The 144,179-nt window shown below is 42.6% G+C and overlaps 4 protein-coding genes across 4 annotated transcripts; 1 reads left to right on the top strand and 3 right to left on the bottom strand.

Annotated features, from left to right (window-relative positions):
- The first annotated feature begins 2,472 nt into the window (after nt 1-2,472).
- Nucleotides 2,473-61,247, top strand: ITGA2 (integrin subunit alpha 2). The gene is made up of 30 exons (XM_033163930.1): nt 2,473-2,592; nt 20,979-21,102; nt 24,059-24,168; nt 25,852-25,943; nt 31,452-31,566; nt 31,678-31,805; nt 32,446-32,594; nt 33,128-33,278; nt 34,755-34,920; nt 35,174-35,247; nt 35,495-35,633; nt 36,997-37,142; nt 37,364-37,507; nt 38,240-38,443; nt 39,983-40,119; nt 40,447-40,586; nt 41,632-41,783; nt 43,466-43,576; nt 45,201-45,283; nt 45,454-45,595; nt 46,376-46,468; nt 46,791-46,867; nt 47,004-47,087; nt 48,604-48,706; nt 49,935-50,045; nt 50,972-51,076; nt 51,832-51,945; nt 53,891-53,980; nt 58,468-58,584; nt 60,945-61,247. The coding sequence occupies exons 1-30, from the start codon at nt 2,514-2,516 to the stop codon at nt 61,032-61,034; spliced, it is 3,570 nt and encodes a 1,189-aa protein (XP_033019821.1). The 5' UTR covers nt 2,473-2,513; the 3' UTR covers nt 61,035-61,247.
- A 4,283-nt stretch (nt 61,248-65,530) lies between these two features.
- Nucleotides 65,531-70,255, bottom strand: LOC117054805 (molybdopterin synthase catalytic subunit-like). Its single transcript, XM_033163931.1, has 5 exons — nt 70,124-70,255; nt 68,091-68,216; nt 67,441-67,594; nt 67,042-67,165; nt 65,531-65,615 (listed from the first exon to the last, which is right to left on the bottom strand). The coding sequence occupies exons 2-5, from the start codon at nt 68,209-68,211 to the stop codon at nt 65,547-65,549; spliced, it is 468 nt and encodes a 155-aa protein (XP_033019822.1). The 5' UTR covers nt 68,212-68,216; nt 70,124-70,255; the 3' UTR covers nt 65,531-65,546.
- Nucleotides 70,126-73,409, bottom strand: LOC117054806 (molybdopterin synthase sulfur carrier subunit-like). Its single transcript, XM_033163932.1, has 3 exons — nt 73,277-73,409; nt 71,914-72,035; nt 70,126-70,270 (listed from the first exon to the last, which is right to left on the bottom strand). The coding sequence occupies exons 1-3, from the start codon at nt 73,286-73,288 to the stop codon at nt 70,144-70,146; spliced, it is 261 nt and encodes an 86-aa protein (XP_033019823.1). The 5' UTR covers nt 73,289-73,409; the 3' UTR covers nt 70,126-70,143.
- Nucleotides 73,410-135,844: 62,435 nt separating this feature from the next.
- On the bottom strand, nt 135,845-136,825 carry LOC117055277 (G-protein coupled receptor 4-like). Its single transcript, XM_033164734.1, has one exon. It carries the CDS (start codon nt 136,823-136,825, stop codon nt 135,845-135,847), a length of 981 nt encoding a protein of 326 aa, XP_033020625.1.
- Between the last annotated feature and the right edge of the window lie 7,354 nt (nt 136,826-144,179).

Raw genomic sequence — 144,179 nt, forward strand, 5'->3', positions numbered from 1 at the left:
CCAATACTTTGGCCACCTCATGAGAAGAGAAGACTCCCTGGAAAAGACCCTGATGTTGGGAAAGATGGAGGGCACAAGGAGAAGGGGATGACAGAGGATGAGATGGTTGGACAGTGTTCTCGAAGCGACTGGCATGAGTTTGGCCAAACTGCGGGAGGCAGTGAAGGATAGGCGTGCCTGGTGTGCTCTGGTCCATGGGGTCACGAAGAGTCAGACACGACTGAACAACAACAACAACAAATGACACTCGCTTCATGGTGTGCTTAGAGAGTACCCACCCCAACCCAGCTAGTTACTATGATATTTCTATGGCAAGAGTTTCTGAGTATTCAATTGACCACTGGAATTGTATCAAGTTTAACATTCAGCTAAAGGTCTCCAATATGGGCAGGAAAATTTGTTGTTACTGTTCTTTTTGTTCATCTATTTATACAATATGGGTTGCATATGCACCACACATTTAAAGAACTATTACACCACTTTAATAGTCATGGCTCCCCCAAAAGAATTATGGGAGCTGTGGTTTGTTAAGGGCGCTCCGAGTTGTCAAGAAACCCCATTTCCACTCAAAGAGCTACAATTCTCAAAGTTCCCTGGGAAGAGAGGATCATTCAACCACTCTGGAAATTGCAGCTCTACAAAAGAGCACTAGTACTGGTGTGTATATTTCAGGGAACTCTTATTATGGTCTCTAGGGTGCACCTGTCAGAAGAACCTGAGCCATGGGCGCAGGTGGTGCTGTGGTCTAAACCGCTGAGTCTCTTGGGCTTGCTGATCAGAAGGTTGGCGGTTTGAATCCTTGTGATGGGGTGAGCTCCTGTTGCTCTGTTCCAGCTCCTGCCAACCAAGCAGTTTGAAAGCACGCCATGCAAGTAGATAAATAAGTACCACTGCAGTGGGAAGGTAAACGGCATTTCTGTGCACTCCGGTTTCCGTCAGTGTTCCGTTGTGCCAGAAGCGGTTTAGTCATGCTGACCACATGACCCGGAAAGCTGTCTGTGGACAAACGCCAGCTCCCTTGGCCTGAAAGCGAGATGAGAGCGCTGCAACCCCACAGTTGCCTTTGACTGGACTTAACAACCCAGGGGTCCTTTACCTTTTTTGTAGCATGTGAAGAACACTTCTTGTTCTCATTGCTATTATGTCCCACCTTCCCAACTGCAGCCCCTTTCAGAAAGAGATGATTTGGCCAAAGTACTCCACAGTTTACTTCCAGGCTGGATTATTGCAAATAGCTCTGTGTGGGACTTCCCTTGAAGACAACTTGGAAACTTCAATTGGTTCAAAATGCAATAGCCAGATTATTAGCTAGGGGGTCCGTTTAGAACTGACATAATAACCCTTGTTTTAAAATGGCTGCATTGGTTGCCAGCGCATGTCTGAACCTAATGTAATCCTCACAGCACCCCTGAAAAGTAGGCCAGTATAATTTATGCCCATAGTGCAGGTGGAAAAAGGCGACACTGAACAAGTATGACTTGGAAGGCCAGCCAGCTTTGTGATGAAGGCAAAATTTCAGCCTTGGGACTTCCAGACTCGCATAGATCCCAAAACTAAGCCAGTTCTCAGACAGAGGAAGGAGCTTCCGTACATCTGTTTACGGAAGCTTAGGTGACAGATATCTCAAAGGAAACTATGGTACAAAAATGGTCCTCTGCTGGGCATCTCTTGCATGCAGTGGCAAAAGTGGGCATGAACAGGCAGGTACAGCATATTAGGAAAATTATGTGAAGATGTGATAACAAAAAGCCCACACATTCTTAGTCATCCCTCAGCTCAAGAAGGCACTAATATGGGCGCATTAAGGAATTTTAAACGAGTCTTTGCCAACCTGGTGCCCTCCAGGTTGTTGGACTGCACCTCCCATCATCCTTGACCACTGGCCGTGCTGGCAGGGGCTGATGGGAGTTGTATTTCGAAAAGAATGAGGCTGGCACCTCAGGGTTGTTTAAGAGACAGAGCCTCCTTTTTAGACGTTCACTTCACTTTAGATGTTACTTCACTGACTTTAAAATATACCGGTAGTTGCGCTGCCCTGGCAGCCCCACGGGCGCCAACCGAAACACCCGCCCGTTTCCGTCACTTCTGGCCGGCCTGTGAGACGAAAAAGTTGAGCTTTCAGAGGGGGGCGTGCTCGGAGTTCGACTTATGAGGCAGGTGAATGGAGAGCTCACGCAAAAAAGCTCGCGCGCTTGTGGCGGTAAACCGCGGGCTCTGAGAGACTTTTTGTCTCTGGGCGGCGACGTCCATCCGCAGGAGGTGTTTGTTGGCGAGGGAAACAGGGAGGGGGCGCTGCCTTCTCTCCCTGGGGACTCCTTCCACGAGCAGGAGCGTGGCGGGGGTGGCCGGCGGTGGGCGGAGCTGCCCTGCCCTCTCGTGGCTCGCGCAGCTCGTTTCATTCACTCTCTTCCCGCGGCCGAGCTGCACCTTGCGCCCTCGCCTCCACCCACCTCCCCTCTCTCTTTTATCGGCTTGGTACAGTCGCCAGCGTGGTCCCCTCTCTGCTGGGAACTATGGGCGCGAGAGGACGCTGCGTGAGCTGCATGGCTGTGAGGCGCTTGCTGCTGCTGCTGCTGCTGCTGCTCAGCCCAGGTAAGTCGGCGCGGCTTTCTTGTCGGGCAGGTGGGAACTCGCCCGGTGCGGCAGGGCAGGAGCTTCTGCTGTTGCCTCGGGACGCGCTTTTTCTGCCAAGTCCTGAACTGCAGCGGGATGCGCGGCGCTTGCAAAGCAAGGGCGCCTCTCTGCTTAACCCGCTCCCCCTCTAAAAAAAACCCACCAGGATTTCCAGCGTCGGAAAGAAAAGTCTCATTTTGGGCTCCGTTTTTAAATCTCCCCAGGAGAAAAACACAAACAAACCTTCTCTTCTCTGCTGGTGAAAACTCAGGATGCCATTCAGCTAAGTTTTACTTAGAGTAGGCCTATTGAAATTAATGCGCTTGACTTTCGGTGGATCTATAAAACTTAGTCGCACTGCTATCAATCATGGTGGGATCTTCTGTTGAAACCTGTGGGACTTGACAGGCTTTTTTGATTTGGGCTGGATCTTCATAGACTATCATAGAATTGTAAGTGTTGGAAAGGAACACTAGGGTCATCTAGTCCAACCCCCTGCAATGCAGGGGTCTTTTGCTCAATGTGGGGCTTGAACCCACGCCCCTGAGATTAAGAACTTCATGGTCTACTGACTGAGTTGTCTTTATAACAACAACAATAAATTGTTGTGGATAATATATAGACCAAGGGTGTAGATGAAGAGGAAGAGATTGTAAATCTAGGCAGCCCATGTGGATGCAGGGTTTCTTCTTGGACTAAGACTGGGGAGACCAATCCCCATTCAGACATCACACTTGCTTGGGGACCTTATACCAGACACTCTCAGCCTAGGCTACCCTGCAGAACAGGTGTGAAGATAAAATGGGAAGAGAATTGGGTATGCTGCCTTGGACTCCTTGGGTAGAATTATTATTATTACTAATTTGCTTTTCGTTTTTAAAACAACCCCTCTAGCATTTCTGTACTAGCTCTCAACTGTTGAATCCATTTTAGCTCAGTAATTACTTACTACACCATTCTTGCAAGGTAATCCGGTATTATTATATCCATATTGCCATGTGGTCCTTAACGTGTTACTTCAGGAGTAAGCCACCCATGAGACTCACACCCAGATAAGTATGTAGGATTGAGGTCCTAGTGGCCAAAATGAAATTTCAAACAGGGACTTCATGGCTCATACTCTTAGCCACTACAGCAAACCAACTCGTATCTCCAGTTGATGGCCAAAAGTCTGGAATCAACCCTACAAGGGGATGCCAGGGATTGAATCTGGGCAATGCAGATGCTCCACCACTGAGCTACAGATCTTCCCTAAGAAACAATAAAGCAACACTTTGGTTATACTAGTGAGAGCTGGATTAAGTGGTATTGTTGCTTTTAGCTTTGACATTATGACTAGGCTTGGTTGTACCACTTGTCTAGACAGCAGACTCTGGGGTGTTCCTTCAGCTTGTGTTCCTCACCTCCTTGAACAGCAGCATTCAGCAGGGCAGCAATGCTTGCCTGACCTCCTGTCACCAGTCCTGCTGCAGCAGCACACCGGGAGGCAGAAGGGTAGGGATAAAACAATGGTGAGGGCAGCACAATGTGAATGCACTGGCAGAGGCAATCCAGCACCCCAAGCAGTACATTTGACCTCACTGCCGACTCAGTTCTCGCCCTTTTGCTCCAGATACACCACAGTGTTGGGAGGTCATGAACGCACTTCCGCCATGCCAGCTGCTGCTGGTCTAACATCTAGAAGTCTTGCAGTACCCTGTAGCCAATCGTGGTGGGGAAGAGGCATTCTGCACAGGCTCAAAAAGATTCCTGTCCTTACTGTTATTTCATATTTTCTGGCCCGGAATAGGAGTTCATGTTGTAAAATGTCAACAACAAAGCTGGGACTGATGGAGTCCAACAAGATCTGGAATGCCCACCCCTGTCTTAAGCAAATCACTGTATTCTTTCAGCTCCTAGTTCTGAAAATGGTGTAATGGTGATCACGTAATTATAGGTTTAAGAACCTTAAGGTGGTTTTTTAAAAAAAACCTTTATAGTTGAATAACTTTAAATAATAATCTAAACTTGAGGTTATCTTACACCCCATGTTCTTCCTTGGGCCAAGATGAATGTAAAGTTTGGAAATCTAAACTGCCTTGTGTTTTTGGATAAGTTTACACATCTTTTTATGGGAACAGCAGCTGTGATATTCTCATGTCATAGCATTTTCCTTCAACATTTCCAGATTGTAAAAAATCAGGGTTGTTGTTTTTTTTATCCATCTGAGCTAATGGTGGAGTTGGATGGCACGCAAAAACATTTACCTGTAAGAAGTTCCAACATGTTATTTCAGTAACTATGCAAAACATTGTGGAATGCAGTGCCAGAGGGAATGAAATCAGATACAAAGACTTAACCTTTTGGAAGAATTGTGGCATGAAAACCAGCCTGTGATTTATTTATTTTTAAAGAAAGGATGAAGTCTCAGTTCATGAAATGTTCTATCTGCATTTTTGTCTAATCTGCCTTTTATTCTCTTGGTGAGAGTATTTGGACCTTAAACAAAAGCACCAATTCAGGCTGTAAAAGCACCCAGCCTAGAGTGACAGTGTGTACCAATACTGTCAAAACAGTGTAGATCAGCAGTTCTCAAACTTTGTGTGTGTGTGGACCACATGGAAATTGCTGGGGGACTTGGTGGACCACTATTTTTCTTTTACAAAGCAAACCACATAACTCACATTTTAACAGCCATACTTTTGCTTTTCTAATATGATGGATGTGACTGTTTTTGTTGTGAGAAAGTTTTGTGAAGTCTTGTCAGCTTTCGCCTCAGGTCAGGTTCAGCATTCACCCTGCTTTTGCATTTAGACTTGAGGGTGGCAAGTGATGAAAACCCAATCTTTCACCGTTATGAGAAAAAGAAAATATTTTTTAACCTTCAGAGCCAAGCATTATAATTAAACCCATCATAGGAGCCAACTCCTAGAGTCTGAGGTCCCTTCAGCCCCCCAGTAAAATATATGAAGGGCCTGGGGGCCCCAAAGTTAATGGGCATTGCCGTTCAGATGGTGTGTGCGCCGTGTCATGTGATTGATTATGCGGGATGGAGCTTAACTGTTTCCAAAATATTTTATTTAAGTTGGCACCCCTGAAACCCATAACCATATTATGAAATCATGGGCCCTAGGCCATGTCACTGAGGAGGGCCCCTGCCCCTTTCACTGATCAATGTTAAGGGACAAGGCCTGCTTAGCCTGTCAAAAAGCCTAGCCTTGGTCAAAACAGCCATGATTTCCATTGTCAGTAAAAACAAATCCCATGCAGAGCAAAATACAGATGTCCTTGAATGTTCTGGGTTACTTGAATGGAATGGTTCACAAACCACAGTGGTTAACCAGATGGCTGTGGGAAACCCGCCGGCAAGACCTGAGTCCCACAGCAGCATTCAACAATATTTTGCAAATGAAATCAGATTAATATGTAAAGGACAAGAAGTATGTACTTTTAAAATATATCTAGGCAACCCCTTTTCAGATACAGCGGCACCTCTGGTTAAGTACTTAATTCATTCCAGAGGTCCGTTCTTAACCTGAAACTTCTTAACCTGAAGCACCACTTTAGCTAATAGGACCTCCCGCCGCCGCCGCGCTGCCAGAGCACGATTTCTGTTCTTATCCTGAAGCAAAGTTCTTAACCTGAAGCATTATTTCTGGGTTAGCGGAGTCTGTAACCTGAAGCGTATGTAACCCGAGGTATCACTGTAATTTCTAAGCTGAATTGCAACTTTATTAGTAGGCAGATGTAAATATTAAAAAGGATTTCAAAACACATTGAATGTAATTAAATTTGGGGGCAGAGGGGATATATATATATATATATATATATATATATATATATATAGGTTTCTAATTTTTTTTTACTTCAGAAGGCTAGACCAAGCCATTAGCACTCTGAAAAGTCTTGAACATTCACAATTCCCTGTTGTCATTTTCACTTACTCATTTCGAGGTTTCCATTGTTCGGCTTTGTGCAGGCTTGTCCCCATTTCCATGGTTACCGTGTTGAAATGCAGACAGGACACAAGCTGCATTCCGATCAGAGTTCTACATGCTTCTCCATGCCAGCAGCATATGCTTCGGTTGTTTTGGGGCATATAGTTGAAGAGCTCATGTATGCAGAACAGTCAATGTTTCTGTGTTTAATCCTTAAATCATTGTTAGCCACTGAAAGAGAGAGGGTTGTAGCCAGTGTTTCGCTGGCAGAAAGCCCACGTAACTGATCTTCCCATTCCCAATTCTCCCCACTGCAGCCTCCTGCACCTTTGCCCCCAAGCAAGTCTCACAAGAGAGCTAGGGGAACCTGCCCAAACGTTTGTGGACTAGGTCTTCTGCAGCTACACTGGAAGAAGAGACTTGCTCTAAATCAGGCATGTCCAACTTTCAAGAGACAGTGATCTACTCCCACTATTAAAAAAATCTGGCGGTGATCTACCCATTGGATTGACCAAAGTTGTGGAGCTTTTTTGGGGGGGAGTGTCAGGATTGACCGTGATCGACCAGTAGATCGCGATCAACCTGTTGGACATCCCTACTCTAAATAAAGAACGTTGCACAAGTGGAGCAAGAGACTTCTGCGGGATTGGGGGCAACTTCCCCTCCCACGGGTGCTGCACAATATTGTTTTGGTTCCACTGACTGTCTGGGGAGGTTCTTCAGCAGGTACAGAGAACTGCAGGTGGGGGAGGGAAAAGTCAAACCAATAGTGTCTCTCTAGGTTCAGCATCTACCTAAAGAAACTTTACAGAGGTTTTCAGGTAGGTCAAACCTCTTTCTAAAACATAACCACAGTTAGCAAAATAAAAAAAATAAAAAATTGGCCTATCTCCCAACACACTTCCTGAATTACCTGCACATAATCTGCAATTTACAAATGACTTCTTTGTGACAATGACGTATACGTTTCATACATACCTTTGCATTTGGCAAAGTCCATCGTGCATGCATGTGAATCTAAAATTTACAGCACATTTCATTTAGCACATTTTTTTTAGTGAGCCACAGTTAATAAACTTTTTTTTTTAAAAAAATATTTTTTATTGATTTTATCCACTTACAAACAAACAAACAAAAGATGATTACAATAACTTTACAAATGTATAATAATTTACAAATTATATCACACCAAACCTATAAATCATAAATCCATGAACTTCCCTTCCTTCATAATATGTCTTCTTTATCTCTTAATTTATATTTCGCGCTTTGGATACCTTCCCATATATTTAATCCCTCCTCTAGCTCTTATTTCTAGCTTTCCATCCTCTTTTCCAAAACTTATATAGTTCCTATCTTTTAATAATTCGCCTCCTAACTTTTGTTTTATAACGCCATCTTCATTCTTATTTATATGCCATGAGTTATATACCCATATTTCATATCTTGCAAACCTTTTCCAAATATTCCATAAACTTTCCCCATTCGTTTTTAAATGTTTCCTCCCCCTGTTGTCTGACTCTTATTGTCATTTTAGCTATTTCCATATATTCAGTGATTTTCTGTTGCCACTGCTGCACAGTTGGTATTGTCTTTTGTTTCCAGACCTGGGCCAGCAGTAGTCTCGCTGCCGTTGTGGCGTAGAGAAAAAACTTCTGGTCGGAAATTTTAATCTCTGGTCCGACCATCCCTAGAAGGAATGCCTCTGGGAATTTTTTAAATGTGTACTTAAATATTTTTTTAAGCTCATTATAGATACTTTCCCAAAATTGCTTTACTAAGTCACATGTCCACCAAAGATGAAAAAACTCCCCATCATTCACCTCACACTTCCAACAGTTTTTACTTCCTTTTTTATAGAGTTTCTTAAGTTTAATTGGAGTGAGGTGCCAACGGTACATCATCTTATATAAGTTCTCCTTCAATGATGTACACGCTGTAAATTTCATACTTATATTCCATAGTCTTGACCATTTAACAAATTCAATATTGTGACCGATGTCCATGGCCCACCTTATCATCACAGTTTTTATCTCCTCGTCTTTCAAATTCCATTCGAGCAAGTAATCATAAGCCTTGGATAAAATTTTTGTATTGTTTTGGGCAACCTCCTTCTCCAACCATGACCTTTCTGATTTAAAGCCTTTCATTTTTTTATCTTTTGCGAAGACGCTATTTAACTGATGATATTCTAGCCAACTTAATAGCCTTCCTTTGATTTTTTCATATGGCTTTATCACCTGTGTGTCACCATCCATTTCTAATAATTCTCTATACGTTATCCAGTTCCTTTCTATATTTAATTTTTTAATTGCGAAGGCTTCTTGTGGTGACACCCAGCCTGGCGTCTTCGCCTCGAACCAGTCTTTGTATCTGGCCCACACCTGGTACAATGGTCTCCTAATTATATGATTTAAAAACCCTTTGTGTACCTCTACCTTGTTGTAGGCGTGCCACCCAACAAGTTTTAACAAGTTAACATTCTTTGTTGATAGCCAAATACCTAAGTACTTTATCTTCTTCACAATCCCAATTTCTGTTTCTTTTTGGATTTGTTCATATTGTTGCTCACTCAAGTTCTTAACCATCATTTTTGTTTTAATTTTATTGATTTTTAAACCTGCCAATGCGCCGAATTCTGAAATAACCTTCAAAGTCTCTCCAATAAATAAATCTGGTTCTTCTATAGTGATTACAATATCATCGGCAAAGGCTTTAACTTTGTACTCTTTACTTCCATGTCTTATGCCTTTGATATTTCCTGATGTTCTAATCTCATGTAGTAACACCTCTAAAGTTAGTATAAATAAAAGTGGAGAGAGTGGACAACCTTGTCTTGTACCTTTGGTGATATTAAAATTTTCCGTCAATTCATTATTTACAATTAATTTGGCTTTTTGTTCATTATATATTGCCGCTATACCCCTCCTAAATTTAGTGCCGAATCCTAATATTTCCAAATTTGTTTTCATAAAGGTCCAAGACAGGTTGTCAAATGCTTTTTCAGCATCCAGGAAAATTAAAGCCGCAGATTTATCAATCCTCAAATCCAAATACTCAATAATGTTTAACATTGTCCGCATATTGTTTTTCACTTGTCGCCCTGGAAGGAAACCTGCCTGGTCTTGATGAATATAGTAAGCCATAATCTTTTTCAATCTTTGGGCCAAAATGTTAGTGTATAATTTATAATCATTATTTAATAATGATATTGGCCTATAGTTTTTCACACATAAAAGATCTGAATCCTGTTTTGGAATTAGCGTAATATACGCCTCTTCCCAAGACCGAGGCAGTTGTCCCTTTTCCATTATATTGTTCATGACCTCCCTCAGTGGTGAGACCAACTGCTGACTTAATTTTTTATAATATTTTATTGAGATGCCATCGGGTCCCGGAGCCTTTTCGTTTTTCCCCTGCTTTATTGCCTCTACAATTTCTTCTTCTGTAATCTGTTTTTCTAATTGATCTACTTCTTCTTGAGTCAGTTGTCTTAGTTTATGTTGTTGCAGATATCCTTTAATCTTATCACTGTATTCTCTTGGTGCTTTATATAACTCTTTATAATATTTTAGAAAGGTGTTCTTGATCTCCTTTGGTTTATCCACCGTTACAGTTAATAAACTTACTACTGGTATATGTAGGTGCGCATCTGTGTGTATTCATTGGAATTTAATTTAATTAGTACTTAATTTTTATTTGGGTTTGTTTTTTTTTGCAACAAGAAATAGGTATGTACAGTGGTACCTCTGGTTATAGACACTTCAGGTTACAGACTCCGCTAACCCAGAAATAGTACCTTGGGTTAAGAACTTTGCTTCAGGATGAGAACAGAAATCGGGCAGTGGCAGCGCGAGGCCCCATTAGCTAAAGTGGTGCTTCAGGTTAAGAACAATTTCAGATTAAGAATGGACCTCCGGAACAAATTAAGTACGTAACCAGAGGTACCACTGTACTTTGTTTCCAGAATGTGTTGTGGCCTGGCCAAACCAAACCAAACCAAATAATCAAGTAGTGACGTGGCTTCAGAGAAGCAATATTCTGTCCTGGTTGCTTTCAGATGGGCTTAGTATGCAGGTGTGTCATTGAGATACTGCAAATGAGCTGCTGACAACAGCTTTACTTTTCACATACCAGATTTCCCCTGGAAGGCTGTCGGGGTTTGGGTGCTGGAGCTCCTCGTGCACAAACTTGGACTGCTCATGCACGAGGTACCAGTAGCGGGGAAAGCGGCCAGCGTTCCGCGTGCTTCTGAGCACGGGCGCCGGCCAGGTCTCACAATCTGAAGGTTGAGTAAGCCGGGTAATGACTCCGAAGGTGCATGAGTTCTTAATTGCCTTTTAAAGAAAAATATGTTGCCTCGAGAAATAGGATATACCCTGACTCTGAATAGATAGATCAACTTAAGGAAATTAAAATTTTTACTCTAAACCTTTTACTCCCTCTTTTACCCCAAAGAAAGACAGACACCGGTTATATCTTTAGTGGCTTTGGCAGAACCCGCGTAGGCTCGTCCCCTAAGCTAAGTTCTCCTAAGCTCAAAGTCCCTGCGCGCCCAATCTTCCGCGAGGCTAACTAAATAAACTAAAACCGAAATATCTTCCGCAAGCCTAGCCCTAGGCTAAACCTAAAGAAAACCTAACTAAGGCTAAACTGAATGATCTTCCGCGATCTAACTCTAACTAAAGGAAAAACCCATCCAACCCATCCAGCCCGCTCCTAATTCCCTTAAACTAAACTTGACTTCAACTAAAACCCAACTAAAGCAAAACGGAAAGAACGTGAATGACCCAAACTGAACGTGCCTAAGTGGGGAAGCCTCAGCCTTTTATTTAGGAACAAACGTGACATCATGATCAATGCCTCAACCAATAAAATCACTGTTGCTGCCCTCCAAAAAGGCGGGAAGCAAGTTTAACGCTCATTAATAACTTTGAACATGACCGGAACTATAAAATAAAGGCGGATTAATCTCATTGGTGAACCAAACTATTCATTCTTACTTTCGCTTTCGCTTTTGTGCGTAGTAATATCAAAAGTAGTTCCCGAAAACTATATTAAACAATTAAATAAATGTGGATCCTATAGCGGATCCGTGCAGCGTATTCCGACAGAAGGCAGGAATGGGGGAATATAGACAGGCATTTTCATGCCAGTGATGTTGTGTAGATGCTGAACAAAACATGTATGCATAGAAAGTGTCAGTGTGTTTCTATTAGTATACAACCCTAGAACTAGTTTACCTGTGAGATTGACTTACTTCCTATATGCCTACTCAACTGCTTCAATCTGAGGAACTGGCACTGTTACAGGTGTAACATAATACCCATTCGGCATTTATAAGAAATTGTTATTTTAGTGTGACTGTACTTACACTTTAGAACTCCCTGCTTATTGATATCAGACAGGTGCCTTCATTGTACTATTTTTGGTGCTTGCCAAAACCATATTTGTTTAGATAAGCCTACCCAGGTATCTACCGTAGAATGTGGATGCATTTTTAGTTTACTGCTGGTTTTTAATTTATTTTATATTCTAAATAGTTTTTTAAAATCATTCTTACTAATAATTTTATTGTTTTATGCTTTTTGTAAACTGCTTTGAGAGTTGTTGCTTTTTTGTTTTTTTACAATCAAGTGATATATAAATAAATAAAAGCACCCATCTCACAATAAGCACCCATTTAGTTGCACTCCTAGTTGATCAGAAGGTAGCAGCTTTTTAGCCTCTGCACTGTTGCAGATTGTGTGAGCACAATGTTTGGAGGGAAGCAAGAGCAGGCATGTAAAAAAAGCCATTCAGCTGGTTTCTTGTGGGGACTAAGATCAGGCAAGGGAACATAGGTGTGTGTGAGAGGAAGTGTGGTTACTTCTTTTCATTGTTCAGTACTGCTATCTGTGGTCTTTTGGCTTTTGTAGACATGCATGCAAAGTTATGCATGGTTATCTCAGTACCCCCTCCCTTTAATTCGTTCTCCAAATGAGAAAAATCTTTTTGATAATTACAGTACTTTTATCTATCCTGTAGAAGAAGCATTGCACAGAGATGTACTTATTTCTTCTGGTTTGGGGATGAGGAAACATCTTCTGATGCATTTGGTAAGAGCTTCAAGAAGCATCACCATTTAAAGGAGATAGCCTGAAGGAAGCAAGTTTGTGATGGGTGCGACCATAAATACTCATATTATTATTATTATTCTTTATCTACAAGAAACACATTGCATTTTTGTGTGGTTGCACTACTATTTTTGGAGCTGGCAGCAAAGCCAGCCTTGCCAGGATATTTTATGTGTTCTGTTTTGTTACCTGTAATATTTTCTTCCTCGTTTTCTGAAGGCTGGCTGTTGGCAGAGGTTTGGGGTTTAAGGCTGGATTAGAGGCAATCCAATACTTCAAAATCCTTAAAGGTTTACCTAAAAGTATTTTAGGCAAACAATGTACAGAAATGGTTTTTCCCTCCTGCTTGTTTCAATATGATGGAACACATATCCTTTACTTCCCTCATGAGGTGCAGCATGAGGTTGCAACCCAAAGGGAACATCAGCAAATCACTTCTCTCTCCTCCCCCAGCCCACTTCCAAGTGGACGCTTGGAAATGCTTTGCATACATGTTTGGACTTCTTTGGACCCAACCATTTGTATGGCGGTGACCATTTTGCGCATGTCCAATTGATGCGTGGCCACTGACACACGGGTATTTTGGGGCCTGGAAGGGAGTAGAACTGGGGCAGAATAGGGGCAGGGCATGGGCTCCAGCAACACACGCAGGAGCCAGGAATGGACCACTCCCGCAAAATGGTTGCTGCCTATACTATGACTTTATTGAGTAGTAGTAATCATTTTGATGAATGATTTTTGATATTTTCTGATATTTTGAATTTTGAATTCAATGATTTTTGATATTTTCTGATATTTTGAATTTTGAATTCAATGATTTTTGATATTTTCTGATAATTTTAATTTTGAATTCCAAGATTTTATTGAATTGTATCAATCATTTTGATGGATTTGTTGTTCTTTTCTTTATTTATGTTATTGTGTTTGATAGTATAGTAGTTGCAATGTTTGTTTTTAATGCCATTGTGATTATTGTGAGCTTCTTTGTTGGAAAATTGGGATGTAAATGTAAATATTAAATCCAATCATATTTAATACGCTTACTATTTTTAAATAAAGGTGTTGGGCTCTCCTTTGCTGGAACTGTTTTTTTTAATCATCTATAACATTTATATCCTACCTTTTCACAACTACTCAGTCAGCCTTATGGCCAGGTGGGGATTTGAACCCTGGTCTCCCAGTCCAACTCTTAATAGCTATGCAGGAGGAGGGTACATGGTCAGGGATGCTGTAGTTGTGAGATTCCAGCACTGAGCTGCTTTTTCGTTCTGTGGTTCTAAGATATTTTTCTGGCACAGTATTAGAAAGTTGCACATAAAGTCAATTGACTTTTGCTGGTTTCCAGCAAAACAATGCCTTACCGTACTCTGACAACTGCCATTCAGCAGTAGGAAATAAGCAGCTGGTGTTATTAACAGGTTTGCTAATAGTACAGGGTACAAAGCACAGGAAGGTAAAATGGGAAGGTTGAGGAGAGAAGGATATGTAAATTCTATTGAGAGAAATGTAAGTGTAACTGTCACAGTACTAGCAAAAAATCCTAGCTTGTAGATCTGTATAGTATTGTTCCTCGCTTGAAATTCAGATGCTCAGTGACTTGGTGCTCTATAAATGTAAATTAAAAAAGAAGAAGGCCTTATTTGTTTAGAGGCTAAAAATAAGTATGAAGCAAACTTAGCTCGCTCTTAGTTTTTTTTTAGTGCATATATTAAATATGATTTCCTGTGCACTGCAATTTAATTCAAAAGTACAAACCAGAAAAAAGATCCTAGAACAAAATATACCCACATTCCGTTTGCATCACATTTTGTGTACATTCAGCAAACCTACAGAGTTAGAAATAATTTCTAGCAAATAGTTCACTTCTGAACCAGTACTGTTATTGATCTATTTACTTAGGAAGGCAACTGCTGTCACAATGTTTCACTTCATTTGTTTGGGTTCACTGGATCAGGTCATAAACAAAATCATGCCAAATTGGTTAAGAATGAGGGCAGCTCTTCACCTCCAGTTGGTTTTTATAAAGACTAGTTTTCAAGTTGTGATTTAGGAGCACTTCCTCAAACTGTTTGCTGTGTGATGAATTACAGGCAGACTCTCATAATAATCCACATGAAGCTCTAATTCAGAGGAGACCTCAGCTAACTTCAATGATTTTAATTTTTTAATTTAATAATTTTTTATTGTGCTAGCCAAAGGCCATGGCAACATCCAAAGAATGAAAAAAGCAGTCACTACATATGCAGTAGAACCATGATCAAATCCACCAAAATTTCTTGTTACGCAGAATAAAAAATAATTCTCAAATAAAATGTGCCAATTAGATCTCAGAGTCCCCTTTGCAATTGACCGCTAACTCATCCAGTTCTTTCTTTCCAATCTTCCTAGCTGCCAAGGCATAGAGAGCCACCTTATAAGTCACAGCGTCATCAGTATCACTCAGCAGCTATTTCGCCCTCTCCGCCCTGGTTAGATTTGTTTCCTTCATGAAAAGGGGTTTTAGGAATCGGTTTCTTGGGTGGACATTGTAGTAAAAGGTAAAGGTAAAGGGACCCCTGACCATCAGGTCCAGTCGCGGACGACTCTGGGGTTGCGGCGTTCATCTCGCTTTACTGGCTGAGGGAGCCGGTGTACAGCTTCCAGGTCATGCGGCTAGCATGACTAAGCCGCTTCTGGCAAACCAGAGCAGCGCACGGAAACACCGTTTACCTTCCCGCTGGAGCAATACCTATTTATCTACTTGCACTTTGACATGCTTTCGAACTGCTAGGTGGGCAGGAGCAGGGACCGAACAATGGCAGCTCACCCCATTGCAGGGATTCGAACCGCCAACCTTTTGATCAGCAAGCCCTAGGCTCTGTGGTTTAACCCACAGCGCCACCCAAATGTCCTCTGCACATGGTTGCCCACACAGACAGAATCTCTCTTCATAAGGTATTCCGTTGTATTGCCCAACTAGGACCGCGGAGGGCATAGATTGAAACAGTAGTTCTGTGAAGGTGACTCTTAATGAGGCAGACGGAAGATTTGTCAAATATCTGGCTCGAAAGTGCATCGTTTTAATAAGCGGAAACCATGGTGAACACTTAGAAGAAGTAATAACAATAATTACATCTCTTTCTGCTTCGGTCCTATAAAGGCAGTCCCTTAAATGCCTCTTCCCCATGTTCAGGGACACCTGGAGCTCTTGTAGGTGATAATTGAGTCAAGTCGCGTTAGATACCAACCTTCCAGTGTTGGGTCTGTTCCAGTTCTTTGTGGCACAAGGCGGGAAATCTCTCATCTGAAAAGGATCCAAGTCTTTTCACATAATTTAAGCACAGTCAGTCAATTCTAGCCTGTATTGTTGTCACAAACTTCAATAAATTTAGAATGGGCCTGTGTGCACTGCTGACTGCTCTGATGACAATGGCTTCTGATTTGTTTGTGCGCTTGCAGCAATGTGCTTGCTATACAGTATACAGAAACGATGTGACCTTTATGATTTATGGAGGTAAGGAAGGTAGAAAAGGTCAGGGGCTGGCAAGTGGTGGGGATGGAACAGGGTTAAGTCAAGAAATCATGGTGGAGTCGTTAACAAGGTGGCAGGTGGTTCAGGAAAGCTGTTTACTTGCTTAGTTTCATTTATGAATTGCTTCCAATAAAACATCCCAAAGCAATTTTAACCATAATAACAATCACAGTATAAACAATTTCAAGTCTGGTACTGTACAGATACAGACTGGCATTGAAATCTTCGTTTTAAAGGTTTGTTGGAAATAGAAGGCCCTAAATAGGCTATCAAAAAGATAATTGAGACAGTGGCTGTTAGATGTGTGAACTTTTCAAGTGTTTAAAGTGATGGGTGATATGAATGTACTTTCTGTGATATCTAATGGATGCTTCGCACATAAAAGACATAGCGGTTGTAGTCAGATGCACGTATGAACTTGACCTTAGCTGGTTGTAGCTAAAGACAGCTATAAATTCAGCTTTTAAATTCAGTGTTTGCTAAGCAAGGGTCCATCCTCATTGAAAGCTGGAAACATAGTGGGCTTGAAAGGCATTACTAACTGATAAATATAAAGGACATGAATATATTTTTAACTGTGTGCTGATGGGAAACTGGTCTATAATTTTATAAAAATATGTTAAGCTGTAGTCCCAAAGCCTCACTTACAAACAAGAATACAGCTTAAAAATCAGCTGAAAGTATACCATTTGTTGGTGATAGCGGGCAAGCATTGGAGCTTCACAGAGTACTGTACTACCAACCCAAGACTGTAAAAAAGAGTTTACATCTTCAGTCTCCAGACTGTCACACACAGCATAGCCTTGACTTGCCTGGGAATGCCAAACACCGTTGTGTTGTCCAGGAAGCTCTTATCTCTGAACAGTTTGTGTCCTCATTTTTAAAAGTCCCCAATTCCCACAACAAATCTGAGTGTTTCATTCTCGGAAACACTAGTTGCTTCATCAGATCTCCCTATTTTCATTTTATTTTCATGAGGTCTTCCTTGGCCACTGGGCGCAGCTTGAACCGATCAACATATAAACTGTGGGTGCCATGTGCATATACTGTGCATCTTAATAAGGGTCACCACTCTTAAAAGAAACAAACAATTCTTCTCTGATCAGCTGCTCTTGTGTTATATTGAGTAAGGAAAACAGTGCCTGGCCTTCAGGGCATTCAGTCTGAGCTGTACAATTCCCCACAGGAGCCCAGTGGTTATTTTCCAAGAGCTGCTCATTGACCAATCCCTTGTATCTGAAACGTCAGTAAAAGATTTGTAAGTGGTTGTGACTATTTCAAGGAGGAGTGTTTGGAAAATGACTGCATTATTATGTCTGCTGCTGTCCTCCTACACAATTCCAGTCCAGCAGTTAATGAGACAGGAAGTGGGGTTGTTTTCTGTGGGGGGTTTTTTTTTTGGTGGTTTATCTTTAGATGACAAATTATTTCACTCCATAGCAATTTTGTACGAGCCCATATATAGATATACTTAGTGTTATTACTGTATTACTTCCTGTGGGCAATAAAAGTTTACATGCTCCAGCTTTGTTGAAATTGCTGCCCGTGGGCTGAGTTCAACATCACTCTGAGAAGAAAGGTCTGTCTGCACAAGCATTGCAGCTTGCTGGAAGGAATTGCCTCTCTTCCCCTTCCCCTTCCCCTTCCCCTTCCCCTTCCCCCCTACAAGCTGTTCTGGGGGTTCTCCTGACCCCCCCCCCCAGTGAATTCTGGAAGAAAGTCCCATTCCACGAGCACAAGCCCTTGAGGCTTTGTTTGGTGAATCCCACCCTATATCAATAGTTCCATAGAATAGATGGTATTCAATGCTAGTCCCACTCAAAGTAGGCCCATTGAAGTTAATGAATATGGCTAAGAGGTTCCGTAATTTCAATGGGTCTAATTTGAGTAGGACTTAGTTGACTATAACCTCATAATTATGGGCTGAATTCAACTGACTGTTACTCAAAGTAGACCCATTAAGATGGCTGGCCATGTCCAAATTTAGACCCATTGATTTCAGTGGGACTACTCTGAGTAAAAGCTAGTGGACTATAACCCTGTTAAATAGTCTTAGAGACTTCCTTAAGCAGAGAAAATGATAGCCTGGAGGGTGTACCATTTATTGTTATCCTTGAGTGTTTTCATTCTGATCCTTAAAAAAGCATATTGGTGTGCAAAGTGCCTTCTGCTGTTATAACTAATGTGGGATCTACACACATATTAAACACTGTGAAAATGCTTTTTAAAAAACATTTTGAAAAATATGTTGAATTTGGCATAGCTGATTGTTGCCATCTAGTGTCACATTTGTATATTGCACTTTACAACACATTTAAAACATTTTATTTGCAGCTCTGTAACTGAGTCCTAATTCTGCATACTGTTGAAGACACCTCTTATCTTGCTTTGTTGCCTGCTGTTTCTCATTTATGTAATAACTTCTGAATACCTTTTACATATTGCTAGTTCTGGGTACCACGTTTTAAGAAGGACATTGACAAACTGGAGCTTGCCCAGTTTGCTGAGTGTCCATTCTAGTCCCCATAGGCTCTGAGGAACAGATGAAACTGCTGTATTGACAGGACAATACAAACCCAAGATCTATCAGGATAAGGAAGTTAGGATCTGGTCAGTCTTAAGCCAGCCAATCCTCAGTGTAGCTGAGCTATGCCAGCATAAGCCCAACATCTTGGCACAGCTAGAGCTACACAGATGCAACACCCTTGTCCCTGGAGAGCAGGGACTCAGCCAACTGAGCTGTGACTGGATGACTTTATGCTGGTGTAAAATGTGTGGTGGAGGCAGGACCATGCAAGGGGGATGGAGTTAACTCTATTCAGCTTGATCACATGAGAAGAGGAAATTAATGTGATAAGGCTGTTTTCATATATCTGGAGGGCACACAGAAGGCGGAACAGACTTCTAAGTTTCTCCAGAGGTCAGAACTAGAACCAGTGGGAGGAAATGGAAAGGAAGCCACTTTCAGATAAACATTAGGACAGACTTCCCAACAGGAAAAGCAGTTTGACTGCCTTGGGAAGTGTAAGGTTTGCGTGATGGTGCCTCATGAGTAATGGAGCAGGAGCCCAAATAGTCTTTTGCAGTTTTATTGTGCAAACTATTTACAGTGCAGAGCTACAAAAAGCATGTCTGTCTCAGTCGCTGGCAGAATCCGGGAGTGGTGCCTTCCAGCTTCTCCCCCAGCATAATAACTTTGGCATCCCAAGTCTCCTCCTACCCTCCTTGCATTTCATCCCTCTGCGCGACTGGGGTCCTGGAAATGGCGTGCCTCCCTCCTGACCAGCTGGCCGAGGTGAGCGCAGGGTCTCAGCAACATCCCCAAGCCCTCTCCCCGCCAGGTTCCCTGTTTGTGGCTCCTGGTTAGAAGAGGCGCTGGGGCTCTCAGTGGCATCTCTAAGCCCCCTCCCTGCCAGGCTTGTTCCTTCCCTCTCCTCCCCACTGGAGGTGTGGCGGCTTTCCCCGCTGGAAGAGGTGTTGCTGCTGAATTGGCGTCTGGGCTCTCTGTATGCAAACGGATCCTCTGACCCTCCGTTCCCCTCAACGGGCCAGGAGGCAGTTCCCTGACAGGAAGCAAGCTCATCTCTGTTGGAGATACTTAAGCAGTGGCTGGACAATTATATTTCAAGGATGTTATACACACATCCTTCACTTACAGAGTCAGAATTGAGCAGGGGTCAGCTCTAACATTTTAAGACTCTATGCATGCAAAACCATCCCTTGAGGCACAGTGCTGTCACTTCCGTTTTTCACATGAGGAATTGAAGCCAGTGTCTTTGACCATGCTCATCCACTTACAGAGGTTATTTTCAGGAGTACAGAGGCTATTTATTCAGAAGTATATCAAACTGAAATACAGTGGTACCTTGGGGTACAGACTCTTCAGGTTACAGACTCTGCTAACCCAGAAATAGTACCTTGGGTTAAGAACTTTGCTTCAGGATGAGAACAGAAATTGCATGGCGGTGGCGCGGCGGCAGCGGGAGGCCCCATTAGCTAAAGTGGTACCTCAGGTTAAGAACAGTTTCAGGTTAAGAACGGATCTCCAGAACGAATCAAGTTCTTAACCTGAGGTACCACTGTAATGAGAATGACTTTTGTTTATAGCCTAGGTAGGCCAGAATGATTCATATGGATTAAACAAATCATATTTTCATTCCTTCGACACTGGTGGTCTCTGCTTCTTCCAGTACACTGGCATGAGTCCCATGAAGAACTACCACCAGACAGGCTATCCTAATCCAATGCATCACAGCTCCCTGTTTCCCTGCTGCACTCATACACTTTCCATAAGCTTCATTTTCAGGGCTAGGGTCTTTTTTGGGTTTTTGTTTTTTTTAGAACAATAAAAAAATCTGCTCCAGCTGCTATATTCAGCCCCAATACCATTTGTGGGAATACACTAATATGCCATGCCCTGCTTGTGGGCTCCCCATGGGCATCTGGTTGGCCGTCTGATATGAACAGAAGGTTGGACTAGATAAGCTTTTGGTCTGGTCCAATGAGGCTCTTCCTGCGTTCTTATGCTGGTGCCTTTCCCAGCACAGTTGTGGAAATGAGATATATACCCACAGTGCTGTTTTTCTAGGAAAAAGAGTTGCCGGAATTCACCATGACTGAGGCCTTGTTCTCTTATAATGGCAATGGCACTCACCTAAGTGGTGCCAGAACTGAGTTCCGGTGAGTTCTGGCTCAAAAAAAAAAAAAAAAGCCCTGTATACCCACATGCTGAGCAGAACTGGCATGAAGAACCATGAGTACGTTGGCTTATTTTCTTAATTGTTCTATTATGGTCATATAAATTACTCTTCCTCTCAATAGGCATCTTTGAAAACCGCTGTGAAGCATACAACGTTGGGCTCCAAGGAGCAAGAGTATTTTCTGGCCCCTCGAGTGAACAATTCGGATATACGGTCCAACAGCTTTTAAATCAAGAAGGCAAATGGTGAGCATTTCCTGTTCTTCATTCATAGTTCAGGGAGAAAAGTGAAGGGCAGCTATATTAGGAACACAGGAAGGTGCCTTATACCAAGTCAGACCCAGCAGCCCATCTAGTTCACTATTATCTACACTGACTGGCAGCTGCTCTTCAGGATTTCTGATGGGTGTCTGGGGATCAGACTTGGGAACTTCTGCAAACCGGTTGGTTATGTAGGGGATGAGGTAATCTTTCAGGATACCTGAAAGATACCTGCCCCAGTGAGCAGTTGAGCTCAGGCTTCTCTCTCTGACCCTTAGGGCTCTCTCCAGGCCACACATCTTGCTAGCTCATCTTGCCTTCCTGGAATGTGTCCTTGAACTATGCTGATGCCTCTTGCTTGCCTGAATAGAGGGAAGTGTGGGGGCATAGGTGTGTGTGGAAATTCTACTTCTGCATGCTGGAAATAAGGTATACTGGACAAAGGCATGTAATGATCCATCTACTTTTGCCTCTGGCCATGCCAGGACTGGCTTGCAGGCCCTGGAGGATTGTCCATGAGGGACAGTCCCTTGGACTGTAAAACAATGCTTTCCACTCCTGTGCTAAGGCAAACTACCATTGAATGCAACCCCTAGTAATGCTAATCTGACCTTTTGCTAATATTTTACCACATAAGAACAACATATTGAAAGTGGAAGTTTTCAGAACTAGAACTGTTGAATTTAAAAGTCTAAACTTTTTAGGTGTTGGTTTTTGGCTTATTCAGTGAGTGTTTCCTGATTGGGCCGCCCTGGCAACAGAAATTAACTGGTGCTTCTAAATTGCATCACCTTGGCTTGTTGATTAATTTCTTTGTCAACTTTCTTCTTTTAAACAATGGAAGGAAAAGAGAAAGGAGTGCCAACAACTGCAGATTGCAAAGGATTTAAAGTTGACTTTGTGCCTCACCCATTTCTGATTAGGAGCTACGTCATAATTTGGCTCCTACAAGTAACTCATTGTACTTTCATCATCTCCCTCCCACGGTCTGCTGTATGTTTGCAGTTGCGTCTGTTTAGTTCCTAAAATTCAGACCCATTAAAAGAATATTTAGTGGAATGATGCTTAGAAATGTGACTAATAGTACTCCACAGTAGTATTGTACATTTAGTCATAGCATTGTGCAAGGTAGGACAGGAAGTTCATAGAACATCAGGATCAGAGTATAAAGTAAACAGCAAGCAAGCCAAATTATATGAGAAAGGGGAACTGGTGACCCTCCAGGTATTGCTGAAATGCAGTTCCCAGCGTCTCAGATCATTGGTTATGCTGTCTGTGAGTGATGGGCATTGAGAAGGCAACAAAATCTGAAGGCCAGAGGTTCCCCACCCTGAAATAAACAAATACAGTGGTACCTCGGGTTACAGGCACTTCAGGTTACAGACACTTCAGGTTACAGACTCCGCTAACCCAGAAATAGTACCTCGGATTAAGAACTTTGCTTCAGGATGAGAACAGAAATTGTGTGCCAGTTGCACGGCGGCAGTGGGACCTCAGGTTAAGAACAGTTTCAGGTTAAGAATGGACCTCCAGAACGAATTAAGTTATTAACCCGAGGTACCATTGTAAGTAAATTTAGCTTCTGAGATTAACTGCACTTAATTATCTGTATAGATATGGAAACTAAGATAGATGTTTCCATATTATTTTGAGATCTCTCTCTCTCTCTGCTTTTAAAAAAGTCATGTTGTTTTTAAAAACTTTCAAGCTATTTTATGTTCTTCTGTTCTGGATTTAAAAAAAAAGTTTCACAAACTGGAAATCATTTTAACCAACAGAGTCATGATTTGGTCTGAGTGACCATGTGGTGTAGGGAGAGAACTTTTTGGGGGTGGTGGGGGGGAGTTTTCTGGGTGTTAACTTGGAAATAGTCACAGTGACAGATTTTCCAAGTTTCCACGATTGGAATAGTAAGTAACTTTTACTTACTAGCGACTTCATTGTTTGCATAGCAAAGATTTAACCCTTCTTTGCAGAGTGGGAGGTGTGCCTCAAGTAATAATTATATTGTCACTAATGCCTACTCACTAGGGTCTCAAGCCCTTGGTGAATTAGGGACTTTCCCTACATATGAAGACAGGTTCTAGTGCATTGAGTGGACGAGATCAATAGTGGGTCCAATGGTCAAGAAGGCGGTTTCTGCATGGGCTGTAGAGGGAAGGGGCAGATGGGGCTCATCAACCTGGAAAGGTAGCACATCTAGGAGAAGGAAAACTCTGATCCTAAACCTCCACAGCTTTGTGGGATATCTTCAGGAGAAGAAAGGGCTAAGGAGTAAGCTACACAAATTGGGAGTAGAGTCCCTAAGACGGTTGAGTGGTGCCTTGTACACCTCCTTCCTGCAACTCTTGCAGCCCAACTGGTGCCAGTTGTATTGCTCTGCTTTCTTTTGGACCACATCAGTGAGGCTGAGAGTTGGGTCTTGTCATCTAGGCAGCCCAGGACCTCCATAAACACTGCCCAGGCTTCTGCCCCAGAGAGATCACTCTGGTGCTGTTAACAAAGCGGTTTGACTTCACCCATGGAGGCGCACTCCATTGTCTCTTGAGATGGATGGATGCCAACAATAATGCCTGCTCCCTAGTTGACGGAAGTCGCTCACACAAGTGAAAATGAGGTAGTAAAATTGGCTAGATGTTACCATGTAAAAGATGGCCTGAAGGAACGCAAAATTATAAATACATTTCTGTCATATGATAAATACTCAGTATGTTGCATGACATATATTATGGACTACAATTCCCATGATTCCTGACCATTGGCTGTGCTGTTGGGAATTGTGGCCCATAGCATCTAGTGTGCATCATGTTGACTACTCATGTTTTACAGAGACCAAAGGAATAATCATAAAGATAATTACTGTAGTAACATTGAGCTGTTTTAGAGTGGAGTCTTTCAACTGAAATGACCATACAGTTGTAAAGATATGTCTGTTTTCCAGGTTGCTTGTTGGTTCACCCTGGAGTGGATATCCAGAAAACAGAATGGGCGACGTCTATAAGTGCGATGTTAATCAACCGGGAACCCAATGTTCAAAGATGAACTTGCAGAGTAAGTTCTAAATTCAGCAAATAAAGAATAAATTGTATAGCCTGCCTTTCTTCCCATGGACCTCAGCATACGTAATCATCATCTTGATATATTGTACTTCTTATTATTATTTCTTATCCACCCAAAGTTGGCTATAGCATATAAAAACACAATGCACTACCCATAATTGCTAAACAGGGATGGCTCTGCTGTCATCTCTACATATATGTAGGCTCAGTTCTATTTAGAGACTGAAAACCTACATTTTGTTTTGTGAAAGATCTGCACATAGCATGTATGGTCATGTATTTTGGCTGCTGGGTGCAGGAATAAACTTTGAGCACATCATCGCAACTGCTTGGGGGTGGGGGATGCCAACTCGAATTTCTGCACATGGCAGAAATCTATGAGAAATCATGAATGGGGTAACTGTGCCTCTGAAGGACCAGGTGCGCAGCCTGGGAGTCATTTTGGACTCACAGCTGTCCATGGAGGTGCAGGTTAATTCTGTGTCCAGGGCAGCTGTCTATCAACTCGCATCTGGTACGCAGGCTGAGACCATACCTGCCCGTGGACTGTCTCGCCAGAGTGGTGCATGCTCTAGTTATCTCTTGCTTGGATTACTGCAATGCTCTCTATGTGGGGCTACCTTTGAAAGTGACCCGGAAACTACAATTAATCCAGAATACGGCAGCTAGACTGGTGTCTGGGAGCGGCCGCCGAGACCGTATAACACCGATCTTGAAAGTACTTGGCTCCCAGCACGTTTCCGAGCAGAATTCAAAGTGTTGATGCCGACCTTTAAAGCCCTAAACGGCCTCGGTCCAGTATACCTGAAGGAGCGTCTCCACCCCCCATCATTCTGCCTGGACACTGAGGTCCAGTGCCGAGGGCCTTCTGGCAGTTCCCTCACTGCGAGAAGCCAAGTTACAGGGAACTAGGCAGAGGGCCTTCTCGGTAGTGGCACCCGCCCTGTGGAATGCCCTCCCACCAGATGTCAAAGAGAAAAACAACTACCAGACTTAGAAGACATCTGAAGGCAGCCCTGTTTAGGGAAGCTTTTAATGTTTAATAGACTATTTATTTTAATATTCTGTTGGAAGCCACCCAGAGTGTCTGGGGAAACCCAGCCAGATGGGCGGGGTATAAATTATTGTGTTGTGCTCAGTAGCTCAATGTGTTTAACGCAAACCAGGGCATGAGGGCACATGATGCAGTTAATCAGGATTGAGTCTGGCTGGTGTCTGCATGGGAGATTCCCTGGGAACCTCGTGTAAGATATCTTGAGTCCTATGATGGAAGAATTGTGGGATCTAATGACAGTACTAAATAAATAAAATACGTAACATTCTGTTACTTAAAATAAAGCTTGTTACATGATTTATCCCGGCCTCAAATGGTAGTCAGAACAGCAAGGTCCTAAATTGCTCCCTGTGCTGAGTTTCTGGGGAAATGCAACTTCATGAATGGAGGATACTTACCACAAACAATTTTTCTAATAGTTCACAGATTATGCTTATTAAGAGAGCACACTTGTATTGTTTTAGGGGATTGTATGGGACATAGGTAAGAGATAGCATCAAACATATACAGGGTTCTGGCTGCTTACATTGAAAATGGCAAACCAGTATATTTTTTCATACATTGAAAATGGCAGCTTGAATTTGTCTTGAATGTGTGTATTGTTGTATTGTGTCTTTTTAGCTTTCGCAAGTGTCCCAAATGCTACTGAAATAAAGGAGTATATGAATCTAGGATTAACCCTAGTAAGAAACTCAATAACCGGAGGATTTTTGGTAAGTACTTGAGATGCAATATAAAATATACCTTGTTTGGCAGTTAGTGGTGAAACTATAACCTTTCCCGGCTTTTCTTGGGTCACTTCTTCAGTACAGTGTATTGTTCATCCAAATGAGTTAAGATATAAATTGTAGTGATAAATGGGTTTGCTTCTACGTACATATAATGTCAATCCTGGTCCAACTACTCTGGCTGTTAATTAGTTTCTAGATTCAGTGTGCTGGTTTTGACCTATAATGCCTTAAATGGCTCAGGACTGCCTCTCCGCTTGTAAACCGACCCAGAGCCTGCAATCACCATCTGAAGCCCTTCTTTGTGTGTCTCCTCCATGAGAGGTCCAGAGGGCGGCAACATGGGAACAGACCTTTTCTTCGGTGGCTCCCCACTTTTGAAATGCTTTCCCCAGGGAGGCTTGCCTGGCACCCTCACTACATACCTTCAGGCACCAGGCAAAAACATTCCGCTTCTGTAGCATTTTAAAATTGTTTCCTTTGGAGGAAGGACGGTATAGAAATCTAATAAAATAAATAAATAAATAATAACATTTCCCTCTAATTTAATGTTTTTTATTGTCTTCTAGTCGGTTCCAGACAAAGACTGGAATTTGATTGTTGTTTTCCTGCTGCTGTAGGTGTTGTTTCATTAGCTCATTGTTTTCATATTGTAGCATTGCAAGCGGCTGGTATTTTATTGTACGTACTTTTGTATGTTTCATTGCATTCATATAAGTTGCCTTGGGATCCTTGGAGTGTAAGGCAATGAATAAAGAAAGAAATCATAATCATTGACCTAGTCTAAAATCCCATATATCTTGTAGTGGAGGAAGTGATTAATAATAATTGCTCCTCTCAGTGCTTTGCTGCTTTTCAGAAGGATCATCAAATTGCAAAGTACTTATCTAACATTTCCTATCCACAGTTGAGAAAAGCTTTCATGGAATTAAGATTTCAACAGATGTCGTCTGCTTATTTGGATGGCACATATAATCATGAAGAAAGCAGCTGTTAGGGTGGTAACTAGTGGGACAACCTGATGGGACCATTTGCCACCAGTCCTGAAAACACACTGCCTACCAATGAGCTATTGGAATCAATTCAGTTCAATTTCTTCTAGGAATTTCAGTTTATTGTTTCTGGTGGTTTTCTAACTGGGATCAAGCCTTGCAAAGCCAATTGTCCTTAGATAACAGAAAATAATTGCAGCTAAATATTTGGAGTTTTTGTTGGCAGGGAAGAGTTTGAGTTAAACTTCTTTTCCTTCATCTAGAGTCTAGACTTTAAAATGGGATTCGTTCTTGTGCATATGGCACTATATAATGCTGACGCACAAAATTTACAAACATTTAAAACTGTGATCATTTTCAGAAGCATTCCCTGTGCTTGTTGATAATGAAGTCTGAAATTATATTCCGAGAAAGCTTTTAGTGCATATTATTTGTATAGTCTTGAGAAGCGTATTCAGTGTGTTGAGCTTGCATGCTGCAGATGCAACAAAAACAAGTCCCTTATGACTTGTTTGCATTATGCAAAATGTTTCCTATGCTATACAGACCAGTCTAAAGCTGCTCTAACATTTGTGGGAATTGTTTTTGTTTTTTTAAGCGGATGTACCAAAGAGTTATGCATATTGCAATACAAATATTTTAAATTTTGAACATGAATACACAAAGGGAAAGGGCTAATGTGCTGATGATATAGGAAATCAAGACAAGGCTGTAATTTTATCCGTGGCATGGATGAAAAATAGCCATTTAAATAAAAGTTTTGCAGGAGGCATACTATGAAGGCTCTGTGTTCCAAAATTCCTATCACTGCTATGCGCCAACTCATTCATGTGCCTATTCAGCAGAAATCATCCGGAAGGCAAGGCGCTCCAACACACCATTGCTGTGCACATATCTGAACCAACAGACCTTTACATTGCAATCCAATACCCATTTATTCAGAAGGAAGGCCCATTAAATCCAATGGGACTTCCTGCCACGTAAGCAAGTATAGGTTTTCAGCTATAAATGTAATTATACTGCCTACCCTTTCCATACAGTTGTTGCCCCTGCTTTTTAATTATTATTATTTTTAAAAAAACAAGTGATTTGATCTACAATATTGCAACTGAAATACTTTAATAGAACTGCAGTCCAGAATCTGAAGCAGCTTGCATCACCATGCCTCATGGAAGGGTTGCCTCTGTTTTATCTTGCAGCCAATGCAATAAATAACTACAACATTATTGTGCTGTTTCTTGTGCTCCAGATATTTTAAAAGAGGGCTGGGGGAGCTGTGGCCCTCCAGGTGTTGCTAGACTACAGCTCCCATCATCCCTGATCATTGGCCTTGCTGGCTGGGGTGGATGGGAGTTGGGGTCCAGTAAGTTCTGGAAGGACGCAGCTTTCCCATCCCTGTGTTAAAACAACAAAAGAGCTTAAGGACACGACCCTCAATATGCTTAACAAGGGAGTGACCCCCCACGGAACTCAGTGGAACTTACTTCAGGGAACAATACTATAGGACTGCACTGTTACAATGCAATCCTATACACTCAGAAGTGAGTCCCTCAGACTACAGTGGGGTTCACTGGGGTGCTAAGGATTGTAATCTAAGTGATCTGTGAATAAGAAAAATGTATATTAACTTCCTTTCTAAGGGAAGAAGCAGGACATTTCCCAGAAAGTATTGCTGCACAGGAAGGAGTAAATGTAACCCATTCTCCAACAAAGCAGCCTTCCCCAACATGTTGCCCCTCATCTGTTTTAAACTACAACTTCTATCAGCCCTAGCCAGCATGATGGAAGCTGTGATCCAAAATATATTGAGGGCACCAAGTCGGGGAGGGCTGCAGGAGAGCTATAGAAGAATGTCAGACTTGCAGAATACTTTCGCCCAATAATTAATTACACCCCTGATTGTAGATTTGATTCGGGGGGTGTGTGGCTACACCTACAGCTGTTCTTGGGCTTTTACAAAGCATGGCATGATCTGAAAGGTTAGGGCTGAACTTGTTTATTGCTGGTCCTCATAAAAAAATCCAGTGAATTGAAGTAATGGAGAACTTACTAGTATAAGCTCGCTAGAATGATGCCATCTTCTGGCCAGTTCCAGTTAATGTGAAAGAAATTTCAGGGTGGTGGGGAACTATCTATGGCTGAGACAAACGATTTCAGGTGACCTTTACTGATTTGAAATGGATTTGGGGTGTGGGGGCATGAAAGATTTAATGGAAGTGCCCTTCCTGGTTTTTTCTGCTGCCTGCTTGGGGCTCTGGTGGTGGCAACAATCCTACTCTCCACTGCTGATGGACATTTTCCTCCTTTGCCTACAAGATGCCAGAATTAGGGCAAGAACTGTTGGCCTCATTCTGATTTGGCTTCATGCCAATACCATCTGGACCCAATTTGAATGAGGACAATGTATCCTGCCCTCACTCTGTGGCTTGTGAGTATGATACAAAATTGTGCCCAGCAGCTGAAGGAACGTCAGGGCTGCTGTTGCTGGTAAGTGGGGCAAACATAATCCCCACTTGCAGAGTCTACTAGAAATCACCAAAATGGGGCATCACCTTTCACAGGTCTTGAACAGGGTGCTGAAGTTGTGAGGCAACAGTGCAGCTTAACCTAATATCTACTTTGAGATGCATAGCTTTTTACTGCTCTGCAAGTACATTAGAGTTGGTTTGAAGAGTTTGGATTTGATATCCCACTTTATCACTACCCGAAGGAGTCTCAAAGCGGCTAACATTCTCCTTTCCCTTCCTCCCCCACAACAAACACTCTGTGAGGTGAGTGGGGCTGAGAGACTTCAGAGAAGTGTGACTAGCCCAAGGTCACCCAGCAGCTGCATGTGGAGGAGCGGGGAAGCGAACCCGGTTCACCAGATTACGAGTCCACCGCTCTTAACCACTACACCACACTGGCTGTGTATGTAGTTGGTATGAAGTACAGAGATGGTAGCTATTTTAGATTCCTAACATGTGTGAGCAAGACCCAAGGGCTGTGTTATTTGCCGCTAATATACTGTATTTTAGGTCTGAAAGGCTAAGGCTTCTGATTATCAGGGATAAAAAAATTTTCTGAAATTACTCTCCTGGGAACTGCTGTGATAAGAATGAACCAAATGGTTTTCAATGCAGGCTTGGATTAATTTCCAAAGTATTTTAGCTCTAGCATGATTTGTGGATGCAGCCAGTATGCTAAGAGGTGAGGATCTCCTTTATCAATGTCTTGAAGTATGCAATGTTTATAGTGTTGAACTGAGAAATGTGTAGTGTCATGCCATAGCGTCAAGGACTAGTGCAGCAAGCCACGCATCGTTCAGAGCCATTTATCATGTAAAATGGTTCACTAGATGATCATTGACAAGGTGCAGAAAATACTAGCTTAAAGGCCTCTGTCAGCCATACAATCCTGCCTATCTGCTAATATCTGTTTCAGGGGGTCCTTCTCGAAAGCCCACCATTACGTTAAGCTAAGCTGTTGGTGTGACCTTCTTGGTGGTGGCCCCAGAGCTATGGAATCCCTTCCCATTGACTGGTGCACATTTGTACAGGCATTTAGACCTTCCTCTTCAGTGTTGCCCTTAACTGAGATTCTTATTAACAGGTTTTACACAGCAGCTACTTAAAAGTATACCGTATGCTTGGTAATTGAGGCTCCTGTGTATTGCCCTGCTCTTGCATGTTGAAGCCTGAAAAAGTGATGAAACATATTTTAAATAAACAGCGGGGATCCAATGCTTAACTGAACCTGGAACCACTAACTGATTGAAACCTATGGTCTGGCTTAGGGCTCAGATTTTGCCCTTACAGGAACTGCAAAACCAGGTGCAGATTCCCCAGGAATTGCACTTTGTTCACATTTGAATTATTTGTTGCTTCAAATTGCAGAATGCACAAAAGCTATGCATTTCTTACAAAGGAGACACAAAACCTTTGATTCCTGAGTATGCTCAATATTAGAAGCTATCCAATATACATGTCAAAGATACATGTAGAGACGCAGGTGGCGCTGTGGTCTAAACTACTGAGTGTCTTGGGCTTCTTGATCAGAAAGTTGGCGGTTTGAGGCCCCACGACGGGGTGAGCTCCTGTTTCTCTGTCCTAGCTCCTGCCAACCTAGCAGTTCAAAAGCACACCAGTGCGAGTAGATAAATAGGTACCGCTGCAGCGGGAAGGTAAATGGCGTTTCCGTGCACTCTGGTTTCTGTCATGGTGTTCCGTTGCACCAGAAGCAGTTTAGTCATGCTGGCCACATGACCCAGAAAGCTGTCTGTGAACAAACGTTGGCTCCTTTGGCCTGAAAGCGAGATGAGCACTGCAACCCCATAATCGCCTTTGACTGGACTTAACCGTCCAGGGGTCCTTTACCTTTGCCTAACATGTGGAGCACTCGTGCATGGGTGGTCCAGCCATGTATTGCGGGAGAGATGCACCTTCCAGTGCAATATTTCTGTCCCACATTTGTTGTAATAGGTGCTTCTAAAGACTTATTCCTCCTCTTCTTCTTTTTAAAGACTTGCGGCCCATTGTGGGCACAGCAGTGTGGGAGCCAGTACTATGCAACAGGGATCTGCTCTGAGTTTGGCCCAAGTTTCCAGATCATGAGAAGTTTCTCCCCTGCTGTGCAAAGTAAGTACTTAAGTATGATTCAGTAAGCAATGCACTTGCTTTAAAAACGAGACAAGAGACCATGCTGCTAAAGTAACTGGCTCAGACTTTTTCTATCCCCTTCTTTTGCAGAATGTTCTTCCCCCATAGATGTTGTGGTGGTATGTGACGAGTCAAACAGCATTCATCCCTGGCATGCTGTATCGGATTTTTTGAAAAAGTTTGTTCGAGGTTTAGATATAGGTCCCACAAAAACTCAGGTGCGTAGAATTGGGCCACGGGGGGTAGGGTCAGCAAAATGAGGTGCCATGCCTTATGGGGGTGGGTACAGCCCATTATGTATGAGTTGGCAGTGTAAATCTTCATTTTTTTAATGTTAGGGGTGGGGAACATGTGGTCGTCCCCCCCCCCAAGATTCTGCTGAATTTAGAACTTCAATCTTCCCTGACCATTGGCAATGCTGGCTGGAGTGTCGGGATACATAGAGTGTTGTATAGCTCAGTAAGTCTGCAGGCTTGAGCTTTCATGTAAAGTAAAGGAAGCTGATGCAATAGACCTGCAATCTTACTGTGTCAGAGTGACTCAGCAAAGTGGGCCAACAGATGATTGGCTGTTGTCTTGTATTAAAGGGGAACCTGTTAAGCAGGGCGTGGTGGTGTAGAGTGGAGTCAGAGAGAGTGAGAGTGAAGTTGTCCTAGTATGAACTGTCTGTATGTATATAGCTCACATTAAAACAATACTGCACTAAAGAACCTGTGGCTTTTGCACTTCTCTGCTACAACGCCGTGGAACAATCTGTGACATGGAGCTGATGGGAACTCGAGTTTATAGATGTATTGCACTGATTTATTTAGTTAGTACTGTAATACTTTTTCCTCTTAATTTTATCTGAAATTTTAGGTAGGCTTGATTCAATATGGTGTTTACCCAAGAGTAGTGTTCAACCTGAGTACCTACCAAGATAAAGAAGATGTTGTACATGCAATGTCAGAAACCTTTCAGGATGGAGGGGTCCAAACGAATACATTCGGCGCAATTGAATATGCCAGGTAAAGCACACCGAATAGCAGCTGACACTCAGCTAAATAGAGATCCTCTTTTTTATTTAAAACACAACAACTCTATCACTGCCATATCTATATCCATATCTGTATGTGAGAGTAAATTAAAACAATGTTTGAATACTACTTTGAATGCAAATGTACTTGATATCAGCTAAGGGTTTTGTAGTGACGCTGTTTTTCTGCAGCTTCACTCTGTTGGTGGTAAAAGTACTAAGTGAAAGCATGTCTAAAAAGCAGTATTTGTACATAGTAAATCACACATGCCAGTGTGGTGTAGTGGTTAAGAGCGGTGGACTCGTAATCTGGGGAACCGGGTTCGTGTCTCCGCTCCTCCACATGCAGCTGCTGGGTGACCTTGGGCTAGTCACACTTCTTTGAACTCTCTCAGCCTCATCCACCTCACAGAGTGTTTGTTGTGGGGGAGGAAGGGAAAGGAGAATGTTAGCCGCTTTGAGACTCCTTCGGGTAGTGAAAAGCAGGGTATCAAATCCAAACTCTTCTTTTCTTCTTCCTTACAGACGTAACGCTTTCTCAAAAGAAGCTGGTGGGCGGCCAGCAGCCTCTAAAGTCATGGTTGTTGTGACAGATGGTGAATCACATGATGGCTCGAGTATGCAAGAAGTGATAACTAAATGTAATGAGGACAACATCACTAGGTTTGGCATAGCAGTAAGTAAGGCTTTCATTATTGCGACTGTAACTTTAGCCCCTCCCCTTACTTTCTTTAATGCATGGATTACAAGGGGACTAAAATAATTGTGACAATGAGTCTAGAATTTGAGGAATATTCATAAGGGATTGGGTGGAATTGTTTGAGTCACATTTCCATGCAAACCTGCCTAGTTCACACTTCCCAAACCAATAAGCAAGATGCACTACACGCAGGTAGATTTTGATCTACCGGTAGATCACTGGACGTCTGCGGTAGATCACTGGTAGATCATTGGCTCTGGCTCTCCCCAAATAAGCTGAACAACTGTGGCTCCCCTAAAAAAAGCTCAACATTTTACCTCCTCCCTGAAAAGCTCAACAACTTTGACCCGACCCCCCCCCCCAAATGGGCCTTCCTCCTTCCTTAAAAAGCTCAACAACCTTGACCTGAACCCAAAAAAAGAGGGTAGATCACTGTCAGTTTTTAACTCTGTGAGTAGATCTCAGTCTCTTGGGAGTTGTTCACCCCTGGACTACAGCTATCCATCAGAACCCAAACTGTGCAGAAAGATTCATGTACACGGGTATCAGTGAAACTATCATACAAAATTGCATTATATTAGGAGAACTTGCTTGTAAACATGTATATATTTGAGATAGTTGCATCCATATATGTACATATTAGGAGAAATGTGAATGAAAATGCTTTTGAATTTTCACGCATACTTTTGAACCAAAAATTTGCAAATTGGTGCGGAAATGGGGTGAACTGCACTTTTAAGATTGGAAAAATGGGAAGCACAGAGAAACTGAAACTGAAATATATGTTCATCCCCAATATGCATTTGTCAAGTTCATAGCTCTATAGATGCTGCATTCTTCATACAGAACTCTTCAGTGTGGTCTTCTATATTCATTTCAGTCAAAAGAGATGCTTTGTGTATTCATCTCCACAGTTATCTTTTTGTGTGACACACTTAATTGTAACCTCGACAGCTGATGGTAAAAACGTTAAATCTAACCACATCAGGAAAATGCCACATTTTTAAAAGTTTCCCTGATTGTGGTTCACACAAGGAAATAATTTATAGTGAGGCACACGTGAAGCAATATTGAGATCTGCACAGGTACTGAAATGTCCTTCAAGTGCATTTAGCTATCCTTTTTTCCAGTGTGACCTTATCAGAGAAGTACGCGGTACAGAGACAGAAGTAGTAACAGGAGGCAGAGGTAGTAAGAAAAGTGTGATTTCCTTTAGCAAGTCACTTCCCCTCCAAATGCATGTACCCCCCCACATGCTCACCACTGGGTTAGCATGTGGTGACTGGGTAGACAGCCCTTTTCACCTGATCTGCCATATCCAGTAGAGGTTGTGTGAAGGGACAAAATGGAGACAAAAATGTTCTGTAACAAGTACATAATCATTACAAATACAGATGTATCTGAATGCTTCTTGTTAAAATTCACATGATCATTCTTTCTCTTTTTTTCAAGGTATTAGGATACTTAATTAGACAAGACATGAAAATTGAAAATTTTATCAAAGAAATCAAAGGAATTGCCAGTGTTCCCACATCAAAATATTTCTTTAATGTGTCATCTGAGGCGGCACTTTTAGAAGAAGCAGGAACGTTGGGAGAGCGAATTTTCAGCATAGAAGGTACTAAAATAAAGAGTTTCCCTTTCTACTAATCAATCTTATCCCGGACGAGCTAATATGTTACTTTCCAGATGTTGCTGTATTACAAACCCCCCATCATCCTTGGCTTTTGACCATGCTGGCTGGTTCTGGAATCCAACAACATCTGGGGAGGCACAGGTTTCTCACCTACTGAATTCAGTGTGTCACGAAATTTATTTGTTACTGGGGTGATAGACATACGAGTAAACATCATTTCTCCCCCCCCCACCAGGTACTGATCAAGGTGATTTATTCCAGATGGAAATGTCACAAGTGGGCTTCAGTGCCTCATACTTGCAGCAAAAGGTAATGAACAGCTTATAAACCAACACCGCATTAACTTACATTACCAACAATACTATATTTTTTTTTCCTTGAAGAAGAAACTTTTAGAATGGTATAGAAATACAAAACGATAGAAATGTATAAGTAGAGAAGTATATTGAAAACTACTTGTGTTGGGGATGTGTCATTGCCTCTTGTGTCATTGATTAACTGAAAATACCTGAGTATGTTTTAATTCCCGTTTGCCTTTGTTTTGCTTTCTCTTAAGGAAGTTCTGATGCTGGGTGCTGTGGGGGCCTATGAGTGGACCGGAACGGTGGTACAGGAGACAGCAAAACAAGCTACTATATTTCCCAAAGAAGCATTTGAAAAAGTTTTGCAAGACAGAAATCATACCTCCTATTTAGGTGAGGATGGTGGTTCAAAGGGCAGAGTGAAATATTTATCAAATGTGCTTGGATACTCTTTATCACATTCCTGCTTTAGAACTGTGGAAAGCCAGTTAAAGATTTATCATTCCAGAGCATTCTTTTTTTAGATACTTGAACTTGGGAACTGTTGCCAGAAGTTTCAAGCATTCAGTATGGGTGTTAGGAACTTGCTTTGACTCTTATCTACATGCCTTTTGAAGGAGAGAGCCTGCAGACTCATGGGGGTCCTTGATAATTCATGTAGTTTTCAAGTACAAAATGCATCTCATAAGGCAGTCACTTCAGAATTATATTGGCAAGTGATAGAGAATTCTATTTCCTGATTTCTATGATTAAATATTCTAATGGGGAAAACATTATGGACTTCAGAGCTATTTTCTTAGATGTTACCAAGTCCTATATGCATCCGTAAGCTTGCTAAAACTGTAAAGAGTTCTCAGATCAAGACTCTGGACAAGAAATAATCAATATAGAAATAGTGGAGGCAAAAGCTATAAAATGGATTATGTGGCAGCTAAGTAAGGGCTGTGTCTGGTGGATAACTTTGCGCTAGCAGAAAGCACTTCCACTCACAAAAAGCAGGACATCCAATTTTTGCCAATCCCTCTTACTTATTGCAGCCCCTCTCCCCAAGCCAAGACCTGTACTGTTCCAGAGGATTTCAAAGAAGCCAGAAACAGCTTTTCAGCAGATACAATGGGCTTCAGGGAGTAGGAAATATTGTCAAAATTGGGTACTTAAGGTTCCTAAAGCCCAGAGTCTGGGAAAGAAAAAGACCCATAAAATCATGGGGTAGTAAATTGTGTATTTGTCAAACTAGAAATAAAGTGGCACTCCACTTCCTGGTCCATTCAGGATAAGAATGGAGGTCCCCCAGTGTCTCACATAAGGGCTATGGAGTCGTCACATGTGTGTTAATAGTGCTGCTGTGCTTGTGTGTCTTGACATGGGTCTTCCTGAATGCAGCTGTGTTCCACATGACAGAGAACATGAAGCTGTATGTAGGGGGGACAAAACACCCCCAGCTCCATTGTTCCATCTGTTTCAGAGCCTGGCATTTAATGTGAATGGTCCCATATCATCACTTGTCCTAAAATATATGTATCAGAGTGGTTAGGTCAGCCAGCAATGCTCCCTGTGAAGTTTTTTTTTTCAGTAAAGTTTGCAGCTAATCAGAACCTCCTTTCTGTAGCTGGACCAGAAGTCATAAGGACCTTGGCATGCAGCAACCGAAATAGAATCTACATTTCACTTTTAGAATACTTTTCATGCTCAGTTGCCTTTTTGAACAACTGCACCACTGTTACTTGATAACGATAACTATGAATTTCCTTTTCAGGTTATTCTGTTGCTGTTCTTTCAGCGGAAAACACTGTATATTTTGTTGCTGGTGCTCCACGGTCCAACTACACTGGCAGAGTGGTGGTTTATGAGATTGATGCCCACGGCAATGTAACTATTGTTCATTCTCAAAGAGGAGAGCAGGCAAGTGCAGAAGTTAGCATTGAGTTTTCTTGTTTGCGTTATATATGTATAAATGACACAGGCACTTGCTGCCGCGAGTAGGGTTTAAAACTGGTGTTTACTTGCATTACGAGTTTCCCTTTCCAAAGTTGTGTATCTTGTCTGCACAAATCCGACTACAGTGTGTGGCTGTAACTGGCACTTACATGCACCGTCTGATAAAAAATGTTCTATCATTCCAGATTGGTTCCTACTTTGGTAGTGTACTATGTTCCGTGGACGTTAATGGAGATTCAGTAACAGATGTGCTCTTGGTTGGCGCACCAATGTTCATGAATGAGTTGAAAAAAGAAGAAGGGAGAGTCTATATGTTTTCAGTCAGAAAGGTACATAAAATATATTGGGATGCCAAGAGAGTAGCTCAAAGCTCTGATGTTTTCCAAAAGACTATGGATAATCCAGAAATTCCATTTGGCTCTCATCCATAGCACATGGGGTAACTACATGCATGGATACCTTTCAAAATGTTTGAAATTCTACTAATGGGCAAGGGAGAATGGGGAGATGAAATCCACTCCTTGTTACTCCTTGCAAATAGCTGATAAGTGTTTTTAAGTGTGTGTTTTTTAAAAATAATAACAATTCAAGCTTTCTGCACATTTGGTGAGCTCTTGGAATGAATGGAGCAGCACGAGACCCATTTGAACACAATATCCTTCAACCCACTGAAGATGCCTTTCATTTAAACAGTCCCCTTGCTTAGTTGGATCAATGAGCCTGGTAGAATGACTGCACTATTTGATGCAGACAGCAATAATTACTGATAATATTGGGAAGTACCGGTATGCAGAAGCTACTTATCTTAGCAATAATTCCTGAGATGCTTAATGGAAAGTTTTTATTACTTGTGTCTGTTTTTAGGACTTCCTTTATAGTTGGCGCAACAAAAATAGAAAAGGGAATAAGAATTTCCACATCTGATTTTTCTATTTTGTAAGAACTAGGGAATTCCATTTCTTTTTCAAAGAATTGCATTCAGGTTCAATAATATTTGTCTAGTGTGTTTCATAAAACTCTAATGCAAGATCCCCCCCTCTTTCTTTGACCTTTTCTCTAAGGGCATTTTGGGCAAACAAGAACTTCTAGAAGGCCCTCAAGCGACTGAAAACGCTCGGTATGGATCTGCTATCACTGTTGCCTCAGATATCGATTTGGATGGTTTCAATGATGTGATAGTTGGAGCGCTACTAGAAAACCAGAATGCTGGTGCTATCTACATTTACAATGGTAAACAGAGGACAATACACACTAAATATTCCCAGGTAAATTACTTTTTTTACAGAATGCTATCTGAAGCGCAACATCAAAAAAACTAAGCTCATGGCTACTGGTCCCATCACCTCCTGGCAAATAGAAGGGGAAGAAATGGAGGCAGTGAGAGATTTTACTTTATTGGGTTCCATGATCACTGCAGATGGTGACAGCAGTCATGAAATTAAAAGATGCCTGCTTCTTGGGAGAAAAGCAATGACAAACCTAGACAGCATCTTAAAAAGCAGAGACTTCACCTTGTTGACAAAGGTCCGTATAGTTAAAGCTATGGTTTTCCCAGTAGTGATGTATGGAAGTGAGCTGGACCATAAAGAAGGCTGATCGCCAAAGAATTGATGCTTTTGAATTAGGGTGCTAGAGGAGACTCTTGAGAGTCCCATGGACTGCAAGAAGATCAAACCTCTCTATTCTGAAGGAAATCAGCCCTGAGTGCTCACTGGAAGGACAGATCCTGAAGCTGAGTTTCCAATACTTTGGCTACCTCATGAGAAGAGAAGACTCCCTGGAAAAGACCCTGATGTTAGGAAAGATTGAGGGCACAAGGAGAAGGGGATGACAGAGGACGAGATGGTTGGACAGTGTTCTCGAAGCTACCAACATGAGTCTGACCAAACTGCAGGAGGCAGTGGAAGACAGGAGTGCCTGGCGTCCTCTGGTCCATGGGGTCACGAAGAGTCGGACACGGCTAAATGACTAAACAACAACAACAAATAGATTAGGTCTTGCTATACCCTGGTCTGAACAGTCATACCCAGTCATTGACTATCTTGGCTGGGACTGAGGGGAGCTAGGGTCTAGCAATATTTGGTGGACCACAGATTCCCCAACCCTGATTTAGAGCTTTGTCCAGGCTCTGAGCATGGTTATTTGTCCTCTCTTTTTGTTGTTATCTTGCATGTTTTATGGGGCCTTTTCTGTCATTACGTTGTATGACTTTGAGGAACAAAATCTTTCATTGCAAATCCTAGTTCCTATTCCCATGTGAACCTTGCTGTAGTTTAAGATCAGATGAGGAGACCCATCCAATAGGACCTCAGATCTGGTGGTGCTCAAATGATCTAATAATCCCCAGCCTCTCATTAGGGTTGCTTAATAGGATTGGTTATGAAGTTCATTGTGTGACTTGGCTCAGTTTCTGTTTTTCAGCACAGATAAAATGGGGTGGGAGAACAATGTACACCAATTTGAGCTCCTCAGAGGAAAATGGAATATAAATGTAGTATAGTAATTTTTAAAATGTGGAAATGATTAACCATACAGCTACTGATTGATTATTTATTTATTTATTTACTGTTAAGGTCTTGTGGCATTTTAAAGGTCAACACATTGATTGTGGAATTATGTTTGCAAGGCTAGATACTACTTCGTCAGATGCATGTGCTTTTCAAAGCAACTCAAAAGCCAATGGTGGAAATCAATAATGACGACTTCATTGCTAATATGAAACATTTGAGCAGGGGAGGATCCTCAAAATAACGCGTATGTGACTGAAAACATCAACATGCCTGATAAAACATTTCTCTTCTCAGAAAATTTTGGGATCAGACCCTGCGTTTGGACAGCAGCTCCAGTATTTTGGAAGATCAATAGATGGCCATAGCGATTTAAATGGTGATGGGATCACTGATGTATCTGTCGGCTCTGATGGAAATGTGATTCAACTCTGGTGAGAGGTGGATTATTTTTTTTAAAGCAACAAATATATTTAATGGCCATTCTCCTATTGCTTCTCTTCTAGTCCCTAACTTAATTCTGAATGAGAGAAATAAATTTAGGGTGGTATTCAACTCAGTGTTGAATACATGTTTAGCCTGAGGTTTAAGTCCCATTATATTCTATGGGACTTGCTCCCTATTAAGTGTGTATAGGAATGTAGCCTAATTGACTGTTGATTATTATTATTTTGTATAAATTCTAGATAGATACCTCCTCAGAACAAGTCTCTCTTTTTTGCAATTAAGTTTACAAGCAAATCTGCCTGTTTGTATTTCAGGTCTCAGAGTATTGCTGCTGTGTCTATACATGTATCAGCTACACCGAAGAAGATAAGCTTGCTAAACAGGAATACAGAGGTAGTTCTCCACATATGTTTCAGTGCAACCTTTAGACCTGCTCACAGGACAAATCAAGTGGGTAAGTATTTCTACAGTCTTGTTTTACATGATTTATTTTTTAAAGAGTACTACTTGTTGGGGCAGGATGATCTACTACTGTAAGGCTGCAATTGCAAGATCCCCTTATGGGCACAAGCTTCACTAGACTCAGTGGCATTTACTCCCGAGTAGACATGTATAGGGTTGCATTGTTGATTTAAGTAAAATTCTTACTTTTGATTAAGGCTGGGATGGAAATATTTTAAATAATTGCAAATAAAAGAGTAAAGGAGATATGTGTGGTTGTGCCACTGAAAAGCTGTATCAAAAGTGCAAAATTGCTTGTCCTTCTGTGGACAGTACCAGCGCATCACCAGAGCAGGTAAAGTACTGAATATTCCAGTTATTTGTGTATGAACAAATATATGTGAACTTCGGCTCCCCCCCCCTTCACAGTAGGGTAACCAGATGCTCCTTGAATAATTGTGTAGGAGAGATAATTTTATCTGGTGTTCTTGACAATTCATACTAGCTGAAATTCCTTTTCCTTCACAATTTTTCTCTTGTCTTCTGTTTCACTGGGCTGCCGAAGAGCAATTATAAAGGATCATGAAGATGGATGTCTATTTGGCTATTTTAATGATAATGGATAATGATAATGGATTTTAAATTTAAAGATGGATGTTATTAAAGTAAATTAGCATTGAAAGCAAAGGAGAGAAAACGGGGGAAGTCACCCCAAGAAGATTCAAAACAAGAAATTTTTTTTTTCTTTTTCGAAACAAGTAAAGAGATGTTCTGGTGTTCCAGTTTAGATGTGTTTATGTTTAGGTGTAAATGTTTTATGTTATATTTGTTTTGTATTGTCTCTGTGTTCTGTCTTTGTGGAAAACCAATAAAATCTTTTAAAAAAAAAGATCATGAAGATATGAAGTGTTTTTCAATTGATGTTTGAAGTTGTGTTGTTGTTTTTTTATTGTTGTAAGCTGCCCTGAGTAATACATTTGCATTAGAAGGGTGTGATATAAATTTCTCAATAAACAAACAGACTCCTTAAAAATATTTACCTTTTTTTTCCTTTTTAGACATCAGATACAACCTGACATTGGATGCTGATCTCTTGTCCTCTCGAGTGACTTCTCGAGGATTGTTTAAAGAAAATAAGGAGAGGTATCTGCAGAATAATATCCTAGTCCGCTCCACGGAGAACTGCAAGGAGCATGTTTTTAATGTCCAGGTAGATATTAGCTAACTGATCTGTATGTTATGCATATTTGTAGAAATGAATGGTTGTGGCCTGGCCCTTACAAACAGCAGATAACAATTGCAGCTTGCAGCTAGTCTGCCTGTACAACTTCAGACGGCCATTGAGAGACCATATGATGGAATGCTCCACTGGCAACTGTATATAAGCTGCATGGCTTCCTATCAATAGCAACCATCTCAGACTTTAGGATTGGCAGAGGAGGTGCTACCACTGGGGGCTGCCCAGTTGGTGCTGACAGGGCCTTTTCAGTGGAATTTGTGGGATGCTGTTTCCAGTGTGTGGTGCGCCTGTCTCCCTAATTGTTGACTCAGGAAGAATACAAAAACACCCCTGTCTAGGCATTTGGTGGCTTAAAAACACAGCTACCCTGAGGTAGCTAGATGAGATAATGTTTTTAACTGCAACTGCTTTTATTTTTTATTGTGGAGGTGTTAGCCACCTTGGGCAGGGCCGTCTTTAGCATATGCAAAGATCTGCCCAGCGCCCCCATTTTTGGGAGGAGCAGGTCAAAGTTCTTGAGCTTTTTTAGGGGGCCAAGTCAAAGTTGTTGAGCTTTTAAGGAGGGGAGCAGCAAACATGAAAAAATTAAAAGCGGCAGAGATAACTCCGTCTTTCCGTTTTTGCAATCATGTGAAAATGAAAGACACCACTATGGGGTGCCGCCGGATACATTGATTCTGCAGCTCTTCCGCAAAAGAGAACGGGAACGACCCATTGACTGCAATCACCGGGGTGGTTGCGGTTAAGAGCTTATGCGGCTTCAGTGGTGGGCACCACTCAGAATTCGGCACCCAGGTGTGCCGTACCCCTTGCACCCTCGGGTAAAGACAGCCCTGAGCTTGGGATCCTTTGAGGTGAAGGGTTAAGGTATAAATTGAATGAAGAAACAAAGAAAGAAATAAGATAAAACTAAGTGCCAGCAGTTGGCCTCTGGGATGCAATATCCCACAACTGGGGTGCCTCCACCACAATGGTTCTCTCACCAGTCACCTCACCTTTGAAGCGTTGTCATCCAGAGAATGCATCCATCTGATGCAGATACTACAGAGTAGACAAGTTCTCAGATCTAACTTGATAAATGAATGCAAAGCAGTGGCCTTTCCCCAAGCGGTCCTTCCAGCAGATCTGCTAAAGCAGGGGTGTGGGACCTGTGGCCCTCCAGATAGTGTTGGACTGCAGCACCCATCAGTCCCACACAAGATGACCAACAGCTAAGAACGATGGGAGTTGTAGTCTGGAGTTTCATCTCTTTACTAGAGCCTTGTGTTCAATCACTTAGCCACTCCCCATGGTTTGGGTAAACGTAATTAGGAAGGGGTAGTACTGTGATAAGGAAGCGGGGGAAGACAGGAGTGCCTGGTGTGCTCTGGTCCATTGGGTCATGAAGAGTCGGACACGACTGAACGACTGAACAACAACAACAACAACAAGTAGGAAGGGGTAGTACTGTTATAAGTTAGTCTTCTACAAAAACAAAATGTTCGGCAGAATGCAGTGTATTAAAAAAAAAAATCTTTAATATTATTTATCAGAGTGCCAGATCATTTGGACCATTGAATTACAGGTATTCTCAGCCAGCAGTTGTGTATATGAGAAATATTAACTGAACAGATTTCAGTTGGTGGTTTGTGTTTCTATGTTTGTGTTTATAGGAACCTTCTGATGCTGTCAACTCTCTTGGTGTGCGTGTCGATATTGGCCTCAATAATCCTGGTTCAAGTCCTGCTCTTGATAAAACTTCCCCTGCATCTGTTACTTACAGTGTAAGTATATTAACACACATTACTCTTGCTGCATAATCAATAAGTTGACACGTGATCAATATGAGTCCCACTATAGTAACAGAAAACTACTGTATATACTTGAGTATAAGCCTAGTTTTTCAGTACATTTTTTGTGCTGAAAAAGCTGCCCTCGGCTTATACTCGAGTGAGGCGGCCGGTGGGGGCGGCGAGAAAGAAGCCCTTTCTCTCCGCTCGTGCTGCCACGCACTCTCCCCAGTCAACCATTCCTTAAGAAGTGTACAAGAATGGCGGTTCTTTACTCTCCCAAGGCAGCTTGTTCCATTCCTGAACTGCTCGCATAAATGCAAACTCTGCAAAGGAGGAAGAGGAAGGAGCAGCCCAAAGGGCTGCTTTCGGGCTGCTTGTTCCTCCTCCTCCTCCACAGCGGCAAAGGTGAACCGGCTTATACTTGAGTCAATAAGCTTTCCCAGGTTTCTGTAGGAAAATTAGGTGCCTCGGTTTATATTCGGGTCGGCTTATACTCGGGTATATACGGTAGGTTGTTTTAGTGGCACTGATAGGCTAAATCCATCAGTGCCGTGACTAGGCTAAAAATAGAGAATTTGTGAACAAGCACAGGAGTCAGCATTCTTTGGACCCAGATACAAGGTTGTGGGACTAGCAATGCCTCGGTTGAGAACAGCTTTGCAAGCCCCCAAATCCTGACCCAACTCACATTGAAAATTTCATCAGGGAATACTTCCTGGCTTACCATCCATTTGCAAAATGTCTGGTGGGAGCAAATAGCAACCTACCACTCTCAGAACAAGACGGCCTTTAATGGCGAGTTTATGTCTGCTCAGCAGCAGCAGCAGCATGTCAAACAAAGAGAACTGTAGTCTCCTTAAATCTCACTACTGAAATGTATTGCGAGTGATTTCTCAATTGATTTCAGACTGAATCAGGAAAAAGCTGGGCCATTTCCTGCCTCCCCCACCCACCCAAGGAGGAGTTGGGAAGCTCAGTTTATTTCTGAGTGTGAATTGAGATCTAAGTGTGAATTTAGATCCACTGAGATCTAAGTGGAGCTTTCCCATCACTAATCCCCAAAGTCTCAACTTCCATTTAAAGTTGAGGTTCATTTATTTAATTAATTAAAGCACTTAAAAAAAATTAATAGTTATATTTTCGGGGGGGACCTCATGATACACTTTAAAGCAGCCCAGGTGAGGTCATGGAAAGACACTTGGAGACAGGTAAAGGATTTGGAGAGGGTGGTGTGAGGCTTAAGTACTTTCAACATCTCTTTGTCAGCCTCATTACAGTAAAAGCAGAATAAATGATACGAAGTAAGGCGAAGTGAGCATATTTTCTTGAACTTACATAGTTCAAAAAAATTGAGTAGTCTTCGGGCAGGAGTTGGGTTACAGAATTATAAATGTGTTAATTTATTTGCATAGATTAGACAGAGAACCATAGAGACCCCTATGATGACACTTAAGAACTAATAACAGCTGTTTGGATTTCTATTTCATTTTTATTCACTAAATGTCTTTCCCACTCTTGCTCCCAAAGAAGACCAAAAAGAAATATGGACACCCCCCCTACCTCGAACAAAGAAGATGGGAATATTTGTAAATTTTATTTTAATTTTATTTTGTAGATACCGTTTGTTAAAGATTGCGGTGAGGATGAAGTCTGCAATACGGACCTTGTGCTTGATGTTCAACAGAAAGCAAATAATGGGTAAGACCCAATTTTGCATCTTGGTTCATCATTTCAGGTTGGGCTTTGTATTACATACACACACACACACACACACACACACACACACATATATATATATATATGGCTCGAGTTCAACCACATTAACTGTGTGTTTCTGTTTTTTGTTTTTTTTTCCTCCCTGGCAACAGCAAACAACACTTTGTTATCAGCAGCAAGAACAAAAGATTGATATTCAGTGTGAAACTGAGAAACCAGAAGGAAAATGCATACAACACCAGAATTCAAATTGCTTTTTCCGAAAACTTGTTTTTTGCTTCATCTTCTTCACCCGTACGTGTTTATTTCAGTTTCTACCGCTGTCATTGGCAGTAGTGATACCACTTATTATTTTTAGAAGAGTACTCACTTTTAGATTTATGCCCCTTTGTTAGCTAGTGTGAGTCCCACCCAATCTCTTCACCATTGAAAATGTATGCCCTGAAATATGAAAACTGCATAATGTTCTATTTTGTCACAAATCAAACCTGTGCAGTGATAGTCCTAAACATGTTTACTCAGAAGTCCCACTGAGTTTAGTGGGACTTCCTCCCTAGTAACCGTGTTTTAGAATTGCACCTAATTCTAGTCATTCAGTTTGCCAAGCTTAAGAAAGAAATGAGCCAGCCAACTTAACGCTTAGTGGAAAGATCAACTGACTTGTGTACTTTTTCTCCCACCCCAGTGTATGAGCCAGTGTGGTGTAGTGGTTAAGAGCGGTGGACTCGTAATCTGGGGAACCGTGTTCGCATCCCTGCTCCTCCACATGCAGCTGCTGGGTGACCTTGGGCTAGTCACACTTCTCTAAAGTCTCTCAGCCTCACTCACCTCACAGAGTATTCGTTGTGGGGGAGGAAGGGAAAGGAGAATGTTAGCCACTTTGAGACTCCTTAGGGTAGTGATAAAGCGGGATATCAAATCCAAACTCCTCCTCCTCCTCCTCCTCTGTGTTATAACCACTAAGCACTACTGAACTTAATATCACAAGAACCACCCTTTAAAATCATAATGTAAGCATTCTCTGTTTCTGTTCTACACTTTAACGCTGAAAAAATGTCTGCTTTTTACCTTTAGGTAGATGGAACTGAAGTTTCATGTCAGATGACCACTATCCAACAGCTTGTTGTCTGCCAAATCAGCTACCCTGTGTTTAAAACAGGCCAACAGGTAATCTCTTAGAGTTCCTATGTATGCTAGGTTTTGCAGAAACAACCAGCTTTGGCTTCATGCATGTGTATCGTAGCTTTGTTGATGTGAACAAGCATCCCAGAACTCTCTATGCCTGATTCTAACCAGTTCCATTTCCATTGTGAAAAATTGGCTCCATAAGATTCCCACTGAAGGAACCACAGTCTCCTTATGGTGCTCATTCATTCTAATAAGCCATGATTTGGCTTAGTGCTATGTGCAAACCAGGTCATTGTCATAAACGTTAATTGAAAGCAGCTTTGCTTATTTTAATTTCATCTTTTATCTCTGTTTTTCGTAGGTATCTTTTGATGTTCATTTTGACTTTAATTTGAAAAATCTTCAGAATCTGGCTGTTCTGCGTTTTCAAGCTCTGAGGTATAGTATAATATTTCGTATAACATTTTTTAGTACGTTACTTGCAGCTTATAGCAACAGTTAAGGTATTATTATCAGCCTGTGTTTATAAATGCATCAGGCAATTAAAATATGCAGTTCTTTTTGTTATTGATAGTGCAAGCAATGAAGAGGATGATACCAATAATCAGGCCAACCTAACAGTTCCACTTCGCTATGATGCAGAAGTTCACTTAACAAGGTAACTCTAAAACGACCAACAAAAACTTTTTTTTTAAAGGAAGTGAAAAGGAACAATAAATACAGGCCTTATATATAAATATAAACAATAAATACAGGCCTCAGTCATAATATTCAGGTATAATTAAAATACACATTTTACATATATAAATGTATTACTCTCCAATAGTTATTTCTGGATATAGCCAGCACATATGCATAAAGGTGCCCTCTTGAGTGCACCCTCTCTGGCAGATAGCATCTTCCCTTTTTATCATCTGTACTAATAATAAAAGTGGCACATACCCCCATGAATTAATTTCCATTAATTTTCTCACATAGTTGCTGGTGTGGCTTTAAGGAGAATCCCCACCCCCACCCCCCAATAACAGATCTGAAAGAAAAATCTTGGGGACAGTCTAATGGTTCTATTGAGATTTCCTATCTTGATTCGAGGGACGCAGGTGGCGCTGTGGTGTAAACCACAGAGCCTAGGGCTTGCCGATCAGAAGGTGGGCGGTTCAAATCCCTGCAACAGGGTGAGCGCCCATTGTTCGGTCCCAGTTCCTGCCCACCTAGCAGTTCAAAAGCACATCAAGTGCAAGTAGATAAATAGGTACTACTCCGGCGGGAAGGTAAACAGCGTTTCCGTGCACTGCTCTGGTTCGCCAGAAGCAGCTTACTCATGCTGGCCACATTACCCTGAAGGTGTCTGTGGACAAACACCGGCTCCCTCGGCCTATAGAGCGAGATGAGCGTGCAACCCCAGAGTCGTCCGCGACTGGACCCAACGGTCAGGGGTACCTTTACCTTTACCTTTACCCTTATCTTGATTCTAGCCTCCATAGGGGAAAGAGAAATTAGGACACATAAGTAATAGAAATGTTGACATTTTTATTAAGCTATTGGTACAAGCGAATGTCTGACACTTAGCAATTTGTTGACATTCTAATATACCGGTAAATGTTGGCACTTAAGGGTGTCCAAAAGAACTCAAGGCACAAGCAATGAATGTTGACAGTAATCTAAATGTTGAGTATCACAGTTCATTTCTGTACATCTGGAAAAAAAATGAAATACATATTTAATTCTGGGCAGTGACACAAGTCATCTGGGATTTTCAGCATTAACATGTGAATGATGTTCACCACACTTTGGCCATTCACTAAGAACAACCCTGAAAGAACAGGTCAAAGGATGCTAGTCCAGCATCCTGTTCTCACAATAGCCAACCAGATGCCTGTAGGAATCCCAAAAGCCTGGCATGAGTATAACAGCACTCTCCCACTTGTGATTCCAAGCAAATGGCATATAGAGGTATACTGCTGCCAATATCGGACACAGTATACAGCCATCATGGCTCATAGCCACTGATAGGCTTATCTCCCATGATGGTGTAATAAAAAAATAAACCAATATATAAACAAATCGCTTCCAAATATGCTTCTGAACTCAGTGCCTCTGATTTAATACAAAAACAGAAACCACCCACTAAGATTTCCAAAAGAATGCTTATTGATACTCTTATTTCTGCTCAGGTTTACCCAAATGAACTTTTATGAGGTTTATTCGCATAACCACATACCTTCGACGGTGAACACTTTCAATGAAATTGGACCTGCGTTCAATTTTTCTGTTAAGGTTGGTAAATATTTCTGCTAGCTTTTAAATGCCTAAGAAATATTTAGTTTTTGCATTTCCTCCTAAAGCGTATTGAACTAAACACTAAGCCAGGAGCAATTTATTGGACTGGAGCGAGAATAAGCAGTGCATGCCAGTCCCAATGACAACGGGGCTATGGGTAGGTTGCCACATATCTGCTTCTGCACAGCCCTGGGCAAAGATGGGAGGGAGCAGACTTGGAAAGTCAAACTTACCCCATCTGCTCAACATGGTCTACTTTTGCTCTAGACTTACTGTCTTCCACCAGTAGCACTGTTATTTTATGTTTAGGTTCTTAATTTATCTGCATTTATTAATATCCTGCCTTTGCTGCAAGTATCTCAAGACCACATACATGGCCTCACCCTGTTATATGCTCACAACGATTCAGTGAGATATGTTGCATTAAGAGAGAAAGTGACTGGGGGGGGGGTCCTCATCATTTGACACAATGATGATGGGTGTGTCTGACAAGACTGTGCTGAAAGGACTCATTGAGTTTCAGTAGTGAACATCTGAGATCCTTTCCACATTGCAGCTGTGCATACAAAGCTCTGTGCCTATGCTTTGCCTGAAGGATTACTGTTTTGGAAACTTTGCCAGTTTTAAGCCAAATGCACACATGCCATCACACCTTGGCTTCACACCCAGAAAACCCAAACATTCTATGCTTAGAATTTTTTTGTTGGCATCCAAGTGTTTCTGAATTTTTGTTTTTGAGAATTCAATGTCTTAACAAAAAAAAAAATGACATGTTAAATAATGAGGAATGAGAGGGTATATGGGCCAAGAGAAGCATTATAGAGAATGAGAAGAGGAGCTAGGAAAACTGTATGGAGCACTGAAATCATATCCCTTGGCTGCTGGAAGTTTTCTGCTATCCTTGTTCTGAATTCAACGGCTTGAGAAAATACTCCCTGCACATCTTCATAGAATTGTTTTGACACTGAGAATTAGAATGCTGTGTATCATATTTTTTTTAAGGTTAAGTGAAAGCTTTTAGGAAGGCAAATTCTGCCCTAGAGTCCAAATTCTGCACTGTGCTTTGATTGTGGTTCTACAAGTTCAGTTAATAAGCACATACATTTTATAGTAGTAACCATTTTTAAAACTTGCACATTCCCACTGTTAGTAATAACAGAAAACAAGTCTTACAAGATGAACCAACATCTGCAGGAGGTTATCCAGATAATTCTTTGTTTTTCAGGTCACAACAGGAAGTATTCCAGTAAGCACGGTATATTTAAAGATCCATATTCCAGAGCACACCGAAGGGAACAGTCCATTGATGTATGTGACAGCTCTGCACACCAGTCAGGTGAAGAGATAGTCTAGATATTTTAATTACAGTTTACAACACAGTAATAAAAGTGACATGAATGCAGTGCAGTATGGAAAGATTAACAATGCTAGGACATCCTGCACCACCATTCCATTGTTTTGCCACTGATTAAGGCTGCAATCCTATACATACTTACATGGGAGTAAGTTCCCTTGAACTAGTGAGCCTTACTTCTGAGTAGGTATGTATGCCTGTAGTTCAAGGCTGCCACTAGGTATGGGTGTAAAGCCATCTGTGCTCAATTGGACTTTACTCTTAAGAAATATGAAAAGGATTGAACTTAATACAGTGGGGGCTGCAAAACAGAAATACTGCCTTCTGCTTTTGTGAAATGTCCTGTCAGTTCTAGTTCAATAATACATTTTTTATTTGTCACATGCAGCAAGGCCATTGCATAGATAAAAGCAGTTGGCACAAGCTAATCAGCTAGATAAGGGATGTGGGTGGCGCTGTGGTCTAAACCACAGAGCCTAGGGCTTCCTGATCAGAAGGTCGGCGGTTTGAATCCCCGTGACGGGGTGAGCTCCCATTGTTCAGTCCCTGCTCCTGCCAACCTAGCAGTTCGAAAGCACGTCAAAGTGCAAGTAGATAAATAGGTACTGCTCCGGCGGGAAGGTAAACGGTGTTTCCGTGCACTGCTCTGGTTCGCCAGAAGCGGCTTAGTCATGCTGGCCACATGACCTGGAAGCTGTCAACGGACAAACGCCAGTTCCGTCAGCCAGTAAAGCAAGATGAGTGCTGCAACCCCAGAATTGTCCACGACAGGACCTAACAGTCAGGGGTACCTTTACCTTTACCTAATCAGCTAGATAAAATCTCTATGTGCTCCTTCACGTCCATTATTATTATTATTATTATTATTATTATTATTATTATTATTATTATTTGTATACTCTTTCTAGGGTACTGCTATCAGCTGTGATGCACGGATCAATCCATATAAAATAGGACAACAAAGCTATAATGTGTCATTTAGGAAGGAGAACTTCAAAGCTATGAAAGAACTGGTGAGTTGGATTTATGACAGCAGGAGCTGAGGCCCTTGTTATTTCGTTGTTATTTATAGAAAGTGAATACCTGGACATTTCATAGATCAGTTTAGGGGCTTCATACACCCCACATGTCAATCTAGCACCTGTGACTTAAATCGTCATGTGGTTCGGGTTAACCAGCTCTGTCTTAACTAGAAACTGTCCTGTCTGAAAGGAAATGGAAAATTCAGGGTGACTATATGTCAGAATTTACTGGTTGCTTGTAGTAACCCATGGAAAAATTCTTGCAGCTGGAAGAGTTGGTGCTTTGGGTAGCAGACCAGAGATGAAATTATATGTTTTCCTCCTTTGCTATCTCAGGTTGTTTACCTGACACAGAAATATGATTGTAAAACAATACTTGGATATATTCATTTGCCATTGATTTTAAGATGTTGCTCTAAGTGCACAGTTAGATTTGAATGCACACTTGGAAATGTAAAGTGTGAATGAAACGAACATAAGTTTGAAACACCTGTGTCATACAGGGACACTCATCAAGAGCCAGGATATTGATAGTATGTTCAGTGGCAGCCCAGATCTGTTACTGTATAATGAGTGGAGCTCTTCAAATCAGCAGCACAGCTTTATGTTGCAGGTTTCTGCTGAACTGTGGAATAACTTTTAATGAGAAACGATGAATTCCTAAAATAAAATAACATTATTGAATTGCTATGCTGACACATTTTAATGTTATGTTATCATCATTTCCCCTCCCCCTTTTGCAAAAGAACTGCAAGAATGTCCATTGTGCTACAATTGCTTGCACACTAAAAGACATCGCACTGAAAGCAGAGTATTATGTTAATGTTTCTACCAGAATCTGGAATGGGACGTTTGCAGCCGTAAGTAACACCTATGTTTTAATGAGTTACTGAAGTTTGGATATTTTCTGTCTTTTGATGTTTTTGGAGCTAAGCACTAAAACACAAAGTGAAACTGTTTTGTCTTCTGTTACTTTGCATAACACTGTAAAAAATAAAACATAAATGTAAATGGAGGCTAAATTAGGTGCAATTAGGTGGAAAACTTTGTTGCTGCTTTAAAACTATAAGAGATGCTTTGAACTGCTAACTGGGAGACATGAGGTACACAAGCAGTCAGATGGGATGTTGGAGAGCAGAAGGCTAGAATGGGTTTTGCCACTTTAGGCTATGATGGAGAGACACCACTTCTAGATTCAGTCTCATCTTAAAAGCCTCCTGCAAATTGGAAGCTAGCATATCAGGGAGAAAGGTTCTAGCCTAGCCTTTTACTAATTGTGCTGCCTTTCTTATTTGCAGGGAGATTTATTTATTTTTTTAATGTAGCAGGTGTGATTTCCTGCACATGCAGTCTGAAGTGGTGCTGCCAGTTTTATTTATTTACTACATTTATATATTACCCATCCAACCAAATTCTCTGGGTAGTTTACACACACACAAAAAATAAAAAAAATAAAATGCAAATTACAAATACGATATAAATTGCAACAGCCGAAAGTCCAGCAAAATACACACACACACACACACACACACACACACACACATATCCAACAACTGATATTAACAATTAAGCACAGCAGCTAAAATAATGTGAAACAATGTAAATAAGGAATAAAATTCAGCAAGGGGAAACTTTGTATAAAAACGTAAGCATTGAATAGATTCTGCTTTAAAGGAAGAACCAGAAGACCATTACCTGGTACATGAAATACCACCTGAAAGTGTAAACCAGGCCAAGATGTTCAAATGTTCTTCCACAGACAAAGCTGCCCAATTTGTAATTGCTCGGAATGGGGAAGATGTCTCAAATGTCACAGTGGGACAGTTAGCTTAAGAAAGTACTATATGCATCACTATCCTGGATCAAAAGTATTAAGTGGAAACACAGATCCTGAGGACTTTGCAGCTGTTTGGTGGGCTTTTATGACATATATGAGCAATCGTCCCCATATGAATGTTGCAGCTGCCAAATATGACTTTATATGGAATTATTCACGATATGCCTTGATGTGCAAACAGCCTTAAAGGCCTGCTGTGCTTTTGGTCTTCTCTTGGATCATATGGTGACCTCTTGCCACCCATGTCTAGATGTTCTCTTTCCTTCCTTTCCTTCCAGAACAAGGGAGAGTTTTAATCTCTCACAGCACATAGCTTTAAAAGAGGTTTAGACCAGTGTTTCCAAAACTTGAGTCTCTAGCTGTTTTTGGAGTACAACTCCCATCATCCCTAGCTAGCACAAACAGTGGTCAGAGATGATGGGAACTTTAGTTCATAAACAGCTGGAGACCTACAGAGGACAGGGCAATCCATAGCTGCTATCCCTGCTGGCTGCGTTTTGCCTCCACTGTTGCCTCTGAATGCCAGCTTGGAAACCACAAGAAAGAAGAGTTGCACTCAGGTCATGCTTGCAAGCTTCCCATGGGTATTTGATTGGCTGCTGTGAGAACAGGATGCTGGACTAGATAGGTCACAGGCCTGATTCAGCAGGATCTTCTCATGTTCTTATCAGATTTACAGTGCAATCATATAAATGGCTACACAGAATACTGCTGAAGTCCCATTACTCCCAGATAAGTGTGTATAGGATCACAGTCTTAAATCCTTGACGGACTCAGCATGGAGCTTAAAATAAGCCTCCTAAGATGGAACAATTAGCACTATGACCCCTTTATATAAAGGTTGAAAGCCGTTTCTCTAATACCATTGAGTTGCTTTTTTAAAAAGGCTCTATGCCTTAAATAATTGCCTACACTTTATGAAAACCATGTATACTTTAATTGGAATATGCTACATTTTTCTGTTGCAGTCAGCGTTCCAGACAGTAGAGTTATCGGCAAGTGCAGAAGTGGATACAAACGATCCAGATCTATTTGTGATTGGAGAAAATGCTTTATCGGTGAGTGTGACTGTTTTATGCTCCAGTCTTGCCACGCGAAAAGCTATTATGTCATTTTCATGCTCATTTAGAAACACATGGCACGCTGTATCTCCCTCTTATAAAAATGCTACACTGCTGTTACTGACATGTATAAATTGTTGTGTGAGTTTTAAAGTTACTGGAAACTTAACAGTTTTACGGCATTTCATCTGGCCAAGTTTTGGCTCAAAGGAAACCTAAAGCTATCTATAAAACTTTGTTATTCAAGACAGTTTTATTCAAAATGGATGTTTGCATGGATCTGATAAAAGTTGGTACAAAAGCACATTTTTAATATTAAATTAGGAGCTTGCAAACCTTCGGAATAGAAGGTGGCTTTAGATGAACAGATAGAAGGGAAAGCAGCAATGGGATATGGAAGTTTGATTCTCAGTGCTGAGAGATAGACTCTATGGTAAGGTCTACTTATGGAGAAAGGCTAACTTGCATTGATGCCTCTCCATGCTGCCAGATCTTCAGGAGAGGCTCTAGTCTGTCAGGTGTCTCTCTCTGTGTATTATTGGGATATATTATATAATATAATACATTGGGAGTGGTAAGGTGAGCCTGCTGTCCAATGGTGCGATGGAAAATTAAAAATGACAGGTGTGTTGATTTCAGAACAGAGCTTAAAGGTTATATGGAGTTATTTCTGTCCACCCAAGGAAGACACTTCATTCCAATGATGGTTTCCTTGAATGGAAGGAAAAAGCAGGGGTGGGCTTTGGTAATATGGTAATTGGAGTGGTGAGGCCATCTACATGCTCTCTTGGTCCCTGTCTGTCAAGACTCAGGAAAACTAGTTGGATGGAACTGGCAGGATGGGCATTATCTTGAAGGAGGCAGTAGTCTGCTCACTCCTCAGTCCTCCCAGGACCTGGAAGAGCTGAATAACTATCACCCGGTCGTGAATGCCCCCATTTCTTGCATAGGTGGTTGAAACTGCTACTGTGGGAAACAGCCCACCCCTTCTGGCAGATCCCTTTGCCCTAAGGGTCTGACACAGGAGGTAGGCTTTTGCCTCCAAGTCCCATTTCCTTAGGAGCAGCCCTTCGTAGCAGCAGCTATCAAAAGCGATGGAGGTGTTTGAAATGCTGCAGGAGGGCAAAATGCCCTGCATGGATGCTGTTGCCACACAGTTCATTGAAAGCAAGCCCAGGCAAAGCAACAAATATTGATTTTGTTTTGCATTTGGTGCTGTGTTGAAGGGCTGTCTCCCAGTGAAACTGGGACTGCTGGATAACTTACATTTCTCCTCCCTTTGCCTCTGATGCCTTTTCCTTGCCTGGATGGAGGATAGGATGGCAAGAGACTGTGTGTAGAAACTAGCCTAAAATTTTCATTAATTGCTGTGCCCACTTTTGCCTCTGAACCCCTCCTTACTGGCATGTGACACACACACACACACACATATGCAGAAGGGGTTGAAAAATGTTCCCAGCCCCTGCTCTATATGAACCAGGCATAGGCAAACTTGGCCCTCCAGATGTTTTGCTGACTACAGTTCCCATCATCCCTGACCACTGGTCCTGTTAGCTAGGGATGATGGGAACTGTAGTCCCAAAACATCTAGAGGGCCAAGTTTCCCTATGCCTGATATAAACCTTCCCATAGCCGAGTAGGGACTTTTTCTTGGTGGCAACCCAGGTGTAAAATGATTTCACCAGAGACACTCAGCTGGTGCCTGTTTTGCGTGGACAGGCAGAGTCCCCCAACCCCCAGGCGACCCCCGAGCAGTATAATGACACACAACAACGTGCTATGGGGTTAAAATTGGCCACAACTTTATTAAGATTCAGATGTAGGGAGACCTTGGCTCAGGCATTGGGTGTTTATCCTTCCCAGCCCCCCAGCCGGGGATCTGGGAAACTACAGGGTTATCCAGAATGTGTGGGGATTGGGCTAGCTCTGGAGAACATATGTTCAAGCAGATAGCCCGCCCGCCCCGTTTGCCGCCACTGGTGGGGGAGAACAATGACAACCTCTTGGCGTATGGACAATGCCTCCCCCCATACCCTTTAACAGGGAACCCTGTTATTGCCGCCACACTGTCTTTTCAGCCGTATGTGAATACAATTACACCCCTCACCCAGTATTTTAACAGATAATTGATTACATTACTGCTGTTAAAGCTGCTTTTACTGTTGCTTTATAATTATTGTAATATTAAATGCTTGATTTTATTTTTATTAGCTACTTGGGAAGATCCCCCCCCCAGATGGAACAGAAATCTCTTTAGCTAACTTTAAAAACAAATAATTTTCAATTTATTGTGATTTAATTGAATGTAATTGCTGTGCAAGAAGTCTTGATACATGAATCAAATTAAGGAAATTGTTGTGGTTTCCCACACAGAGAGTGCGAGAGTTAAAATGGGCAGTTATTTGCAGACTGCAATAGTGAATGATTCCGCCTCTGCAAAAATCATTATCATGGTCATTTTGTTGCAAAGTATGTGGAAGACAGACACAATGAAATGTATCAATGTGTCCACACCCAAAACAGCAGAATAATCATAACAATAAAGCTCTGCTGGCAATACATCTGAAATATTCAAGTGGTTTTCAGGGTGGAATTGGCCAGAAGTTATGAGATTATATTGCATCAAGCAATTTAATTGTAACTTTGCCTTTGCAAGTGAAAAATATATTAAATGTCCTTCCAGATTTTCAGTGCTAAACTTGAATTCCCATAGATCTTTGAAAACCCTAAATATATTTTGAAGCCAATGAGATCATCTGTATTTATAATTATATTCACTTTATGGAAAGGCTGCCAGCTCCTTGGTTAATGTCAGGGTATATTGGATGATGAAGAAGAAAACAGCAAATCCTTAAAGTCATATTCTTCCAATTATCCAACCTGTGGGTACAATGGCTGTGCCTACAAAATGTTTAGGAAGGATTTATTTCATTTATTTGATTTCATTCATTAGGTGCATCCTAAAAGTATTCCCTAGGTGGAATACAATGAAACAAAAGGCAGTGAATATATCAATTTGGAAATTAAATCATTCACCACACAGCAACAATTCAACAACAACAAAATCCAAGCAGAGCAAATCCCTGCAGTCTTCCATTTTCCGTTTCCCCCCTCAAAGAGAAATACTGTCCCCAGAATATCTGAGTTCAAGGAAGCCTGTTAAGTAGGGATGCTGCTGGAATCTGCCTTCACTGAAATTCCAGTCATGGAGTTTGGAGTATTTTAATGGGATAAATTTGCCAAGGTGCAATGCAAAATGTCAGAATACCCCCAATGGTGCATTTCTAATATTTTGCAAGATATCTGAAAGAAAATAAAAATGATAAATGACATCCTTTTAAATAATTCGCAGCACTCAACATAGTTCCTTATTTTTGTCTTGGCAGATAAGTAATAATAATAATAATAATAATAATGGTGTGTACTTTTTTGTTTAAAGTTGTGAGTGTGTTTCAGTAAACTTGTTTCAACAGGAACACACACAGACCTAGTTCACACTACATAAGCCAAGCTATCTGGAGATGAGCTTTTACTGCCGCAGAGTTAAGACACACTAAGTTTAGCTTGTTGTCTTTGAATTATGGTGCTGGAGGAGACTCTTGAGAGTCCCATGGACTGCAAGAAGATCAAACCTATCCATTCTCAAAGAAATCAGCCCTGAGTGCTCACTAGAAGGACAGATCCTGAAGTTGAGGCTCCAGTACTTTGGCCACCTCATGAGAAGAGAAGACTCCCTAGAAAAGACCCTGGTGTTGGGAAAGATAGAGAGGCACAAGGAGAAGGGGACGACAGAGGATGAGATGGTTGGACAGTGTTCTCGAAAGCTACTAACATGAGTTTGGCCAAACTGCGAGAGGCAGTGAAGGATAGGCATGCCTGGCGTGCTCTGGTCCATGGGGTCACGAAGAGTCGGACACGACTGAACGACTGAACAACAACAAAAGTTTACCTTAGCAGGTCATCCAAACCCAGTCTCGTGGTTGACCTTTCTCCTCACTAACTACAAACTGTAGGCAAGAACAAACCCACCCACCCCCCAGTACATTTTGTGGTTAGTGAGAAGAGAGCTTCTTAACCGGGTTTGAACAGCATGATAAGCCAAACCTTGGTTTAGCTCAGTTCAGTGTGGTGGTAAAAAGAACCAGTAAAGAGGGATGCTATTGCAAGCATCTCTCCGGCAGCCTGCATATTCCCAGTATGCTGAACTTCGGTTTACTGTATCGTGTGAACCAGGGCACACTGAAATATTTTTGTATCTTAATTATTATTATGAAAGTGCAAGTGCAAAATTTATTACCAATGTTCTGAAACCCAGAATTTCTGCTGCAATTCAAACGAAGCAGAACCAAAAGGAGAGACCACAATTACAATTGCCGCTCTCGAACCAGTGGCCAAAGAACGCATGCAGAGAATGCATTGATCGCTTTTATTTGAGAATTGCTGCTGCCTTACCTTATCTAACTACAACAATTGTTTCTTTTAAGATTCCACTCACAATAACAAAGCCCGATGAGAAAGCAGACGTGCCGGTTGGAGTTGTGATAGCAAGTGTCCTGGTCGGTCTCCTCTTGCTGCTAGCTGTTGTTGCTGCCTTATGGAAAGTAAGTTAACGTTTAGGAAGCATTCCTAGGGGAGAAGGCAAATTGCCACAAACCTCCCACTTGTGAGGTGAGAGACAGAGATCCACCACTAGAAGCAGAAAGCTCCTGCACAATCCATTCTGCTCTAGTGGTAAGCGTTGAAAAAGGGTGTTGTCTGGCTTCAGGGACTCGGCTTCCTCCCCACCCGACCCCCTTTGGCTGTAGATAAGCAGAACAAAGCGAAAGGAGTCTCTTACCAGTTTGGAGTATTAATGATTACAGCGAGAGAACAAAGACTCCATTCCTAGGGATGAACGTGCTCTCAATTAAGGGTTCCACCCACTTCCCCCCTAGCCACCCACGTCACTACCACATCTTGCAACATGATCTCGCAACCACTTTGCTTTTTGTGCTGCCACCTTATCTGCTCTCCTTGACCTTGGGCTGAGTGGATGAACGCTTCCCAGTGAAAATTGAGTCTGTTAACTCTCTCTCTCCCAGTGCTTCTCCTCCTAGCTGTTCCCCATCAGTATTTCCCAGCTGCTGCCTTCTGAACTACGTCCCTCTGCAAACTACTGTTCCAAATCTATACTGTCTTCCTGCTCCTGATCAGGAGCAGGGGGAGGGGGAGGCTCCCACCATTCCTCCTCAGTGCAGCCCTCCTCAGCACGGTCCCCTGATAGGTGTGTTGAGATTGATAAGGAGAAATCTCCTTATTTGTTGTTATATGAGGGTTTTTTTTTATCCCTGAATATATTCAAATTTCTTTAAGTGCTTTTTTAAAAAGGCAAAATATGCACGTATATATACACATAATAAAAACATATTCTGATCCAACTTCCATATGATTGTTCTTTGGGAGGTACTGTAAAGTAGCCATGTAGACTTAGGAAATACAATACAAGGAATTTGGGATATGAATCTCATTAGCAGTTTTAACTACTGTCACACTAAGTGTTGGAATATTCTAGAAAGAACTTGAGAACTGGACTTGAACAGGTTGCTAAGCAACAGAAAAATCTACCTAGCAACAGGTGCCTTTATTAAGGGCATGTGATCAATAAGGTTCAGAGTAAAGTGTCAGTGTGTAAATGAGCATGAGTCAGTATTAGGTCTCTGGTTGGATAGCTGGAAGAAGAAAATATTGTTTTGTTTCATTTGTATTCGACCAGTGTAATTTATTTTTGTAAATAATAAAGATACTCAATTAAAAGAAAACTCTGCTGCAAGTCTATTAAAAGAAGAAAACCCAAGAGTAGATGCTGTACACACATCAACAGTAAGACACCGGATAAACAATTGAGCTGGGAGAGCCAGTGTGGTGTAGTGGTTAAGAGCGGTAGACTCATTATCTGGGGAACCGGGTTCGCGTCTCCACTCCTCCACATGCAGCTGCTGGGTGACCTTGGACTAGTCACACTTCTTTGAAGTCTCTCAGCCCCACTCACCTCACAGAGTGTTTGTTGTGGGGGAGGAAGGGAAAGGAGAATGTTAGCTGCTTTGAGACTCCTTCGGGTAGTGATAAAGCAGGATATCAAATCCAAACTCTTCTTCTTCTTCTTCTTCTGTGCTCCTCTTAGGTTGTGTAGTCATTTTCTCAAATATATTTCATTTTGTGGTTCATCCGCAATAGTAACCCAGTCATTCCCAGCGTAGCAGAACTTAAGAACTGCTTTCCAAAAATTTCCAAAAAACCACTGAGAAATCTTGAATTCACATACTACTGTATATCTTTATCTATGGCTGGATGTGATCATAATGCTAAACTAAGGTTTAGGATTACAGTATGTGCATGGAACACCCATTTTCATGGTTTGCCATTATGTTTGAACCCAGAACTGTGGAAATATAAAATTAAAAAATTGTCCAGTAGCACCTTAGAGACCAACTAAGTTTGTTCTTGGTATAAGCTACTTCTTCAGATACCATGATACACACGAAAGCTTATACCAAGAACAAACTTAGGTGGTCTCTAAGGTGCTACTGGACTGTTATTGTTGTTTGTTTGTTTGTTTGACTGCGTCAGACCAACATGGCCACCTACCTGAACCCAGAACTGTGATTAATCTTAACTTTGATTTAGGAAAAGAAGCAAAGGTCAGAAACCAGAGTCTGATGTTGGCTTGTTTCTGTAAGCCATAGATATGTGTGACAAACCATGGTTAGTTGAAAACAAAAGCAAAATCTTCCATTCTCAAGGTCATGCTGGAGGGAAACAGGTGTCCTCGCCTGAGGCTCACGCACGTAGCATTAAGCCTTTAATTAAATGTATGAACTACCCTTAAGTATCATATACCATACATAAGGAAATATTTTAAATAAATGCATTTCGGTGGTGTTTGCTAATCTCTTTAAAAACTTCTCAAAACATTTTTTTACAGCTCGGTTTCTTCAAGCGAAAATATGAGAAGATGGCAAAGGATGTGGAAGATGCGGATGAAATTGCAGAACTCACTAAGGACAGAGAATGAATACAGCAGGAATAGTACTGTGTACACCGACCTTCTGATCCACAGACATTGCTTGCAATCACACTGGTTCAACAACTTGGGAGTGCCTTACGGATTATTTTATTCTTTTTTCAATGAAAATAGTTGGGAAATTTTTTTTACAGGTACTTTTATTTTAGCAATAACTGCTGGTCAGTTTGGGGTTTTGTTTACAAGGTTTTAAACTATTTTTGTTTGTTTGTATTTTATTAATAGCTGTTCTGAATCAGCAGGGCCAGGAGCAGTAAACACTGAATTGTGCCAGAAATACTGTGGTTTATATATTTATATATATACCATTGGTTGACTGTCAGAGTAAAGGTAAAGGTAAAGGTAAAAGTAAAGGGACTCCTGACCATTAGGTCCAGTTGCAGACGACTCTGGGGTTGCGGCGCTCATCTCACTTTATTGGCCGAGGGAGCTTCCGGGTCGTACAGCTTCCGGGTCATGTGGCCAGTATGACTAAGCTGCTTCTGGCGAACCAGAGCAGCACATGGAAACGCCGTTTACCTTCCCGCCAGAGCGGCACCTATTTATCTACTTGCACTTTGACGTCCTTTCAAACTGCTAGGTTGGCAGGAACAGGGACTGAGCAACGGGAGCTCGCCCCGTCGCGGGGATTCGAACCGCCGACCTTCTGATCGGCAAGCCCTAGGCTCTGTGGTTTTGACCACTGCGCCACCTGCGTCCCAACTGTCAGGATAGTCATTGTTAAAACATTAACACAGCTGTAGTCTTTGACCTATTGACACATAACACTAAGCCAAAATGTGGCTTAATATGAATAAGCAAGAATAGTGTCACACCCGGGTCCTGCTGGTGGACTTCTTGTAAGCCTCTGATTGGCCAATATGAGAACAGGATGGGCCACTGGCGTGATCATGCAGATCTCTTTTTATGCAGGCTGTGGCTGGAAGCTCCAAGGCAGCAGGAAGTGTCCACTCCTTCTGCTGCGGCTATTCTCTCTTGCATTTGTGGGTGACCATTTTTATTATGTATTTATTAAATGCTTCCTGGGGCAGAGTTCCATGGCCAAAAAGGATGTGTTTCACCAAAAATGCATGGGAGCCCATGGCTAGATTTATATCTGGGGCCATATTCTAGAAGTATTTAGGCTATTACTGGGCTATCGTTATTGCAAAAAATATCTGCCTGATAAACTGTTGGGCCCTTACAAAGGGATACAGCCCCCCCCCCAACATTTGTGTCTTTAAGATCAGGGAAAATAACTTTTGTTGAAGATTTGAAATTGTATGTTTTCCAGCCCTTGGGGCAGTTTGCAATCCTGCAGCTTTCATTCATTTCCACTTAAGCCACAATGTTGCAATTTAAACACTCTGTAGTTTCTACCGCCAACAGTAATTTTATTGCACTTTTCTAACTGGCACAATCCTGCAATCCTGCTGTAAATCTAATGTAAATATATAGGTTTATAAACATGCACACCTTTTTTTAAAAAAATAAGATATTTTAAAATGTGTTTTTGTACTAAATAATTCAGTAAGGCATTATTTTAGTGAAATCTGAAGCAATGTTAAGTGTCACAACAGAATCAGTACTGTTCTAAGAGATGTTCCATAGGCAACTGTCGCTCAACTGCACAATTGACTCTCCCTACATATAGCTCCTCTCTCCTCTCTCAGGTGCAAATTCTTCCAACTTCCTTTACAATGGCTTGTTAAGGATAATCCTATCTGACCAAATTTACCCACCCAGAGAAACCAGGGCATGTTCTGAACCCAGGATCCCTTAATGACAAAGCTAGGATTTCAACTGCACCAGCACTGTTCATTTCAAACTAGTGTACTGAATACCCATAATGCATTGGAAATTGTAACTCCAAGGAGGCCTGGCTCTACTAATATATATTATACTGTGTGAACACCAACTGAAATTACCAGGAAGCTGTGAGCCATTTTCAAAAAGGCTTTATTTGTACAGGGCAAAACTTACCTCTGTGAAACTACCCTAGGGTCTTCTGCAAGTAACCTGAAAGATGGTTCTGGCACAAGCTGAACTCTCTGCATTTAGGGTTTGTGCAGATGTTCAAAGTAAACCTTGCCCTCCCCACATTGTTATGTACATTTGCACTACCTTTTAAATCCATTGTATATAGCGTGTTCTCATTTTTTTATATGATGCATCCGGGTGTAATAGTTTGCCTTTGTGTATGTATATTTTGCACTTTTATTTCAGAAATAAAAATGGATCTGCCTTGAGTAAAATTGAAACAAACCTAGTGTTGACTACACTGAACTCTTATTTCATATTTTTGCAGTTAGTTTCTATTCATTGTGCTGGGCATGTAGCTTAGGAAGACTTAGCCAAGCTCTGCCTGCAGATAAATGTGCGTTCCAAGTGATGAGATTAAGTTAAACGTACAAGTTTGGCCACCTCATGAGAAGAGAAGACTCCCTAGAAAAGACCCTGATGTTGGGAAAGATGGAGGGCACAAGGAGAAGGGGACGACAGAGGACGAGATGGTTGGACAGTGTTCTCGAAGCGACTAGCATGAGTTTGGCCAAACTGCGGGAGGCAGTGAAAGATAGGCATGCCTGGCGTGCTCTGGTCCATGGGGTCACGAAGAGTCGGACACGACTGAACAACAACAACAAGTCAAAACTTAACTGTAAGCTGATAAGCTGTCCTTAAACCAGAAGAAAACATAATATTTGCTTTGTTATCATGGAAACAAGGATCGTTTTACACCTTATAGTGGAAACCAAAAAAATCTGCTTTTCCTTTCCTTTGGTATACATAGAAAGTATGTACCATATTGTCACAGGCTTGTTGGCATAGCAGTTCCTCCACTGACCTCTACTGGTTGTTCTCAGTACAGGACCAAGTACTGCTCTTCCAAGATGTGTATTGCAAATTCTCTTAGAAATGTTGCAGGGAAATTCAGAATATGTCTCTTTACAGAGTGTACAGAATGGTGCTCTGTTGTATCATAAATTCACAGGTCTGGATATGCAAAGCCTGGCAATTCCCCCTCCCTTACTGTCCTTTTAATCAAAACAAACAAACAAAAAATCCTTCCAGTAGCACCTTAGAGACCAACTAAGTTTGTTATTGGTATGAGCTTTTGTGTGCATGCATACTTCTTCAGATAGTTCGTGTTAATGTAATTCAATGTATTTATAATTTAAATGTAAATATTTACCATGCTAATCACCCAACCAGGGAAAAACTGTAAGCCTGTGGCCAGCATTCGCATCTGTGATTTTATCCCACTGAATGCAGTAGCTCTTTTAAAGTGTATACCCATTAACCTGAGAGTAAGGCCCACTGAATTAAACGGGACTTATTTCTGAGTGGACATGCATAAGATGGTGGCTGCCTGCATTACTGCAGGTCCACGACACATTTACACATGGCTTCACAAAACGTACTGGTGCATCAAATAAATAAACACATGTAAAATCTGTTGCAGGATTTTGGGCACAACTGAGTTTAATCTGCTTCTAAAGAAGAGTCCATATTTTCAGAAATAAAGGAATGGGCTGAACATAAATAATGGTTGAGCAAAAAAATAATTCAATTCAGTGCTTTTACATCACATTTTTAACCATCTAAATGTGTCCACAACTCCCGGCAGTCTTATGTTTGAAACCAATAATCAAAACATGGATGCATGATGACAGAAGTATTTTCAGGCACTACCAAAAGGCACTTAAGTTTATTCTGTTATGAAGTTTTTACTCCTTAACTGTTCCCATTGATTGTGATTATCAGCCTAACCCTTTTGAGCTACACTACTTCTAGGGTTACAAACGGCTTGCACTTCTGTACCTGCATATTATCCTACATATAGTCAAAGGAGCCAAAGTCACCTTCCCATGGCCACTGGCATGTACTAAACCCATCTGAGAGTTATGACAGCATTCAGACTCTAATAAGCCCCAAAAGCTCCACCCAGTGCTGGAAAAAGTCCATAAGCTGCTAGCAGCATGGTAGAAGTAGTTGCCCTAATAACTTTTCAGGGAGTGGTGGCTCAGCAGTGCCTGTGGCTTGTGTTCAGCAAATGCGATTCAGTCTAACTGCAACTATGAACTAGGATGAGCCCCGGTAACCCAGCAGAATGCTGGGCTGGTGCTTTGAACTAGCTGCATTGCAGGCATCCCATTGTTACTCAGAACAAATCCGCTTTAATGAGCAGGTTTGAAATAAGAATTTGCTAAGTGTGAACAACTCCACGGGGATAGTAACTTTATGTTTACATACCTTTGACCCCTAGAAGAAATCACTAGAATAAAAAAAAAAATCCCACAACCATTAGCGTATTTCCAATTATATACAATTAAATGTTTGATGATCTTTTTTTTAAAAAAATTGACTACGTAGGCTATGAAGCTGCCTTAATCAAATGACAGAAAGTGGCTCAGGGTCCAGTTGTCATGTGAAAGAGTTGTTAATCTGAAACAGAAGCTTCTGATCTCATCCTTGCAGCTACGCTTTATTATTGCACAGCTAGGTACTCTTGTTGGCAGAGTTTTATTTCAATGTCTTGGCCCAAAAGCACTCCTTGTTTTCTTTCCAAGAAGATTCCTCTTCATAGACCTCCTGCAACCAGAGAGCATCACGGATGATAACTGTTGAAAAGCTGATCACACAGATCAGCAAACACAGATGAGGAGAGGGGGAAAATGTTCCTCTGACTGAAACCAACCTTAAGCATCTAGATTTTTAAACTTCCTGTCAATGATGGGTTCTATTAAAACCTTAAAAACAACAACCCCACAGCACAATTCAGGAGAACAGCTAAAGGATCGATTTACACAGGAGCCCTGGAGAGCAGGAAGAGTTGAGTGCATATATGGATGAATGCATAGACTCTCAAAAGCAAAGGTCAGTGTCCTTCAGTGAACAAGCCTGAAAGGCAGAACAGAGCTCTAATGGGGCCCAGAATCTCTGCTCCATTACATACCCTCATTCACAAAATATATATTTAGATTAATCAAATACCTGGAACAAACTGATGGGAGTTTTGGTGTGTGCGCAGCACATGTTTTTAGAAAGCCATTTCCCGTTCCCAGGGAGATGTCGTTGCGGGCTGGGAGCAAGCCCTCCCCACGCACACAGGGTGGGATCGCCCCTGCGCCACTGAATGGTCCTCAGCCACGTCACCCTTAGGCCATCCAATTCGGATGGTCCGGGGGTTTGGAGTGGGCTATTTAAACTGCCCATGGCCAAGGTTTCACCCCTGTTTTTCTCCCTGCTTGGCCAGTTCTCCCGCCCTCCCTCCCCTGGGTTAGGCTCTTTTATTTCTTGACCTTGCTATGGACCTCGGTTGGTCGCCTTGGTTGTCCAAGGGGCCTGCTGGAATTTTCCCACTTGGCAAATTGGCACCGGCCGTTTGGATTTTCCGCCTACCTCGTAGCAAATCGTCACAACTTTGTAAGGTTTGGCGGTTAGGCATTGGAGTATTCGGTTGAAGGTGAGGGGAGGCAGTGGCCATCACCTACCCCTCCTAATTCAAGGGTATTCCGTTAAAGGAATCCGGGGGGCATGGTCTCCGTCCAAAGCCCCAGACAGGGGGCTAGGGCCATGGCACGACCCCTAGCAGTGACCCTGGGGGAGTCCCTAGTTGATGTGCATCAGCAGGGCTCCCCCTACTGGTGGTTAACCCTTCCAAGACTCCTGCAGATGGGCAGGAGTCAAATATACGTAGTCGTGTGGTTCCCAGTGCCTAAGCCAATACCACTCACATTCTGTAACCAATAAAGTTGTGGCCATTTTTGCCCATTAACCAAAAAGACTGTTTCATGTGTCTTTATTGCACTCCCGGGGAGGGTTTGGGACCTTGCCACGCAAGTCACAGCAAAATTTGGCGGACACGTGAAGATTGACACTTTTGTTTGTTTGTTAAAAAGCACTTGGGAGAAACTTCACCCTTCTTCCCAAACTGTTCCTACCAGGCACACATGGAACACATGTAGTTTATTGTATTAAAAAAAGAAAGGATGGGAGAAATGACACATACACATACCTTTTTCCATATAGGGACGGTTGCTTTCAAAGCATTGATGCCATATTGCACAGCCTCAAGAGACTCCACTCTGTGAGGCGAAGAGATTGCGACCATCACACTCGCTTCACTAATGGGAACCGAACTACATAGAAAAGCGAAAGGAAATATTAGTTGCTGTTTTTATCCGTATTAGCTTAATCTTTAGAGGGCTAAATAAAAGGCACTGTCTTTCTGCTAATTATTGCACACTCTCTCACACTGCAGGTAGGCCACATCCTAAGAATCTCAAGTTAGAACTGTCATGTCCCTCTCTTATACTTTCTGAGGTAGGATTCAACAGGAAAATTAAGAAAACAAGAGTCAGAAATTACAAGAGCAACTTGACGTGACAATAATTGGATCGTTGGTCATACATACCCAAGTCTATGGTGTATCGCTATATGTTTCACCGAAGGCCATTTTAATCTAATATCTGTGCATATTTTCTTGATTTCCGCCTCTGCCATCGGTTCATATGCTTCATATTCTAATTGTACGACCTTTCTCCCCTCAAAGTTATTCCTGGTAGTGCCTGAAATGAAAGGACACGTTCAACTGGCTGGTTGGAAAAGGTCAACAGGACAAAAGCGCCCACTTCAGCAGCTTCGTTAACAGCTGGTTAACAATTGTTTCCCAGACAGTGGTCCCAGGTCCAAATGAGATTAGCCATTTGAGAAGGGTCCACAGCACACTAACAGAACACAAGCTCTGTACATGCAAGCCTAGTCCCCAGCCCCGGAGAAGTTGCGGCACTTCTGCTTGTGGCTGCAGACATGAAACTGGCACATGGTTAGAAACCAAGAGGATTCACCATGAAAGGTTGTTTTGACAGGGTTTGGGATATAACTGTCTCTGGATGTTCACATGCTTAGAAGGGTAACTAAAAAGTACAATTCTGATACACTATGGATGCTTCTTTCTTTCTGGGAACCAGCTGCAACCACCTATGTAAGTTCTGTAAGGGTGATTTTAACAGGTTGTTTGTTTTTTAACCAGGTTTCTCTCTTATTCCAAAATTCATACTATACCTATAAATAAAGACACAGCTCCACAGCAGGGGGAAACCACCAGTGCCGATATTTCGTCTGCCGAGAGCTTCTCATGCTTCAATTTTATCAAGTCCTTGGGCTCATCCTCACTTACGCTCATGACTTCTCTAGGAATAAGCAGTGGTGAAACGAAAGTTATTACCGAATTTTTCAGTGTATAAGACGATATGCTTTCCTTAGAAATGATATGCAAAAAATGCAGGTTGTCTTACACACGGATAGCAGAGGGGGGACAGGCAATTGGTGGCAGCAGCCAGCAAAAGATTGGCAGCGGCAATTGGGCGTGTGATTGGTTGCTGTGGCAAGGTCTGCTGACAATCGGCTGTGGTTTCAGCAATTGGGCGTGCTATTTATGACAGCGGTAAGGCGTGCATGTATTCGGCTGTGGTTTCGTTGAGTGGGCAGTGAGCATGCAGACGATTGGAGGCCGCGGCGATGCGTGCTACTTGCATTTGTGGGCAGGTCATAGAGTGGGGGCGGTGCCCCTCCCCCAAAAAGCTGAACAACTCTGGGCACCCCCCCTTTTGTGGTTGAAAAAAATAGGGGTCATCTTATACATGGGGGGTGTTATACACGGAAAAATACGGTACTCCAGTTAATGGGATCATTTGCAAAAATGCTTCTTGACCTGCTGCTAGAATAATAGAAATCCCAGGTCAAAGCCTTAAATGAGTGTATTTAGTGTGTGGATGCTGGAAAAAGAGAGAAACCAGCAAAGAGAGAGAAACCAGCATCACAGTGTATGTGGCCTGTGCAACTTGGGCCTCATCTGCACTGTACATTTAAAACTGTGTCATGCCACTTTAGTCATGCAACCAGTTCAACCAGTGTGCCGTGGCACCATGGGGTGCCTTGAATGATGGTCAGGGGTGCTGCGGACAACACTGGCCCTCTTTCCTCCCCTCCCTTCTCTGATGCCCTCTCGCATCTCTGCCTCCCAAAGGCTTGCACGGCTGTTTGTTGCGGCAGCCCTGGCTACAAACTCCATGGACGAATGGTGCCTCTGGGGCTGGCCAGGGGGTAGTGGTTGTCAGGAGCTGAAGTGGCCTCAGAGTAAGCAAGCAAGCAGGCAGGCAAGGGTCCCCAGCCAGCCAGTCCTATAGCCCTTGCTGTTGGGATTGGACAGACAAGTCCCAGGCCCCTGTGGGGCAGTGTGAGGAGGCACCTCTCTTTGGAGCAGGGGGGCAGATCAGAGACCAGGGGCGGCAGCAGCAGCTGCCCAGAGGACTTCCAATGAGAGGGGAGAGGAGAGGAGGCTAAGGGAACACTCCACAAGGGAGGGTGTTTGAAAAAGGGTGAGAGGCTGCCAGCTCTGCAAGCAAGGGGTGACATAACTGGGCTCCTGAGCCCCATAGGGGTGCTGCAGAAAGAATGTAGTTGGTCAAGGGAGCCATGGACTCAAAAAGGTTGAAAACCTCTGTTTTAGACACCTATTCATGGATTTCCTCTCTTGTGAAATTGTGCGGGGAGTCCCATAATTAGAGCTAGCTTCCTACTCAGACATTCATCCTCAAAATGTGGAAAATAAGAAACATGGTTGAAGAAGGCAAGTCTGACTAGTGGGACTTTGTTCCCCTGCTTCTAAATCACACAACTGGAAACATATGAGGAAGATCTGAGCAGGGATTAGGTTATTCTTAATTACTGCCACAGGGCACAACTCCTCTGTCTGTATAGAGAATCGTAAATTTGGCACCTGTACCCTTATCATGTGTGCAGACCCACCATTATTCATACCCCATCGAGTGCCAAGAGGCTCGTTCACATGTTACACTGAACATAAGAAAAAGCAGTCTCGACACGTGCACAAGCACTGGTTTCCAAGGGTGTACACTTGTTGATTTGCACAGCTCAACTACTGTGTATACATGGGACACAGGGTGCATATCCATTGAATGTTACCTGTGAATTAACTGTACCAGTGTACAGCACAACTCTTTCTGTGCACTCATTTAACCTAACATGTGAACTCCCCTAATCGAATCACCCTTTAGGAAGACAAGAGCACACACCTGACTCCGTCTTTCCAGAGCTAACCTCCACTAATGGGGGGGATAACAGCAACCTCGTCCCCTGGGTTGAGGACCACCAGGTGATCCCCAAGAAGCACGTATTCCTGGCGGACAGCAAAGACGACTTGGTCCTGTATAGCAGTGAGCCTAGAGAATGACATCAGGAGAAAGATTAATGTTTCCCAGGGCACCACGGGCCTGAGGCTAAACAACTAAAACCAGCTGAAGCAGAATCAGGTATCCCAAATATACTGTAAATCCAGTTCCTGAAAAGAGCTGGTGGCAGAAGAGACTCACAAGGTGGGGATAGAGCTGCTATGCTAACTTTCTAGCAGGTAAGCAGGTGTTGCTTACCAGCAGGGAGAGTTCCAGTTACAGGTAGGTAGCTGTGTTGGTCTGCCATAGTCAAAACAAAACAAAAAATAAAAATAATCCTTTCAGTAGCACCTTAGAGACCCACCAAGTTTGTTCTTGTTGTGAGCTTTCGTGTGCATGCACACTTCTTCAGATACACTGAAACAGAAGTCACCAGACCCTTATATATAGTGAGAGAGTGGGGAGGGGTATTACTCAGAAGGGCAGTGGGAATGGGTGATTGGCTGATGGGTGTGGAAAACCTGTTGATGACTGTTAACGACTGCAATTGGTTTTACAGGAAAAAGCAAGGGGTGAGATGGCTAAAGATAGCTTTGTAATGTATAATGAGATAAGAATCCAATGTCTTTGTTCAGACCAGGTCTCTCCATGGTTTTAAGTTTGGTAATTAGTTGCAATTCAGCAACTTCTCTTTCCAGTCTATTTTTGAATTCCTTTGTAGTAAGACAGCTACTTTGAGATCTTGTATAGAATGTCCTGGGAGACTGAAGTGTTCTCCTACTGGTTTCTCTGTCTTGTGATTCCTGATATCAGATTTATGTAGGGAGAGTGTTAATGCAGTCAGGAAGTCCCAGCTGCCTTGCCCTTCCTGGTAAGCAACAGGGAACCACCTTCCAGGAAGCTAGCATAGCAAATCTGCTCCCTCTAGTATGCCCCGCAGGCTCTGTGACACTCACTTATCAAGACCAGTTCCTAAACTCTGATTTCCCAAGCAACCAAGAATTCAAATGGACCGTAACAATGCTGTTTGCCACTTGTTTCTTTGAGGAGACCATCCGCCTACAAGGAAATAGAAGGACCACCACTACAAGTGGTGGGAAATGGAAATCAACTGGGAAATGGAATCCCAGTGTGATGGTCACAGTAGCCTTTTCTAACCCGGTGCATGGGTGTAGCCGGGGGCGGGGAGCAGCTGCCCACGAAAATCAATAAAAATACGTAACTGAGGTTCTGCCCCTTCCCCAACATGAAGGCCCCCCCCAATAAATCCTGGCAATGCCCATGACCTGGTGCCTCCGAATGTTTTGACTACAAGTCCCATCAGCCCCTGCACTACCTAGGCCTGATTATTATTATTATTATTATTATTATTATTATTATTATTATTATTATTTTACTTATTCAGCTTATACACCGCCCTATACCTGGAGGTCTCAGGGTGGTTCACAAGACCACAACATATAAAATCAAACCAAAAGCAGTAACCCACTAACCACCCCCCCCCACACACACATTACATGCTAAGTCTAGAACATCTGGGCAGCACCAAGTTGACAAAGGCTAAGTTAGAGGGTCAAACAAGGACCAGGAGATGCAAGTTTGGCTATAACGTTTACTGGGTGATCTTGGGCCAGTTACACACTCAAGAGGCTATCTCAAGTGAAGCATCTTTTACCAGTCGGAAGTCATCGTACCTTGAATGCCTCTTGACAATTTCTTCCCACAGCTGCAGGGATGTTATCTGTTGGGGCACAGAAATGGTCTCAGTGCGGACACCGGCTAATTCGGCACTTCTTGCAAAGTACAGCACTACCACCTGTTTTAGAAATGCAAACCAGATGGATAATAATAGTCACTCACCTGTGCCTACACAAGCTACTATGAGTTCTTCAGTGGAACAAGAGCAGGGTTGTGAGCATATAAACCTACCCTTTTCTTAGTTGCCCACAACATACGTTATCTCACAAATTCATACAACAGCCCGGCAATATCAGCTAGCATTATTATTCCCATGCCGGCTGAAGATCAGGATAAAAATATTCTTAAGATTGTGAGATTGCAAATTGTAGCAATGGCTCACATAAGGCCATAGGGGACTGTGCTGGACCATCAATAAGTAATTCCCCCCCCCCCCGCCTTCCTTGGTCAGCAAACCTGCTTGGAAGCAAGTTCCACAAAGGCCAAGGAAGTCAAGTCAGGCTTTTTGAACACAAGCGCAACAGCAGATCACTGGTGCTGCATTGTTCACTGGTCTCCAGTGTAAACAGACCAAATGAACTCAAGTAAAATAAAATAAAGATTCCATGTGGCTTGGTTCACATCAGTTAAGAGCATGGGACCAGTGTATATATGGATAACTTCCAATAAAGGGAATAGTGGCAAAATGTGTAGAATTGCAAGCTTTTATTAAGAAAACGGGAAGTGCAGAAGTCCTTCCATGTACACCTGTGGGATTGTACCGCACAGCACAAAGCCAGGACCAGATGCCAGAACAGCATGTTTACACCCACTTCTAAATGACTGATCTGGGTTTTTGAGCTGTAATTTAACTCCTGCTGCTGCTGTTTCTCCGTGACATTTTATTATTCTGCGGCTTTTTCCGAGGAAGAAATTGTTGCTGTGGGTGTGGAATTTCTACTTTATTCTCTTAGTTCGTTTCACGCTACGAACCACCTTCGGCAGCTCCCTTATGATCCCGAAAGGCAAGACGCGGAGCGTGCATTTCCAGCAGCGCTCCCTAAAGCCCAAACCCCGGGGACCAAACTCGAGAAGACCGTGCCTCTGAGCGCGTGCAGAGGGAAGCTCCCCTCTCTCACCAAGGCTTCCGATCAGAGGCTAGTGCTTCCGGGGAACCAGGTGCCTCCCCACCCCGACCCCTGCTCAGAAATGCCCTCTCCGGGAGGGACGGGGACGGCGACTCATGGCGCCTAGAAGCCGAAGGCCCAGGGGCGGATCGTGATCGAAGGGACCGAGAGGGGATCGCAGGCCAGCAATCGCGGAGGGAGACCGGGAGTTATGCCACACGAGGCTTGCAGGGGAGCTCCTTCTTCTGCGTACCTCGCAGCTCATGGGCGCGCCGTCCCGGGCAGGCAGCTGCCCCGCTCTCCTTTCTCAGCAATCGGCTTGCAGGTTTCTCCCTTTTTGCGCCTGCGTCGGCTCCGGGAAAGGCCGCGGAGGCGACTGAGCCGAGCCAGCCTCTTTCGGCGCCGCCTCCCAGCGGCTCCACCTCCCCGTGGGCTGGCTTCTCGGAGCGGAAAAGCGGGGGAAGGTCGGAGCAGGAGGGAAGCCGGTCGCTTTGTTGCGCCTGCAGTCGAGGGGAAAGGACGGAAGGCTGCGATCCTGCACCCACTTACCTAGGAGAAAGCCCGGTTCAACTCCAGGAAGCTTGCTTCCGAGTAGGCGAGCGCAGGATTGCGCTGTAGGGCTGCAGCCTCGCGGGGATGCACTTGCGAGTATAAACGCGTAGGATGAGGCTGCACAACCCGGGCTTAGCTAGGATACTATGAGCACACGCGTACAACTAAACCCCAGTTTGCTCCTCCGCTTGCGGGATATTTGTGCAAGGCCCGGAAGGCGTGTGTCCTTGTCATTTCATACACACGTGATGTAAGAGATTGTGCTATAGTCAGGTCCTAACACTTAAAAGATTTTGGTGCCCCCATATTTATCTGAATCAAAATATAAACAATAATGTACCTTGTGTGTGTGTATAAATTTCGAAATAAAAAAGCCTACAATGAGAAGGAAAATAATTCCAGTTACAGGTAGGTAGCCGTGTTGGTCTTTTTACTACTGGTTTTCCCAGTAGTAATGTATGGAAGTGAGAACTGGACCACAAAGAAGACTGATCACTGAAGAATTGATGCTTTTGAATTATGGTGCTGGAGGAGACTCTTGAGAATCCCATGGACTGCAAAAAGATCAAACTTATCCATCCTTAAAGAAATCAGCCCCGAGTGCTCACTGGAAGGACATATCCTGAAGTTGAGGCTCCAGTACTTTGGCTACCGCATGAGAAGAGATGGCTCCATAGAAAAGACCCTGCTGTTGGGAAAGATGGAGGGCACAAGGAGAAGGGGACGACAGAGGATGAGATGGTTGGACAGTGTTCTCGAAGCGACTAGCATGAGTTTGGCCAAACTCTGGGAGGCAGTGAAAGATAGGCATGCCTGGCGTGCTCTGGTCCATGGGGTCACGAAGAGTCGGACACGACTGAACGACTGAACAACAACAAGCCATTTTGGTCTGCCATAGTCAAAACAAAATAAAAAATAAAAAATTTCCTTCCAGTAGCACCTTAGAAAGCTCATACCAAGAACAAACTTAGTTGGTCTCATACCAAGAACAAAGTTGGTGCTACTGGAAGGAATTTTTTTTTTTTGTTATGAAAATAATGTTTATGTTTGTATAGGCCTACTTCCACTTTGTATTTGAAAAATGTTCTCCTACTTTTTCTAATTGCAAAGTCTTTGATCAGATCCTCAAAACTAATCTTACAAAATACAGCTGCTTCTATATTTAGTCGATATAAAGTATCCAGCCTCCCTTGTCACATAGTTGTTCTGTTGATATTTTTAATATGCTTCAACTGATACAATGAACACTCAGCTGAGCAATTTGTGACCATTAATGTTAAAAATCTGGCAATGGAGCATTTCCATGGTGCCCCCCCCCCCGCCTTAATGCCCTAAGCACGTGCATATTTTGCTTAATGGTTACGGTAATCCATCCCTGGTTATAATCCACAACCATATTTATATAGATTGCAGCAACTAATAACAAAGTGTAAAACGCTTCTGCTCTCTCCTCCTACCTCACCTGAGGGAGGTGGAACTGCCAAGAGGACACCCTCTTCCTTATCTTAGCACCCAGGGTGGTTGGTAAGGAAGGAGGTGGCTCCTCAGATATTTGGAACCCAAGTCATTTAGGGTTGTGAGCACCTTGAATTGGGCATGGGAAAGACCAGGCAACCAATGCAGCTGTATCCAAGTCATCTTCAAGGGCAGCCCTATGTAGAACACATTGCAGTAATCTAATCTGGAAGTTACCAGAGCATGGAGTACAGTGGCCACTTCTGCCCAGAGGAAGCCACAGCCGGAAATTTTAACAAGAGAACACTTTCTTTAGGGAAGAAAGAAGTGCAGAGTGGACCTTTTCCCCAGGGCTTCCCCAACCTGGTGCCCTCCAGATATTTTTGGCTACAACTCCCATCAGCTCCAGCTAGCATGGCAAAGCACTGGTGCTTATGGTTTGTTGGTTTGTTTCAGCAAGCTTTTTTATAATTTTTATTAAGTTGTTCTGTTTTACAATTTGGAATATTCATTTAAACAACCTTAAAACATCAATGACTTCCCTTCTTCTTTCCATGGTTCATTTTACATATCATAAATCCCTACATATTTTACATAAACTAAACCATTCAGCATTCCATTATTACATCCATCAAAACTTATTTACACTGATGAATTTATCTTAATGCTGCCAACGTTTTCAAACGCACACAATTTTCACCCATATATTCAAACATTTTCCAATCTTCTTTAAACATACCCCGTATGTTCTTCTTGTTCTCTTATTCTATATGTTAAATAAGCAAGCTGCACATATTCCATCAGCTTAAGTTGTTTTAGCAAGCTTTAAATGGTTGTTTTTTGGGGGAGGGGTAGCATATAGTTGGGACACGGGTGGCGCTGGGGTTAAACCACAGAGCCTAGGGCTTGCTGATCAGAAGGTCGGCAGTTTTAATCCCCACGACAGGGTGAGTCCCTGTTGCTCGGTCCCAGCTCCTGCCCACCTAGCAGTTCGAAAGCACGTCAAAGTGCAAGTAGATAAATAGGTACCACTCCAGCAGGAAGGTAAATGGCGTTTCCGTGTGCTGCTCTAGTTCGCCAGAAGTGGCTTTGTCATGCTGGCCACATGACCCGGAAGCTGTACGCCGGCTCCCTAACCAGTAACGCGAGATGAGCACAGCAACCCCAGAGTCGGACACGACTGGACCTATGGTCAGGGGTTCCTTTACCTAGCATATAGTTAGCTGAAGTTTTCAAACTCCACCAGTTTTAATTTGTTTTAATTTGCAAGAGACAAGAACAATTCTGCAGGCAGACACAATGCGCAGACACTGTGATTCTCTTAAACTTCATCCCATTTTTGTTCCCTGTTTGTAATTTTATTTAGAAGTGACATGTTTTATTGTCCGTTTCATTGCTATGAATGACAAAATTGAAAATGGGAGGTAGAAGGTGCTGAAAGGGGGTGCGCTGAGTGGGGATGGGGAGAATAAACATATTTTATTGACTAGTGTACTGTCTAGATCATTAAAATAGTGTGTGTTGCTGCCAGAATATAGTTGTGTCTCTTTCCTTGATATGTTTGCCCCTTTGCCCTGGTTCTGCCAGTTCCCATTGCTTTAACAATGGAGGTACTATAGAGCTTATTTATCCATTTTGACATTTACTGTAATATTGATTTCTTGCTAAAGTTCCAACTACGGCGCACATTTTATGCACTGCCCACATTTTGACTTGTTTATATACAGGTCTGCAGTAAATGAATAAAATAAAATAAAAAAGCTGGTGGGGGCGGGAGCAGAGTGCATCAAAGGGTTCAGATGAAGGAGAGAAAAGGCTGCCTTTTTTTAAAGCTTGGATTAATGGTATCTGACAGCATTTGCTGGGAAAGGAAGTTGCCCATCCCATTTCTCGAAAATGCCGTGAAACCTCTCTTAATATCTCTTTGCTGACTGGAAAACTAGACTTTGCTGAGCAATTTTGCACATGCATCGAAACTTCATATATATGGAAATGTTGGTGTATGGTTTATCATATATTACCCAGTGGAACGTGGTCCAGTTGGGTGAATGGGGCATGTGTGATCAAGCTTCATTCACATCTCGCAGTGAGGGAACCACCAGAAGGCCCTTGGTGCTGGATTTCAGTGTCCGGGCTGAACAATGGGGGTGGAAACACTCCTTCAGGTATACAGGGCTGAAGCCATTTAGGGCTTTAGAGATCAACACCAATGTTTTGAATTGTCCTCAGAAACATACCAGTGTAGATCCTTTAGGACCGGTGTTATATGGCCCCAGCAGCCACTCCCAGTCACCAGTCTAGCTGCCGCATTCGGGATTAGTTGTAGTTTCCAAGTCACCTTCAAAGGTAGCCCCACGTAGAGCGCATTGCAGTAATCCAAGTGGGAGATAACCAGAGCATGTACCAATCTGCACAGGCAGGTAGGGTCTCAGCTGGCATACCAAATGGAACTGGTAGACAGCCGCCCTGGGTGCAGAATTAACCTGCACCTCCATGGACAGCTGTGAGTCCAAAATGACCCCCAAGCTGCGCATGTGGTCCTTCAGGAGCACAGTTACCCCATTCAGGACCAGGGAATCCCCCACACCTGCCTGCTCCCTGTCCCCCACAAACAGTACTTCTGTCTTGTCAGGATTCAACCTCAATTGGTTGCATTAAACAGCAAGAACAAAGTACACATGGAAATCCACTAGCATTTTAGTGTCTTAATTTTCTGAATTCTGGCAGGCAATTTTCTCTAATGTACAGTAATGCATTTTTTAATGTTGTTTTCACTAATATATGCATTGTTGTGCATATTTTCCCCTGCTATATGGACTTTTTGTACATTTTGGAGGCATAGAGAACTGCACTGCGACATTAAAAGAAGTGAGACTTTTGAAGGATACCTGTGTTTCTGTTTTGTGTTTTGTTTTGAGAGGTTAGAATGGTTAGGTTTCTACGGAAATACATTTTTTTTCACCAATCTGTGCTTAGAAGGAAGCCCCACTGAATTCAGTGAGGCATACTCTCATGTATGTAACACAGACAATCCCAAGCACACCTACCTGTGATTAAGCTCTATTGAACAGAATGGTACATTCTTCTGAGTAAATGTGTATAGGATTCCCCTGTGGGGTTGCAATCCTGTACACGCTTTACTTAGGGGAAAGCCCTGTTGAGCTCAGTTGGACGTCTCGGTAAACATACACAGGATTGTGCTCTAATTCTATTAAATGAGGAGACATTTTGGCAGAAACAGGATCGGCTTTTAGTTTGACACGAAGTGAGTTTTTTTTAAAAAAAAAACAACACACACACAATCCAGGAAGGTTTGTCAGCATTAAGCTAGTCATGCTCTGTTAAACCAGTGTGATCTCTGTCCAACTCCCTTAGGTTAGATTAACTCTGAAGGCCCTAGATTTAGAATGTTACCCTTTTGTGTTTTGATCTCCTGTACGGAGAATCTGAAGAGGTTAATTTTGTTGCAGTGAAGCATGATCTCCCATTTGTAAAAGACATGGATGATTAACTGCTGTTACAAATTGAGCTCTGCTCAAGACATCATGTGCCGGTTAAAAAAAAAACAACTTGACCACTTGTAACCATGAATAACCGTTTCCTTTTATTCTTTGCCGGGCTGCATAATCTTGGATCTAAACATCTGACATTAAATCCATCACTTTCTTGGGAGACATGGAAACCATCCACAGCTAGGGTCGCCAACTGTCCAGGAAAAAAAGAAGCAGAAGCCGGCTTGGTCTGCTCTCGGGCCTTTACCAAGTGGCTTACTTTGCAGAAATCCGCTTTCCGTGGCTGCATGACATGGGGAGAATGACTGCCTGCCAGTGTCTGTAACTCAAGCTGCCATTATAGGCAGAGGAGCAAAGCCCATTAAAAAGCTGGCAACTGTGCAAGAATTCTGTAGAGATGGGAAGGAGAGGGCAGTGCCAGTTAAACTGAAAAACAGGAGGCGGCTTCATTACTCAAATGTCCAAATTTCATAGATTCTCATGCATAAGCATTTCACCGAAAGCCTTGCAAAATCCCACCCGTCTCTCTTCTTCAGGGAAAGACAGTAACTTTAAAAGATTTGCAGTCTTTGATGGATGAGAGCCAGGTGCCTCTGAGACATCGCTCCATACCACCCTCACAGCTGATGCACTAGCTGGAGGTTTTCTTGGAGGGGGCAGTGCAAAAAAAAAAAAAAAAATGTTGCGGTTTGAAGTGCTGGGGAAATGTTCCATTCCTAGTCTTCCAAATATTTTGGACACAGTGTCTAAGCTACTTAGATTAAAGTAGGGATGGATCAGATTTTGGTTTAAGATAGAAATCGCACTTGTGGAAGAGCTGGTGCTGCTAAAAAAAAGGAGAGGAAAATGATCATTTTCTGCAGTGTAACCATTGGGGGAAATAAATGAGATAAAGCTTTCTGCATCGCCACCCTGCTGGCAAGGTTTCAGTTCAAAAAGTACTAGAGCAGGGACAACTGTGGCTGTTATCTGGGTCTTCGAACAGCAATTTGACCTGCAGACATTTTCAGATAAAATCCCCTTTCAGAGATGCTCTTCTGCATGTGGAAGGGAGAGCAGATCAGCTACCCAGGAACATGCCTGTCAGCTGCAGCTGATTGGTCAACCATCTAAACAGAGAGCTTATGCAGGGGTAAGGGACCTTTTTACATTCAACGGTTGTTTAACCTTTAGGAATAGGGGTCTCCTATTAACAGACTGGAGGCATAGTGGTATTTTCAGATCTCTTGCTGCTAAAATGCCACTTGAAAATGAACAAATGGCAATAGCCACATCAACATGCAGATCAATGTAAATCCTGATGACTTTCCTTAAGGACCCATCACATTGGCTTCAATATTAAAATCAGCACAACTTTTTTCTTTCCAGCAACCTGGTCCTTTGATCCTGCTGCAAAAGGGTGTCATTGATGTACAAGAACCGTTAGCTCTACACAGAATCAAGCCCTAAAAGCAAGCATGATATAAGATTTGCTGGGAAGCCCTACCTAACTATATATTGGAGCATTTCTTCTTCTTCTTCTTCTTCTTCTTCTTCTTCTTCTTATTATTATTATTATTATTATTATTATTATTATTATTATTATTATTGTCTGGCTTTTATCTTTGCCAGTGATTCACTTCCTATGAGCAATATACAGTATTGGGTAGGTGTCTTTAAGACGATTGACTGCCTTGTCAATTACCCCACTGGAATTGTTGTCTCACAAATCACCCTGTTACTCTGCTGGTTTCATTTGTGCTTTGTGTTCCTCTTGGTTTTAACAATCTCTAACCTTTGACAGAAAGAAAATGGAAATGCTTCTTCATAGTAAAAGGAATAAAGGGTTCAAAGTGTGGTATTAAGAACACTATTACCTTACCGTGTAGTGCTGTGACTGGCCACTGAATGTAGAAAATGTGTGTTTTGAGATTCCCAGTCTCCTCTGGCTGGTGCACCAATGAAGTGACCTGAGGCAGCTGGCTTGGGGCGGCATGCTCCTCCAACCCCACTGGGGCATGGGCCCAGATCTTGGAAGAGTGTGTGTCAATGGCATGTCTTGCCTCAGGTACCAACAGATCTCAGGCCGGCCCTGGTGCCAGGGATGTACAAACTAAACTTGGATTAGGTGCGAGAATGCACATCTCCAGTGCTTATATTCAACTCCCCATGTTGAATTTGCCACCTCACTGCATTGAGAGGCAATAGCAACCTAGAACATGCTCTCTCTCTCTCTCTATCTCTCTCCTTATTGAAGACTAAGAATTCTTCCCAGAGTTTCACTGGCAGCTGAGTGAACAGCAACTTAAAAAATATGAATCATACCAAGGTGCTGTGACCGCAGTGTTTTTTATGTGTAAAAGAGACATCCATAGTCAGTTGACCCATGTTATTAACATTGCTTTGGCACCCTTTGATTTTGTCCATTACCAAACAGATGGTACAATAGTTACTTTTTGAAGGACTAAGCTAGTATAATAACCACATCTGGAACTAATTTGTAGCTCCCTAAACCAATAGATCACCCAGGTTTAAGAGGGCCTTTTGGTCTGAAAGTCTCACACAAGCACAGTCAAATAATCCAAAAGCCTTATGGCTGGTTTGAAGTTGTATCTTGCAGTCCAAACATGGGTGCTCCCCCTCGCCGTCATGTGGCCGATGCTTTGACTAAAAATGGAACATGGATGCTTCTGTTTTCTTGGAGCTTGAATTTGTGGCCAGTAGGAGTGAATTGGGTGGGGGCAGGGAGAGCCAAGGAAACCCATATTTAGAAAATCATCAGTCATTTTTTCTTCACAGGGTATTCTGAGAATTGTAGCTCTGTGAGGAGAATAGGGGTCTCTCAGCACTCTTAAAAAACCACATTTCCCAAGATTATTTGAGGGAAGCCATGACAACTTTAAATCTATCATGTAGATGGGACCTCAGCCACTTGGAGTAGACTAACTTAACCGAAACATTATTCATCTGTTGAACAATAACTTGTCAAATCACAAAAGCTACCCGGCGTCCTGTCACTGTGTGTGCACCAATCATGCTAACCTTGCTGCCATTTGACTCTCTCCCAGCAATTCGCAGTGAAGTTGGTGGCAAGATGTCAGCTAAGCCTGGTTGCCCTAGTAAAGGTAAAGGTAACGGGACCCCTGACCATTAGGTCCAGTCGTGTCCGACTCTGGGGTTGCGGCGCTCATCTCGCTCTATAGGCCGAGGGAGCCGGCGTTTGTCCGCAGACAGCTTCCGGGTCATGTGGCCAGCATGACAAAGCCGCTTCTGGTGAACCAGAGCAGCGCACGGAAACGCCGTTTACCTTCCCGCTGGAGCGGTCCCTATTTATCTACTTGCACTTTGATGTGCTTTCGAACTGCTAGGTGGGCAGGAGCTGGGACCGAGCAACGGGAGCTCACCCCGTGGCAGGGATTCGAACCGCCAACCTTCTGATCAGCAATCCCTAGACTCTGTGGTTTAACCCACAGCGCCACCTACCAATCTCTATTGTGCTCTTCTTAAAGCAGGACACCCATAAGTTGTCAAACTACTCAAGATGCAGCCTAACCAGTGCAGAACAGAATGGAAATAGTGACATTTCATTTTCAAGCTTGAGGCTTGTTGACGTTTAAAAATCAGAAATATAGTAATTCCTCACGCCCTGCAGACGATGTACAGGAGGCTTGGCCTTTGTATTTGTGATTGGGGGGGGGGGTATTCTTGTAATCTGTGGCTTACTTATTATCATTTTCTCAAGTTTCATTTTGAACTAAAGACTTGGAGTGCCTTAAGCAGCTGGCTCCAGAAAGCTGTTTCTGCTACACATTCTCCTCAATTGGCCTTAATGTTGAGCAATTTTCTATGCTTATTAATGATTTAAAAAAAAAAAAAAAAACCAAACATCTCTTTACAGTGCTTTCATTTTTAACAAATCCTGGAGCCACCACTATTTTTTCATCTTAGCATAAGGAGATCTATCATGGCAAGCACTCGAGTACATCCATATTGCCACTGCCACGTGTGTCACCCAGGTTCACAGTAGCAGCAGCAAAAGGTTGGGAGGCAGGACCCAGTGGACCTTGGACTGGCTCAACCTCACCTCCTCCCTGTCCTCAGAAACCCCACTTTGGGGCTTTCAGCCCACAACTTTGGTGACTGGCGGGAGGCTGGCAGAACCAGCAAAAGTGAATGGAAGGATGCCTCTGCCTGGTCCAATCCTCTCACATCCCAGAGTAAGGGTGTATGTGGATTGCAGCCTACGATAAGTGACCTACAATAAATTAAGTGTCAAAACACAGCACAAAAACAAAAAGGACACATTAAAACAAAACCAACACAATGATGCATAAACAGACATAGCAAAACAGGAGCAGGACAAAACAGCACCTTTATTTCTAGTATTTACACACCCCCTAGAGATGTTCCGCTTCCCATCAAATACCTGGGAGAAGGGGTGTTAATGATGGCACCAGGTGGCCCTCACTGTAACCACATCAAGATTATTATGTGCAAAAAAGTGGGTGTGTTTAAGTTGGGCCTTTGCTTCTGAATATTTGGCATTTCTTTGAGCGCTGCAGAGGCTGAACATTTTAGCCTGCTACCAGCCTTGGTCAGGACACCCATCCTGCTCAGATAAGCACAGATCCTGAGCCAAAATCGCTACACAGCTCCCTGCTTCATCTTTTCGGGATCCCAATTCCCGGTCAACCCATTTCGTGTTCCTGCAGGCTGTTTCCTGTCACCAGGATCTAATGAGGGATTCTCAAGGTCTAATGAGGCAGCCCAGAACTGCAGATAGTCTTACAGTGGGCAGGGAAGACTGGTTTTATTGGTTACATCTGCCTTGCAGATTGCCCATTAGTCATTGCTTGCTCTATCCATAACTTGTTGTGTGGTTTCTCTTTAACAGAAGAAAAGAAGCCTTTCCTCTTGTTTCTGTAGGCATTTCCATGCGCAAAAAGTGGTATTGGCTGCATCCAGATGCAACAATAAAAGCAGGGTCATCAACATGGTTCTCTCCAGATGTTTATGGATCTCAACTACCATCCACCCATGCCCATTAGCCATGGTAATCTTGCCCCAGATCGAGCAGATAAGGTCTGCATGCTCAGAGGTACTATTCCAGTGAATAGGAGATGCTGGAAGAATTTTCCTGTCTTGGTTGTGGTCTTCTTAGAGGACTCTGGTTGGCCATTGTAGAAAGCAAGATACTGGACTAGCTGAGAATTTCATCTAATCCAACTAGGATCTTCTAGTGATGTTGAGGTTCAGACATAAATACAATTTTCTAGAATATCATCACCATCACAACACTAAAATCCTAATAAGTGGGGATGTGGTAAAGAGCTAGCTGGGAAAGCTTGTCAGAATAAAACTTTCTGGAAAGGTGCAGATAGTGGACCCCTGTGGAATGTCAGCAGGACTGTTGTTCCACAGAATGGGGCAGCCACACAAAAAGCCCTGTTCTTAGTTATTGTGGTGTCAGCTTCTGAGAGCTTTGGAAATTGCAGGAGAGACTCTCCCACAAAAACTGCCAGGTGTATAAGGGATAAAGCGGTCTCTCAAGTAAGCTGGTTTTGAGTGTTATAGGGCTGTGTACTGTATGCTAGGACCAACAGCTTGAACTTGGTGCAGTAGCAAATTGGCAGCCACTGCAAATTGTGCAAGAAAGGTATTCTATGTTGTGGTCATCCACACAGAATGGGACACAAGTTCTACTATTTAACCCAATTTGTCAGTGTAACTTGCTGGCGTCTGGTTAGGTCTATGAATAGATTGTTTGTAGAGAGGGGGATGCAACCCACAATTACACAGCACTTGAAATGGGATTGTGTCTCCAATATTGATCATCACTTTGTCTTTTAAAAAGCATATTTTTAGTTTCATTTCAAAGAAATAAAATTGGCCGTAATTAGCCTTTATTCAGTTCACAGGAAACTGCTTTGTGCAACAATTTCACTGTTCTCATTCATGTGATCAATGCAGAGTTTCCACTTTCCTGAATGTAAGAATAATCATCTCCACTTGAGGGCACCAATTCACATCCTATTACCAGAGTTAATGGCCTCAAGTCGCCTCTGAAATAAACACGCTCAGTGGCTATTTATATTCTTTGGCCTTTTCCCACAAAATTGTGGCTGAAGTGACTCACAACGTATCAAATGGATGCCAATAAATACAGGGGTGCTTTTGGTTTTCGAATGTCTCGGAAGTCGAACGTTTTGGTTTTCGAACATCAAAAACACGGAAGTAACTGCTTCGGTTTTCAAACGCTTTTCAGAAGTCGAACGTTGCACGTGTCTTCTGTATTGAGTTTTCTGTAAATAAATGCTTTTGGAAATAATTGCTTTGGTTTTTGAACATTTCGGAAGTTGAACGGTCTTCCGGAATAGATTACGTTGGAAAACCGAGGTACCATTGTATAACAATTTAAGAACACCACGCACACCAGGAACAATTAGATACAATCACATTGTCAATTATGAGAGCCAGTGTGGCATACTCATCAGAGTGGCAGATTAGGACCTGGGAGACTTGGCTTCAGCCAACATACCTCACAGGGCTGTGGTGAGGATGAACTGGAAATGACAAGAATCAGCAAGACCCCACCTTGAGCTCCTTAGAGGAAAGATCTTTGAGGTCCTTAGAGGAAAGGTCTTTTAGCTCCCATCAACAGTCTCTAGCAGGTGCAGGACAATTTCCAAAGGCAACCCCACACAGAGCTCATTACAGCAAACCAGTCTTAAGGTTACCACTTCATAGGCTACGGGGGCCAAATTATCATGAACCAGATGCAGCCAGATGAAGCTAGTAAAAGGCACTCCTAGCCAGTGAGGTCATTTGGGCCTTGAATGCTAGAGATGTATTGAGGAGTACCCCCAAGCTATGTACCTGCTCCTTTAGAGGGAATGCAACTGGCCTTAACATCTGGAACAACCTTACATTTATTAAATGGACCGATAACTATCATTTTTTGCTTTGTATTTAAACCTAGATTGCTCCGTTTGTATGTCCTGTATTCTGTATATCTGCATTTCCAGCATTCTCTGTTTTGATGTTTTGAATGTTTGCCATAAACCGCTTTGGGTGCAGCTCATTGTGGGAAAGCAGCATACAAGTAAAATTGATTGAGCCATCAAATGTATAGCCCACCCTTTCCCTCAAAGTAGCCCAGAGCAGCAAACCTTTCTGTGATTTAAAAAAACACGATTAAATATAAAATCATATTTGAAATGTTTTGATTTGTTACTCACCCTTTGTTTTTAAATCGTGGATTAAAATACAGGGCAATATTCAGCAAATGTGTCCCATCAGTGCAAGGATTTCCGCTTGCACAATGTAACTCCCACTCCCCAAATGCAGACCCTCCAAGTGTTCCGATTTTCCAGTGACAGTCTCAGATTTACAGAACCCATCCTGGTTTCAGATTTAATGTTTAATGTTTTGCTATGTTTTTAAATATATGTTGGAACCTGCCCAGAGTGGCTGGGGCAACCCAATCAGATGGGTAGGGTATAAATAGCATTATCATCATCATCATCATTGAATAGGGAAACCCTATTTTCATCAGAGAAATACTGGAGGGTATGCAAATATGCTCCATAGTGGTGGAACCCTTAGAACAGGTTTAGGGGGTGCACGGGGGTAAGGAGAGGGTGGAAGTTCTGTTGCACAAGCGGAAACCATTCTGCAAATAGTTGCATACCTTCCAATGCTTTTCAATGCATTCATCTGTAAAATACACATTCTATACACATGCACATTTTTTGCGAACCCTTAGGGCATTGCAAAGTCTAGAGAGGTGAATAATCTGACCGGAAGCATCAGGCACCTGAGGGATAGCTCTGTCGGTAGATCAGTCTAATGTAAAAAGCAGGCCAAATTCACCCCCTCCCTATCCCTAGAAATAAGCATAAGTATATGGGGGGGTGTTTATGCCGCAACCACTGATGTATCCTCAGGCCAAAGGAACTGAAACTGATCCCACAAAATGAAACCAGACAGTGCTCTGGACATTGCCAATGGTACAGTACCAATGATTTCCAAATGTTTCCACATCGATTTCCCAGTGCCCACATCACAGCTCCTACTGAACAAATGCCTTTGACTCAGCTCTGACTTTAATTAACAGGGAATCAAAGATGCCATTTCCCAAAAATTTGTGAGAATGTCCTGGCTTGCCGGGCTTTGGGAGAGTAGTAGCCACCCTTCTTTTCTGCATAGTTCATGAGAGCAACTCAACAGACAGTTGAATATGTAGCCTTTGTATAAATGACTTATATGTTGTACATCTGAAATTTGTTCAGAAGATGAAGGAGCGATGATGGTGTGTTTATTTTGGTTTATTAAATTGTTTTCTGTATTTGTTACGGGCTTTTTTTTTATTCCTCCTTTCTTGACAAGCAGTTTAACACCAAGGAAAGAGATTCCTTCTACTCCCTAAGCAGACTGCTTCACATGCAGAACTGTTCCTTCATTTAGGACATTTCCTCTAATATTGAAAAGAAATCTATGGGTTGGTTCAGATGAAGCATTCTTTCGCCAGCGACTTGTGGTTCTTCTCATGGTTTTCTTTTAGAAATGACATGAGCCCAACACCTTTGCAAAGGCTTCTGGGGCACTCTACATTTCCATGCTTTCTCCAATGAATTGCGACCATGTAATCCAACTTGTGTCACTGGACTCAAAAGTGGGATGGGGACAGAAGTAAAAAAAATAAAAAGAAGAATGATTTGGGTCTGGGTTCAGCTAGCTAGTCCTGCTAAGGGAAGCCCGTGAAAGGACTTCTGCTGCCACTATGGGGCTTCCCTCATCTCTGTCCTCCAAATTGGCTTGGGGTGGGTGGGAGAACCCCCAAAACGGCACACAGGGAAAGAGAGTAGGGGAGATCGTTCCATCAGGCAAGCAGAAATGCTTGCACTGAAGGAGCGAATGCCTTAGCACTGTGTTGAATCTCTCCCATGGTCCTGAAAAGAATAATAAAATTAAGATGGAAAGGACTCCAAATGTCTCAAAAGCTATAAAATACATTTCTGTAAGTACTGGGAATGTAATATGTCTCAAATAGATGAAAAAAAATCCACACAAACACACACAAAATGATACTTTGTTTTGTGACATGTCCATTGTGGTCAGTTTTACTCACAGAACATGGAGAAATATTATTTTGCTGTGTTCCCATTAAGGGATGAAGTTGCCGCCAACAACAATGAAAATCCAAGAACAAATGGGCTGTTCAGTTCTTTGTCAGAAATTCAAACCTCCACAGATAATCACCTTTGCCTTACCACTGCTCTGCGGGGTAAGATTTTTGTAAGCTGTTGCGATGATCTGCTGTATGCATTGCTGATTCCAGCGGCAAAAGCGTCGCTGGGAGAATTGCTCAAAGCATTTTCTGTCTGAAAAGGAAGGCTGATATTCAGTGCAGATCCATATGTAGCACAACCTGGCCATATTGTGAAGCAGGCTTAATTAAACATGTGAAGAGACCTGCTGGATCAGGCCCATTTAGTCCAGTGGCCAACCATGGGAACCCTACAATGCAACAAGAGGAATAGGGCAAGATTAAACGAATGAGCCCTGCGAGGGGAGACCTGAGCAAGGGCTTCTGGTTTTGAAACATGGCTTTCACCCCCTCTCCTCCTCCAAATTGGCTCTGGGGGAGTTGGGAGAACCCCTGGAAGAGAAGGGAGATTGTAAAAATGCTGAATTCTTCCTCCTATTAATGATGATGCTGGAGTACACTGCCATTGTGGAGGGGAGGTCTGCTGTTCATTAAAAATGGGGCAGGGGGAGTCCTTACGCCTACTGGGTGTACACAGTCCATACTTCAAGTGGTTTTTTGAAACTAAGGGGATGGGAGGTCTGTGGCTCATAGAAAAACAGGTGATACACACATGTTCTCAGAGCACCTCATATGGTGCTTTAAGTTTTGGATTAGTAGTAAATAATAGCAGCAATTATAATCACTCCTCACAGTAGTGCTGTAGGGTTGGCATAGAGTAAGTGCAAGATGCTTCGTGGATCTAGGGATTAGGACAGCGCTCATCAATGCCGGGATCAATTTAAACTGCCCTTGAAAACCAGACGGTTTCATTTCAAGTAATGCCAGAGGTTATTAGCTTAGTCAAGCTTCCATGAGGCCCTGCTTGTTGTTGTTGGTTTTTTTTTAGATGAAACACTTTTAACCTTGTAATAGAATGACTCGCATCCCAAATGGCGTGTTTCGTGAATCAAAGTTCCCAGAATTTCAACATATCTCTGGAGGGAATGACGTCTCTGCTGGCGTTTGTTTTCCTCTTCCCACCTCAGAATACCTAGTTTAGTAGTACATTGCTAAAGAGCAATTGATCTCTGTTATCTGGAATGGAAGGGGAGCCAAGCAAAATAAGAAATATTTTTCAATGTCCCATTAGATTTGTCCTGTGTTTCTGCCCCACCCTGCTCCACAGATACGCGCCCCCCCCCCCGCATTTTTCCATTTATAGGACACCGCTTGTTTAAGGACCCCCCCCCCCCATTTTGGGGGACACCATTTTAGGAAAATGATGGGATATGGCCCAAAGTTGTTGAGCCTCTCCCCCCATGCAGCTGTGGGCAGGAAACACTCCCTAGATTGTTTCCTGCATGCAGCAGCATCGGGGGAAGTTGCGCTCCCAGGAGCACAACTTCCTCTGATGCCGCTGCGCATGGGAAAGGACTCAGGGAGCGCCCGTCGCGCACAGCATCATCGGGGGGATTTACACTCCCGCCAACGAGGTGGCTGGCAATGCAGTGCTTCTCTCCCCAATGCCACTATCCATGTATTGGACAACTCCAGTTTTTTAATATGATTTTTGAGTAAAAAAACCTCGTCCAACTCTCTCTCTCTCTCTCTCTCTCTCTCTCTCTCTCTCTCACACACACACACACACACAAAATGCACCTTTATTAAACAATGTGTCACAAAAAGTAACACTGGGGTTCAGTTGATGTCTCCATCCAAAGCCGAACTGTAGTTAATTCTGCAGGACGTCAGCCAGAGATATGCATGCTGGCATGGCTGCTGCTTATGTGGTGAGGCTGGGGCGGGGGTGAGGTCAGAGTTGTGCGGTTACACTGGTTGGAGCACCAGATCGATGTAGTTGGTGGCATCATGTGGGCCTGACCTGGCCGCCATCCCAGCATCAGGAGGGTGGCTCTATAGTGGTGCCCCAGCACCTGTGCCCCTATGTCATTTATGGGCCATTCCATTGTCACGGGTGGGACACTTTGACCATGTTTTTTGGTATTCACACATGTGTAACAATGTAAATATACATAAAAATTAACAACCAAAATTTAAACTATGTTCTTAATAAGATACTGAACATTTTACTAATTTTTTATTATTTTTATGGATATTTTTGACAATTTTATTAAATGTTAAAAGTGTTGTCACGGGTGGGACAAAAAAAGGACATGGAGCTTGAGATAAGTTTGATTTATGGAAAAAAACTGTGAGTTGGGAGGTGAATCAATGATAAACTCAGCATATCTGTTTAAATCAATGTTTATTGGTTACAACTATGCAATCAGGAATTAAGTTTAAGCAATTTAACGATACAAAATTAAGGAAAAAATGCTGTCATGGGTGGGACAATCATCAGAAAACTTTTAACTTGAACACTTCTGTGAAGACTACGTGGGTGGACTTTTGAAAAGAAGGTCCATAAAATAAACTTCTTTTGTCTTTAGCTTTTAAAAAATGGTTAGACTGCATGTTTGGAATCTTCCTCACCAAAGTCCAGCGCTCATCTAGCATTCTTATCAGGCTCATTTTTCATGGAATGGCCCTTATGTACATGTCCCTTGGCAAAGAACAAATATAAGAGGTTTCTACTGCAACAGTGGAGAATGGATTGGGAAGGAGGCTCAGGATGAGAGGTAGACTGCGTGCAACATGCTCAGGATACCACTATCCCCTAAAAAAAACAACCCTGTTAGCGTAGCGAATGTGCATGCAGAGAACAATTCCCTAGAATTACAAAACCTTTGAAATACAATAATGCAACGCTCTTCTTGAAAATGCAATAATTGCATACTTTCCCTCCATTTGATACAGTGGTTATAGCTCCTCAAGCGGCTTATTGTCCAAGGTGTTACTGAAACCAAAATCCTAGACAGGAATCCACCACAACCTCCTTGAATGGACCTAACTTTCTAATGAACCAGACCCAAATGCATTAAGACACTATTTCCCAGAGTATGAAGATTGCAAACTCTTGAAAAGATCCAGATTTTGTGGCTCAGACTCTTCTCTCGCCAATTAACACTCCTTATAAAATTGTGAGGGTGAAAGAAAAGCAAAATGTTGGACATTAATTGTTCTATCTTGCCTACTTCAAAGCTCTCAAGATGGTTAAAAAAAATAGAGTGTGACCATTAATAAAGAAAACAATACCCCACCCAAACAATGAATGTGACTTCTTCATTTAAAAGGAAAGAATGAAAGAATACCAAGGACAAGTTCCAGATAAAGCATTGTTTATGACTGTATTATGCTAAGACTAAATGACTTTGGACCACAGTAGATTAAAAGCCATGAGCGTTTATTTATATTAGTAGTCTGGTTTTTCTCCTTCAGAAAGGCTGTTTTTTAAACAAACAAACAAACAAACAAACAAACAAACAACCTATTGTCTTTTCAAAGCACACTCACATTGAAAACCACACTGACCCAATTCAAAGATATTTACGTATAACAAAGCATTGTGTGCAACTACTGCCATGTATTAAAATCCCACATGCAAGCAACTGCATGGTCATCAGATGTGGGTACATATTTAAATCCCCAGAGATCAAAGACTCAGAAAGGGATTACTTCATTTAGCCAGTGCAGGAGTACCAAACTGGAAAGTCACACAAGGGCTCAGTCACCAATTAGACCTTAGATAGATAGATGATAGATATAGATGATATAGATGATAGATAGATAGATAGATAGATAGATAGATAGATAGATAGATAGATAGAAAGAAAGATAGATGATAGATAGGGTTAGGGTGCCAACAAGTTGGTGTGCTGCAGCGCAGCAGTCAGGATGAGATAAGCCAAGGTCAACAGTCCAGGTCAGAAGCCAGCCGAAGTCAGGTATCAGTATTGGGGTCAAGAGAAGCCGAAGTCAGAGACAGTCCAAGTCAGAACAAGCCAAGTCAGTCAGGTACGAACCAGGAACACAGGAACAAGATGAGCAAAAGCAACCATGCGCCCAGCACAATCGTTGCAGACGCTGTGGAATAGGGCAGTTAGCTATCTTAAGAAGGCGGTTCACTCCCACGCTTCCTATGAGCTACAGCTGTCTCTAATTGCCGCCTTCGCTTCTCAGCTCGGTGTTCTACAGCTGAGAAGGGAGGAGGAGAGGGGACCGGCTGATTCCCCTGACTGGGACCTGCTCCTGGCCCCACTTCTTCCTCTAGCTCTGGTCTTCCTTCCTCCTCCCTGTCAGATTCCTCCTCTTCTGAGGAATGCCGCCACCAGTCTTCCCCAGGTACGAATTCCTCAGATTCCACTGTGGGTGCTGCCTTGTCAGGGGGGGGCTTGCCACCACTCCTCCTCATCTGACTCGACCCTGACATCTAGATAGATAGATAGATAGATAGATAGATAGATAGATAGATTTTTGTTGTTGTTTAGTCGTTTAGTCGTTTCGTTGTGTCCGACTCTTCGTGACCCCATGGACCAGTGCACACCAGGCACTCCTGTCTTCTACTGCCTCCCGCAGTTTGGTCAGACTCATGTCGGTAGCTTCGAGAACACTATCCAACCATCTCATCCTCTGTCGTCCCCTTCTCCTTGTGCCCTCCATCTTTCCCAACATCAGGGTCTTCTCCAGGGAGTCTTCTCTTCTCATGAGGTGGCCAAATTATTGGAGCCTCAGCTTCAGGATCTGTCCTTCCAGTGAGCACTCAGGGCTGATTTCCTTCAGAATGGATAGGTTTGCTCTTCTTGCAGTCCATGGGACTCTCAAGAGTCTCCTTCATGGATCACTGTCTTGTTGTGGCAAGGGGGCTTGAATAATTCAAAGAAGCTATGAGCTATGCCGTGCAGGGCCACCCAAGATGGACAGGTCATAGTGGAGAGTTTTGACTAAACGTGATCCACCTGGAGCAGGAACTGGCAAGCCACTCCAGTATCCCTGCCAAGAAAACTCCATGGACAAAGACAACAGATAGATAGATCTCATTATAAGAACAGGGTGAAGAAAACGAATAACGAAGCAAAATACATACATAAAAATGTGTATCAACCAATGATGGAGGCAGACGCGCCTCCTCTTGCTCTAACATCAGGCCTGTTTTTTCTGTAATTACTGCACAAGTATTTTGCCTGCATTTATTTTAATACTGTTGCTGATTTTAAAAAATGCTTGACTGTGAAGAAGAGGAGTTTGGATTTGGTATCCCGCTTTATCACTACCCGAAGGAGTCTCAAAGCGGCTAACATTCTCCTTTCCCTTCCTCCCCCACAACAAACACTCTGTGAGGTGAGTGGGGCTGAGAGACTTCAGAGAAGTGTGACTAGCCCAAGGTCACCCAGCAGCTGCATGTGGAGGAGCGGACACGCGAACCCGGTTCACCAGATTACGAGACTACCACTCTTAACCACTACACCACACTGGCACCCACACTGTGAGTAAACTATTTGCTTTAAACTTACTTTTCAGTCTGTAACCTGCTTCTCTGATGAGCAGGGGAAACAAAGGGGGAGATCAGCCTAATGGCTAATTCCTATGCTTTCAGTTAAACTGCCTAATAAAATGGGGTTTAAACTCTGTCAGTCCGGTGCTTTTAAGTGCAAGTGATAAGCTGATTCTTTTGGCATTTAGCTCACAAATGTGGGTCACGTGGGAGGATAAAATATAGTTAATATTTTTCATCTCATCTCATCTCATCTACCTAATAAAAACCTATCATTCATTAGCTCCAGCCAGCATGGCCAGTCAGGGATGATGGGAACTGCAGTCTGGCCTGCTGGTTTCCCACCCATGATCCAAAATAAGAAACAACAGACAGTGCAAATTTATTTTTAATATGATTTTTAAAATTAATTTTCCTGTTTTACAAATTCAGATAAACATTTTACATACTTAAGATATCAGTGACTTCACTTCTTCTCTTTCCATGGTTCATTTTACATATCTTGTATCCCTGCGTATTTTACAAAAACTATGCCAGTCGTTTTTTCCATTATTGCATCCATCAAAACGTATTTACACTGTTGAATTTATCTTAATGCTGCCAGCATTTTCAGCTGTACACAGTTATTTTCCACATATTCAATAAACGTTTTCCAATCTTCTTTAAATGTATGTTCTTCTTCTATTATTCTACATGTTAAATCTGCAAGTTGTGCATAGTCTGTCAACTTAAGTTACCAATCTTCTATGGTTGGGACAATTTTTGTCTTTCTGAAGCTTGTGGTCTCAGCTTACAATGGTCTTCTTTTTCTAATTTCTCTTCAACAGGTGTACTTGTTGGAAGGTGAGGTGCAACTCATTTCACTTAGAAGCATCTGTGTGGGGTTAAGGCAGATAGAGTGGGAGACCTCCAGATTCCTAAACTGTCTATGTTTCTTTCATCTCTGTGCTGACCTGTCCTTAGAAGTCCAAGTGATGTGTGCTCAGTTGCATCTTCTATGATTTCTGGCTCCTCTCTCACACACTTTTATTAATGGATAGAAACAATATAAATTTAATTCAGCTTCAATTTAGTCTCCTCTGAAACAACCCCAAAGTTATCTCCCGCTTGGACTACTGCAATGCACTCTATGTGGGGCTACCTTTGAAGGTGACCCGGAAAATACAATTAATCCAGAATGCGGCAGCTAGACTGGTGACTGGGAGTGGCCGCTGGGACCACATAACACTGGTCCTGAGAGATCAACATTGGCTCCCAGTACGTTTCCGAGCACAATTCAAAGTGTTGGTGCTGACCTTTAAAGCCCTAAATGGCCTCGGTCCTGTATACCTGAAGGAGCGCCTCCACCTCCATCATTCAGCCCGGACACTGAGATCCAGCGCTGAGGGCATTCAGGTGGTTCCCTCACTGTGAGAAGCAAAGCTACAGGGAACCAGGCAGAGGGCCTTCTTGGTAGTGGCGCCCGCCCTGTGGAACGCCCTCCCGTCAGAAGTCAAGGGAATAAACAACTACCTGACATTCAGAAAATACCTGAAGGCAGCCCTGTTTAGGGAAGTTTTTAATCTGTGATATTTTAATGTATTTTAATATTTGTTGGAAGCCGCCCAGAGTGGCTGGGGAGACCCAGCCAGATGGGCGGGGTACAAATAAATTATTATTATTATTATTATTATTATTATTATTATTATTATTATTATTCCCTTTCCTAGATGGCTACAATATCAATTCCATAATAGTGTTTACAATATCATTACTGCTATTCTTCCTTACACATACAAAATGTACCTTTTCAAAAACCCAAGAAATTAGACATATGTAATTATCAAAGTTAATAGGACTTGCATCCCCGGTTTTTTAAAAGGTGGAAATAAACTGGTTCAAATTCATTTCTTAGCTGTTGTCTTAAAGAAAAGAAATATATTTCTGTTTGAAAAGAAGCAGACTGGTAAAAAGCTTAACAAACTGTTTCATAATTTGCCAAATAAATTCCATCTGTGTAAGCTAATATAACATAAACGATGGTTTGTTTTATTCTGCTGAATAACATTAATTCCAAGTTTGGCATATTAACATGTGTCATAATGTAGCTGTTCTTCAGATCCTCCACCGCACAGTCCATTGGTTAATGTATCAATTTACATGCATTGTGGTGGGTTTATTAACACATGTCTGTATTGTGCATTAATACCCCCCTTGTAGCCACATGCCTTAACTGCAAGATCTGCGTGTTAATGGTAAACTTACTGTTAAAAACAAAAGGCAATATCTGTTCTCTCAATTAATGCTTTGACGTTGCTATTAATTTTGGAGCGTTTCCCCGTTAAGACACAAAAGAACAGGATCATATGGTGTTAGGCAATATAGTCAATTCTAGGATCAAAAACCCATTGGATTTAACAGGAGAGAAGCCATTTACAAATTCACATGCACCGTTAAGCTATGAAAGTAAAGGCGCTTCCTTCAATCATGCTAGAAGCAGGCATGTTCTACAGCAGTCTTCCCCGACCACAGTGCAAAAGGATGCACTGTGCTTTGCTGCTGCTACCCCAACTCCTGATTTTCCCTGCCCCCTGGGCTTTTTATCTTGTTCTTTTTACTTTTAGTGGTCTCTCTGCTGCTTAACCACCCATTCAATGAGGGTCTCTGCCACTAAGGTGACTTTCAATTTTTTTTTTGTAAGTCTAAAGAACATTGCAAACCACAGCAGCAGTCCAGGCCCTTGCCTGGTCACCTCACACAGAATGCCTTGCGCTGTAGAAGGACCCTCTTGACCTTTCCTATAGCGAGGCATGGAAGAGGAGGTGGCAACTGAGGACCAGCTGCAGATAAAGGTATCAAATCCAAATGTCAGCACAAAACAATCAGTAATTTTTGTTGCCATCTAGGAATTTACATGCTGGCTTAGATATTGCCTTTTAGTTTCTTCTGCTGGTCCTCCCCTCCCTGCAGCTGCCTTGGAAGGACATCTTTGCCACATGCCTCTCTTAAAGGTAAAGGTAAAGGGACCCCTGACCATCAGGTCTATTCGTGTCCAACTCTGGGGTTGCGGTGCTCATCTCGCTCTATAGGCCGAGGGAGCCAGTGTTTGTCCGCAGAAGCTTCTGGGTTATGTGGCCAGCATGACAAAGCCGCTTCTGGCGAAACAGAAAAGCGCACGGAAACGCCATTTTCCTTCCCGCCGGAGTGGCCCCTATTTATCTACTTGCACTTTGACATGCTTTCGAACTGCTAGGTGGGCAGGAGCTGGGACCAAGCAATGGGAGCTCACCCCATGGCAGGGATTCGAAACGCCGACCTTCTGATCAGCAAGCCCTAGACTCTGTGGTTTAACCCACAGCGCCACCTGGGTCCCTATGCCTCTCTTAGGGGTGTGCAGATTTTTAGAGAGGGTAAGAGGCTATTTCCCCTTCATGGATCACTGCCTTGTTGTGGCAAAGGGGCTTGAATAACTCCCAGGAGCTATGAGCTCTGCTATGCAGGGCGACCCAAGATGGACAGGTCATAGCTGAGAGCTTAGACTAAATGTGATCCACCTGCAGAAGGAACTGGCAAACCACTCTATTATTTTGCCAAGAAAACTCCATGGACATAAAAAAGAGAAGCAATGAGAAGAAAGTGAGAGTGACCAAGGCATGCTCTGGTTCATGGGGTCACGGAGAGTCGAACATGACTAAGACGACTAAACAGCAAACAACAACAAGAGGCTATTTGCATGTTGTCTCCAAATTTGTTTCATGTGTGTGTTCAATTGTGATGGGCTTTTTTAAAAAGAGGGGAAATAACCAATTTGGAGGGGAAGATATGAGCTGAGAATTGGTATGGAGAGAGGGTCCTTTCCCCATGCTGTCTCCTGCCTCTAAGTCCTCCCACATCAGTATATACTCTTCCACAATGATTTTTTTTAAAATGTGTGCCTGTCCTTGTAGATAGGGAAAGGGTAAAGGGTTAAGCCCTCCAGCCATTTCGCTCATAAGTGCCCCGTCCAAAGTTGAATTTATTCTTTTTCCATTGGCATTGGTCATGCATGCCTTTAATATTTGGCCAGTGCCTCCATGACCACTAAATAACATCTGCTAGGGACCTTTGGGCTCTCTGTGATGAACAAAACAGTTGATGTGAGACTACAGCCTTCTCCAACCTGATGCCCTCCAGATGTTTGGGACTACAGCTGCCATTATTCATGGCCATTGGCCATTCCATTTGAGGCTGATGGGAGCTGGAGTCCAAACTGGCCAGTCCATACATTAGGCAAATTGGAACAACCGTCTCAAGCAGTGGGTTCTGGGATGGAGAAGACTGATGCACTTTGTGCCCCGCCTCATTATTTGCATCACTGCCCACCAGGCCCTGCTCCCATCATCAATGTAATCTATCGTGGGTATCAACATTGCCATATTACAGAAAAGAGAAAAGAAAAAAAAGTTTGTTGGAAAAGGGAGACTCCAGTTAGTACAAAGTCACTTAGTTGGAACTCATTAGCAAATTGGACAGTGTTGATATTGGCCTCAAAAATTTGGGAGTTGATCACTCACTACCAAAAGTACGGCTTTCGGAAAATGGGAACAACTGGAAAGGTTTTCCTGTGGGCTCTGAAAAGCAGGCCTGCTCAGGCTGGACGAGGCCAGTGGGAGGCCATGATGGAATCTAGCTTCAGCTATGCTGTCCATAGGACTGTGACATAAGAACAATATGAAGAACCTGCTGGATCTGGCCAATGGGCATCTCACAGTGGACACCCTGATGCCCATGGGAAACTCTCAAGCAGGAACACAGGAGCCCTCTCCCTTCCTGCAGTTTCCAGCAACTGGTATTCAGATGCATGCGTCCTCCAAGCATGGAGACAGAGCATAGCCATCGTTTGCTAGTAACCATTGACAGCCTTCTCCCCCCCCCCTGAATTTGCCAAATCCTCTTTTAGAATCACCCAAGTCAATGGCCATCACTGCCTCCTCTGGGAGCAGGCTCCAAAGTTTAAGTTTGTGCTATGTAAAGAAGCACTTTAAAAAAAAATCTGTCATAAAAGAAAATTAATGATGTATGTATCTACTAACTTTTGCACTGGTTGAGCTGTTTGCATAAAAACCCCCAAAACATGTTCTTCTTATGTTATCCATATGAATCTCACACATGTCCCCTCCAGACTGATGGAGGCTTGTTTGTTTGTTTGTTTGTTTGTTTGTTTGCAAGTGTATATTCTGCAATATGTCATTGGTGCAACAATAGTGTATTAGTGGTGGATATATGATGGCCACCTCATGAGAAGAGAAGACTCCCTGGAAAAGACCCTGATGTTGGGAAAGATGGAGGGCACAAGGAGAAGGGGACGACAGGATGAGATGGTTGGACAGTGTTCTCGAAGCGACTAGCCTGAGTTTGGCCAAACTGCGAGAGGCAGTGAAGGATAGGCGTGCCTGGCGTGCTCTGGTCCATGGGGTCACGAAGAGTCGGACATGACTGAACAACTGAACAACAACATATGATGGACCATCCACACAACATTTTGCTTTCTTAGTTGTTCTGCTTCCTCAACGTTATTGCATTATTGCCATCCTGAGGGGCAGTCTTGTGTGATAGTGCAGCAAAAGCCGAACAACCATAATGAGTGCAAATCATCACAAAGCTCATGAAATCTTATGCAACAATAACAGTGCATGGGTCTACTCAGCAGTAGGCCCCCACTGTGTTCACTGGGACTTGCTTCCAAGTAAGGGCACATAGGGATGCAGCTTGACTGTGTTAGTCTTTAAGGAGCTAGAAGACTCTTTGTTCTTTAGGCTATGACCATTTCTGGAACAGCCAAACATGTGCAACATCCATCATGAAAACATACAAAGAAGACCTGCGTGCCTTGACCTGTCTTTGACTACCGACATGGTGGGGGGTTCATAAATATGAATGGTTTATGGCAATGGATAAGGTTACTTGTAGAGTGTCATAGGACTAAGTGCTAATCCCCACTCTTAAATTCCACATACGATTAGTAAATTTGCAGATGATACAAAATTAGAAGGTGCTGCAGGCACGGGCAATGACTGCCAAATTGCATCATATTTCGAGGGGGGCAGGAAAGGAGCTGGAAGTCACAAACTGTGATTCAACACCAAAAATATGTAAGAGCACAACTGTAAAATAATAATCTACATAATAATGATATTCTTTGCGGAGCAGTGAAAAAATTAGAAAGCCGGTGTGAAAAAGAAAGGCAGTGTGTGATGATAGCTGGCAGCAACCTACAGCTCCGACAATCTGATCCAGCCACTATCCAGTCTGGGGTGGTGGTGGGGTGTTGCATCTGGCCCTGGATGGGAGTGAGAAATGTGGGCATGCATGCAGGAGATGGAGCCAGGAGGGCTATATAAGCCCAGCCCATTGCACACAGCTGTTTTCATGCTAGCGAGATCAGCCATGATGAAGAAGAAGCAGTAGTGGTGGTGGCCCAAGTGAGCCATGGCCAGCAGTAGGAATCTGATTCTCCCCTATCTGCAAGGGGGGAAGTACCAGCAGGATTTAGAGTGGCAGGAACAAGCAGGTAGGGAGGGGGGAGAAGGAGAGAAGGTCTGAGGTTGTTAGCCAAGGGGTTCTGGGTAGAGGCACTGCCATTGCCAAGTGCCCTTCCTCAAACCTCATTAAACTGTCTCAAAAGAGAGATGGCAGCAGCTCAGAGATGACAGAAAAAGGAAGAATGGAACGAAAGAGTGAGCTAAAGTGCCCAGAGAAGCATACCTGAGCTGACAGCCAAAGGAAAGCAAATGCTGCTTCCAAGAGGCTATTGCAGTGGATTCCCCCTTCCCACACAAGGCTGGACAAGCAAGTCCTATGTACCCTTTGAATGCTCCTCCATCTCTTTCACCAGCAGTGTATTATCTACATTGCCATCCACTAGAGTCTAAAAACTAGCTAGTGCTATGAAGAGCACGCTAGTGCTGGAGTTAGTTGCTCTTTCATAACAGACTTTCCTGTTACACCAGTAACCTAGAATGACCTAGAGTGCGTTTTTTAAAAAAAGAAAGAAAAAAAAGAAAGAAAGACCCGATCAAACTCTGGTTTTTGTTTTGTTTTGTTGGATGAACCATCTGTAATCAGTAAAATGACATTACAACACTCCCGTTTGTTCTATTCGTTGAGTTCATCTATGTGGGAGTTCAAGAGTGTTTGGCTTCTCTTTCTATGACTTTGGGCCAAGAGGTAAGTCCACAAGCCACTGTTGATTCTGAGACACGAATCCCTTTGATGCATCATCGTACAAACGCACGGCTAAGTCACAGAACTGCAGGGGCTTGTCCTGGCTTTGGTACATGAACTGAGCCAAAACTACTCGCAGTTCCAGCAGTGTTGACAGACACTTCCACTTCCTGACAATTTTTCAGCACTCTCTGCGCACACAAACAACAGTTCACCTGTACGTTTCAGTTGCCTCGCCGTTGTACTGTTGTCCCCAAGACCTTATTCCGAGATGTTTCTTTGTGTTACCTTGCGGTGCAGAATTGGGCACACAACATAGGCATTCTCCAGTTGGAGTTCTCAGCACATGAGAGAATCTCACCAAAAAGGTCTTCTGGGTTCCTGTGCTGCTCACTTGTAGATGGCGAGTGAAAATGGCTGGCAGACATTTTCTGATCCCTGAGTGGATTCAGTCATATGACTAATCTAGTTAGAAGAAAGCAGCACCTAGAAGGGAGGAAATGGGGACTGGCTAACTGGTGGAGGGAATGAAAATCTGGGGGAATGTCTTCCCACTTAAATTGCTAGCTTCTACCTGAAAAGCAGTGTGTATTGAATATAACACAATTCCCTTTGCTCAAGTCAAGAGCTGTCCTGGTGTCCCATGTGCAAGAAGCTGACAATAAACAGCAGGTAAATTAGCTGTATGTGATTCAAGTCACAGGACCACCATAAATTATTTTCCTTTTTTAATCATATACTGTAGGAACTGCAAGCTGAATCTTACATTACCTGCAGAGTTTCCAAACAGCAGGGAAAAAAACTTCATTGGGCTTTCAATGGGTGCAACAATGTTATACAAGTGATGTAGGAATTGTACTTGCATTAAATTTTAACTCTGTCTGTCTCTGTCTGTGTCTCTGTCTCTGTGTCTCTCTCTCTCTCTCTCTCTCTCTCTGTGTGTGTGTGTGTGTGTGTGTGTAGTCATGGGCTTAAGTCGTTTTAACAATAGCCTCCTGAAACACATTGCCAGATGCAGATAAGAAAAACGAGTTATGAACTGAAGCAACTAGCTCCTAAAAAAGGGAAACAATAGGAGAGTGAAGATGACAAATTTAGGAACTTCCAATTTTGCCCTGTAGTGGGAAGATCCCCCCCTCTCCTTCCCTCTCTCCTTCCCTTAATTCTTTTAAAATTAGGGTTGAACCAAAACTGCCTGCTCCTTTTGCAAACACTTTTGTCAATGTCAATACACCCCCTTTTGAGTCCCCTTTTGGCACTCTTAAAGAAAATGCTACACACAAAGTATCTTCAGTACTGTTTTAAAATGAAAACCTTCTTTCTAGTAAATCACATTTACATGCAGCCAATCAAGTTTGGCCATGTTCCTATGTCATTGATGGCAAACAAAGCTCATTCAGAGTGAGGATAGTCATGCCTGGGTAGGCATTATTATCACTCTGAACTACTTTCATTTACCCTCGCATGACAGGGGATGCAGTTTGCCTGAATGTTTCTCAGGGATGGCACACAACTCTCTGTACCACCACCAATTAAAAGCTGGTAGATGCATGAACGAGAGGGAACTATCTGTGGGCTTGGAGAGCCCAAGGTTTTCAGTACTGAAAAAAGATTGGAAAAATATGAAAGAGGGAGGGAAACCCAGAAACAGCTTAGTGGGGACTGGGTGTGCCCAGAGGCCTTAGATTGCTGACAGATTGTTGGGGGAAATAAACTGAACACAAGTGGGAATGGAGTAGCGTATACTAGGGCATGGCTAGCTGGCTGGCATTCTGGTTTTTTTAAAAAAAATAAATAATAATTTTTATTCATTTTATAAAAAAGACATGAACAACAAAAAAGAGAAAAGAAAAAAGGGAAATTAAACAAAACATCTTAATATATCATAATATATCCTTTACATCAATAAGTGACTTCCTCCCCTCCATCTGACTTCACTAAACTAATCCTCTTTGGCAGTCTCTTTAAACTATACTTCATATCATAATTCCATAAAACAACATAAAATTTAACATATATCCTAAATAAATTCTGAAAAGCCTATAACTACTTCTATTGGCATTACTAAACATTACAATATTTTTAAAAATACAACTTAAATTCCCCCCCAGTCTTTCCACCGTCTCTTCTCCCTGATTGCGGAGTCTCCCAGTCAGTTTCGCAAGTTCCATGAAGTCCATCATCTTCATTTGCAATTCGTGCTGGCTGGCATTCTGAACAGGAGCACTGGGCACTGCAAAATTTATTGCGGAACCCACTTGTTCAACGGAATTCTAGTTCTATTTGTCCATCTGGTTGATGCTGTTCTTCCATATTCCATTTGGTGGCAGTACGTGTTAAGAACAACCTTCTGTTGCTGATGGTTCTTTGCTCAATTTTAAGCCAAACTCTCTTCATTCCAAAAACGTCTGTCATTGCCAAAATGCCATAAAGCTGTTCAAGATTGTGCAAAGAGAGTAGGGTAGACCTTTTCTAAAATCCAGTTGGACATCATAAAACAAACTTCATCCAAACTAAAAAATTATACACACACACACAGTGGTGCCCTACTAGACAAATGCCTCGCTAGACGAAAAACTCGCTAGATGAAAGGCATTCGCTAGCGAAAGGCTGTCTCGCAAGACGAATTTGTCAATGGGCTTGCCTCGCAAGACGAATTTTTTTTTTTTGGTCAAACCGCTATTTTCCTGTTGGTGCTTTGCAAGACGAAAAATTATATGTACACTGTGTATATGCACGCACACACACACACACACACACACACACACTTTATTTTATTTTACAATATTACATTTAGTAGCACATGCTATCATTCCTTGCTTTACATTCATCTATAGGTTTTCTTTCTTTCTATCCTTGTGACTTCCCTCCACCTGTGCTTAGCTTCATTTAATTATTTTTGTTTCACTTAATATTGTGATAAAGGATGATATTTTACATATTAAGCCATTATATCTTTTTGATCTATTCACTTGAACTTTGTTTAAATTTGTTTTGGAACAATGTTTTGTCATGTATTCTTCCACACATTCCCACTCTTTCCTTAATTTCTGGTTTGATTGGAATCTTATCGCTGCTGTCATTTTGGCCAGATCAATAAACTCACAAAGCTCATTCTGCCATTCCGCTACTGAGGGGACAGTGTCTCCCTTCCAGTTTTTCTCTACTAGTATTCTGGCGGCAGCTGTCGTGTATCAAAAAATTTCTTCTTGTTGTCATTGGGGATGTCCTTTGCAACTATATCTAGAAGGAATGCTTCTGGCTTTTTCTCAAATGGTGTTTTAAACATCTTTCTTAGTTCTTCGTGAATACTACAACAGAACTTTTTCATTTTCCTGCATCCCCACCATATTGATTTTAATTTATATATTTTGGCTAATCTGGCAGGGGTCATGTACCACCTGCACATCATCTTCAGATTTTCCCCTATTGTATAACAGGCAGTAAATTTGATGTCTTGTTTCCACAGCTTTCTCCATTGCTCCATCTGAATTGCATACCTAAAATCCACATTAATTTTTAAAGAAAAAATTCTACCTTTGTGACAAATGTCCAACTTTTCTTATGTCTCTGTACCTGACCTTATAAACCACTGACACTATTTAGTCCCTGTGTTTCCTTCTGGGAACATTTTAAAGATGCACCTAAAAACATTACTGTATAGGTGCACAGTTGCATTTAATTAATTGATGAAATTGAATAAATTCCTTTAATTATAGAGTTTGAAGCCATTTTCAAGGCACATTGGATAATACAACAAGTGCACAGCACAATATTGCTGTACGTGCTCTCCTAATTTTTATTACCTGAAAAATTACAAATATGCTAAGGGCAAAAAAGCATAACTAGATAAGATTCTATGTCAGGATGTGCTGCAGTTTGTGAAGTTACTCTGAAGTCACACTTGTGCATGATCGCTGGTTTGCACTATGCATGCTTCCCAACACCTGCCTCCATGCAGCAGTTCTTAATAATGGGCTATAAAAAGTACACAATATGCAGAGCAGATAAATCAGCCAAATAAATAACTCAAGCAAACAAATAGAGCTGGTATGCTTTCAGGGGCATATTGGTCATGTCTAAGCCATAAAAAATGTCTGTTTTTAATTCTTGTTTGTGCCTTATTTTATTTTATTTTATTAAAAATACAATATTTCATGGCCTACGTTCAAGGCACAATTCCAAAAGCAAGGAAAACCAGTTAGCTGACATCTCAGGGCACTCAGCACTGCCCCCTCTCAACCATCATAGGCAAATGCATTCTTCCTCAACGGAAGTACTGTACACTCTGCATAATTGTATGAGCATTTCTATTATGTTCAGTATAGTTTGGTTAGAGAGAGCCACACAATATCCTGTTTTTAATGCAGCGCAGGTGGTCACACAGATCATGTTTCCAAGCCCCATTAAATCATATACACAATCTATTTTCTATTGCTTCCCCCCCCCAAAAAAAACACCATTTATAAACTAGATTAAATAGTTAAAACCAAATCTAGTAGAGAGAAAAGAAGCTAGTTATAAAGCTCGGGGATTTTGCGCCCCCCCCCTTATCCTTGTTAATCTTTGTTTTGATCCAAGTAATATTTCATTTGACTGTTTGTTTTCATTAAGATGCTTTTTGAACTCGTTTATTGAGCTGTGGTACGTTTTGGAAAGTGTTTCTGGCTATGGACTAATACCATCTGCATTAAAGTAAACTTGGAAGTGTGTGTGTGTGTGTGTGTGTGTGTGTGTGTGTGAATAAAAGAGAGTTAGTACAAAGTAAGGAGGAGGAAACATAAAATGGAAGAGAGTAAGTAGTCTTAATTCTGCAATAGAAGGAAAGGAAGTTGTGAGGCTTTATTTCGAGACAAAAAAGAAGGCTTTTAATAAAATAATGGATTGTGCTAAACCAAGAGATTAAGCTGAATGCAAGCACAACACCTGTGGAATGGTCTCTAGAGAAAGGTGCCAGGAATGGTAGTTGTGCACGATTCCAGATTGCCACTAGGCCACTGCAAATTTTGCTCACTGTGGTGTCAAGAGTCAGAAGAACCAGTCATTTCCCATGTTTTCAGTTTACGTACTTGGAATGTGTATGCTGGGGGGGGGGAGGGGGAATCCATTAAAAAAGCAGCAGATATGAAAAATGAGGTTTTCAACATGCACATGTTGCATAGGAACATGTGACATTCCTACATTTGATGATTTAGCTGGGATTCCTCGTGCATTGCATGGGGCTGGACTGGGTGACTTCAGGCCCCTTTTCTACTTTGCAATTCTGTGCACCTATAATTGTGCGCACACTACTAAATATATATTTGGGGTGGAGGTCACAACTGAATCAAGCCACCACACCTTTCCAATTTGCCCCAACAGTAAGGTCGGCACCAGTGGTTGCACACAGGAGAGCACACACATGCAATGCTTTCTCCAGGATTTCTGGGGCTCAGCAAGCGTCTGCACAATTTCTAATACTCGTCCATGGCCATGTCTATTAAAATCGAAAATTTCACTTGAATGCAGACAAAGCACATGATATATAAAATCTTTTAAAAATCTTATTAAAATACAGCTTTTTATATTTAAAAAAAGCATAGAATTTGGTATTCAGTGCAGAATTTCAACATTCCATGAATCTCCGTTTTCATTTAAAAACTGCAGGTTTCTAGCGCTTGTGATTGTGAAAATAGGTTTGGATTCTGAGAAGCCGGTAAGATGTGGTTGAACTGGATTCAGTTGGCTGGGTGGGGAGTCCCAGTGGGTAGGGCTTTCCTTTCCAGATGAATGGTCGAAATGGAACAAATTTGCTTATTTGTATAATTTATATAGGTTGGGATCCAATTTTATTTACCATTATTTTAGGCAATTTTAAACCCCTTCTAACATGTTCTCAGTGACTAAACTATTCTTCCTGAGTTTCACTAACAGTTCGCTTGGATAAGGGCTTTGCTCTTTTCTTGAAACACCAGCACTCTTCGAGGTTACGCTGCAAACCAATTTTGAAACGTTCCCTTTGTTTCCCCATGCAATGTGAGGATGTGGGGCTGGTGTTCAAGGAACATGAGCTGCCAAGAAGGAAAGGATTGTCCTCCCGCTTTGCTCAGCCCCAAACCTGTAAATTCTGGCAAATCACCACAAGAGTCAATCATATTTTGTCTCTTCTAAGTTGATTTACATACTTGAGATGTACATGTTGAAAAAATTCAGCAGGAGGCACCAGACGTTAAAATAAATATTTAAAAAGCCCAAGAAGTGCTTCACAGGACTGGATAGTTCTTTGGAGCCTGGCCATGGGTTGCAGCTTTCCTTCGCTTGGAATTTGAGATTCATTGGCATGTCATTTTTAAGTTTTAGCTTGGAGTACAAAGAGCCCTCCATACATCCACAGCCACGATGACCTGCTGTCTCGTGTTGCTCATCTACCTCTTGTGAACAGGCACACACATGAAAAGAATTAGAGCACTCAGGATGACATACCCTCCAGTATTTCGTAGCTGAAAACAGAGACAGTTCTATTCTCACAACCTCCCTCCACTATTGCTACACATTAGTGAAGGCCCTCTTCCAGGGATGGGGACCTGCAGGGCATACAGATGTTGATGGGGTCCAACTCCCATCAGCCCCAGCCGGCATGGTCAGTGGTTAGGGATGATGGGAGTCCATCAACACCGGGATGACCACAGGTTCTCCATCCCTGCCTCATATCTAAAGCAGGGATAGTGTGTGAAATAGGCTGCATGGCACATGGTGCGCTGCAACCTTCTCATCTGTACATTTGTGTTTTATCCTTACCATCATAAAGATTTAACTGTTTAAGATGAATGTGGGCTGGGGGGGGGGGGGTGGAATAACTCCAAAAAATGGTAACTCTAGCAAGTCATGCTAATGAAAACAATTACAGGTAGGTAGCCGTGTTGGTCTGCCATAGTTAAAACAAAACAAAATAAATAAATAAATTCCTTCCGGTAGCACCTTAGAGACCAGAAATAAGAATAAAAAGGGGGACAGTGGTTTCTCCTGGACAGAAAACGGGGATAGTCAGAAGATACAGGGTGTTGCTGGGTGCTTCCATGGGCTGCTTCCACAATGGAAATTTACTGGGAATAACCACATTTCATTCACTCACTTTTCATGGGACATCTGCATGACCTTGTAATCAAAACATGCTCACCCCATGTTTTCTGTGTTCGGTTTCCAGTTTGTTTGTTTTTCCAGAAGATGCATTAAAAAACAACAACACATTTGAACACCTGCAGAATTTCCCCTGGTGTACATGGCTCACCCCACAGCTGTTCAGTAGGTTGTTTGGCTGGTTATGGCTTATATAGATTGATTTACCCACCCGACTCTTCTCTGAGAATTAGCTCTATCACTTTAGACCTTTCCTTTCCAAACAGCATTGTATATTTATCAATTTCTGCTCCTTCCTGCAGCTGGGGAGGCAATCAAGATTCTCTAAGGCCCAGTGTCCCTCTCTAGGAATGAATTATCTTTGACCCTCTCCTTTCCAAATAACTATCTCCCTACCCCCACCCTGAAAAAAATATGCAGAGGGATCAATTATGCTTGGGAGTCCCAATGCAAATTCCCCGCTCCCAACTTTAAGGGGTAGGGAAAGGGCAAACTACCCTTAGCTTCAGGCTGTTGGAAGTCTGGAATCAGAATTGCTATTCCACTTTCAGTTTAAAGCAGTATGGCAATGAATTGGCTCTGCTATGTGTGGAAACACCTTTAGGCATGTCTGTTTCACTGTAATATTGTGTCAATGACTACAGTTCTAAGAGCCATGCAATTGCATTAGAAATGGCCTAACATTTCATCTGAAGTCTCCAGATCCTATGAGTGTGAGAATATGCTGGAGAAGGCCTTTTCACAAGTAGTGTAGTTGATCGTGGCCAAGAAATTATCCCATTCCGACACTGATTAGGCATGAAATGCTGGAGCATTTGGGAATTCTAATGCTATTTACAAACAGGCGGACACAAGAATCACTTTCCACCTAAATATGAGTAACATATAGAGGAAGAGAAATCCTTGGAGAGGAAGTTTGGCTTGTAGAACTAACAATCTGACCAGCTAAGCATAACTCATCTATCATGCACAAACACACAAGGACAGTGATATTTGCTCATCCATCAGTCAGAGAGTCAAGGAGACTCAGTCACAACCCATTCCACGTGACACGTGCCTTGGCCTCAATTTGGTGGGCCCCAAAGTTGCGCAGCAGATTGGCCAACCTGGTGCCCTCTAGATGTTTTGGACTACAACTCTCACCAATGCCAGCCAGTTCCTGGGCATTTGGAGGGCATCGGTCTGGCAATAGCTGCTCCACAGACTTGCTGTGTTTGTTTTTCAGGCTCAGTTCAGGACAGAAACAGAGCGAGAAAAGGGGGGTAAGAGAGGGAAGGAAGAAAAGAGGGGGGAAGTTGGCAAGACTGGCTTGAAAAGAAGAGAGGTTGTTTATCTTCCGGCAACCTGGTTCTACTATTTAACCCCCGTGTCACAACTGGAGCTGTGCACAATATTTACCTCAAAACTGAAAACCCGCCTGGACTGAGGCTCTGTTCCAAGGTTCACTGAGTTCATGAACGTCAGCCAACGCTCATGAAAGTTTTGGCAAACATCAGCTGAGGTTATTCACTTAGCCTTGAAGCAGGCAAGCCTACTGCCCTAGATAGCCTTGGAAAAAAACCCCGCAAACCTGACTTCCTCCGCCACCCCCCTCCCCATAGTAAATCTCAGCTCATCCACCACCACCCCACTGCCAGCCAATCAAAACGGAAGGCGAGGGAGCTTAGCTAGGGAAGCCTGAACATGGAGGCAGAGTGACTTCAGTCCAGCGTGTGTCAGTGAGGAAAGAGCTCACTCACTCACCTCCCTGTCCCTGAGCGAAAGTTGAACGAACGCATACACGCACGCTATGCACACCCTGCGCTTGCCAGCTCCGAAATTAATGTTGCTGGGGAGGGGAAATTTGGGAGGGCTTGAAATGAGGTCATACACGTTGGGCCTGAAGGGCTAGAGGCAGCATTACGAGCTGTTCAGAGTGTGGATTTAGAGATAAAAGTTCAGAACTGTCCCGGTTTATGGAGGAAGGTGTAGCCATTATACTGTTGCAGATAAGAAACCGTTACAGGCTCCAGAATCTGCCAGTTTGGTTTCTCTCAGTTTCACTTCTCCATATTTCCATTTTTAAAAGCCCTAATTAAAATTCATCAGCATTTCAGCAAGAATTTCTCCTAAAATAACACATTTTTTGTACGTCGTTTTCCCATAATACACACATTTTTACAAAGCATGTGTTCCCCTAACATAATGCACTTCCCTATGTTATTCTTCACCAAAATATGCATTTTAATGCACAATTTATCCCAGCAGCTGAATTTTACACCCTACTTGGCCGGAGAGCTGGAATGCAAAATTCAGAGAAGTGCGAATTTTGAAAGATGTTTGTGTTTTGGTTCACATTTTGTTTCAGAAAAATGAATTGGGTAGGTTTGCCTTTAAACATGAACTTAATCAAGTGTCTTCCCCATCCCTACTCCAGAGCAATGCTCTGCTGTGGACAACATAGGCAGCAATGTCTGTGGTAATATCAGCAATGACTTATTGTGCCCTACCATTGAACACAGGGACAGCTCTCTGTGCAAGCTGATATGAACCTATTATGAGCTACGCTGCTGGTTTGCTTTAATGTGCATCACTTGCAGAATTTCTGCCTGTCACACAGAAGCTCTCCTAAAAAAAATACTTTAAAAAACAACCTTTGGACCCTCTTCTGGCCAGCACAGACAGTCTTGAGCTAGATGGACCAATGGTGTGGCTCAGAATAAAGCAGCTTCCTTTGTTCCTAACTTGACACATAGTAAATTTCAACTGTGAAGACACACCACTCGGTAGGCTAGATCCCAGGCTGGGAGAAGCTAGCAGCAGCTAGACTTAAATGCTAGACTACCTGAGCACATGCCAGATTCATGCTCATATTACAGAGCTCTCAGCTAGATACTTAGAGAGCAGCCGTGTAAAATATGCAGGGGAAAGAAGAGGAGGCATAGCTGGAGAAAGTAAAGCGAGCTTCTCGTAGTCCACATATTTCGCTAGCACAGTACAGATTTATTGAGTGAAAATGTTATGCACTGAAAGGTGGGCTGCAGGTTTTTAAATATACGCACAAAATATTTCATTGCTCAATCTACGCGTGGATGGTAAAGAAGCAAAAACACCACACAGCTAAGTTTATGCCCAAGGGTTCTTTAAGCTGCAGTCCTGAACCCACTAACCCGGTAATAAATCCCACTGAAGTCAGTGAGAATTATTTCTGAATAGACACATATAGGATTGTGCTGTAAATCAACATGTGCACAAAGCAATGATGCAGGCATGAGGAACCTGTTGCTCTCCAGATGTTGGAGCGTGATTTCCAATGGTCAGGTGTGGTGGCCAGTTGCATTTGGAATTCAGTGACATTTGGAAGGCCACAGGTTCCCCATTGTTGCAATAAGCGGCATCACTTCCTCATATGATATCAGCATCTACATGGTAGCTCAGGTTGCCTATAGGCTTAATGAAAAGGGAAGAGGCATCTAAAAATGCTGCAATAAAACCAGAATGAGAATCTAAAGTTATTGATACAGGTAGGTAACCATGTTGGTCTTCCATAGTCGAAACAAAATTAAAAAATTTTTTTAAAAAAACCTTCCAGTAGCAAAGACCATCTAAGTTTGTTCTTAGTATGAGCATTCATTTGCATGTGTGTGTAATAATACAGCAATAAAACGGAGTTGAACGATGGGGGTGGAGACAAAAATCGTTAATGCCTCCCCTCCTCGTCTGCTAGCAGACACATCCATTGGGTCCAATGCCCTTCCGCAAATGAAAGGGACACAATTGGATTGAGCTCAATGGGACGTGCAACACGCAATCCTGTTTTATCTCCACCTTTCTGACTTTAAAGAGTGAATTAATCCCACTCATCTTTTACTGCTGTTCCTCGCTGGTTCGATAAGCCTACCTTCGGGAACGCTGGAACTTCCAGCGCAACTCTTCTGTTTCTTACTGATGAAGAAATTAAAACTAATTTGAAAAATATGGCAAACAACGCCACAGTGCTCCATTTGCATCTGGTACACTTTTGCGTATAATTGCTTCACAGTTCTCCTCCCCCTGCCCCCCCACGCCATATTAAGTGAAAACAGAATGTTTTTAGAAGATGTGCAGTTGAAAGAATAAACATCCCCCAAAGAAATGAGGTTAATTTCTGTTTTATCCTCATTTTGTTTTGTTTCTTTTGGAATAAATAACAGCTTCCCCCCCTTTCCCCCCTCAAGAAATGCACAAAGGCTTCACAACTATTTTCCAGGTCACTTGGACCCTTTGAGCAAGAAGACCTTCTCTTACACGCTTACAATGGGGTATGTGGGACTTACTGTATGCTTTCATTACATGTTACTCAACTCCCACATCCCTACCATTAGACAGAATGAGCCGCCTGCCTCAGGCAGCAGGCGCTGAGTGGGGCATGTGTATCAGACAGAACTGTGTGTGCCAGGACCCTGCAAGCTAGCCTGTTGCCCTCATGGGCTGCGGAGGACACTATGCCACTATCCCATTGCCTGTATTGGAAAAAGATTCAGCAGTCAGTCTGGTTGGCTTTTGTACATGGAATTTGGCATAGATGAATCTGCCCAGTATACCTGAAGGAGTGTCTCCACCCCCCATCGTTCAGTCCAGACACTGAGCTCCAGCTCTGAGGGCCTTCTGGCGGTTCCCTCGCTGCGAGAAGTGAAGTTACAGGGAACCAGGCAGAGGGCCATCTCAGTGGTGGCGCCCACCCTGTGGAATGCCCTCTCATTAGATGTCAAGGAAATAAACAACTACCTGACTTTTAGAAGACATCTGAAGGCAGCCCTGTTTAGGGAAGTTTTTAATGTTTGATGTTTTATCGTGTTTTTAATATTCCATTGGGAGCCGCCGAGAGTGCCAGGGGAAATCCAGCCAGATGGGCAGGGTATTATTATTATTATATTTTCTCTCAGTTTTACCAGTCTTCCAATCCACGTTTCCTATCAGTTCCTGATTATTTTCATCTTTTAAAAAGTTCATTGACATGCAGAATAGCATTTCAGTGCGAATCTCTCCTAGTATACACATTTTTGTCTGCAATTTTGCCCAATACATAGATTTTTGCAAGGCGACCTCCCCTAAAACAATGCGTTTTTCTGTGTTATGTTCACTAACATGTGAATTTTGATGTACACTCTACCCTGGTAAATGCATCTTTACTAGGCAGGAGAGCCACACGGAAAATTTGGAGACATGCATATTTTGAATGATGGCTGCTTCTGTTTGCACGCTGTTCTGAAAAGTGCAAAAAATTGGAGGCTTGTCTTTAAATGTGAACCGAATCAAATTTCTCTCCCATCCTTTAGAGGGGGCAATAACATGGCTGCAAATATAGCTTGGAGGTTGTCAATATGCTCTTGTTATGAAGGACTAGAAACTCTTACGGATGAAGGGGTGGATACAAAAGGAAGGAGAGGATTGTCCACCTGTAGGTATGCTCCCAAGGGCCCCCCAAAATCTGGAAACAACCACCTCACACTTAAGGGAAACTGCTTTTAAACTATTTCCTCTTCCTTTGGCTCAGTGCATTTTTAATATGGGTCACCTGGCCTCTCTAATTAGCTGGTGATTTATTTTCCAGCAACTCCAACAGATTATGTCAAGGTGTGCAAGGTTGGTGGCTCCCTAAAAGGTTGTCCTTGTTGCAGATGGAGCATGTTATACGGAATGAAACCAGATCACAATAGACTTATTTATTTTATTAGAAACAGCATGCACCCAAAAATGAGGCTATGAGTGGAATAGTAGCTGTATAGCAGCCCAAGGAGAGGTATGTGCTCATAGAACAATAGAAAATGAGACAATGGAAGAAAAATATTCCAAGCCTTCTGAAATCTTGGTTTTAATTGAGCTAAGACAAACCTCCTAGGGAAACATAGATGACTGCTAGACTTTGCTTAGAGATTATTGTGATTCAGCAGTGTACAAATTTTTGAAATAAGTAAACAAAGCACATGCTGTTAGCACCAGGATTCCTGCTTATGCGATGGAATTTCCCCCTCCTCTCCTTACATGTGTCCTCCACCCTCCAATCTCCTCCAGAAGGTTGCAGGGAAACCCAGAACAGATTTAGAGGGTATGCGTTGGGAGGAGAGGGAGAGGAATTTGTATTGCAGAAGCAGAAATCCCTGTGCGGATGGAACCAGTTAGTTGGATACCTCCCAGTGGTTCTATTAATGCAGCCTATGATTACATTAGGTTTGTTGTTGTTGTTGTTGTTGTTGTTGTTGTTGTTGTTGTTGTTTTGCAGCTACATGACACTTCTGGCTCATGCTCAGCTTGTGATCAACTGCAACCCTCTTTCTCCCATTCTTCTAAACTGTTTAAATAGGCATTCTAATAGGCCATCCCTAACCAATTATTCAAGATGCAAGTTCTGATTATTTTCATGGGACCAAAGTGCAAATGTTCTTCTTGTTAGGACAAACCTATCTGGTTTTTAAAAGTTTTTCCCCCTGGTGTGATTACCTTCTTTTCAGCCTTTACAGCTCCCCGCCCCCAATTTGTTAACAGGTTTCCAGGACAGAGCAGACTACTGGACAAAGAGTTCTCACTACATCCTGAAAATTCTTAGGCAAACCACTGATATGTCTTGGAGGAACAAAATGAGAAAAGAGTGGAAGGAACAGGCCTCCCTTCAAAGTGAAATAGATGTGAGTGGATGGACTAGTGGAACTTTGGAACTTTCTGCCTTGTCTCCAGTAAACAAAACCTACTTTTGAAAGGCCCCACATGGCTTTTAGCCATTGACCCACGCGCACAAGCAGTTGAGAGTGGTATGTTGGTAGTGGTAGGTGCTCCCCTGACCTCTCAACAGCTGAATCCCCACTGCTTTCTGGGAAGAAGAGGCAGAGGGGAATCTGGGGAGGTCAGTGAAGTTCAAATGCACCAGCAGGACTGCTGGATTGGCTTTGCTGGTGCATTTGCACTGTGCCGACCCCTCTGCTATCTCTCTGCTACCTTGGCCCTTCCCCTTTCCTCTTAGTAAGTAGCAGCAACTCAGCTGTCAGGGCATCAGGTGAGCACTGTGTCCCACCACACATTCTGCTGCTGTGCTCATAAATCCCTTTCAAACCTCTGCCACATATACCCTTACCCGAGGAATGGCCACTGTGTGTGGTGGTGTGACTGTGTGTGTCTGTGATAAGTGAATCTATAGGCATGGTTGGCTTCATCTACCTAGTTTATCCAATGAAAACCCTGATATTTATTTATTTATTTATTTATTTATTTATTTATTTATTTGCAAAGTGCAAATGGCACTGTATTTTCCCTCAAAGTGTAGCTTGTGTAGCAAATGCCACCCTGCCAGAAATTATAATGGACGTACGTGTGTGTGTGTGTGTGTGTGTTTAAATACATCTGGCGGCCATTTGTAGTGAGCATAATAAAGACTTGTTCCAATTAGGCATGTGAATTTCCTCTTTGAAGAGTAAAAAAATAGGTGTTACTTCATGCTCATATAAATTCTGACTTTACGCCTGCATAAAATCAGTAGTAAAAAGAGGCTAAATCCTAGACATCTCCTACGTGCTGATACTTCACATACTTCAGACACGGTTCTATTCTGAAGTATACATTAGACAGACATGGCTTTATGGGGAAAGAAAAATGGTATTTGACTATGTTATAAGGTCACAGCATATTTTCTGTGCTGTTACGCATTCACACAGGAACTGGTTTCCAAAGAGCAAAACAGAGAATATGTATTGCTGCATGCCACTCCCAAACTCTGAGCAGTGTGAGATTCCAGGGGTTCCAGGCACTTATCCAGCGTTCTTGTTTCCTTTTGGAATTAGACACAGTGGAGACTGCTATGTCTTTATGATATATGGTTTATTTGCCCATATATACAACCTGAGCATATGATGGGGGGTTCACATTGACATCCCAAGAAAGCATTCTGTTCCTTCTGTGGACAAATTCCGGTTCCCTCAACCTGAAAGTGAGATGAGCACCACAACCCCATAGTCGCCTTCGACTGGACATAACCATCCAGGGGTCCTTTACCTTCACCATTATTATTTTTTTAGCACAAAAAGTCCACAGCAAGGACATCTGTGTTAGTCTTCACCAGCAAGTACTATTCAGAGGCAAACTTTATCTGATAGTGGATGTAGTACTGGAGGTGAGTAGACATAGGGCATAACTTCTTTCCAATTCAGGAAAAGTGATAGGGCATCTGATTTGCATGCTGAAGGTGCCAGGTTCAATCCCTGGCATCTCCAGGTAGGCCTGGGAATAAGACTCCCGTCTGAAGTCCTGGAAAATTGCTGCTACTCTGTGTGGATGATACTAAGCTAATTAGACCAATGGTCTGACTTGGTATAAAGGAATTTCCAATATTCCTATGTTGCAGTGTTCAGGGTATACATTGTTATGCTATCTCAGGGTAAACAGGTGCAAACACCTGATGGAGCTCTTTCCATATGAAGCAAAAACATATACCACACCTGCCTTGCAACACTAATACAGGGGCTGTTATCAGGGAAGAAACATTAGTCTACCTGATCCCAACCATGAGCCCACCTGACCATTTTCAACCTGCTTATTACCCTGCCAGTTTCCAAGGACAGAAATTAGCCCAGCATGGAAGGAGGTGGCTGAGGAGGATTTCTACATGGACTTGAATGCTAGAAGTGTTGAGTATAACTAACCATGCACCAGCCATTATATTCTCCCCAACAGATGCCTCCTCAGCCCTGCATTTGTAGTAATGGATTTGCTGGGATAATGTTAAATTCCGGCTTTAGGGCTGTTTGGTACTACTGAAAGTATTGTGCATCCTGAAACAATATTGTGAAGGCAAGGAGAAATAAGATTGAAGATGGATTTCAAAGAAAGTGGAATAAGAGAGGGAGAGTTGGGGGGGGGGGGAAATGGAACAGAATGGAGGGAAGCTGGTTGGAGAACCAAGTGGTATAGCTGAAAATATTTTCAAAGCCTCAATATATACAGATGACAATCCAAAGTATTAGCTCTTTTCCTTCTGCTTGTTTTTAATCTGACATAAAGATCTTGGCCTTCCACCAACCAGCCAGGACAATCGCATTGTGAGCGTCTCTTTGCGTTTAAGCAAATGGGCAATCAATTAAACACTCAGGTCTTTGTTTTGCCTTTATAGAGCCCTGATAATATCAGATGTTCAAAAGGGGAAGCAGAGAAAGGTTATTCTTGAGAAACTCTTGTGAAGAAGATCGGCATAGGGTGAAGCGTATTATGAGAGAGACCTCCCTCCAAAAGGAAACATCTGGCATCCATCAGCCAGAGTCTATCATGCTAGAAGATTTCTGATGCAGGCACACTTTTGAACGTTAGTGGGAATTTTAGCACTAAGAGATGGATTGAGAAATATCAAGCCTGTGTGGTGTAATAGTTATTGTCAGAGCATGACAGGGGAGATCCAATTTCAAATTCCAACTCATCCATGAGGTTCCCTGAAGACTTTGAGCCAGCCTCTGTTTCTCAGCCTAACCTTCTCAGTACCTCAGAGGGTGTGGGGCCGTGGGGGGTTCTAAGTATAAAGTGGGGGTATACCATCTTGAGGCCCTTGGAGGGATGGGGTATAAATAAAGTAATCAACTCAGAATCAATCAAATGTTTTGGGATATAAACCATGAACTGAGATTTGTTGTTCAGTATTATGCAATTCCATCTTTGCCTATAAGGTGGTGCCACAGTAACCAGCAGTGCCACTTGTGCACTTCCAGCAATTTTGATAAAATCGAGGAATATTCTGGGCCCAGTGCATGCCACCTCAGCAAAAGTTTTCATGACCAAAACCAAGTGAAAGAACAGCTTCAAAGCAGAAGGAAGCCTTGACAGGTGTAGGAACAGTCAAGATGTGACTCAGTAGTTGAGTTTCAAGAGAATTCAAACCAATTTCAATTCCAATTCCGATGAAAGATGCCAATCTTCAACAGCTACAGTTCACTTCCTGGATCTTAAGCCTACCTGCCAGACTGTCACTCAATCAGCTGTTTTTCTTCAGGGGATCAGCAGCATCATTTCCAGAGAAAAAGTAAACTTGAAATATTGTAATACACTTCCAGTGAAGTTTACTGAAACTTTGGCTATTCAGCTTAGGAGTGGTCAGAAGATTGGGATCTACTGGTTGGTCTCTGGATGATCTACAAGGAGATCAACAAGGGTTTCTGACTCCCGGCTGCAAGAGAGGTGTGTGTGTGTGTGTGTGTGTGTGTGTGTCTGTCTGTCTGTGTCTTTCAGTGTGTAGAAGGACACAAAATGTAGAACTAGAAGAAATGTGCCCTTGAAAGCTGATAATGTTGAATTTGAAAAAATGGGGAAATTAGACACATTGCACGTACACGTTTACTAAGCATTTAAATGACAAGCAATGGCAGGGACAGTATGTACACAAATCATATAACAGGACTGTGGACCAGATTCAGCTGAGGCCAGAGGCCTGAACCAAAGTGCGTTGAGACAGGTGGAAACAGCCCCAGATTACCAACCTCGCCTTCTTTTTCAAGCACCACTCTGTAGGACTGGATTCTCCCGCTTATCAGCACCAATCCTATGTGATGCTGGTTGCTCTTCTTTCACAAGCAGCTTCCCTTGTGTGCAAAACGAAGCAAATCCTACAAGCCTGAAGTTTGCTCACCCCTGATCTTGGTCATGCTGCTTCCACTACAGTATTAGCCTAACCTGTTGAGATGAGGTGCTGAACCTGTTTTAGCCAAACCTGTTGAGATGATTAGGTGCTGAAACTGCCATTGCCATAGAAGTTTCAGCACCTAATCGCTGCATTCCAATGCATTTGTTTTCAGAGAAGATCACTTCCATCAACCCTAGAATGTCTGTCTGTCTTCACCCCTAGGAAACATTAAGATTACGTTATATGCTATGCAATGGTTTTACATAAATATAAGGGGAAAACCCAACCAAATAGACATGCCACTTTTGCATTATTATTGAGGCTCACCAACAGAGCATGGTTGGAAAAGTAAATTTAATCCTAGCACTGGAGGTATGTCGAATTCTCCACACCCAAATCATCCTTAACAAATTAATCCCTGAAACAGAAGAATATGACTTGTGACAATGTCAAATTGCAGCTTGCCAAAAGCAGAACATTGGGATCGTATCAGCACATGCAAGGCAGATGGATCACTCTTCAACAATTAACTTCCCTGGATGAGGGCATCCGAGCAATTTTGGCATGTCTTTTGCCTCCTTGGATAGGCCTGCCTGTTTTTTTACTTCACGAAGGCTGCAATCTTAGACACACTTAACCGAGAGAAAATCCCATCAAACTCAGTGGGACTTGCTTCTTCTGAGCATGCTAGATGGTCAACATAATGTTTAGATAGAGCTTCTTTTCACATTGGTAACAAAAGCAGGTAACCTTGGAGTCTAAAATTGGGGCAGAAATTAAGGTTGAAAAAATTGGGGAGCAACCCTAGTTTCCCCCTTCAAACTATTTATTTGTTTGTTTGTAAAGTACAATCATGTGTGCAATTTTCTCCATGTAAAACCCATAGATATAATTTTAATTATTATTTTTTAATGTACAAACCTTTCAGCCCCTTATCTGGAATCCAAGAGCTACACCCTTCAGAATCTCTATTAGCAGGATTGTAGCTTGAATGGGGATCAGTGCTATTTTTCTATAAAAAGAGGTGCCAAAATTCACCTCCTTCGTTCTCTTAGAATGGGAATGGCACCCACCAGAGAGGTGCCAGAACTGAGTACCTGTGAGTTCCCCCTGGGGAAGGCCCTGAATGGGACTAAACCTGTTCTGGTCTCAGTAAACCTTCTAAAAGTGGTTTGTTGTCTTGCTAGAATTAAATGTATTTTTTATCCAATTCACTTTGCTGGCAACTGCGCCTCTAGTGATGGACTTCAGCAATCAAAACAAATTTCGAAGGATTTGAACAATTGCAAGGTTAGTTGAGTCAAAGAAGATGCTGTGCAGAACATTTCAAACAAAATGTGTGTGGTGGCAAGCATCTGTGTGTTTAGAAATCTCTGAGTTTCTGCTTGAGGAAGAAATTGAAGTTTATATAAACAAGAGCCTGTGATCTAATGTTTGAGCTTTTACGGACAAATGCAGACAAACCTTTACAGGAGGTTAGAGAGAGAAAGAGAGGTATAGAAAGGGATGAGACATTTTAGATGTCAAATTAATGTTTTTCACCCATGTAATCCAGTCTGGCAAAGCTCGTTTCCATCTTTCCACTCAGCCAGACCTGTAAAAGCAATTGTCTTTCATCATAACGTGAATCAAGCTTGAAAACTTCTGTGTTTCTGTAAAAGCTTGACAAAGTTAATTGAAATCTGGGCAACGAAGTCTGAACTTCCTGAGATAAGGTGTGTTTACAGAGGAAGTTGTTGCTAAGTTGGCCCAGGCTAACAATCCTAAAGTCTCTTGTTAAAGGATTTGTGTTATTTCTGTGGGTGGATCATAGGCTCATCCAATTATGATTGCAGTAAAAGCCAGATATTGTGTCATATGCTTTACTAGTTCATACTGGTTTGCAAATTCCATTCACTTTGCAAGGCATATGGAAAGAAAGAAAGAAAGAAAGAAAGAAAGAGAATGCCACACATTCAAACAGAAAAGGAAATGGGGAAAATCCCACAAAGTCCTATCAAGAGATTAAAGAACACTTCAGAAGTATATAATTTTATCAGTGCAGAAAAAGAATCAGTGTTTCGAATGTTATCAGTTTTCCATCTAGTAATAGAAGGATTTTTTTCAAAATATATACTGTATAGGAATTGCATCCCGCCCCCCATTTGTGATACTCTACTATCAAATTAGTAGACAAAATAGGCACATTAATCCTCACCAATGCTCATTAATGGCTGCTCTCTTCCTCTTCATCACCACACTTCTTAATTTTCTCACAGGAAAAACCTGTACCTCTTTAAGGAGATTGTCCCAAAACTGGTCTGGACAGAAGTCTGCCTTCGCTGGCACATTGCCTTTTGTCTTAATTTCCTTGCTTGCTTCGTGCTGGATTTATGACATGGCACACATTCAGCTGAGTCACTTGAGGTTCAATTCAGACATACTCATGCTTCAACGAGATCCACTGAGATCAGGGGACAGGTTAGTCACAACTAACCTCATTTCTATTGATTTGACTCCAAGCATGAGTAAGTCTGAACTGGATTCATCTTTTCATTAACTTCTCCAGTGGATTTCTGTTTAAGCAGAAGCTAAAACTTCACAGTCTCGTTCTGAAGAACCAAACCACTTCACGTAATTCTGTCTTGGGCTGTGTACACACCCCAATTTACTCTGAATGCATTGTGCTCCCACCACCTGACATTAACCATAATTCATACTTATCCTGCAGCTATCCTGTTGTTTCTTATGTAATAACGAATATTTGACCAGCTTTGACCCAAATGGAGAAAAAGAACGACCTAGCTACATTTTAGGCTGTGTGATGTGTCTATAGCTTCAGACAAGCAAGTCCGGTGATGGTAGAATCATAGAATTGTAGAGTCATCTAGTCCAAACCCCTGCAATGCAGGAATCTCAACTAAAGCATCCATGACAGACAGCCATCTGACCTCTGCTTAAAAACCTCCAATGACATATAAGCCTCTTTATTAGGGCCGCCCTCTTCAAGATATGTCACTTGTTGACAGAGTACATGAGTAGTATAGTATGATGGCATGATTCATTTTTCCAAATAAATATCAACACAGCCCACAATTCCGGCAGGAAGAAGCATGTGTGAACAGGAAATGCCTAGTGGGACAGTAGGGTGGAGTTGAAATAAAAAGCACTGCTGCAAGAGTGCAAGTCTGGAGTAAGATAAGTGCTTGAAATGCAGCATCTTGAATAATATTCTTAGCACCAAAATCTATATACATAAAAACATTCAAGATGGGTCTTTTGATGTAGCTGCAATGCTCCGTAACCGCTTGACCGATTGCCTTCAAATTTGGACACAACATTCCTTGGCCATATAGGAAGGTTCTTAGGTACCTAGATTGCAAAAAATATCACACTTTCCCAGGTAAATCCGTGAATTTCTGCAAAAAAGCGCCCTCCAGTGGACATCAAAGACCACAGGCTGTGATATATTTCAGAGCTTACAGGGTTAAAACTGCTCTGATCACATGATGTGCTGTTTTTCTGTGAGTCAGCATTTGGGACGCTTTCTCTTTCTGTTCTGCTCCAGTGGGGGGGGGATGTCAGGCAGCCCAGGAGGAGAGAGGAGAGGGAGGGAGGGGGGTCATCAGAGGGAACCCGCACACAAACTAAAGAGAGAGAGTCCATGACGAGAGAGGACAGGGAAGGGGGAACAGGAGAGGAAAAAACAACAGGTGACGGGGAAGTCTCAGGGCTGTTTCCACAAAATGAGCCACAGCAACGCATGGCTGGGTCTACTAGTATGTGTGTGTGTGTGTGTGTGTGTATATATATATATATATATATATATATATATATATATATTTATTTATATATCATCCGCATTTCTCTCTTTTTTGTACTCTTGTGTCCTGCTAAGAAGTTACCCTAAAATAGTTACTTCACTGTTCTATATAAGTAAGTATTGATCTATTTAGTCAGGCTAAATAGTGTTGAACTATTTGGTCATTTAGTCCATCTAGTCTAGCATTTTCTTTCCCACAGCAGCCAATCAGCTGCTTCTGTGGAAGTCCACAAGCTGAGCCTCCTGATGAAGTTAGTTCTTGCCACATGCATTCATGCCCTAGTTGCCTCCAGTTCAGACTACTGTCCATGGGGCAGCCTTTGAAAACTACACAGAATCTGCAAGTGGTACAAAATATCATCTGGCCAGGAACCAAGCCTGTCTTGCTTGATCTACACACTGGATCTTCATTTGGGCTCAGTCCAAGGCCCTGGTGTCAACCATGAAAGCCCCAAGAAGCTTGGGACCTGATACTTTAAGGACCACCACATGCTCATCTGCATGCTCCAGACATCATCTAAGAAGAAGAAGATAGGGAGACATCAGTGGCCCGGCTAGCTTAGTATTGTCTACATCACCTTGCAGCTGCTGTCCAGGATTTAAAGTATCTCAAAGTAGCTGTCTTAATACAAAGAAATTTCAGAAATAGACTGGAAAGAGAAGTGGCTGAATTGCAACTAATCACCTAACTTAAAACCATGGAGAAACCTGGTCTGAACAAAGACATTGGATTCTTATCTCATTATACATAACAAAGCTATCTTTAGCCATCTCACCCCTTGCCTTTCCCTGCAAGACTAATTGCAGCCGTTAAGAGTCATCAACAGGTTTTCCACACCTATCAGCTGATCACCCATTCCCACCACCCTTCTGAGTAATACCCCTCCCCACTCCCTCACTATATTTAAGGATCTGGTGACTTCTGTTTCAGTGTATCTGAAGAAGTGTGCATGCACATGAAAGCTCATACCAAGAACAAACTCAATTGGTCTCTAAGGTGCTACTGGAAAGAATTTTCTATTTTGTTTCGACTATGGCAGACCAACACGGCTACCCACCTGTAACAGGATTTAAGAGCCATACTTAGAAATGCCAGGGATCAAACCTGTGATCTTCTACATTCAAAGCATGTGGCCAGCCCAATTATGGGTGAACCTGTCGATTTCAGCTTCTGATTCCCCCCCATCTTAAATTCAGTCAGTCACCCACATTTCCACATTGCAGCACCTGTGTTAATTTCTCCTAATATGCACTTTTTTGTACGCAATTTCCCCTACTATAACACATTTTGGTATGTTAATATTGCTAATATATGCATTTCTCTACACACTTTAGTATGTCTGTTTTTCTACACATTACATGACTGAGAATGGCATTGCCAAATCTGGGGCAATGTGAATTTTGAAAGATGGTTGTGTTTCGATTTATGTGCTATTTCAGAAAGAGCAAGTGAGGTAAGTTCACCTTTAAATACAAACTGAATCAATTTTCCCCACCCCATCCCCTGTCCCTTAATGGAAAAAGAATGTGTCACTCAGCAAAGGAACAAGTAAGGTATTTTCCTAACTTCCTTGGATGGTTGTATGCAAAATAATTTCTTCTGAAGCCGCTGTAGCTGCCACAATTCAAACCACTGTTTGCAGTGCCTGGGCTTAAGAGGCTAAAAAGGATTTCCTGGGCTACTTTACAAAGGTGTCACCTTTGCTGTGAAGCAGAAGCCATTCGCGTATGTTCAAAAAATAATCTATTAACATCATTTCCTACTATGAAAATTTAATCCCTCCAAGTGCTTCATCTTTAAGTGAATCAATGTCAGAGAGAGAAAGAATGCTCTGGGAAAGAAGACAGAATAGTGTCATGGTTTGTGAATATTTAGAATACGATTCCTTAACAGGAAGATCCATTATTTTTGTGGAGTAGTTCCCATGGGGAAGCAACTTTGCAGGATTGTTAAAACCAGACAGGAAAAATGTAGGAAGCCAGACAAGATACTGTAGGAAATAATCATCCACTGGCAAAGGAAAAGATTGTATGATCTAATATGTTTTTCCATCTCTTAATTCATATTATTCTATAATTGGCAGCCCTGGAATACAGTCAAAAGTGGTGTGGTTCAGTTCCTATTGGAAGAAGAAGAAGAAGAAGAAGAAGAAGAAGAAGAAGAAGAAGAAGAAGAAGAAGAAGAAGAAGAAATATTATCTGTATTTTTCTAGAACTATCCAGGGTTTGCACCTAAACACTTAATGTCATGGAAATCATGCATGATTTCTAGAATATTCTAGCTTGGAATATCCAAAGTGAAAAGGGTGGTGTATGTGTGTGATTGAGACTCGTGAGAGTCCCATGGACTACAAGAAGATCAAACCTATCCATTCTCAAAGAAATCAGCCCTGAGTGCTCACTAGAAGGACAGATCCTGAAGTTGAGGCTCCAGTACTTTGGCCACCTCATGAGAAGAGAAGACTCCCTAGAAAAGACCCTGATGTTGGGAAAGATGGAGGGCACAAGGAGAAGGGGACGACAGAGGATGAGATGGCTGGACAGTGTTCTCGAAGCTACTAACATGAGTTTGGCCAAACTGCGAGAGGCAGTGAAGGATAGGCGTGCCTGGCGTGCTCTGGTCCATGGGGTCACGAAGAGTCGGACACGACTGAACGACTGAACAACATGTGTGTGATTATTTCCTTGGGTTATGATCCACTAGTAGTTCTATGGAGGACATAGCACCATGGTAACTAATGGTCTCCTTGCTCTGGCTCATGAATGAAGCGGTGGTGGTGATGGTTTTGTTATTTATACCCTGCCCATCTGGCTGGGTTGCCCCAGCCACTCTGCGCTGCTACCAACACATACAAAAACATACAAATGTTTAGGGGTACTCTCATTTTGACACAAGAAAACCACCATTTTATAGTTCAAATTTGGGGGGGGGGGGATAAATGCAGTAAATGGACAAAAGTACAAAGAACCTGCATTACCTCATAAAACACCACACACCCACATTCCACGCTGCTTCACACATTAAACACTCACTTCCATCTGAGACTCAGGAAACACCGTGACAGGAAATGAGGCCGCCATCGGGGGGTAGCAACGGAACTGATGATTCACGGTGCTGTTAGATTCTGTTAGATTCACAAAATGTTTAGGGGTATGCGTACCCCTGCATACCCCCAGAAAAAAGCACTGCAAAAACATAATAAAATGTCAAACATTAAAAAACTTCCCAATACAGGTCTGCCTTCAGATGTCTTTGAAAAGTTGTGTAGTTCTTTGTCAACTTGACATCTGATTGGAGGGCCTTCCACAGGGAGGGTGCCACTGCCGAGAAGGCCTTCTGCCTGGTTCCCTGTAACTTCACTTCTCACAGTGAAGGGAAGCAGCAAGCAGAACGTGAGCACAAGAGTCCTTTTCTTCCCGTGGTTTACAGCAGCAGGCATTCTGAAACATTGCTGCCTCCAGCTGTGGAGGCTGAGCCATAACAGTCAACTTTTCCCTTTTCTTGTGAGGAATCCTATTCGGAATAAGGGAATTTCCCTTTAAAAAAGTGAAATGTTGACAGCTATGGGCTGAGCATAGCCATCGTGGCTAGGAGCCATTGATAGCTCTCTCCTCCATGAATCTGCTTAAAGCCATCCAAACTCAACGCCTCTTGCTCAGCAGTATTTCATCCCAAATGCCTCTCATCCCACTGATTCTGTGGCCACAACATGAAATGGTTAGAATGATCTGTTCACCTGTTAGCAAGACACCCACTTTATCAACATCATGGGTTGAGGGGACAGTAGGGCCTTGACTGCCAGCTACACTGCTATAGCTGCTCACAACCCTTGTGTATTAAGGCTGTAAGCATGTAGACACAAACACACACATGCCAGCTTTGTTGACATCCCACTGAGTGTGAAGACATTGAGCACTGGAACAGGTTACACAGCCTTGAGGTCATTGTGGACTTTCAACTGTCCATGGTGGTGCGCAGGTCAAGTCTGTGACCAAGCAACTGTCTACCAGCTCCATTTGGTACACTGGCCGAGACCCTACCTGCCTATGCATTGTCTTGCCAGAGTGGTATGTGCTCTGGTTATATCTGGTTTGGGCTACTGCAATGTGCTCTACAAGGTGCTACCTTTGAAGGTGACTCGGAAACTACAATTAATCCAGAATGAGGTGTCCAGACTGATGACTGACACTGGTCCTAAAATATCTAAATTGGCTCCCAGTGCTTTTCCGAACACAATTCAAAGTGTTGGTGCTGACCTCGAAAGTCCCAAACAGCTTCGTGCCTGTATACCTGAAGGAGCATCTCCATCCCCATCATCCAGACCAGAGGTCTAGCTCCGAGGGCCTTCTGGTGGTTCCCTCACTGCAAAAAGTAAGGTTACAAGGAACCATCTGAAGACCTTCTCTCCCTTAGAAATCTGAAGGTCTTCTCTCCCTTCAGATGTCTAAGAAATAAACAACTGTCTGACTTTTAGAAGACATCTGAAGGCAGCCCTGTATAAGGAAGCTTTTAATGCCTGAAGTTTGGTTGTGGCTGGGGCAACCTAGTCAGATAAGTGGGGTACAAATAAAATAACAACAACAACAACAACAACAACAACAACAACAACAACAACAACAATACTGTAGATGGTAAGCACCATCCTGCTAAACCTTCCCTAGACCCTTTTGTAACTACTATTAAGGGAATATTTTATAACTATTATTAAAGGATACTGGGGAAATATATATAGACAAAACCCAGGGATGTGTGTGTGTGTGTGTGTGTGTGTGTGTGTGTGTGGTTCCGGGGGAAATCAATCGAAGTTAAATTTGGGAACATAGGCATCATTTTGCTCTATATACCGAAACATATGGCTAAACCTGAAACCAAATGCACCTTTACTGGTTTTAAGCTAACTTTACCAACTCTAAATTATTAAGGTTTTTATTTTTTTTAAAGAAACATTTAATTGCATGCCATAATTAAGCATTACACATCTTTGTATCTGGCCTGCAGCCATGAGATCAGACAATGATCTCATCAGACATCATAAACTATGCAGGGTGAGGCCAGGTCGCTGCTTTGATGGGAGATGTCCAAGGGAAAGCTTAGGTATTGGAGAGAATACTCACTCTGATTCAGTAGGTGGTGCTCTTTCCTTCTAAAGTTAGTATTACCAAACTAACCTTCTGCATAATACTGGTGTGGCAAAAGGTCTGTTGAATGAAGATTTTAATTTGTGAGCCAAGTGTAAAACTGGGCTCACTATGCCTTGTGACCATTAATAATCTTCCACAGTCCTGTCACTTACTTAGAGTAGCTATATTGACTCTAGAACTGGCTGCGTTTCAGTAATGCAGTTATTTTCTGAAGCTGGGCCCCAGCACACATGTCACTACTTTGGTTAAATGGACCTGGTTTCAAAAAAGCAGATAAAAATCCACATTGAAGCTGCCTATACAAAGAGATGGTATAGTTAGCATCGCAACAACCAGCAATAGGGAAACCAGCAATGCTGGAAACCATGGAAGGGGAGAGGGCTCTTGTGCTCATGTTCTGCTCACTGGTTTCTCACAGGCATCTGGTTGGCCATTGCAAGAACAGGATGCTGGACTAGATGGGCCCATTGGCCTGATTCAGCAGGCTATCTTTATGGTCTTAATAATGGGGTGCCACCACACTTAAAAGATCCACTTCTTTCAAATGCAGAACAAGTGTAGTTCACCAGTTAGAAATCTTGTTGATAGAAGAGTTAGAATCAATCAATAAATATTCTGCAATATTGACCGTGCGCAACAATATATTGCATCAGGGATAGGCACCACGGTGCCTTCCAAATGTGGCTGGATTGCAACTCCCATCAGCCCCAGCCAGCATGGGCAATGCTCAGGGATGATGGGAAACCGAGTCCAAAAACACCTGGAGAGCACCAAGGCAGTATTAAACCACCTGACACAGTGGCAGTAAATAAGGGACGTGAGTGACACTGTGGTCTAAACCACTGAGCCTCTTGGGCTTGCCGATCAGTAGGTTGTCGGGTCAAATCTACACAACAGGGTGAGCTTCCATTGCTCTGTCCCAGCTTCTGCCAACCTCACAGTTTGAAAGCACACCAGTGCAAGTACATAAATAGGTAACGTTGTGGCAGGAAGGTAAATGGCATTTTCGTAAGCTCTGGCTTCTGTCACGGTGTTCTGTTGTGCCGGAAGTGATTTAGTTATGCTGGCCACATGACCTGGAAAGCTGTCTGTGGACAAATGCTGGCTCCCTCAGCCTGAAAAGCGAGATGAGCGCCACAACCCCAGAGTCGCCTTTGACTGGACTTAACTGTCCAGGGGTCCTTTACCTTTAAAGGTAAAGGTAAAGGGACCCCTGACCATTAGGTCCAGTCGCAGATGACTCTGGGGTTGTGGCACTCATCTTGCTATATTGGCCGAGGGAGCCGGTGTACGACTTCTGGGTCATGTGGCCAGCATGACTAAGCCGCTTCTGGCGAACCAGAGCAGTGCACGGAAACACCACTTACCTTCCTGCCAGAGCGGTACCTATTTATCTACTTGCACTTTGACGTGCTTTCGAACTGTTAGGTAGGCAGGAGCTGGGACCGAACAACAGGAGCTCACCCCGTCACAGGGATTCGAACCGCCGGCCTTCTGATCGGCAAGCCCCAGGCTCAGTGGTTTAACCTTTACCAAATGATACCCAAGATGATCTGTTCCTAATTCAAGTGACCAACTGCAAATCCAGTAGAGGAGTAGTTCACAAAGGGTGTGGCAGGAGAGGATGGCAAGTATGTTGGAAAGATTCGAGGACAATCACAGAAACATTTAAACATTTCATTGCAGTATAGAATAATATAGTATCAATATACTTGTATATTCAACCAGAAACAGTATCCATGCCTTTCTTTGAAAACATTGGCTATTCTTCTACATTCACCACAACATACTGTTGTGAACAGGGATTTTCAACTCTTACAAATATGAAAGATCAGAAAAGAGAAAGGCTTCTTTGTGTTGATGAGAAGATGAGAGTTTGTTCATCTCAAATTAGACCTCATATCAATGAGATTACCCAGCAAAAGCAAATGAGTTTGTATACATGCTTAAGGTGCATATGTAAGAGGCTCATTTATAACTGTATTTTGGGAATTCTTATGTAGCTGCATTGTTTTATATTTCCAGGATGTCCCATGATAGTATTATAAAGTAGTTGTGTTCTATGTGATAAATCAAGCACTGACAGGAGTTGTTTCTTTTTGTTTTCCAGTGTATTTCTTATCAATAAAAAAATTGGCAAGCAAATTCTTATTCTGAAAGTGTGGCCCAGAGAAAAAAGTTTGAGAAACACTTCAGTAGAGTCTTGTTGCTGTTCTTCCTAAATCACCTTAATTGCTCCCCCCCCTCCAGTCTCAGGTCGAGAATCCCTTTCCTAGATCAGCCTTGAGGCTCTTTTTGATTCCCCCAAAACCTGTGGCAGACAAAATGAGTGCAGTGCCATCCCTGCAAGAATCACAGAATGATGACCCCAGCCATTATTGCTGCCACTGCTGATCAAGAGAGGGCCAGGTGGCAATCATTTTGCAAAATATTGGCTGGAACCCTGTTTTTAAAGGGAAGTTGCATTTAAAGGACTCACAAGGGGGTACAAGTTGCACAGAACAAATGCTCAACTTGGAATAAGTAAGCAGCACAAAAACAATTTATTAATCCCGCACCTAGTGTGTGTGTGGTGGGGAAAGTATATTGCAATCCAGTTCCTCTTACACATATGAATGGTATTAGATTCTCCACAATCTAGCTCTGATTTTAGCAGACATGTCTGTTCCAGCTGTGTGAGTATGATTGATAAGGCACCCTGTGTTACGGGCAGGATTCAAGAATGGGAGCGTGTCCAAAAGCAAGCAGACCACAATGTTCCTTTGGAGAACTGATGTCACCAGCTGCTTGTCCTAATCTATCCAACCCCATCAGGAGATTACTAGCCAATTATCTCAGGCTGCCCTTTCTGTTAGTCAAGATGGCTATGGAGCTAAACATCAGACCAGGATCATGACTATTGTACCTGGCTATTGGGGGAAAAGGCACTTGTAGCACTGGGATTTTTTTTGAGCAGGCATAACCTTTCCACCAATAACAATCAGCATGAATATTGCCAGAAACTTGGGGATCTAGATGCTTCTTGGCACTATTGGACAGCATATCTTTCCCACTTGCAGTGCATTAGGACATAGGGAAAGGACCAAATTGCAAACATGCGCTGGATTATGGAGAAAGCTAGAGAGTTCCAGAAAAACATCTACTTCTGCTTCATTGACTATGCAAAAGCATTTGACTGTGTCGACCACAGCAAACTATGGCAAGTTCTTAAAGAAATGGGAGTGCTGGATCAACTCATTTGTCTCCTGAGAGACTCCCTAGAAAAGACCCTGATGTTGGGAAAGATGGAGGGCACAAGGAGAAGGGGACGACAGAGGATGAGATGGTTGGACAGTGTTCTCGAAGCTACTAACATGAGTCTGACCAAACTGCGAGAGGCAGTGAAGGATAGGCGTGCCTGGCGTGCTCTGGTCCATGGGGTCACGAAGAGTCGGACACGACTGAACGACTGAACAACAACTTAGGTTAGATACTTATAGTGAAAAGAGGGCAGCACTTGGATCAGATCACGTGTTTCCAGGCACACAATATAAAGTACCATTTTGTGTAAGAACTGACAAATGTCAAATTGTCACTCTATAAAGCTCCAAAGTGACAAAACAACAAATATCCCTTAGCTAGTGCTGGAGTACCCAATCCATTCAGAGTTTTTTAAGTGTCTGGGCTAGGGGAGCCACAGCAAGAGCAATGACCAGTGTTCCCAGGTTCTCCAGTAGGTGACAGTAGGCATAGATGGGAGGAGCAAGCAACCTTTCTCAGTCCCTCACACATAATGGTAATCGTGTGTGAATTTCTCAGCCTCTCCTCATCATAGAATCCATTGCTCTGTGGGTTCTTTGTGTGTTTTTGTGATGCTTCAGCTTCCCTTTCCCACAACAGAGTGAAGGCATAAATGACAGGCAGATTTCAGAGGAGAAACCACCTTCATCTGTTGCAGATCAGTCAGCATAGCTACATAGCCAATTGCACATGCCATGGCCTCTTGCCTCTCTCCTCCTCCTCCCCCTCCCCAATCTCTCTCTGATCTTTCATGGCAAAATGATCACAGCTCTAATCTGTTCTGTCAATTTTGATATTTCCATAAGTGACTGGGTCAATTAGACAATGGGGGCCATGAGAGGGGGGGGAGTCTAGCTCAGGAGAGCCCCACCCTCAACCACAGGAGATATCCCAAGCACACAGGGGATAGCAGGACCACACCTCCTGGTGCAGCCAATGACACCTGCAAGTCTCCTGGCCCCATCTCCAGCACAGCATCCATGTGTTTAGCCTCATAGCTGAAAGCTGCATGTGTGTAGTCTCTCACATTTTCAGAATCTAGTTACAGGTAGCTAGCCGTGTTGGTCTGCCATAGTCGGAAAAAAATAAAAATAAAAATCTTCCAGTAGTACCTTAGAGACCAACTAAGTTTGTGCGTGCACATGAAAGCTCATACCAAGAGCAAACTTAGTTGGTCTCTAAGGTGCCACTGGAAGGAATTTTTTTTTATTTTTTTTTTTCAGAATCCTAACACTAGAACTTAGGGTTTTTGGTTTGGATATGAAAGGAAAAGGAATGGAAGGAGATGCAGGCTGCACACTGTACAACCCAAATATGTTTTCAATTTTAATTGTTTTGTATTTCAAATTGGCTTTTCTTAATCAGAAGCAATGTAACCCTTACGACTTCCTTCTTCTTTCAAAGCACTGTCGTTATTTGACATCTGTTTTGCCTGAGATTTAGTCTGCTTTGCTATTTCAAAGATGGCCTGAAATTTCAAGCTTTCCTTGCCTCTCGATACTTGTCACTCAACTATGTGAAAGTCTTTGAGGCAGTTCCTTTCAGACTGTGCTTGAAATAATTGTATACCTCTCCATCCTCACCTTTGGCTGAATCTTATCACATAAATAGAGGTATGTACAGAGAGGGACAAAGTGGATGCATATCTGCAGCTTTGACTTCTAAGGTAAGTGTATATTGTTGCCCCTTTCCCCAAAATTAAGAACAGCAGGGCTTAATTTCTTTGTTTTTCTTCAAACCAGAGTGTTTCAAAGAAAGTTTCCCAATAAAAGTACTTGAAGTGGTTTTAAAAGAATGTGGGCACTCTCTTATCACAAGATGGGACTATGTGCATATAGGACTATGTGCATATAAGATACAGATACAGATATATAACACCACTTAATTTCTTATCGTCACTCAGACTAGATATTGCAAATCTCTGTGCTTATTGTCTATCACTGCATTGACCAAATAGAGCTGAATTCTGGCAAGATTGAGAAGATGGCGATTGGTAGGTCTTATGATCTGAATGAAGATAGAGACACATGGCATTATTGCCACCAGGGTTGGAATGCTCACAGAGCCATCAGTGTGCCTTGAACTTTGGGTTCAAACCATGTGCAAACACTGGACAACACTGGACAAGTGGACAGGGGCAAATGTTCCCCAGCCCACCCAGACCTACAAATTTCATGTTTCTTTGTTGATCAAATACAGTAGGGGTTGCTTAAAAGTGGTCTCCAGGACACGTAAGAGGTTTTTGCGCTCACACCCCAAATTTGGTATTAATAATAATAATAAAGTCTTTTAATACAGTTACTAAACAGTGTTGGGCTAGGACCCGGGAGAGCAGAGATTGAATCCCCACTCAGCCATGAAGCTCCCTGGGTGACCTGGGGCCAGTCACCATCTCTTAGCCTAACCTACCTTGCAGGGCTGTTGTGAGGATGAAATGTGGAGAAGGAGAACCATGTACACCACCTTCAGACCCTTGGAAGATAAAGGTGGTATAGAAATGTAAATAATAATAGTAATTTAGTACAACTACTCTTAGCTGCACAAACTTCCCTGCCCTACCCTCTCACTGTGTGCCCACAATTCTCCTTCTAAATCTGCTCTGGGGTGTTTCTTCCACCCTCTGGAGCAGATTTAGAGAGGTTTCATGTGGCATGTGAGGACAAGAAAGGGAGAAGAAGTTACATTGTGCAGCTAAAAGTCATTGCACTAGCCTAGCTGTTTAGCTGGATACCACCCAAAGTTTTGGACTGTTCCTAGGGTCTCCAGCTGCAAGATATGAAAGGGCTTTTTTTCCTCCCTAAGACCCCCTCCCAAAACTTCCTTTTTTAAAAAAATGCTGGCCATGATCTAGATGGAGACTAGATGAAGCAATGGTTTGACTCATAGAAGGCAGGTTTATGTGAAGTATAGCTTGAAATTAGAAGTGGAAAGGAAGTTGAAAAAGTAGCCACTTGCTCATGCAGACATAGTTGAGGTGGTCATTCAAAACCCTCCACACAATAGCAGGTGGTGGTGGTACTGCAAGTGCTCACCTGACCTCCAATCAGTCTTGTTGTTGCTGCTTCCTAGAAGATAGAAGAGGAGAGGCAAGATGGCAATGAGGGTGGCATGGTGAAAACCCACCAGCAAGACTGCACTCCCCGTCTGCTCCCAGTAAGCAGCAGACTCCAGTGACAGACTGGAGGTACAGTGGTACCTCGGGTTACAGATGCTTCAGGTTACAGATACTTCAGGTTACGGACACTTCAGGTTACAGACTCCACTAACCCAGAAATAGTACCTCAGGTTAAGAACTTTGCTTCAGGATGAGAACAGGAATCACGTGCCAGTGGCGTGGTGGCAGCGGGAGGCCCCATTAGCTAAAGTGGTACCTCAGGTTAAGAACAGTTTCAGGTTAAGAATGGACCTCTAGAACGAATTAAGTTCTTAACCCGAGGTACCACTGTAATGTGAGTGCCATAACACAATCACCTCACCATGCCATCTACCACTGCCTCAATGTTTGCATCCCATATGTCAGGTGGGCAGCAGAACCATGCCTCCTGGCTCCACCATCCAATTTCTGTGTAGGCTCCTCTTTCAAATGCAGCATGTATGTTGGGAGCAAGGGCAGTGGGACACATGGCATTAGGGATGCAACCAGGATCTGTGATCCCACTGCACCGGATGTGCACATGGACTGTGCATGTGCCAAGCAACACCCCTTGAGTTGCAAAGATCCCAAGTATGCTTTTTCACCTGGATCTCCATCGACCTTCCCCATATTATTGTAAGAAAAACACTAGGGCCTAATTTGAGTAGTAGAGTGCCTGGTATCTGGTGGGCGGAGCTTGTGTGTTATGCTCCGGAATCAGCCTCTCCCTTCAGTGTGTTTTCAGTTAAGAATGTCAGTTAAGAGGGACCAACCGCTTCTTCTTGCACAGAGGCACAACAATGATCACCCTTGCTAGACAGAACAAATGGTCTTCAAATACAGCCACAGGTCAAATGCTGTCTCGCGTCTCTTGTGCAGGTGCCAGCTCCTGTCACCCTGATGAAGTTAGGATGCATGTAGAACCAGGTCCCTTCAGCCATGATGTCATAACATCCTAGATGACACCACATTTATTTCACAAAACCCCCAGCCTCTGTTTTGGCACATGAAAGTGGTGCAATTCAAAGATAAGTATTTGTAACAATGGTGATGACCTGGATTATTGGTGGTTTGGTAGAGGGACCACTGTTCTAGAAGAAGGGAAGGCATTTGTTTTCTGTGGTCCAGAAGTGAACTGAACCAGAACATGCAAACCTTGGCATATTCCTCCTGCCTCATTTGGTAGCTTCAAATAAATCTAAACCTTGCTCTTGATCTGTCAAATGGGAAAATAAGGGACTTACCACACAAGATTAATGTGAAAGCTATTCTATTTTTACTTAACATAAATTGCAGGACTTGGTTGTAGTAAAACCTCTAAGCAGTTTATGAGAAGTATTAAAACAGTTAACATATTTGAAACATTTAAATATATTTAAAATTAACAGTAAAAAGTATTAAAATACATCAACATCTATGTGTCTGGAGAGGCTTGCTTAAACAAAAATGTTGTAAGAAAGTACAGTGAAGGCACCTGCCTGATCTGACTTGGCAGTGAGTTCCAAAGTCTAAGTGCCACTACATGTCCAAATACCAGTCCCTTACAGGCAAATAACAAGCATTATGTGGCACCCATAGCAGTGCCAGTTCTGCAGATCAAAGCGATTGAGTGGGCATATGGGGGTAAGGCAATGAGCTTTTGCAAAGCACTTTCTGTATTCGCAAATTCTATTTATATGATTCATTAAATTTTTTAAAGTTTTGGTCTTTTTGATGAATATTTCTGTTACTTAATTGCCCCCATGCATCCAACTATTCTACTAGCATGGATCACTTGCATACACTCTCAAGTGTGACTAATTTCCCCCATTTGCATTATGTACACAACATTTTATCCTTCAGAGGAGCACCAAGAACAGGCTGTCTCCCTATGTTCAGCATTCTCATCTTACCATGATTCACTTTCAGCTTGCTGGCCCTCAACCACCCCACCATTGTTTCCAGACTCCAACACCTGAACAGGCCCTCCTGATTCAGATGGGATGGAAAGACAGAGCTGAGTACCACCAGCATATTGAAGCTGTGGTCAGCACCTTTGGAATTCTACAGGCCATGTTACTTTCACAGGATCGTAGAGTTATAGAGTTGGAAGGAATCCCTAGGGTCATCTAGTCCAACTCCTTTCAACTAAAGCATCCATGACAAGTGGCCATCCAACCTCTGGTTAAAGACCTCCAAGGAAAGAGGGTCCACCAACCCGTGAGGGAGTCTGTTCCACCGTCTAACAAATCTTATTGTCAGAAAGTTCTTCCTGATGACTTTAGAAACACACTCCCTTGTGTGTGGGGGCCCTTATTTTTCTTTTTGACCTGGTCAAATCAGCCACTTCTTTTAGTGTCAGAGAGCAGAGAAGTTTGAAAGACACTGTGTTTTCCATGTCTAAAGCCAGTAGGTGACTTATTGAACCTCAGGTTGCTTTTATGTCTGTTCCATTGTGGAATGTAAAGGAAGATCTTCCAACTTATGTGTGGTTTCTGTCCTGTGACCTTTGAAACTGAGATGATCTTTAAGCTCAACCTGAACATCTTTAAGGAGCAGGACGTAAAGAAGGGGATCCAATATATTACCCAAGGTGGCTAAACACCAAGTAAAGTACATGGAATTGAAAATGCTCCTCTTAAAATCACAGATATTGTCCTTTTCCAGCTCCAGTGCCCAGTAGAATTTATAAAATGAAACCAGTTGGAAGGGAGTATAGAGCAGGAAGTAGGAGGCCAAGATAACGGAGATAAAGCCATAGATCCTCTGTTTTACTCTTTGATGCAGAGATGCCATCTTCCTGACCTCAAGCAGCACCCTAAGGTAGAAGAATCCCATGAGAATGCAAGGAATGAATAAAGTGAGGCTCATGGTGGACATCTTGAAGTGTGCATAGTCCTTGCCTAATTGGATGCTGTCTAAACAGTTCCCTTGCCATGTCCCCAAGTCCTTCATCTCTAGCCAGATGCCAGCAGCACACAAAATGGCCACCAGGAGCCAAGCCACAACGCTCACCATGGTGGCACTGCTCATTGTCTGCAATCTGTGGAACTTCATTGGGTGAATTAACCCTATGTAACGGTCCATGGCAATGAGGCACAGGAAGTTGTTCTTGGCATAGAAGTTTGTGGAGTGGACCACACCAACGACCACACAGGCCACTTGCCCTAGGATCCAGTGGTGGTTGCGGGAACTGTAAGCAATCCAGAAGGGTAGCAGCAGAGTCTGCAAGAGGTTGGCCAGCACTACGTTAAGCACATAGACCGAGAGAACAATGGACTTTTTAATGTGGGTTATCACGGCCCAAAGGGCCAAACAATTCAGAGGCAGCCCAGCGGTCAGTGCCACAGAGTACATAGGAATTGTGAAGTATTTGGTGGTGTTTAAAGCCACAGGGCAGGTTGAGTGGGTGGCATTCATGGCACCAAAAGGAAGTTCTCACAGTGGCACTGTCTTCAGACCTTTGTCATCTCATAGTCATTGTGGAGAGGGGTCTCCCAACTGCTGAACTCCCCTTACATCTGCCAAAAATGAAGAAGGAAATGAGACCTACTCAGGTGGAGATAGAGAAACCCTCCTTTCCACATCCTTTGCTTTGCAGAGGTGGACCACAAGTTCTAGGATTTACCTAAAACCTAAGGAAGAAAGACACCATAAGAGATCAGGTCCAAAAATCTGAATGTGTGATATATTTTGTCTGTCATTTATTCTTATTCTTAAAGATTAAACAACAAAATATCGTGAGCTGCCAGTTTCCCCCCACTCAAGAGGACTGCAGAGAGTCCTGCAAGGACCGGGACCCTGGGAAGACAGGTAGGCAGCATTGGGAACATCTGCTGCCCCAGCTAGGCATACATCAGCAGATGGGGCAGCTCCATAAAGCCTGCCTGCCCTTGGACAGGGCCACACTTGAAGGGATGACACTTAGGGGGGGTGGCACGTCGAGGGTGAGTTAAAATTATTGTTTTAAGAGGGATGAGGTTTTAACTTGGGTGATGCTGGTTTATTTGGAGGGTGGGGTTGTTTTAAATTGTTGTTAAATGTTATACGTTAATGCTGAGTCTTGTATATTTGCAGGTTGGAGTACTGGTTAGGGGCTTTCGTTGCGGAGTGTATTGTCTAGTAGTGTGTTTACATTAGTATTGTTGATTGTTTTTATTACGTATTTTGTGCTTTGTATATTGTAACTTTGTGTTGTGAAGCAACCTGAGACCTACAGGTATAAGGCGGTATACAAATTTAATAAACAACAGCAACCTTTGCATGCAAAGCAGATGCTCTCCCACTGACCTGTGACCCCTTCCTAAATGCATTCTTCGATGCATGTTCTTCCCTGTCCCTGAGAAATGGTCTAAGGTTAGTACCTTAGACCATTTCTCAGCTAGGGATGGGGGATAATTTTGCTTGGTTCACATTGTGCTCCCTGGACCAATACACAAGCTATAATGTGTAGCTTCATGGCTGACTGGGGATTTGAACCCTGGCCTCCCAGGTCCTAGTCTGACATTCTAACTACTATACCACACTGACTCTAGGACAAAATTTTGGATACCTATCAATGGCTACTAGTCATGACTATTGTGATCTACCTCCATTGTAGGAGACAGCATGCCTTTTGATACCATTTCCTGGGAGTCGCAAGTGGGGAGAGGGCTGTTATGCTCAAGCGTTGATTGTGGGGCTTCCCTGGGGGATTTGGCTGGCCACCATCAGGATGCTCGGACTCTGCTCTGATACAGAATGACTCTTCTTCTGTCCCAATGAGCTGCCTTTTTCTGTTCTTAAGATATCTGTGTAACTTTGAAAGCCCTGCATACCTTTTTAACTACTCCATACCGACCAAAGAACAGCACGTCTCTGCATGCGAAGCAAATAAAACTTTGCAGGAACTTTCAGTGTGGTTGGAACTTTTTTTTATGTGGTGATGCTGTTTGCATGCACTGTACTTTCTCATAGGCACTGTCCTCTCAGATGCAAAAGAAACTAGCGGTTCCTATAATAGAAGGGTCAGATTTTAGGGCTCTAGAGCAGCATCAGATATTAGTGGGCTGCAGTTAAAGTAGACTTAATATTCTGGAGCTTACATTTGAACCAAAAGAACCCAACAGCAGTGGAGTTTTTAGACTTCGGACTGCATGGCTTTACACTTCCACCCCTGCCTTTACTTCACAGATTTCAAATGGGAGGTCCCCACTTTAGATGATAATGGGCAGGATTCAGCAAATGAGCCCTGTCAGCAGGAGCTCTGCACAAGCATTTATTTCCGCTTGTGCAGTTGGGTTACCACCTCCCTCCTGCCCTTAAGCACCCCCAAATTTGTGTCAGGGAAACCCCAGAACAGTGCTCAGGAGAAGGAGGGATTGTTCCATCTGGCAAGCAGCAATGCTTCTGCAGACTCAGTGTTTTGTCATAGTGCGACGCTGAATTCCACACAATGTGTATTGTTTCAATATGTGGTAAGTCGACCCTCCTAATTCTTGCCTTGAAAGAAATAAGGAGCATCGACAGTAGCAAGTGGTTTAGGGTGCCTTACCACTGTTCATACCAAGTTAAATTATTGGTGGGAGCTCTAACAGAAGATTCCTGCTGCTCCTCTCTGGGATGATTGAAAAAGGACTTTATATATGGCTCCAAACTCATGGTGTCACTACTTCTGTACTCCCAGGATAGAGTCTACCATTGGACAGAGTTTCTTTTTCAAAGATAGGATCAGCCAAGCCTTCTATCACAGAGAGTTAGGAATATAATGTGTTATGTTAAATGAGTTATATATAACCCTCTGTTGTTCCTTATTTTTAAAGGGCAAGGTTGCATGAGCTATGCTACACCCTGTATTATATCCCCCTGTATTGAGTCAGACAATACCAGATTTCCCTTGTCTCATGTGCTCTACCAGGGAACCATTCATAAATCAAAGTATACCCTCTTGTTAGTATCAAGGCCAAGTTCCTTACAGATAGAGAGCCAAACACTTTGTAGTTAGCAGTTGCTACACTTTCTAGACTTCATATGACATCTTCTACTATGATAGTAGAGAGGGACCTTGATTTCTGACTTCCTTTTGTTATGGATCTTCTGTAGCCATGTAAGGTATATCTTACTGCCCACTGCAACATTTGGGACAAATACATGAAGCAATATTGATCATTATTCTTGTTCACAACGTTTATACCACTTAATTACATTCATCTGTAAGTGGTGTACAGGAGACTCAAAACAATGAAAGTAAAAATGAGTTAAATGTATGAAATCAGAATTCCGATAAAAAGCCTGATGGAATAACAAAAAAAAAAGTCTTCAGTAAGCTCTGGAAGTTTGGTAGGGGTGGGGAGGGCTATCTGACTTGAACTGGAAGAGAGTTTCACAAAATTGATCTACAACATTGAATGCTCAGCTCCTAGTGGATACAAGCCATGCATTTGAGCCATAGAGAACCAGTAACTATGATTCCCCCAAAGACTTTAGTGATCAGGCAGGGGCATAAGGGATCAGGTAGACCCCAAAGTATCCCGGAGTCAGGTTGCTAAGGGCCTTTTAAATTAGTACAAGAGCTTTGAATCTTGCCCAGTAATGTATAGGCAGCCAGTGCAAGCTTTTAAACACTGGAGTTATGTGCTTGTGATAAGTCTGTCTTCTTCAACAGTCTAGCTACACTATTTTGCACCAGCTGGAACCTTCAGGCCATGCCTAAGGTTTGATCACATAGGGTACATTGCAGTAATCAAGTCTTGAGTTTAACAATGCATGAATTTTGGTGGCCAGACTGTCCCTGTCCAAGAACAGCAATCGTTGGTGTACCAAAGGTAGCCCTAGTCATTGAGGCCACCTTGGTCTCTGGCAGCAAAAATGGATCCATGACCACCTGTTCTTTCAGAGGGAGTACAACCCCATCCAGAACAGGCAACTGGCCAAGCTCCTGGACACAGGAACTACCAACCCACAGTCCCTCTCTCTTTTCTCTATTTGGTTCCTTGACTGCAGTTTTATGTTCCTCATGTAGGTTTGTAAATCTAATTTCTTGGCTAAGTCACCTCTTGTGTTCTGATCTGAGGGATTCTGACTAATAATCCTACATCAGTGCCCTCATATTTTGACCAAATTCCTAGGTAAGGGGAGCTAAGCAGGCTGGGAAAGGACACTGGCTGAGTTTCACTCAGTATCTCAGATGGCTCTCAGAGCTGAAGGAACCAGCCCTATAACACATTAAAACCCTGCTGATCCTAAACCCATAGGTGGTAGTAGCTAACCAGTGTGTGTGTGTGTGGTATGCATTTAGCATCAATATATTAACTAAGCAGACACTCTTCTAATCTTATTTACCAAATAACCTCACAAGACACCACTTACCCCTTACTCACTGCAAAGTGTGTGTGTATATTGTGGCCATGTGTGTGCATTAGGATAAGGTAGGTGCAAATTTGACTGGGATACCACATCCCTCTGTACACAAAATGTCCTTACTTGGTGCATACTATAGTCTATAACAGTAGCAGTAATATAAAAGGATTGTTGTTATGTGAGGAAAAGCTGCTAGTAGATTATTATTTCTTCTTCCTTATACTTAGAAATTTCATAGGTAAAGTGCCTTTGGTATTCCATATGTTCAGCAATGGATTCGGGATTTATTTGGCAATTGCATCAGCCGATGCTATAGGAGAAAATAAAAATATGATCTACTTAGAACTAAGGCACTCGCCATACGCAGGAACTTATTCAACAGAGAGCAACTGAGAGGGAGAACTACTCAATCAATCAATCAAGCTCAGTTTCAATTTTATAATAAAAATATGAGCAAATTAAGCACTCACCCCATCATACTGTCCCAAGAGATCTGTTTCCTACCTACTTGTCTGTGCATATTTCTTTTAAGCTAGCATCTTACTCTCGTGATATTAGTCAGCAGTGGTTTCACAGTCCAGTGTTTGGATGAAATAGCTCCACTGTGGTTAATAAGATGTAAGTGCCAAACTGAAAGTGACCTGGGGAAGCAGGCTGAGAATTTGAAAAAACAACAACCCACTATTTGGGTTTATATATTTTTAGCTATCGTCTTTCCTCCACCTTTATTTATCAGTTTGGCTTACATAGGTTATCTTATTTTATTCTCATGGCAACCTTATGGTGTAAGTTAAGCAAGGATGGGAGATAGTGACTCACACAAGGATACGTTTCATGGCTATAATAAAGCTTGTAGGAGAACCATTCCTTTGTCTAGGCCAAGATTTTCACAAAGCCAAGATTTTCACAAAGCTCAGCCCCTGTACAATTGGTGGGGTTCCTGCCTGCATCGCTCACGGGCCGACCAACCCGGCCGGCCAGGGGGGTGTGTGTCTTGCTTCCTTTAAGCAAGAGACGGGTGGGAACCCTCCCTCTTTCGCCCCGGTCCCCAGCTGCATCGGTTCACCCACCCACCCGCCCTTTAGGTTTATCTCTTGACCTTGCTATGGACCTCGGTTGGTCGCCTTGGTTGGCCAAGGGGCCTGGTAGGACTTTTTCCACTTGGACTAGCCAAGGGTTTTTTTTTCACCTACCTTGTAGCAATTCGTCACAGCTCTTGGTTTTGGTGGTTAGGCATTGGGAAATTTCTATAGAGGGGAGGAGGGGAGGTAGCGCCATCACTTGCCCCTCATTTTGAAGGGGACTCCGGTGGCATGGCCCTGTCCGAAGCCTAGGGAGGTTAGGGCCTAAGGCACGCCCCTAATGGTGGTCACAGGGGGATGTGCACCACTGGGCTCCTTACTGGTGGTTAACCCTTCCCGGACTTCCAACACACGGGTTGGGGTCAGATATAGTCAATTAGGGTCCAATGCCTAAGCCAATACCGCTCAACATCCGTAACCAATAAAGTTGTGGCCTTTTTGCCCATTAAATCTTATCTGATGTGTCAAATGTCATTATTTCCCACAGGGAGGGAGGGACATTGCCACGCAATGTTCTGCACTGAGCTCAGGCTGGTCCATCCGAGGACATGTACTTGACTGGTATGGTAATTGGAATTCTGAAAGGAAAAATACTAGCCTGCTTATATGCAAGAAAGATGCTATAAAATAAAAATTGGGTGCATCATCTAAGCTTAGTCTGAATCCAGGCTCTTATTTTTTCAGAGTCCCAGACCTATGAACACAATATTAGCCAAATACAGAATCTTGGCTTGTATGTTGCTTAGTTCTGTGGATTCTCTACTTTTATGGGTTTTTAAATCTTTTATCTGCCACTCATCTGTTAGTTTTTTAATTGGTGTGTGTGTGTGTGTGTGTGTGTGTGAGAGAGAGAGAGAGAGAGAGAGAGAGAGAGAGAGAGAGAGAGAGAGTCCTTGAGTGGTTCAGTCTTGAAATAGAAAGAGGGTATATAAATATTCTTTATAAATAAATACATGTGCACCTGAAGTGAGCTGAATTTGGTCCAATCCAACACACTGAGTAGCGTCACCCACCAGCTGTCAGAAATGGTTCTGTAAAAGCCATGAATATAATTCTCATCATTTTTTGAGTAAAAGTCAGTGTAAAATGTGTAATGCCAAATTTTCACCTGCAAAAAGTTTTGGGCTCAAAGCTTCTGTTTCTCTAGCATGATAACAGACTTCGGGACATTCTGGTCATCCATATAATTATTTATTTTATTTTTCAAAAGTATTTCTAGAACAAAGTATTTCTATGCCACCACACCATGAAATATCAGGGTGGTGTACAATGTTAAAACATAAAATACAATTAAAAAAAAATACAGACAAACTTTAAGGTGACTTCCTGCCTAGTCATTTGAATAAAAGGCAGGAAGAAAGTAGATCAAAATCAGGTAGATCGGTAAATCTCTGATTTGCAATAGATCAGCAAGAATTTCTGATTCTCAATAGCATAACAATAGCAAGTACAATAGCAAGTACACTTGATTTTTTAGAAGAAAGCCTCTGCCATGTATGGCCTAATCTCTTATCTCTCATCCCAATATTCTTTTTTCCATCAAATATGAGCATTTAATGCAGGGGTTGCTGATGTAGCACCTGCAAGTGCCGTGGTGTGTTTAATGTCTTCCCTTGGTGCTCACAAAGCTTCGAAGCCTTTCCTCAAATCATTCCATTACCCACTTCCCAAATATCCAGGATGGCCAATTTGGCTATTCTGAGAGGTCACTCTATTCTATCTATGCTAGCACAAAAGCCAGAAGTGTTTGCCCAAATTCAGATGGCTGCCTCTACAATAAACTTGGCACTGTTTAGTGCTGAGAGCATTACATGCATCCGGATGTTATGAGGTCATTGATTGGGGGAGCCCTGAGGAATGAATGTGCTTCCTGAAAGATCCCCACAAGAGACAGGTTGGCAGTGGTCCTTTGCCTTTCCAGAAAGTGCATGAGATAGCAGCACAATAAAATGTATATGAAATGCACACGGAGATTCATCGATTCTTTTTCTTACAAGGGAGCAGTGTAGATATATTTTTACAACACCTCAATTAAACCTTGCTCGAGTCACCAGAGCCAGATAAACATGCTGGGAGAAAAGGGATCTGGCCTGCAGGTGGTTTTGAGGGCCACCCTTGTCCTATACCAGTGGAAACAGCAGCCCAACCTTATTGTGACGGATGCGTCTTAGTGGATAGTGCAAAATTCTGTTGCATATGCATGCCGGACTCTCAGCCATCTACGTACTGTGGAAGTCAGACTCAAATCGACAAGAAGCACACTGAGCCACATGTTGTCACATGGCAACAAAAATAATCGGTCCCATTGAGTTCATACGCAATCTCTTTCATTCATCCATAATGTGCATAAAATT

The sequence above is a fragment of the Lacerta agilis genome, chromosome 11 (assembly GCF_009819535.1).
Source record: "Lacerta agilis isolate rLacAgi1 chromosome 11, rLacAgi1.pri, whole genome shotgun sequence".
Taxonomy (NCBI): domain Eukaryota; kingdom Metazoa; phylum Chordata; class Lepidosauria; order Squamata; family Lacertidae; genus Lacerta; species Lacerta agilis.

Bases quoted from the DNA above. Each gene is read 5' to 3' on its own strand.
- LOC117054806 (XM_033163932.1), bottom strand. The intron at 70,271-71,913 runs GTACGATGACTT...GTCATTCTCTAG, and splicing joins ATTGTCAAGAGGCATTCAAG to GCTCACTGCTATACAGGACC.
- LOC117055277 (XM_033164734.1), bottom strand. From the start codon at position 136,825: ATGAATGCCACCCACTCAACCTGCCCTGTGGCTTTAAACACCACCAAA.
- LOC117054805 (XM_033163931.1), bottom strand. From the start codon at position 68,211: ATGAGCGTAAGTGAGGATGAGCCCAAGGACTTGATAAAATTGAAGCAT. The intron at 67,166-67,440 runs GTATGTATGACC...TTTTCTATGTAG, and splicing joins GCGATACACCATAGACTTGG to TTCGGTTCCCATTAGTGAAG. The intron at 65,616-67,041 runs GTATGTGTATGT...CTCTGGTTGCAG, and splicing joins CCGTCCCTATATGGAAAAAG to GAGGTCTATGAAGAGGAATC.
- ITGA2 (XM_033163930.1), top strand. From the start codon at position 2,514: ATGGGCGCGAGAGGACGCTGCGTGAGCTGCATGGCTGTGAGGCGCTTG. The intron at 34,921-35,173 runs GTACTAAAATAA...CCCCCCCACCAG, and splicing joins GCGAATTTTCAGCATAGAAG to GTACTGATCAAGGTGATTTA. The intron at 38,444-39,982 runs GTAAATTACTTT...TTCTCTTCTCAG, and splicing joins TACACACTAAATATTCCCAG to AAAATTTTGGGATCAGACCC.